Consider the following 113,735-nt stretch of genomic DNA (forward strand, 5'->3'; position numbering starts at 1 on the left):
TTGGTGCACTTGCATATAACAGTCTCTTGACACTTGTATCTTCTTTTAAAATACTAATAGCCTTCCTCTGGATATTCCTCATGATCAGCAAGTAAAAAGCATTAGGAAAGAAAAACAGTATTTCTGTTGATTTTTAAAGAGTGGCTCTATGCTACATGGCAACTGCAAATGGCACGAGGGAGTTCTGTGTTTGTTGTCTCTACAGTCTCCAGAGAACATATATTTTGTTTACAAGGCAAACCATTTATAAATGCCAAATCCTGCAAATTCTAGCTGGAACGAGACCAGGAAATAGCTCCACTGCAGAGTTTACCATGGGCTGGTTCTGCCGGAGACTGTCCATTCTGCAGGAACACCCTCTGCTCATATCCACATCCATACAAGGTCCCAGGCTTGGCACCACATACCCCATGCTCTACCCTGGACGTTCCCAGCACTATTTTAAGAACTGTTTTGTTGTGTGTCATTAGCAGGTCTGTTTGTAATTCCTGGTCACCCAAATGTTCTTAGTCCATTAATTTAGTGAGTTAAGGCATTTCTGGCTCCACGTGCTCTTCATTCCCATTTACTCCATCCAGGCTGTCTCACAGTACACATCAGTCCAGCGGGATGAGCCACCCCTATTTTAGGCAGAATTATTATTGCAGCAGAATTATAGGACAGCAACACAGAGATTGGAAGCGGGCTGGGCCTGAGTGTTACCAGCCAATTTGTCACTGTCACATCAGTTCTCAGTGGAAAAGGCATCTGAGGGGAGCGGCACTGTGGCTCATCCAGGATGAAGCAACATTACCAAGACATTGCTGAAACAGTTGCTAGCATGGAGAGAGAAATACTTCCAACTGCCCAGGTCCTCTTAACTGTGACAAGCACCATTATCTTTCAGGATGAAATTTCCTGCTTTCTGCTTTGATTGGAGTGCCTTATGCTAATATTACAGCAGGTGGAAGAAGTTGGTTTATTAATTAGTTACAGAATTGAGTGTATGTATGTTCAACCACCCAACAAGAAGATGGGGCTGCCAACCACTCCTGGTGTTATTCACACAGCAGCGCTTTCCTCCTCCTCCATACCCTGGGCCAGGACAACAGGTCCTGGTGGGAGCCCATGGAATCAACCTGGAGCCTGGTAATCCATAGAGATCACAGAATCAATTACATGAGAAAAGACCCTGAGATCATAAATTTCAACCTATGACCTGACCACCACCATGTCAACCAGTGAGTGCTGAGTGCCACATCCACTCTTTCCATAAACACCACCCGATGGTGACTCCACCACCTCCCAGGGCAGTCCATTCCAATGCCTAATCATCCTTTCTGCAAAGAAATTCATCCGAATGTCCAGCCTGTCCTTCCTCTGGCACAGCTTTAAGACTGCGTCTTCTTGTTCAGTCCCTGATTGCTGTGGAGAAGAAGCCGACCCTCACCTGGTTACAGCAGCCTCCTTGTGCACAGCTTGGGACAAGCCCAGTGCCGCTCCCTTCCGCAGCTCGGCACATGGGCCTGGCTTTACCCTCATGCCTGTTCAGATTTGCAGGCGAACCAGCCTGACTGTAGCCTCCAGGGAAAATGTTGCTTGGGCTAGGGCAGCCTTGGGGCCACGGCCATTGCTTGATAGAGTTCAAGAAGTATCTGGATGACAGTCTCAGGCATACAGTGGGCTTCGTGGGGTTGTCCTGTGCAGGGCTGAGAGATGGACTTGATGGGTCCCCTCCAGCTCAGGAGATTCTGTGATTCTCCTGGGCTGCCGCTCACAGCCAAGCTGGGAGGCCTCTCCTGGGGTGTGGTCTGGCGAGTCACCCGGGTGGGTTCTGGCCCCTCAGCCCATGTCCCTGTGCATCCCCTCGTGTGCCCGTCCCCACTGATGTGCCTGCCTGTGGCAGTGCCAAGAGGATGGTGCCCAGAGGATGGTGCCCTTCAGTGGTGCCCAGAAACAGGAGGAGGAGTAATAGCCATAAACTAAAACCCAAGAAATTCCACCTCACCATGAGTAAGAACTTCTTTACATTGAGGGTGGCAGAGCACTAAAACAGGCTACCCAGGGAGGGCGTGGAGTCTCCCTCTCCGGAGACATTCAAACCCGCCTGGACACCTTCCTGTCACCTGCTCCAGGTGATCCTGCCTTGGGTCTGGGTGATCTGCAGAGCTCCCTTCCAGCCCCAACAGTTCTGGGATTCTGCGTGCCGCGGCGGGGCGGTCTGGGCTGGGGGGGCGGCCGCCCTCCCTCTCTCCCAGCTTCCCTCCCTCGCTCCCTCCCTCCTTTCCTCCCTCCCCTCCCCTCCCCTCCCCTCCCCTCCCTGGGCGGACCGGAGGCGGCTGCGGGAGCCGCTCCGTCCCCGCTCCGCCGGCGCTCTGTGGTTTAAGATGGCGGCGGGGGCTGCGGGGGCGAGCCCGTGAGCCCCAGCCCGGAGCTCCGCGGGAACCGCCGGCACCGGCCGCGGGAGGACCGGGACGCGCCTGCCGGGCCCGGAACGGCGGCAGCGGCGGGATGTGAGCGCGGCCCGCCATGGGGCAGCAGGTGGGCCGCGTCGGGGAGCCGGGCGCGGGGCTCCAGCACCAGCCGCCGCCGCCGCAGCAGCAGCAGCCGCGGGGACTGCGGGGGAGCAGCGCGGCCAGGCCGGCGGGCCGCCGGCGGGAGGCGGCCGGGCGCTCCGCGGAGGGAGGATTCAACGTCTTCACCCAGCACGGTGAGCGGCCGGGGCGAGGGGGAAAGGGGCGCGATCGGCCTCCCTCCCCTCCCTCTTTTGTTGTGGTGGGTTTACTGGGGGAGGGGAGAGGTAGGCGGGGGGAGCGGGGCAGCCACGTCCCGGGGGATGCTCGCCCCGGCCGCCACGTCCCGGGGGATGCTCGCCTTCGGAGGAGCGTTCTCCCCCCACCCGCTGGAGTTGGGGATCGGGACTGCCCGCCAGCCGCAGCGGGAGCGTGGTGGCACCGCCGGGGATCGGGACTTGCGGGGTTCGGTCCCTGTCACCGCGGCGGTTCCGAGTTCTGGTTTTGTTTACAAAGGTAAAGGTAACATGTGCCTTGTCCGACTGTTTGCCGAGGCGTTTGTGACTTGCCGTTTTAGATCTGTGAGACTGTATAGCTCCTGACAGAGCAAACAATTCCATTTTGACTGGGGTATTATAGCTGCCATCTGATTCTTGGTTGAAGTTTTTGCCTGTCCACTTCTATTCTTACTGCTGTTAGCCAAGACTGGAAATGTTTCATGTACACGTTTCTGTAACCTCTCTTGGAAGGACCCCCACAACTTCAACTCTCCCTTTGTAACCATGTTTCTTTTTTAATATAGCTATTTGTGCATTATGTTAAAATGTTGCCAAGTTTTGGATGGTAAGATCAACCGAAACCTGTCTGCCTTGACAAGCGTGTTCAGAGAGTAGATGTGCGGACGCGTCTCAAATCCTAAAGACCTGAATCAGCTCTGGAGAGCTTGGCTGGCTTGGCTTTAAGTGGAGGGAGAGTTGTCAGTGTTTATAAAGCAAGGCTGCTTCTGACAATACACATTTTCTTTTGCTCAATAGAATGAGCTCAGGCAAAAAGATTAAGGAACGTGCAACCAGCAGTCTGAAAGTAAATACCATCTTCAGTGACTGCTGACATGTAAGTATCTATCAAAACAAGAGCACAGCAGTAAACCTGGTTCTTAAAATTCTCAGTGTTATCACAGCTTTTGAGTTCAGGGAGCAGTATCAGCTTTAAAACCAAAACAGAACGTGCTTGCTGAGTGCCTGACCCACAGTTAAACTAGGAGTTGTTATTTTATTGCAACTTCACATTTTACTCTTGGTATTTTTGTACCTTAAAAGGCACTTTGGCTGAAACATTCCTCTCATAGACTGCACACTCACAGTGTTAAGGACATCTCAGAAGTTATGCACGTAACCCATTTCTTTCAGTGGGATGTATCTAAGTCTTTAGCAGCAGAGCAAGAATGCTGTAGAGACTGCTGTGTACACTCCTGCTAATGTCAAACTGTCTTTTCATGCTTTGGTACCAAGATGACTCTTTGGTTCCTGCTCTTACAAGGCAAGGACAGAAAGGATGTTTGTGGGAAGGGCAATACAGCATGTGGGGATGTGTAGTGACTTCCCAATAACACAGCTGACACTGACTCAAGAGCTTCTTTTTGTTATTGTTGCATGTTTTGGTAGTAATTTACTTAGCATCCTGAACAAATCCTTCTAGCTCTTCCCCACACCCTACTAAATTTAAAATATAGAAGGTAGGGACAATTATTTACATGTAGTGGCAGCGAAATGGAGAGGAAAAGCTTTCTGAAGCATGCATGCACACCAAGAAGACAAACTATGTGCCCTGCCAGTCCTTCTGCTCTGTCATCCATAGAACGAGAAACAAGAATGAGCCTGGAAGGCCAATGCACTGAATAAAACTGTTCAGTGCCACATAAAAAGAACATTGCTCTGGGACAAGAGTGGTGGTATCTTTCAAAATAATTTCTCTACTATTTATATTGCTTAGGTTATCTGCTTCAGTGGTAAGGTAATGGATGTAGCTTTACTTAGGGTCTTAGGATTGTTTCTGTTATTTTCTTTGCAGACTGTAAAGGAAGGTGTGTCTTAAAAACAAGATACAGATTTTTTTTCTGTTAGATTATGTAGAAGGGGTGGGACTTTTTGGCAACCCAGGTTTTGAGAGTTTCAGAGCAGGCTTCAAACTCCTCTTTCATCTTCATGAATGCCTCTGTGTTAAATTGTTCCCTGGTTCCATTCACATTTTACTAGGAATGATTGAACAAGTTAGTATTAATAATCTGTAGCAAATGCTAGTAAAAGTTGGGTACCTTTTTAAATACTTGTGTTGGGCAGAAGCTAAAATGTATGTAGTATTCCTGAATCTGGGGTTCACTTCCTTTGTCAGAGAAACTGTTTCCTGTGATCCTGACTCTCCTTGTCCAAGGGGATTTTCTACCATCAACTTCTATTCTTATTTTTCATTTAATGACCTTGCTCCTGTTTTACTTAGCCAGCAGAAAGCCAGGTTTTCTTTAAGTGAGTCATATGCTTCGGCTGCTGAGATGCTCTGGTTGCTGGTGGTATTACTTGATCCAGATGCCTCTTTTCTAGTAACTTCTTTCTGAACTTGACCTTCCATCCTGTTTCTGGGATGTATTCACAGTGTATGAAAAGGGATGGCAAAAGCACAGGATTGTGGGTTAGGTCTCTCGGACCAGTGACTAAACCAGCCAGTCACAGGATGGGGCTGGATTATCTCCCTTCCTTGGCTTTCCTTGATGCAGTCATGGATGTGAAGAAGACAACCTGTTGCAGGAATCCTTACCTCGTGTTGGCAGCTTTCGTACCACATTGTGCCAGCAGCAAACCTTGCTGAGTACTCCTGCCAAGGTTCATTTTGAGGGGTTGCTTCTTCTGGATTGGTTATGAAAAGGATGGAAATAAACAGTGTTTTCAGCCTCAGACCCATTTTGCTACAGGATTTTGAAGAACAGTTTGAGTCAAATAGATGAAGTGTAAAACCCCTTTCACTAAGCTACCAGAAATCTGAGACAAACATTTTCACCCAGCTAACTTGAACCACAGATGTCCTTGAAAATCAAGGGATTGAGTAGAGCCAGTTTGTCCCATGATTATTTGCCGAGTTGGAGTTTGTGTGACAGCAGCTCTACAGGAGAGGCACTACAGTCCTACTTCAGGAAGTACTTTTGGAACAAAAAAAGACTTTGAAGACATTTTCTGTTTTATGGAAAGAGCAAGGGGATCTGTATTGTGGCACCCCACTATTCCAGCACGAGATCAGACACCTAGACTGCTGGTGCTTCCAGCTCACTGTGGTATTGAGTTCTGTGTGTGACATTGAGCAGAAAAGTCCTAAGCCAGCTGATACACTGGTGTGATTCCATTAGTTATGGAGAGGAGTTCTCCAGGATGCAAGAAGATAATAATGGAATTTGCAGTCTTCTGCAATTAGCCCTTCAAAACACCCCCTTGTGAGCCATTCCTGGCATGTTGTCAGTGCCTTATAAAAGCAGGCTATGGATTGTAAGCATGTTGGCTGCTGTTAGTGTAGTAGAAAGGATGGGTGTAAACACAAGGGCTGTTCGAACACTGGTGTTCCAACGTGCACTCCGTCGGAATTCACGAGTACCACAGGGGCAACTCGAGAGGGAAGAGCTGCGGTGAACAGTGGTTACAATCAAATTCTTACAGATCAGTGCAGCCTGAAATAACAAGAAGTACTTGGTGCCATTACAGGATGAGCTTTCCCTTCCAGAGAAGGAGCAGGGGAGAGAAGAGGGAAGTCGGTTATCTCCTTCTCCTTTCAGAAATTTGTTTGAGGAAAGGGGCCCAAGCAACAACAACCAACAACTTCCAAGCTGCACCGACTCTACTCAGCTCCTCGTGTGACCTTTGAACAGTGACACTCGTAATTTTCTTTCAGAAGAGTACTGATAACAGCCTACTGTACCAAGATACTCTTTGGAATGGTGTTAGCATGCTTTTCATCTCCAAAAAGACTTGCTGAGTGTTGTAGAGCACATACTGCAGGAAAATCAGATTATTTAAATCCTGGCTGGGAAGCCTTTGCAATACCTGTTTGCAATACTGCTACAGTTGCCTTGGTGATATATTTTGGGGTAGTGGAAGGCTCTGCCACACTTGTGCTTTTGATCCAGCAGGCGCAGGACATTTGTTCACTGTTTAGTTTTCTAGAGGAGGAGTTTAGCAACCTTTTACTATGTGCATCAAGGTCAGGCTAGATAAGCCTATACTTTTAAAAATAAAATTATCATTAAAGCTCCCCTAAGGCAGTCAGAGTGCTATGACACATGATAAAAACATTCTAAAATAGGAAGAAGCATAAATAACACTGTCCCTTTGAAATTCAGTGAAACTGAAGGGCTGGATGCAGGAAAATGGAAAGAAGGAGAGAAATAGGGTCAGTTTAACAACTGCACTTTGTGGGCTGCCCAAAATGTTCTTTATTTTCATCGCAGTGAAATGCAGCAAGCTCGGGCCAGAGCAACTTGCCCACAGACTTTCCTGTCAGTAAATGCCCCGTGCAGATGGAATATAATCACTGTATTCAGTGCCTGGCTTTTTGTACTGTAAATCAGAAATCTTGTGGGATCACAATATATAAATAACTCTTTAACTAATTATTTGGGGAATAAAGGCTAGTTCAGCTGAGTGTCTAGAGGAACATCCCTTGTAGAACATGAATTTATAGGCGTGTTCTCTATTGCATCCTTCTCCATGATATCTAAAAATTATTCCTGCAGATCCATTGCATTAAATATTGATTTTTATACCTTGTGTTAAGCTGGGACTTTTGCATAATGCATTTTACAAATGGGAGGAGACTACCAACTCGATGGAAGGGACAATATAATACTGACTACTGATCTAATTCTTTTCACATAGACAGGGAACACAGCCTGAAGATGGTAAGACTGAAATGAAGTTACTTCGAAAGGTTTTACTCAGAACCAACTTAAAAATCAAATTTCAAAGCCCAGACATATCTCCAACTTCTCAGTTCTCCCCATGTAGCAGATGGTGTGGTACAAGTTGTTCTAGCAATATTTCACAAACTTGCTATTGCTTGCAAGCGCAATGTTTTGCAAAAAAAAATTTGTGGGATTTTTTTTGGAATTAAGGACACGGCCAAGTGAACAAATTGGTGGGAAATGAACATGGACACACAGGCAAATTGTTACAAGTGACTTAAACCGTCCTTTCTTAATCTAGTGGGGTCACCAGCTCACATAATTAGAGTGGGGAGAGTTGAAATATCTCCTGAATATGCTCTAGCAGGGTTGGCTTCAGGAATATTTTGTGGCTGGTACTGATTACAGATGCTGGGACAGTAAACCTGAAATCATGTTTTCTCTGGTGTTCTGGAGGAATAACCTGCTCTGTGACCCACTTCGGCATATATCATGTTTGTTTGTTCCTGAAGCAGGCCAGTCCTTGCTGAAGTCAAGCTGTACTTTGTAGATCTTTGTTTTATAGCTAAAGCCAGACGATCGTTAGCATGATTTATTCTAGCTCATTTCTCTTAGTTGTCACAACTTAATGTTTCCAGGATACTTACTATCCATAAACTGCCTTCTAAGTACTGCTGACAGCTGACTAATTTACTGTCATAAGAAACTATCAAAATCCAACTAATACAAACCAAGAAACAGCAGTTTGTACTTACTCCAGTACGGATGCGTGTGGAAGTTGTTAAAAGTAATACAGTTGGGTTTTGTGTGGTGACTTGCAGAGCTCTTTTTCACCTGGTTGTATTTCAGAAATCCAGGGATGGATGGATGACCACAGACCAAAGCCTCACATACATCCTGTTTCCAACCTGCTCTCCCAAATCCCCAAACCATTAGCAGTGCTTTCAACAGCGTGTAATTACCAGTGACACAAGGCTTGCAGTGCACATGGCCCCAGGACTGGCTTTTGCAGGTGAATCTGCAATGTAGGCGTAGAGTTTCCTTCTTAACAGCCTTCAGGACAGTATTTACTGGTAAAGAAATACTTCTCATGGTTGTTTGGGCCACTAGCAGCCCCTTTGCCTCCACACAGCAGGAAGGAAAAGCTTGTGCTGGGGAGTAACAGCATTGACTTACTGGGTCTGAGGTCACGGTTTTCTCACCGTTACTGCATCATCCTTCATGTTTCTCTGGCTTTGTGGTTGTGAAACACTTTGTTTTAAAGGCTGATCTTGGTATTACCCATAGAGATTATTCTCTCTGGAATAAGTGACACTTACAAAACCATTGAGGCTTCCTGTTGGTAACGCTGCAGACCACAACAACAAAGCTTAGTTTTATTACCCATATCTGCTTAGGAAGTTGCCCGTGCTTTGTGGGCTCTCTATAGAGACATGTGCATCTCCCAATATGATTGCTTGTCTGCAGCTGAGTGTAAATTAACTTTTTAATAGGTGGCTTTCAGCACCAGCTAATTCAGCAGAGGAATTTAAAAAAAAAAAACAAAACCAAAACAACAGCCCTAAAGTAACTTTGCCTTTTTTGAGGAGGAGACAAAGATGTACAGGAACTTCACTAAAAATTAAACTAGTTTTATTTCAACCTTCTGGTACTTTCTAGAGGTCAGTTAAACATACTTCTTTCCTTCTTTTTCAAGAAATTCCCCTCTTCTTCTTCTATACTTCCTAACCAAACATTGTCCTTAGAATCTTAATATTACTAAGATACTTAAATTAAAAATAACCACGTGTATTAATAAACTTGGAGCTTCACTTACATTAATTTGAAAGTTTCCTGTGACAATAGTGATACAAGAATTGGGACTACAGTTATGTAAGAAAAGTAGCTCTTAAATGCAGGAACACTCATTTTTCTACAGGACAGCATGCCTCATCCTTTATAATGTTACTGGGTTGGATCTTGGTCTCTTTCCTTGTTTGTTTGGTGTTTTCTTGGTTTTATTATTTACTATTGAAGTGAAAAGGAAGTAGCTTCTTCTTGTTATGAGTTATATATGACAAAGGCATAGGAACCGTCTCCTGCTGGTTTTGGGTCAAATTAGCAATTGAATTATAGGATAAGAGGATGAGAACTTTCTGGGTTTGTGACCCTGTGCACCTCCATGTCCATTTCTCCTTTGTTTCTCTAGGGATAATCCCAACAACATAGCATCAAGTATGTTTTTGGCTATTCCTATTTGTTGTCATCTCAGCTAAGATCAGCGCCCTGGCTAATTTTGAAACAGGTTTCAGGCTTGCTTCTGGTTGAAAGAAGTTGTGTGAATATTGGCTAAATTAGATGAGTATGATACATTTTGGAGCATGTAGCATAGATCATGAAGTGCTCCTGTTTTTCAGATTATGTTTTCTGTTAGACTCATATTTTTTTCAAAAAGTTAGCTGCAGAGAGTACTGTGCCTCAGTAAACACGCCAAAACCTGCAGGAATTACAAAGAGAAGGGACATTTCCCCATCACAAATCTGTACACTCCAGCATGGCCTGGGGTAGGAGCTTGTTTAAATATTGTCATATCCAAGTAGATTGGTATTAGCTCCTACATTAACCCTAAATATCAGAGATCTAAAAGGTGTTTACAGAGCACAGATCTGTTTTCTAGACAAAACCCCAAAATATTTGTACATTTTTATTTCATAGCCCTTCAAACCCAAGCTGGAGTGTAAATTAATATAATGAGGCCTTCCTTAGCATGCAAGGTCAGCTCAGTTTCTCAAGATTATTTCCAAGCCTTTGCTGCTCAGGGTTGGTTTTGCTAACCAGCAGTGTCACAGAGTTAACAAGACTGTTCAGTTTTACTGTTGCTATTCAAAAACCCGTGGGAGGCTGCACGACTGATGAGAATATCAATTTTGTGTTGCTGCTTAGGAAAGCCAAGAGCAGAAGTGGAGGGAAGGTGCAGCTATAATGGTATTTCTGAAAATTGCTTAATAATAGAAGGAAACTGGAAAGATTATTTAGATTAGCCTTGAAGGGTTTTCAAAAAAAGGAATTTTAAAGTGTTGTTTCCCACCCAGCAATCTGTCAAAACTGGCCAATCAATTAAAGTATAGTAACTGTTTAGCAGTAAAAAAGCTTGTTTATGCAAATCTTCTAAAAAATTGATATGTATTGGGTCATCTAGGAAGAAGGAAATGCGCTCTAAGAAATCTGAATAACCTTGAAGTTGTTTTGAAGAGTGACATTGCTTCCTTCCTCCATTAGGTCACTGGGTGCAGCAGAACTCAAGGTAATACAGGCCTTAGCTGGTTTGCATAAACATGGACTTAATGCTTGTGTTTAATGCAGTTTTTTCTAAAAAGGTAAGTTTGAATTATAAGGCTTTTTCTGTGTTCACTATTCCCTTCAGGACAAGTGGGAAAGAAACAGCATCCATTGTCTGAGAGCTGATTTGTGCTCCATTTTCTCTTGAAAATTAAGTTTTTTCACCTATAAAGTGACAAATAAAAAATTCAGTCTAATAGGTGGCAGCTCTCAGCGTCGGCTCCTTGATACTTCAGTTAAAATAGCAAGTTTTTAAAACTTGAACTGTAAATTGCTCAGTGTCCCTTGTGTGCTCTTTGGAATCTTGTAGATTTTAATAAGCGGTGTCTTGACAAAGCTGATCTCACAGTGGCAGCTTGGTCAAGGCGTAAAGGCTGGGGCAGAGATGAGACCTTGAGCAGGTGCTCTGAAAGTGGTTTCTTTTATCATTTTTCATAGATATCACTCAATTCTGGTTTGTTTTCAAACCTGCTTTTCACTGAGCTGGATGGCCATCGAGTAAGCCTCATGAGCTTTATAATTTGTGGCAGTAAAATATAAATAAAAAATAAAAGAGTGAGAGCCACCTCTCTGTAGGCCCCAGAGGATTCCTGTGCTCTCCTCTCCTGCCTCAAAAGATGAGTAGGGGATTTGGGGAGGTTTTGGCATCTCTTTCTGAGGCAGGGAGATGTCTAAGCTTGGGGAGGGCTGAACAGAGCTTGTGTGATCGATACCACTGGGAAACCTGTGCTCTGGCCTAATTACTCAGTGAAGCGCAGCAAAATACTTTTTCACCAGTCATCAATTGTATATGCTCATGGTTTGGGGTTGTGTTTGTTGGGTTTACATAATTTTGATTTACGTTGGAATAAACAGAGAAAGCAGAGGTACTTTTATGAGATTAGAAAGGCTTTATCTACAGAAGATCCTTAGAATAAATAGGAAAGTGGTAGTGTTTTGTGGTGCTAGTGTTTCAAGTTATATTTAGTCTTTTAAATTCAGGATCTTAACTGTGTGGATATAAGATTTGCAACATAGATGTGGGGCAGGAGCTGATTTTTCATGTTAGAAGAAACTAGATTTTTTTTTCTAATAAATTTGAGTCTGATAGGAACTACAGAAGAACAGCAAGCCTATTTTTTTTTTTTCTTCCAGAGGTGCATTAGATGCTTTAGGATTGATTTGCAAACTCAGTAGGTGATCAAATGGTGATTGGAGTGGCCTGGTCTGCCATAGCTGTCCTGTGAGACAGAAATCCAGCAGGCTGAACCCTTGTTACATCTGCTTTGTCAGAAAATGTTTTCACTTTTAGGTCATCATAAATAAATATATTTGACTTCTTTAGGGGTAAAAAGGTACGTAAAGAAGGCACTGTCCTCTAAATCAGGTTCATGGTTTGTGTGGTAATTCTTGCACTTAGAAATACAGATGTGCTTTAAAAAGTTGAAATGGGCTACAGGGCTTATGTCTGTCAAAGCTGTAGTCTTGTGCAGAAATTCGAATTCTTATTTTGAATATGCCTGTATGGCTCCCATCTACTTTGCTGTCAAAGGGTTGAGCTGAATTTGAACGAGACACTTGGCACGTGTCTTTCCATCCACACGCAAGCTTGCACCGTGACAGCAGAAGCACGGGGACTTTTTTCTGTGTGCCGTGTAAGCATTTCTGCTAAATAAACCACTTTTTTTTCCCTCATTTTGTGGTCGGTGGCAAAGCCTGGAACCGCTCCTGGGTGCAGCCAGGCTCTGGAATAATGCTCAGCTGGGCTCCCAGTACCTGCCCTGCCCAGGTGGGGATTCAGTTTAAACTTTTAAATTTCCGGCTAACAAGGTATAAAAGGATCGACCGCAGCTGCTCGTGCCGAATGCTATTTCCAGCGTGCCGCGAGAGGGTGCTCCAATGCCTTCATGTATCCATTGCTAAAAGGGCTTTTTCCGCTAAGAAAAGTGGGGTGTGTTATTTAACATTCCTGTTTTATAGTGCAGTGTTTTAACTAGGTATTGAGTTATGAAAGCAGGCAGGATCCACACAGCAAAAGGCAGATGTAGCTGTATTAAGATGTAACAATACGTGTTTATTTTGCTTTTGCCATTAAGAGCTGTGCTGCTTCCCTTTCAGTTGTTTTGTTTCTGTTGTGCTTTATCCTAAGTTAACTTCATCTGCCAGCAAGGGAAGTTTCCCAACTTGTTTATGTGCAAGTATGCAGACAGCTTTTGTGCATGGAAGGGCATTAAATCTGATACTTTTGCTACGTAATCTGAGCACTCAAATTAAGAGTCACTTCTCATTGCTTCTGTGGATTTCTCGTCTGTAAAATTGCAAAATGCTTGCTTGGTTTATGGGGCTATTTAGACTTAATTTTGGCATAAACAAACGCAGGAAAGCTGTCTGCAGGCTAAATTAAATGTTCAGTCATACACTCTTGTCTCATCCTGTAGGCTTTGGAGAAATGTGTTTGTTGTGGCTCTAGCCTGTATTTCAAAACATTTGTGGTGTGGTAATAGGTCCAAGGGAAGGGTAATGTTTGTGTTAATTGTTGGACTTGAAAAGGAAGCTCAAAGCACTATGCTTTGCTCAGTGTTATCTCTCAAAAATCCATAAAGAGACTGAAGCTACAGTGAATTAACAACAGAGAGAGAATGTAGAGTAATGTCTTTGTTTAGCGGTAGAGCAATACAAAGGGAATTGCAGTAAGCATTCATGAACTTGGGCTGGCGGCTGGGAAACACGATCTCTGCAAGGAGATCCCAAACCTGGTGTTAAGGGCATGTAATTACCAAAAAATAAGATCACCTGACACCACAGTGGTGTTAGCCATTGACTGCTGAGCTGTGGGGTAGTTGTTACGCTAAATTGGGATGCATTTGTGTTTTTCTGAAAGTCACTTATCATTCCCTTTAATACAAGCCAGTGAAAAGTCATGTTGGAAGAAACACATGAATCAGTCCTAAAACAGACTCCTAGAAAGGAGATATGAAAACCTGTTTAAAATACAGCCAAGGTTGACTTCCTGTCTTGCATACTGTCATGCAAAAGCAAAGGCATGGCATCTGGTATGCTGTAGATGTCCTTTTAGTCTCCCACAAACTCTCCTAACTTGCTACTAAGTTGAGCTCTTAGGTGCATTTCAGGCCTTGGTATCTGGTTTGTTGCATCCTCCCATCTGCTCTTCCTCTAACAGAAGAATACTCTTCATCACACAGTGACCTCCTGAGCTGCAGGGAGGTGACCTTGTAATTTTTGAAACCTAATAAAAGGTATTATACCTACAACATTTCTGCTTGTTAGTAGAGAAGTAGGCTTTAGTACATAGAATTAACTGTTCTCGTACACCAAAGTGAAGATTGCAACTCCAAAGATTGCTCTTGTGCTTTTAGAAATTAGACAGTGGCCTTGTGTTGGGAACAAGTGTCATTGCATGGGCAAAACTGTGTGAAATGAGGGTGTCTGAGGTTTAAGGGGAAACAGAATTGAATGTCCAGGTGACTAAGTGGGAAGAACAATTCCCTTTCCTCAGAGCATTTAGCATTCTTACTCAGCTGGTGTCTTATTTGGAGCCATATCTATTCTGAAGATGAGACGGGTGATGCACAGCGTCTTTCTGACTGTGTGCTCCTACTTTGTTCTCAAATTCTTTGCCTTTGCTGGCAAGAAGTCAGCTCTAGAACCAGGAATACAGACGTGCAGGAACTGGAGAAAACAGTTTCTCCAGTGAAGGTACCATCTTTATACATACATATATATGTATGTGTATATATGCAGTTAGGAAAACTATTTTCCATAGTATTTAGCTATTTAATTTTTTTTCTGCACTGGCAGAGTAGTAAGTTTATAAAAGAAACACTGTTTTGTCACACAGACAAGTGAGGCATGAGCAGACAAAATGGTTTATGTAGCACATCTCTAGCAGGACTATGGATGCAACACCCTTTCCACAGGCTCATGCTCTTTTTTTCCAAGTTTGACTGTAGAGACTGTAGAAGATAGACTTTCTATTATGCTTTGCCCTGTGACAGTTTTTTTTTTAACCTTTTTTGATGCTTGAATCAAAGCTATTTATTTTAATCCTACTTCAATAGTGTGAGTAAGAATAGGAGTTTCTGTTTAGACAACATCACTAGTTGGGACAGTAGCTGTTTTCAGAGTCTTTATGACTTTGAAAGTGTTATTTATTATAGATAGAGTGAGGGTTTTGTAATGAAAGCTCTGAGTATTGCACTTTAGGAAGGATCACTGATCAACACCAGCTTAGGTCCTGCTCTGCCATAGCTTCCCGCTATTTAGGGAATGACTTTTGCTTTGCTTTAGACCTTCTTCATAGCATAAATTTATCCTACTACTCTGTAGGGCTGTCAAAAGAATCAAATACCAAAACTGCAAGACACTTGATATATCAAGTGCTACAAAAATATCTTGTGTAGTATCAAGTCATAATATTAGCATGCCCTGACTGAGAATGTTGTGTAGGCTGTGAATTTAATGTGCCTGAGAATAGGCATTTACTGCTGGGTAGAGCATGGTTAGCAGCAGTGAGAGGAGTCACCCACAAAGCAGGTACAGCCTCACCACAAGTCTGGGATTTAGTACATCCTCTTGCTCCTCCATCCTTTAATTGCTAATAAAATGTTTCAGCAAAAATTGTGGCTCTTACTGTTTAGTTGCCTGACAGGGGAGATGGTTACCTACTAGAGGGTTTAGAAATAAATCTTACTACAATTCATATTCTCAATGGAAAAGCATCATTGCACTTGTCACAAATCTAGAAAGGAATGATCCAGGTTTAGAAAAACCTCACAGTTTGGGATGAAATACTCATGCTGCTGTTTCCTGACTGCCTCTTGACTAAAAGAACAGGCACATCAGCAGGTGTCAGGTGAGCCCTCTCGGCTTTGTAAGGTAGCCCTCATGCAACTTTAAATCTGAAAAAAAATGTGCCTGCACACCTCATTCCGAGGAGAAATGCCCTTTCCTTGGAGCGCGATTCCAGAGACAGCTGCACAGTTAGCACATGTGTCTGCACAATGATCCCCACCCCAAAGCTCCAGACAAAAACAGGAGATGAATCTCAACAGCTGCAGAAGGTTCAATTTATGACTCTTAATTAGGGTTAGGAGTTGTTGGAGGTGTTTCTTTTCATAATTGTCTAGTGATGGTTGTAGGGGCTACATCTCCCAGTTCAGGTTGTCAGGGTGATGCTAATGTCTTTATAGGGGAGGAGTTCTGGTGATCTGAGCCTGTGTGAGTGCCACATCCCACACCCTTCTAAAAATAAAGAGTGCTTATATGGACCATATTGTTCTTCTGTGCCCTACCAGGGTGCTCTTAATTCACCTTCCTCTTTTCCCCTGCCCAGGTTACACATGTTTTTGCACAGGCTGATTTTTCCAGTTGTACTTTTTTCTTTGAGAGGAGGGTACCACCCTTGCAGCTCTTATGACACTGGCAGAGGTCCCACTAAAACTGGTTTGAGACCTCCACACCCAGACCTGGTTATTTTTCTTCACCAGTTTAAAGGAACAACCTGTATTTTATGTATTTGTCTTAGGTTACAGCAGCCACCCTTATGCACTAAAGAGAAAGCCATGACTGTGAGTTTCCCTGTTATTCTGTTTTATCTGTCGTTGTGTAGGACTCCCTACCCTTGCATTAAAAACAGGATCATTAGTTTTCTAATATGTATTTGAGTAATTTCATATATTTTGAGTCATTTAGTTTCAACCCTGCTTCTGCAGCACATATCTCTTGTATCTAAGGTGATTTCCCCTTAACGAGGCCAACAGTAGCAATACCAGTAGTATGAAGTCTGTTATAGTCTGCCTGCAATATTCACAAGACATAATTTCCAAAAGATTCACCAGCAGTTTTCAAAATAAGAGGAGTAGGTTTGTTTTGGTTTTTTTTTTTTTTTTCCCCCTGTGATGGGAAGGAATTGTAAGTTGATCTTGGAAGTGCCTGATCTTGAAGTAAAGTTTTACAGGATATAGCCTACTTGTATCCTGGTCATTTATGGCAACGTGATAAGGCTGAATGGATAGAAACTTGTCAGAAGAGACCAATATTTCTCCCCAAAGAGTTAGTTCTGTCAATGAACCTGTTAGTCTAATTTTGTAGTAATTAGGAATGAAGTTCTTACCCTGGTAGTCTTTCACTGCATTTTCATTAGATGTGGAAGTTTTACTGAACAGTCACGTTTGACGTTGCTGGTAAGGGGACACACCATCCCAGATTAGTCAGTCCTTCTGAGGGCTGATTCCACTTGCTGTATTTGATGACAACTATTTGATGTTTGCCATTACTCAGTCTCTGGCGTCAGAACCCAAGGTGTGACCCTGTATGTTTAATTTACTGATCTTTTCGGAGGAAAAAAAGAAATTTAAATCTTGCTCTATGCAGGTCCCTGCTGGATGTTCTCCAGGCACTCATTTTTTGTATATCAGTCATTGATAAGGGTGCTGTTCCGAGGCTTTCCCTTTTTGGGGCACTATTCATGATGAAAGGATGACTGTAAGGGGTGTTGGTCCCTCAGCCTCTGCTGATGCATCGTGCTGGAACTTCAGCATCCTGGCTGGAAGAACTTAGTGTGCAGAGTGCTTCCAGGCTACCAGATTTCAGCTCTTGGGTCAGAGCTGTATACATATATATATATAAAGCTGTATGGACTGACCATACAGGCTTTTAAAGAAATTAACAGTTGGTATGCATGTGTGGTTTATTTTAGACTTAAAGAGACTTGGATCTCAAAGCAATAAGAAGTCCATATTTCCTTTCCTCGTTTTTTTTTGACAGTTTTGGCACTTGCTCAGCTCTATAACCTATCCAGGTTACTCCTGAGCAGCAGCTCTGTTATATTGACCATTAAGTGCTTTAAGTAGCTTGAAAGCTGTGAGAAAACAGTTTCTGGCAGCGATGTAGATGAGCAGGAAACGTGTCATTAATTCTAAAGACCCTTCAAATAACTTTCAAATATTAATTAGCTCCTGATTCTGTGAAGTCCTTCTAGGCTGAAAACCCATTCTAAACCTCAAGCACAGCAGCTTTCCATCAGAAGTTAATGGGATCTGCCTCTGGATGCTCCATGGCTTGCCAAGGAGCAGCTGCTGGGCTGAGGCATGTCTTGCAGTTTGCCTCAAGGGTACTTTTTCCAAAGAAATTTACAAGTTAAGTAACACATCACAACAGGTTGGAATTCCAAAAGAGAAATTCCCTGAAAGGCAGGTTTAGTGGCATCTCCAGAAGCTGGCACTGACTGACTGTCTTGTAGTAAATAAGGGGTGTCCATGAGGATGGGAGAGAGAAGCCCTTGGCTGGAAACAGGATCTGCATGGGATGGTAAATGTTCTGCTTTCTAACTACTGTACTGAGGAGAGCTATGGTCATTTAAATGTCTTTAAAATACAGGATTGCCATAATAATAGTAGAAATGAAACTGAAAGATCACCCAAGCTGCCAAAAGCTTTGGAGTGGCTTTAATTTCCAGTACCTGGACAAAAGATGGAAGACATGATCTCTTCCCTGTAAGTGGCTGAGTCAGAGTGAGTACAAGTTCACTGTGAGTTTTGGTTGCCTGGGTAGCTGATTTGGAGCAGGTTTGTACTTTGAGAGGCTCAAGAGAGAATGTTTTGAGAGGAGCATGTGTAGGGCTGCCTGTTGTCTTGGGATTTCCAACTTCAAGTCAGCACCTGGTGTGCTGGTACAGCCCAGTAGTGAGCCCTGATCCCCAAGGAAGCACTTTGTGTGGCTGGTTCCTGCAGGGATACAATACAGCCCTGTGTAATCCAAGCAGTCAGCTGTCTGACAGCCAATATAGGCCAGCAACAACTGGGAATGTTTTTCTGTGGAGTGGGAGGAAAAAGGAATGAGGTGGAACTCTGTTGAATTAGAAAAAAGAAAATACCTTAATTTAACAAGAGAAAGGGACCTTTCTTGGCCTTTCAAACCAGAAGGTGTGGGGATGCTGCAAGTTAGCACAGCCAGACTTTGGTCTCAACTTCAGTTCAAAATTGACATTTCATAAAACAACACTCCTGAACGAAGCCGTCTTACATAGCTCCCTGGAGCCAGCTGTATGGCACAACCGGCAAAAGTCTTGCCATGAAACAGAACGTAGCAATGTCCTTTTGTCAGAGCCTTTTATTGGCTCTGGGGAAAAGCATCTTACTATGCCCAGTGAAATCCACCCAAACTGATGTTGTGGATAGATGCAATTTAGGAACTAACCAGTGCTTTCCAGAGCGAGAGGAAACAAAGTGCTGAGTGAGCCGCAATGTTACACCTCCCACTGGGAATTTCCAGCCCTTTCCCTCTTCCTTCCTCCCTCAGAATATATATAGTAAATACACTAAATTAAGCACTGGGGGAGGTGGCACCCAAAGGCAGGAGCTGGAGCAGAGGCTGAGTGGCCCCAGTTCAAAGCAGCTGACAATACCCTGACCAATCCTCTGAGCATCCCAGTCATACCACCCGCACTGGCAGCAGGGGAGATGTCTCAGACAGCTAAGCCAGTATTGAGTGGGAGGAAAGCTCTTTAAATAACCACCAGTGGGTTCTATTCCCTGAGTGTGTCAACACTGAACTGTTGTTTTGATCTCTGAACAGGAAAAATTAGTCAAGTAATTGTGTGGCAAGCAAGTGACAGAAATGAAATAATGGTTTTTGCTTTTTCTAGTTGCTGGATCTGTTTTAGCACACAGCAGATACTTTCCTTGTCATTTTGCATTTCTATTCAAAAACCTCCAAGCAGTGGAAGAGAAACAGAACAAAAGAGGAATCGATTTGGCTAAAATCAGGGCAGTAGCGTTCTATTGAACCTCATCACTGACTACTCCAAAAGAACAGGAGTTGTCTAGGTTTTGGGTTTGGAGTACCTGCATTTTGAGGGAATAAGGCAGCATTGATCCCTTCCCCATCATTTTTAATCTTTGCATGTGGTTATATTACAGTTCATAACCCAGTCTTGAAAAGCATTACTCTTAGTATACCTTATACTTTCTGCCTCTTCTTATTCCAGGTGAATAGCAGATGTTGTGGTGCCAAATCAATAAAATAGGATTTCATTTAGTTAGTATTGTCTCACAGCCCGTTATGATCCTAGATAAATCCAAACTACTGTTTTCTCCTTTCATATTTCCCCAGCACAAGGAGGGGAGGGTGGCAGTGGTATAGAGAAACAAACTACTAGTATTCAGGTTAGCATTGTAAATAGGCAACAGATCTCAGCTCTTTTAAGGATTTGCCTCTTGACAAATTGTTAGATAAATCTGAAATTGTAGCTACCTCCATTATGATGTTTGTTTTTTGTGTGGACCTGATTCAGTCCTTGCTAGTCTGATCTTGCTAGCCAAATTGAAGGTTAGTCTAAGCATTTCCCATGTAATTTCTGCTTTTTGAAATGGCAGTCATGAACCTAGCAAAAGATGTGGCCTAATGTGTCTGGGGAATTAAGTCACTCATTTCCACACTGTTGTACTTTGTTTGCTTTTCTTTACTGCTCTGAAAACAAATCAGTAGAAAAAACATCATCTGCAGGATGTTTTTGCTCTGTTGGCATCCAGGCACAGTCAAGTTTTCCTCCTCCTGGGTCATTTCTCCCTAGAGCAAATGATACTTTCTTTAACCAGTCTTCTAGTTCAGCAGTTTCCTTTGCAAGGTCATTTTTATCTTTTTTTTTTTAAACGCTCCTCACCTTAGGATAGCAGTATCTGCTGACTTAACCAGACCATACACTACTAGCCACTGCTCGTAGTATATAACTTGTTAGAAGACCTCAGTTTATTTTAGTGAATAGGGTCTAGAAATGAAGCAGCTCTCAAGCAGGAACAAAGTCTTTTACTCAGCTTTCTAACTTTCCTTAAATTCAACTGCTTTGCTTTTTTTTTTTTTTTTATTAAAAGCAGCTATGACAAATGATGTGAAGAAAGCAAATGGCAAGTGGTAAAGTTGCTTGCAGGAGGGTGCAGGTTAAAGAAGCAGAACAGGATTCAGTGTGAACTTGTAGAAGGTGGGACACAGAGAAAATGGTTCTGCCTTTGCATGTGAGGTATTAAGGTCTTACCACAACAGGAATCAATCTCTGAGCTGTAATAAGACATATCATGACAGTATTTAGAATTACAGTCCAAAAAGCAGAGCATTAGGAATAGAAAAACATGTAGTTCTGCTACTGTACTAATCTGTGGTTTGAATCCTGCACTAGAAAAACATGTCGTTCTGCTACTCTACTAATCTATGGTTTGAATCCTGCACGTAATTCTGATCTGGTTGTCTGGAGAGGTGTGTGGTAGAGCTAGAAAAACCCAAAGGAGGAATGTTTAAATGTGTCCAAAGGCAATAACATCAGACCTGAGAGAAACTCTTCAGCCTGAAGGAGAGGTGGCTGAGGTAGAATGAGATAAGGGCCTATAAAAATCACAAGTAGCAGAGAGAGCGCCTACAGGTACTGATCATTTGGGATTTGCCTTGTAGAGACAGGATCATCAAATGAAATTGGGAGATGTCCTGTCCAGGACCAGTCAGAGCCCGTTCTTTGTTCTACAAGGCGCTGTGAGCTCCTGGTACTGCAGCAGCAAGATTTTGTTTATGTGTGAGGTTAGTTTGCAATACTACAAAATAAGTCCTGTCAGGAAGTTTAACTGCAACAACACGAGCTCTGGCTCAGAAACACCTCAAGCTACAACATGTTGGAGGCTTGGAAAGTATTCTGGAATAATGTGATTGCCCTTTTCCCAGGCAGGATGCTGGGCTGTAAGTCACCCAGGACAGTGGTGGTTGTGTGCCTGAAGAATCCCAGTTGTCAGCTGACTGACTTGCTTTAGACATTCTTAAGTGTTCTGCTAAGTCTGAGGGGCAGGACTTGTTTTTCTTATCATACTTCCTTTAAATGTTCTATAGTTTTGATGTTAACAATCAAAAAATGCTGTACTCCCTAAAAGGTAATCCACAACTTTGCTTGTTGATGTAAAGCATCTTTAGTACCAGACAGATAAAATGTGTATCTTAGCTGCATAAAATTCCATCAAGTTTAATACATTGGCTAGTCTTACCTCTCTTTTAAAATAATTTTAAAAAATGTTGTTTCTTCTATTATTCTGTCTTAATGTATCTGATCTACTGAATAACATACTAAATTATATAAACATTTTCAACCCAGCACCACTTAACTTATTCACAATTTTGTCTATTCACTTGCTGTTACCTTTCTTTGTAATAAAACTGATTTTATTTCTACATCAGCAAGTCAAAGTGACCATTTTGTAGCTTTAAATACTTTTAGGAGCACTGAACCTGCTCAGTCTTCCAGTGGCTTCTTTTCCTTCAGAGCTGTATTTATTCTGCCATAACTCAGAAGGGATTTTCCAAAGCCATTATTTCAGTGACTACATTCTTGACTTAATTGCTGAATTCAGATACGTGAGGGCCAAACACTGCAGTTAGATTTGGAAAAGCAAAAGTGGTGACACAGCCTGAAACTGCAAAGCTGTCGGCAGCACTGAGCTTGGAATTCTCCCTCTGGAGAGGCTGGGCTTGGAATTCTCCCTCTGGAGAGGCTGGGGCTCGTGTTACGCTGGTCACTGAGCAGCTGCTGGTGAATGGAGCCCCTTGTCTGCTCGGTGGAGCCAATGACAAGTGTCTGCCTTTCGCCAACAGGAAGCGGCTCCGCAGCCACAGTTAAGTTTAGTGCCATGGATTTGTTCCTCTGACTTCACATTGCTGTGCTTCCCCACAAAGGGAATCAGCCCAGAGGGCTGAGAAGGAGCAGGACAACTAAACCCGGCTCAGCTGGATGTCAGGGGCTTTTCACGTTAGGAGTTTTCCCTGGTTCTGAAGTTCACAACACGACATTCATTTTTTGGAAAAGTATTCACGCTAAAGCTCGGCTTTTCTTGGAGGAAAGGAAACGTGTATTTGTTTTCTAAGACAAATGTATTTCAAAGGAGGCAAGATCAGAAGGGTATTTTAGCCAAATGAAGTAAATATTCTAAAAAGGAACCCCCTTCTTTGTTCAAGAGAAGAAAATGGCTGTGGATGATGGTTTGAACAGCATATTGGTTGCTGACAAATGAGGTTGACAGTTTTGTGACTTATTTTTAGCTGGAGAATTTTTTTTAAAACAGAAGTACTGTGTAGCCTTGGCAGTTGCTGCATATTCGGTGTAGGTGGATGGAACTGAGAAATCGCATCTGTGCTAACAAGCGTTTTGGGATTCCATTAAAAAATTAAACTCATGTACTGGAAACTGAAGCTGTACCAGCTCACCTGGGGAGCTCTGCCCTCCGAATATCCTCCACAAGGTAAGCAGTGCTGCCTGGCCAAGGCACTTGCAAAAAATATTTGGGCCTCAAGATGTGACATCAACTCAGATTTGGGCTATTAGATTGACATTTTCTTTCTGTCCTGAGATTACAAGTCAATGAGTTAATCTCTACCGTCTTCTTCCAAGTTTTCCCTCTAACTAAAAAGGCTAAAAATAAATTTCAAAAAGGCAGCGGAGAAACAGTTTAATGTGGTCATTTATCCAAATGCTGAGTCTAAGGAGAGTACCTCAGACTGTAAGGCTTCTAATGGGATGTAATTATGTCACTGGGAAAGCAGCTTGGCCATTTATATCACGTTTACTCAAAGGTCTGATCAGTTAGTGCTTCACATCTGCAAAATAAACCTCTCCCCAGCTAGCCTTCATGAGTGTGGGTATTTCTGGCTTCTTCAGGGATCGGCTGAGCTGCGATTTCTCAAGGAGCCTTTTTGCGGAAGAGCTCTTACTTTAAGTGTTTGTGTTACACTTCGAGTAAATAAGTACCCGTTTGATTTGCTTAGAAGTAGATAATATCTGCCTTTGATGTGGCCAGTAGTAGCAACTCCCCAGGAATTCTGTTGCAGTGAAGTGTAATCCCCATTAAGCAACTTCTCTCCCAAAGTACTGATTTAAAAAAAGTGGTAAATGACTTGCTGTAAGCTGTCATATATTTGGCCATCCCACCTTTCCTGGAGCAGGACTGGGTGACCTAATCCTCCTCACCCTTCACACTGGAGAGGTTTACTGGAACTTGCCGGGACAGAGGAAGAATGTCAGACAGACTTTTGATCTACAGTTTCCCAGTTACCTTCGAAAACTCTGTCCCTTCATAGCACTCCTTTCCTAAAGCTGACATTGTGGGAGTAGTTGCTGTCCACTGTGGGCAGCATTCAGAGGAAGAGAGATTGGAGCTTCAGTACTCAATGGAAGGAGGTATGTGATACAGAGCATTTGCAGGTGCTGGTCCCTGCTTATTTCTAGACTCTTGCAGTTGCAAAGCTGAAGTGGCTCTATAGGAGCTGAGCAAATCCTTGGGAATTAAGGGAACAAACACTTTGATATAGTATTCAGGATTTGGCAAAAGGGTTACGTTTGTAGGTTTTTATTCCAAGAACCTCTCTATTTAATTTTAATTACACTAAAAACTCTCTTTGGGAAAGGAAAGGGTTTTCTTTCCTTCTCTGTTGTGCTGTTGGGTTTTGATTCCTTACCCAGAGGCCCATTTAGAGAAGTCAGACTTGAACTGTGTCTGATCCAGTGCTTCTGACCATTCCCAGCACCTGTGGCAAGATACATCTGTTGCACCTTTTAACAGCTGTTAGGTCCAGCTGTCTTATGCTCACATGGGTTCCTCACCCATAAGTATTTTTTAAAATGCATCCAAACCCCTGCATCATTTTGCTGGCTGCACTTATCAGAATTGCTTTTCTGACAGAGTTCTGTGAAAATGTTAGAGGTGATGAGAGCCAGACTAAGTGGTTAACAATATTGTACTAAACGTGATCAATACTTGGTCTGCTTTGAAATTCTCTCTTAAAACAGCAGAGCTACCAAATGCTTCTGTAGATGGTTCAGTCACAGCCTATACTTTGATCTGGGAAGAAATTTATGCATCTTGGTTTCAAGGAATGAAGATTTTCAAATGAAGGCTTGGGGGTTTAAGCTTGATTTATTTCATACTGGATTCTGCAACAAAAAGCTACTTCACCAGAAATCAGTTGTGGAAGAAGTAGGGAAGCACTGCATTCTGTTGATAATGGGAGAAATGTGTCACTGACATCTGAGCAAAGAGATGGGCTGAGGGACGCCTCTGTTTGATTGCCTTAATAACAAAGGGAGGGGATAACTGGTACTAGGGAAACAGAGGACAGGCAGTTTGTCTAAAATCTTAACACAGCTAACCCCTTGTAATGTTCAGGTAGGCAGACAATGTCTTGAATTCTTCATGTATTGGTGGAACTAAATCAATTGAGATCGATTTGTCTCTCTCCTTTTTCCAATCAGAATTCAGTAACACCAAAGCCCCAAACCTTGTCTTCCCTTGGATTTTTGTATCAAGCTAGACAAGAAGCCCCTCTTCTAGGCAAAGACCCACCACTTTAACCCCTGTTTCAGATCAGCACTTCATCATGTTGCAAAATTAATCTGTTTTCAAGAGATGAAGCGGGTAGAGAACTCTTTTTCCATATATTTTCACTCTGAAACCAAAGATGACTTTTATCTGTCAGATGTATTTTGATAATTGAGGCATGGCAGTGCTGCCAGCTTGAAATGTTTCCTTTTATATGATGTGAGCTGTTCATGATGCAATTTTGTCACCGACTCTGAAGTCTCCTCCCTTTCTGTCTCTCCCAGCCTGGTACCATAAATAGAAACCTACTCCTTGCCCATCCCAAGTTCTTGGTTTGGAGCTGTATTTCTTGGCTTTCCTCAGTGGGTTGTTTACAATACTTAAACCATGCCCCACTCTGTGGGAGGCCCAAGGACTAACTATGGGTCTGTGCTTGGCTCTAGCAAACCACGTTATTAAGAGTCTGGTTGCTTGCAGGAGAGGAACACCTAGGAATGGCATTTAGTTAGTGCCTGCTTCTTACCAAAGCCATATGTGAGCTGTCTGACCCCTTAAAACCAGTGTTTTTCACGGCCACATGGATGTCAGCAGAAAGACTAGGTGGTCCATTTAGGTAAAGCCTGCAGTCTGTTACAGGGTAAAGGAAGTTCACAGGTCTGCTTCAATACTACCACATTATTAGACAGCAGAAACTTGGCCTGTTCAGCACTGGTTGCTTTTCAGTGTGTAGCTTGTCTTGAGTATTTTTGGTTAGCAGGAAGCACTGAGACTTGGCTTCAGAAACAAAGCTGCTGTTGGACTTGATACTGTTCCAATCGTGTCAGCAAAATAGGAAACCCACTTGCTGCTGTGTTATCAGTTTTGTTTCCTTGTATTCATTAAGGCAGAAATCCTCCCACTAAGAAGCCAGTTAAAGATCTGAAGGTCCGGTGTTGTAATGTGATGTATGTTTTGAAGGTGCAGTGGAAAATACCAATTATACCAGCCCTCATTAGGTACTTGATGGTCTACTTTCCATGGGTTGATGACCAGTACCTGTTCTTTGGTAGTCTTAAAAGCAAGCAAATAAAATCAGTCTGTCTGTAAAACAGCATCATAGGTAATTTATTGGTGTTTAGTTTAAGGGCTCAAGAGTGAAAATAAAGTGAGATCGGTGGCGTATGCAGGGATCTTGGTGGCTTTGTATTTGAGTTGTTCCTATGTGAAAAAAATACACACAAGTCTACACCCTGTGGGTTTTGTTGTAAAGCACCACTATGTCAGATTAAGACTGTATGCAATAACCAGTATTTACCCTATAAACCTCCTTGTCTCTCTCTTTCCATTGACAAAACAGTCACCTTGGCCTATGGCCAACAACATCAAATCAATTTTAGGGCTGTATTTTCATTAACACATTATTTTCTTTGATTAAAAGACATTAAGAGACATTAAAATTCAGAGTATAGCAAGTTTTTTAGAAGCTCCCTGAACTATACATTATAAAGTAGCATAGTCAGCAAGATTTCCTTTTATTCAACTTTTCCCTGCTGCTGGGAGAACTAGAAAAATGCTTCTAAATGGATGACTTAAGTTGTACAGGAAGGGTAACCACTCTCAGGAAACAGCTTTGAAAGGCAGCACAGGGAATAGGGTAAAGAGCTAAGGAAGAACTGCTGTGCCTGAAAGGTGGATTCTTCCACTGAGGAAGTTGAGTGTACCAGAATTCAGATTTTATATCGTGCACTTACTGTGAAAGGCACAGGAACAGGATGCAGATGTGGTGGATGCAGATGTCAAAGTGATGGCCTGCAGTGTAAAATAACTATCTAGGAAAATCCGTTTTAAGAGAGATAATGCTCATTTAGAAGCCAGAAAGATGCTTGATTTTATTCTGGCTGGGTGCATTTGACAGGACCTTATGAACTGCTATGCACTCCGTGTCCTTTCTACTGGAGAGCACCTTCAGGAGGGTGCCTGGAAGGGGTGTAGGCACAAAATTACTCTGTTGCAGGAGACTTACAGCCAAAATGTTTCTCACCCATAATGCCAGTGCTGGCAACTACATGATTCCCATCAGGAGCTCTTAACACACCAGCCAGCCATTAAGCTTTGGCTTCAGACTTCTGACAGAGGCTAAAATTGATGGGGTAAGTAGGGATATGTGAAAGATACATTATATTAATCCAACTTAACTTCCTGCTAATCCTTCTTTGTTCAAAATACCAATTACTCATCTGTTGTACTTTAACTAAGAAGTAAATGTGCTATTTTAGCTAAGGTTAGTAACTGTCACAGCTGAGACTAATCTAGCCACAAATTCATACGTAGCTTGCACTTTCCTGGCACCATTTTAGGTAAGGGTGATTGTCACAAAGCTCATCTGTGTCTTTCTGAAGCTGTACTGGCTTTCTCCATAAATTCTGATAATTCTTTTTGTATTAACAGATATGCTAAGCTTAGTACAAACGCCAGTGTAATTCAGAGTAATTGGAGCAAATGCAAGCTGAGAAAACAGTAAACTGCAAGAAGAAAGACAAAGGGAAAGGAGGTAAAGCCCAGGAGCTCTCAAGCAAAGGTACCTCAGCCTCTGACCACTAGGTAGCTTACTACAGGATTCACTGAGCTCACTTTTGGAAGAGGAAGATAAAAGGTCACCCCCTTGTCAGAACTTCAGGAACAGCAGTGTTCAGGTGTCCTAAGTTAATTCTTTGCTTAGTTAGCTTTCCACAAATGTCAGGTGTTGCTTGCAGGGGAAATTACTGTTGTCAGAAGCCATATGGGAAAGGCAACTCCTCATCACCACAGCATCCCCACAGTTCTGTGTACTCTTTTTCTATATTCACGGCCTTACAAAACACAAACATTTGAAATAAGCCTGGTTGCTTACCTTTAGTCTAGTTTGAGTCATCATCACACAGTGCAGCTTGCCCCACTCACCGAGCAGTGGAGTTCACAGATTATGGAAGTGCTGCTTTCTTACCTCACTGGATTGCAGCAACTCCTCTCCCCCAAAAAGGCTTAAACCACGGATTTCCCTTTCCCTGCTCCCTTTTATACCCCTCTGCAGGCCCACCACCCTCCCAGGTATGAGACTGCCATGGTGAGTGCTGGTTTGTTAACCCTTCCATGGCCCTCTGGCAGGAGGAGCCTGTCCTACCACCACAAGCTCTCCTAGAAAACCAGGGCTTTGAAAGAGTTCATCAATAAATCTGAAGGTTTTGAGAGGTAATTTGATGGGGCCTTTGTGGAAAGCTGTCTGGAGTGTTACTAAATCAGCAAACGTGCAGCTCAGACTGAGTGCGCTGTGCTGGCCGTGCTTCCTGCATTCCAGACATGTCCAAGAGTGTTCATGTGCTCAGCGTTTATACCTCTCCAAGATGTGGATTTTCACCAATGTTGATTCCCGTCAGTAGTGCCCCAGCAGTGGGATGTGGAGTGGAAAAGTGAATCAATCTGGGCGGTCCCTTTAATGGGTGATCTGTTTTGTAGTTTGTGCAAAGGAATTTCTCCAAGGAAACTGTTTGCTTTCTTCCCAAACACTTTGTTACCTAACTCATAGTGGAACAAAACTCTGTCTCTATAGCTCATCTCAAAGTTGTTTCAACTTGCAGCCCAGTTCCCACATCCTCTGTGTGTTCAGCAGTCCCTGGAAAGCTCCACCCTCCCATCCAGTTAATAACCACGTTAACCCAGGGGCTGATTTTCCCAGTCTCTGCTTTGCCCGCCCGCCAGCGCTTCCTTTCCCCTTGGCCCGCGGCCTTGCCAGCAGCGATTGCTGTGTGTGGAGCCTTTGTGCTCAGGCCAGGATTTGTGGTGCCAAGCAGCCTCTTTGCCCTCTGGGAAGCACAGCATGAGTGTGGGGACAGTCCTCTTCCAGTCCAGCAGCTATGGCAAGGAGGGCAGACTGCTCTGCTGCCTCGGCGAGGGCGCCTCCGAGCCCGGCGTGTGCTTCACAGGTAGGATGCTCGGGGGTCTTGTCCTGTCCTGTCCCTTCCCTCTGTTTTTCCAAGTGCTCAGGGAGGACGAGGGCCTTTCAAGTCTGTCTTTCTCTTGTAGTATGAGACCAGCTGCAGGCAGGTGTAAGATTGCCAGCTTTTATTGGGGTTTTAGGATTAGTGAAATGCTTCTTTTCTCTGAGCAGTTACACTGTATTTCAGAATTAGAGACCACTTCAGCACTTAATGTGACTCTGAAGTTTAAAATTTAGCATATTCTACCTCCTGCTCTGAGACCAAAGAGATTGGTGATTGGAGTGTTGGCAACAAGGGTGGGGGACAAAACACCCCTTCCATGGTGGCTGCATAGGAAAGCTTTCATATCCGGAGAGAAGCAAATTGTATTGTGGGAATAAAGAAAAGGAAGGAGATGGATGAAGCGTAACCTCCTTGTGTGACTGTGTATTACTTGTTCACTAAACGATGATGTAAGTTTTCCATTGCATAGGAAATGAAAGTGATAATATAAGATTTATAGCCTTGAAAAGGAGCTGATATAAAATGGAATTTCCCAGCTCATTTCCTGACTTTTGGTGTGGACAGAGCTGGTAGACTATTCAGCTGGAGGGGCACCATTGGTGATATGCTTTGGTTATCTCTGTGATGATCATGTTTCACTTTTGTGATGGATGGTGTAGATCCCACACTGTATGGAACAGCATGGTCTGTTATGGAATTATAACCTGCAAGAAATACTTTTGTATCCTGGTAAAAACCCCTTTAGGTGTTGGGCAACCTTTACAGTTATTTAAACATTCAAGCCACTTTTACATGAAAGTGAAGGAAGTCAGTGAGACGTGAACTCCTAAAAGCATTTGATTTTTAGGTAATGTGATTTTTAGGTAAGCACTGTAGCTAAGTGATTGAAGCTTCTCATCAAACATTAACTTCTGCTGACTTTTTTGTACATCAGGTGGGTGTTAAGGACATGTGCCAGCCTCCCAGGCATTCCCAAGAGTGTGGTAGGAGTCCCACATGTGCTTTGACTCCCTGCTGCCAGTCCAGCACAGCCCCACACGTTTCCATGAGGGCAGAACTCTTGGTGCTGAACAGGTGGCATTTCTGCTGGCTTTGTCTTGCCTGCAGTGGGCTCAGCTGGGCACGGGGCTTGCTGCAGCAGCTCTGGAGCTGGGCTGGCCCTGGGCTGCTTCAGGCTACCCATGGGTGGATGGATGAACACTTAACTTCGTGCTGTCTGTGGAGCAGGGCTTGGGTGCTCAGTGTGTGAGCTCTTCTGGCTGGAGAAAGAAACTTAAAGGATGTTTTGACTTAGAATAAATGTTTTATTTTTGTTTAAAGCCTTTCACTGGTTGGCAGATACATAATTGAAAGTTAGAAGGTAATTAGCACTGATAAGGTATTTTGGAGCTGAAAGGTTGGGTATTTTTTAGAAGCTGCCTACTTTTGTGTTTGCTCTCTAGCAGAGATATGTAAGTCAGGGCTCTCATACACGACATTTGATTTTTCTTAAAGCATTGAAACAGTCAGAACACAACTCACTGTAGGAGCACAAAGAATGTATTGTTTAATTAAAAACATATTTTTACTCTATTAAGAGGACTGGATTTAGGAACTGGTGTTCTTTCATGGAGCTTAGTATGCACACATCCAGCCCCAAGAAAATAACAGTAGGATGTTGGCAGCCATGCTGTAATGTAGGTAGCTGAGCATTTTTCTTATTTTCTATGATAGCATCCAGTCTGATGGGTTAATATCTTGTAAAACTAATTGCAGTTGAGAATTAGGAATAAGAAGTGTATGTAAATATTGCATCTGCAGGCAGTGCAATCAAGGATCTGGCATTTTGGTGCCTTAGTTTGTAGTCTCTTCTTTCTGTGCTAGGAGAACCTTGACAGAAAGCTACTTTTAGGTTATTAAATAATTGCAAGATGAACAGGTTATGCAAGCAATAAAACTCTGAATAATTACCAAAAATGCAGTCAAAAGCCACTTGGCTGTATTTAAAATGGAAGCAGAACAAACCTCAACCACTTACTTTCTCATATTCCTACAATAGGGTAAAAAAAATTACATTATAGGCTGGAAACCCCCTTAGTCCTCATTTTCCAGGCTTGAGCTCTGTCCTGTGACACAGATTTGGCATATTACTATGCCTGTTACATGGCACATTCTTCCTGTTTTGTGTCTCACTGACTTCCCAGTTTTCCTGTCCTGTGCTGCATTTGAGCTCTTTGTTCCTTTCTTAAGTGCCTTATAGACCAGCTCTTGCTCATGAGTGTAAATCTTAGGGATCTGTGGGGAAGGGGGTAGGTGTAGCCACACAAACATTTTCTGGCAGTGTCTGCTTAAAAACATCCCAAACCTGACTCCTCAGCCCCTCAGAAATGGGCCAAACCAATGACTGTAAAACCTTGGATTTCTTTAGAGAGAACTTTTTATGTTTAGTGCATTTAATGAAATCTCTTTGCAGTATACATTTCTCTCAAGTAAGTTCAGGTAGAGAATTTAGAAATAGATATTGGGACTTAGATCTGTGCCATCAGGGAAAAAGTATGTAACTTTACACCTTCATATGCTTTTGTTCCCTTGAGCAGCCCCTATGTATGAAACCACACCATCACTCCTTGTCTTAATATTCAAATTTTCTCTACTACCTGTTCCTGGAAAACCTCTCCATGAGTTAGAAAGGCAGTGGTGGTCTTGACAGCACTAGCATGAAGTGTTCACAGTTTTGCTTCTTACTACACTTCTTCCTAAAACTCTATGGATTTAGATTGGTTTTAATCATCACAAGAACTGAAGGGACTTTTTTCTTTTGTTGCTGAAACATGTCTGATTCCTCCCCCCACTCCCTTGTAGTGACAAGTTTGCATCAGTTGTACATTGCAACAGCAAAACAGAAATGCTGCTGCTAAATACCCAATGTCACCTGTACTGCCTTCTGTCCCTGTTCCTGTCGGCTTTCCACCTCTGTTTACAGTCTTGAAATGTATTACAAATCACTGTCATTGCTGTTAATACCGAACCAGTTACTATCCCAACTTATACATCTCATTTGTATCATAGTTCAGTCTTACCTGTATTGGTAATGTTGGTTTCACATCCAGGCTATGTCCACCACAGAAACAATAAGGACAAAACATAACATTTTGTGATTGCAAGGTTTCCTTCACTACTTCATGTAATTTTAAAAAGTGCTTTTAATTGTGCACCTATTTTTAATCTATGAATGCTTAAATAATTTTTAATAGAGGTGTAGATAAATTAAAGCATATATAATATAATAAATATTAAATAGAAATTTTATATACATAGCTTGCTCCTTGGCTCATACCAGCTAAATTACCTTCTCCAGGAGTTGGACTCAATGATCCTTGTGGGTCCCTTCCAACTCAGGATATTCCCTGCTTCCGTAACTAGAATTGTACACGAAATGATTGCCTGTGCTGTCCTTTCCTCAGAGGCCCTGCACCGCCCCTACGGTTGTGATGTTGAGCCCCAGGCACTGAACGAAGCCATCAGGTGGAGCTCCAAGGAGAACCTGCTTGGAGCCACTGAGAGCGATCCCAATCTCTTTGTTGCACTTTATGATTTTGTAGCAAGTGGTGACAACACACTCAGCATCACCAAAGGTAAGGCTGGGAGCGCAGAGCAGCTGTGGCCTTGAAAACTTAGCAACAGAAATCAGGAAATGGAATCCTTGCCTGGATAGGAGTGGGAATAGTGCACTTAGGGAATGGGAGTAGTGCACTTAGAGAGGGTGGTTGCCTACAGGGATGGTGGGAAGCAGACAGGCCGTCCCTCATGGTGCTGCAGGGACACCTGCTGGGCAGTTCTGCTGGGACAGGCACAGTGCAGCCCACTCCTGTGCCAGGCTCCCCACAGGCCCTGTGAGATACCTGCTGTAGGAAGGGCAGAGGGAAGTGGGTACATCATAGATGGTAGCAGAACTCGGGGGCAGAATCAAGAATTAAGCTTGCACAGACACTTTCTGCTTCTGGTCAGTACATGTGTCAGAACTGTTAAACCATATCGCATTTAAAGCTTCAAGGAAACAAACCTCATCCCTCCGAGAAAATAAAGTCTTCCTAGTCTAATTAGCTGGAGTACAAGAAGCTTTTTGAGTTCATCTCGCTGCACTAAATCAGTGGACAGTATCCTAGCTATTCTGTCTGAGCCTTTGCTTGATAAATACTTTATATGTAGCAGTTTAATTATAAGATGATTTCTGTTGTTAAGCTACAAACGGATGCTGTGTTTCTCCCTCAAGGAGACACAACAGCTTGCACTGTGCTTATTTTGTTTTTTTTTCTTTCTGGTCACAGGTGAGAAGTTGCGAGTCCTGGGTTACAACCAGAATGGTGAATGGAGTGAGGTACGTTCGAAGAACGGGCAGGGCTGGGTACCAAGCAACTACATCACCCCAGTGAACAGCCTGGAGAAGCACTCGTGGTACCACGGGCCGGTGTCGCGCAGCGCAGCCGAGTACCTGCTGAGCAGCCTCATCAATGGCAGCTTCCTGGTGCGGGAGAGCGAGAGCAGCCCGGGCCAGCTGTCCATCTCGCTCAGGTACGAAGGACGTGTTTACCACTACAGGATCAACACCACCTCGGATGGGAAGGTAAGGACCTCTGGACAATGCTGTGGGGAGAGGAGAGGAAGGTGTTAATTAAGGGGTGGTGCAGAATCACAAGTTGCACATCCAGTATTCGTATAAAAGGAGTACACGTGTGCCAAGGGTTTGGTGGTAACTCCCCAAACAGCACTTTATAAGAAGTGTGGACAGTTCTTGTCTGGGCTGAAAGTAGCTGGGTAGCAAGGCAACTGTGGCTGGAGGTGGTGATAGCCTTTCACTGATCCCCTTAAAAGCAGCAGAGCTTTTTGGTAAGTGGGCATTTTTAACCAAGATCAGGTAATGGCATGTTGTGTTGAGAGACTTAAGAATTCCAGTTTCTGGTCCTGTAAAGCACAAGGCAGTAGACAGCACAGTTTTTAAGTGATGGCTTATATGTAGTTGCCTTCTGCAGGTGAAAAGTGCACAGATTAATACTTATTTGCCCAACAAGAGGAGAACAAATATTCTAAAATCCTGATTTTCTGATAAAAAAAAAATTAGAATGTTTGTACCTGTTTTCCAACATTACTGGAAACTTCCAGCTGCCTTCATTTAAGCAGATTCCTGTTGCTTGCTTAACAGGTCTATGTGACAGCAGAAAGCCGTTTCAGCACCCTGGCAGAGCTGGTGCACCATCACTCGACGGTGGCAGATGGCCTGGTGACAACCCTGCATTACCCAGCACCCAAGTGCAATAAGCCCACCGTGTATGGAGTGTCCCCCATCCACGACAAGTGGGAGATGGAGCGCACCGACATCACCATGAAGCACAAGCTCGGGGGAGGGCAGTATGGAGAGGTCTACGTGGGGGTCTGGAAGAAATACAATCTCACAGTGGCTGTGAAAACCTTAAAGGTGAGTTTTCAGATCTTGGGCGCTGGTTGTTTGGTCACCGTTTATGACAGGAGTAAGGAAATTGTAATGTTCTCAGCTACACCTCGTGATACAAACGTCACAAGATGGAGTGTGCTGATCTGCATACAATCTGTGCTTCAGAGTAGCCTTGCAGATCAAAGTGACCCTATCAAACTTCAACCAGTGCACGTGGCTTAGAAACAAATTGGAATTTTGGCCCAGCAGGACCTGCATGTGCAAGTCAGACCAGTAGAAATAGTTACCAAAATTCCCTTCCTCCAGAGGAGCTGTGAAGGCTTTAAGAAGTCAAAGGTGTAGAAAATACCTTCTATAAGCTGTCCTCCACTCCTGAAAAAATTCAGCTTCTCCGTTTCTCTTCCTTTTCAAAACCTTGTGTTTATTTCAGCATTAACAACCACAATTCTAAGGGCCCCCTGAGTAACTTAATTTTATAGCTCTACAGGGGAGCTAAGTCAGTGATCCTGAGAGCCTTTCTCTCACCAGCCACAACAGCTACCAAATGAGCAAGCCTGGCCCTGCCAGGGTACTGCGGATGGGTCTGCAGGGCAGCCAGGCAGCTGATCAGGGCTGTTACAGTTTGCTTTGGTAAAAACCAAAACAGCAGATTGGAGACAAAGATGCCATCATATATTATCAACCTGGATGTGTGGTGTTAACCAGACCTTGGTCATGAAGATAAATGTTCCCTTCTTTTGCCACTCTGTCTATCTAGGAAGATACCATGGAGGTGGAAGAGTTCTTGAAAGAAGCTGCTGTGATGAAGGAGATCAAGCACCCAAATCTAGTGCAGTTGTTAGGTCAGTGAAATGCCTTGCTGTTTGTGTTCTTACTTAGTCTTCATTTTGGCAGAAACTTGACTGGTTTGAATGCATTGGCAGCTTTTCTGTGTTTATATAACTTTATGAATCAGGTCAGGTTATGGGGTGGTATTTTTGAGAGCTTTATGTAATATTGGAGCTAAGAGACACTAATTTTAAATAAAACATCAAATAGTCACTTACCTTAGTCGACAACTTTGCTGTTGAGGCGGGACTGTTACATAAAAGTTTGCAATATCATCCTCCTGCTGGTTTGTGTCCTTGGCCTTAAACATGCTCCAGGGTTCAGTGATCAGGTTCAGATTCCTTCTCTGCTCTGTTAAATCAGATTTACAAAATCATTTTCCCTGACTTATTTTTCTGAGAGAATGGGAAAAAAATTGTAAGAAATTTCAAAGTGAAAGGAAAAATTCCATTGGAAGCACAACAAATAACGTTCTCCATACTTTTCAAATCAGAGACACTTACAGAAAAGGCTGCATTGAAGAGAACAGATTAGTCCATAATTAGGCAGAAGACACCAGATTGCTGCTGCTTGTGAGGAACTTTGTGTATCACCAAATAAGTACATGAGGTCAAACAACTCAGGACTGGAAAAAATCCACAGGCTTTACCTCTTGGCTCTGCCCTGTTGTCTCACTGGCAGATGCATGATATGAGGATCATTATTAAATAGTTTGCATAGCTGTTAAATCTACATGCACAAAGATTCTTAAGGAGACACCCTAAACCTTTACTGGTGTTTAGTTGCCTCTGGATTTCTGGCACTCTCAGGAGCAGAACTGTCAAGCCAAGCCTAGGATGAAAGGAGAAATGTGAAGAATGTGAAGGCTTTTACTAATGGCAACTGTTCTGTACCCATTTAAAAAAAAGGGCACAGATGAAGTGTGTGCCAGCCCTGTCTGGCTCCAGGAGCAGCGACTCAGAGCTTTGTCATCGGAGAGCTGCATTTTTGCTCTTTCTGATGCACAGTGCAGTTGTGCTTTGCTCCTGAATGTGTCAAGAGCTGCAGGGGGGATCCCAGAGCTGTGACAAGGGTATACTGTTGCCCTCCTCCTCCGCCTTTGCATGCTTTGTACAGTGACTGCAGCATGGAGTCATCCCAGGAATGTGTGAGAATGCTGCTCTAGGAGCAGGTCCCACCATGCTGATTCCTCACCCAGCACATGGGAGTGCTTCACATTACTCTGTAGTGACATTTCAGTCTGGAAATCTTGCCAGCTGACAGGTACCTGCTTCCAGTTGGCCACTCTTCAGCTTTATGAAGGCAGAGAGGGGAAGAAAAGCAAATTGCGTGTTCAAAATTCTCCTTTTTCACTCTGTAACCTTTCAAGGAACAGAACAACTGCTTCATGTATATGATATAGGAATAGTGGTGCTTTCGTAGATGTGTCTCCCTCTATCCATAAAGCGGATGGAGAGAAAAATAGACAGAAACCCTGAGTTTTAAGTTGGGCTGCACTGACCTGGGTCTTGTACGTGGAAGTCTCCACTTTCCCAGAGAAACACCCAGCGGTACAAAATGCAATAAATGGCTGTTCAATCAGGAGCAGTGGTGGGAAAGGGGAGCTTTATTCACACGCTGCCTGCTCCTCCCTGGCAGGCGTGTGCACCCTGGAGCCCCCCTTTTACATCGTGACGGAGTACATGCCCTACGGGAACCTGCTGGACTACCTCCGGGAGTGCAACCGCGAGGAGGTCAGCGCTGTCGTGCTGCTCTACATGGCCACCCAGATCTCCTCTGCCATGGAGTACCTGGAGAAGAAGAACTTCATCCACAGGTGGGTGAAGTCCTGCTGAGCCGGTACACTTTCAGATTGCAATGATAAAAAGGCCACTGGAATGATGGGCCAGGAATTCCAGCTTTTGGAGAGTAGGGATTCACACTGGCTTATCCATTGGCTGTGTTGGCTTCAGTACTGTCTTGCAATACCTTCTCCCCAGGACTTTGACAGCAATCTTGTGCCCAACTGCCTGGCAACACCTGTACCCTCTGTGTACAGACAGTGTCCTCCCAAAGTCCTGTTTAAATGCAGACAAAGCTGTGCCATAAACCTGTTATCAGTGTGTGATGAGCTGCTGATCCCGTCCTACCCTCAGGAAACATAAATTCGGCAGCGTAACAGCCATCATTACTGAAAACTTAATAGAATTTAAAGAATTAATACTTATCCTGATCTACCTCATTGCTCCTAAGAGAAAGTCCACTCAGTTTCTGACACTGTTCAGGGCAAAGGTCACCTTCCTTGTCCAACCTGCTGTATACAGAGAGCAATTCCTGATCCAGGGGAGCAGGGCTTCAAAACTACCTGCAAAAGCCCTGCTGCTGCTGCAGTGGTTTCCTTTGTTCCTTTGTACAGGGACCTGGCAGCACGGAACTGCTTAGTTGGAGAAAACCACGTGGTGAAGGTTGCTGACTTCGGCTTGAGTCGACTCATGACTGGTGATACCTACACAGCCCACGCTGGGGCCAAGTTCCCAATCAAATGGACAGCTCCTGAGAGCCTGGCCTACAACACCTTTTCAATCAAATCAGATGTGTGGGGTAAGAAAACTCGCCTTCAGTGTCCTTTTCTTGTTCATTTTGGTTTTTTTCTGCCAGCCCAGACAATAACTTGCTTTCTGGCCTGGGCAGAAACCTTTGTGAAGACGGTCACATGCCGGGCCAGAACTTCATGTATCAATAACATTTTTAGTATGTGATGCCTCCACCTAGACTGGCCTGAAATCCCTGCAAGGAAACAATGCTGCCCCAAGCTGCAGTGAATGCCACAGAGTAACGAACAACACAAGGGCAGACTTATGACCAAGAATTTTTTTTTTTCCTCCTTTTGCAGCCTTTGGGGTGCTGTTATGGGAAATTGCTACCTATGGGATGTCACCATACCCAGGCATTGACCTGTCTCAGGTGTATGATCTGCTGGAAAAGGGCTATCGGATGGAGCAACCAGAGGGCTGCCCTCCCAAGGTGTACGAACTGATGAGGGCATGTGAGTATCTTCTGCCAGTCTTGGGGACAAAGCCTGGGGAGGTGGGAGGAATCTGTAATTAACAGCCTGTCTCCAGCAATACTTGATCCCCAGCATGTCAAAGTCAGGGTGGGCTTCGGTTGTGAAACAAAGAAAGTGGGGAGCGATGAAGGATGTTACTGCTTAAAAAACCTTAAGGAAGCTGACAAAAAACCCAAAATCTGGGAACTCATGTGATCCTAATGCAAAACAAACAGAATGCCACTTTCCAGACCCTGTGGTGACACCAGCAGACAGCACTTCCAGAATATCTTCCTCTAGTGCAGATTTCTAACTACAGAAATTACACTTTTCATCGTGATACTCGTCTGTAATTTTCCAAGCTCCATCTAGCATCAAGGCACTCTCCTCCTCTTTCTCCCTCAGGGTGCACACATCCTTCTTTTGGAAGGATCTGCCTGAATTTCAGTATTAAGAGCATGTGAGCAGGATGGTGCCTGGAGCTTTACACACTCAGTTATCTGTGACTGGGCTAGATGTGTTCAGTCCAAGCAGCCAAGGTAGCAAATATGGAATTGTCCGTTGCCCAAAAAATTCAGAAAGGGCGATAGTGAGATCTGAAAAACCTGTAGAATTGGCAGAGAGCTGAGATTTTTAGAATTGGTTCTTTTCAAGGTTTGTTTGTGAGGATACAGTGGGGTGACTGACTGCTGCCAAGAATCAGTACCTGTGAATGACTCTAAAGCCTGTTTAACAGTCGGTCAGAGTCTGACCACTTTCTGTCTCCTTGGACAGAAGAAAAATTCATTTCCCTCTTTTAGGCACTGAGCCTTACTCTGCTTTCTGGCATTGCAGGCTGGAAGTGGAACCCACCGGACCGACCTTCCTTTGCTGAGACCCACCAGGCTTTTGAAACCATGTTTCACGACTCGAGCATCTCAGAGGGTGAGAGCTGCTGCTGTTTTGCTCCTGAAACAGCACTGGAGGTTATCCCCAGAGTGCTGTGTCTCATGGATGGGCCCTTAAGGCTCATCTGCTGGCAGTGGGGTTGAAATGGAGCTCCATCCCTTATTCTCTTAGCCGTAATTGGGATAAATACATTTTCTTACTTGTTTCAGAAATACTAAAAACTGAAAACTTCAGACACATTCCAGTGCAGGGAACAGTGTCATTTCATTTGAGCACTAAGTTTCCAAAGAGCTGATTTAAAGAATATTGTCTCCTCTATCAGAGGAAATCTCTTGTTTTCCAGGCTGAAGAGTGAGGAACAGTGAGTGATGGAGAGAGAGAAAGATGCATGCATATCACAGTCCCTTGCTGACTGCAGCAATTAGGTCATGAAATATTACTCTACCAGCCTTCACTTTTAAAAAAGTGTGCTTTAATCTCTGGATTTTCTGTTTAGCTACTTCTAGGAGCAAATCTGTGCAGCTCAGGTCTGAAATATAATCTACCAGGAGGCAAATACTGGTGAGGAATGTGATACTATTCAGCAGACAAGAAGAAATGTCAGAGCATTCTGCTCCATTTTTAAGTTAAATATGCAACTGATCCATCAACTTCCCTACTACAGAGAAAACACGCCAGATGCAATTTCACCAGTGAGGATCTGTAACAGGCACATCCAGTGGCCACACAAATGCCAAGCTGGGTGTGGCCAGGAGGTTGTGGGTTTTTTTCTGTGCTTGTTTCCTTTTTCTTTTTGTTGACATGCAATCTTCATTTCCTCATGGAGAGGGTTGCAGTGCTTTGCCTCAAGCAAAGCAGCTTAAATCCAGATCCAGGGAGGACACAACTTTGGGGGTGCATCAGTAGGAGGCACCTTGGTTAAAAACAGGCAAATGCATCCAGTGCTGTCTTAAGCTCTTGAGCAGCCTTTAATAGACCTTTAATAGACCCCCTGTACAGATCCTAGCACTGTTTTTTTGTTTGTTTTTTTTTTTTGTTTGTTTTTTTTTGTTTTTTTAGCTGAATTTATAAAGATGTAAATGAGTTTGAAATCGTTATGAAAAACATCTGACCCTGAATACCTCTAGACTTGAACAAAGACTAAATCCATAAATTATGTATTTCTCAGTCATGGATCTCTTCCTGCCAGTCTGTGTTTGCAGTAAAGATGGAGGGGTTTTTTTTTCCTCTTCCTTTGCTGGTCTCTGTTTTGACTGTTCCCTTTTTTCCCTTACAGAGGTAGCAGAGGAGCTTGGAAGAACAGCCTCGTCCTCATCCATCGTTCCTTACCTGCCCCGCTTGCCCATGCTTCCCTCCAAGACGAGAACGCTGAAGAAGCAGGCGGAGAACAAGGAGAACATTGAAGGAGCACAGGACACCGTGGAGCACTCGGCGTCCAGCTCAGCACCAGGTGTGGAAGCAGTGAGGCCACGTGCTCTGGATGTAAATTCCCAGAGAAACAAAGAGCAACATGACATGGGCATGCTTTGTGCTGCTGTGTCAATTATTTACTAGCAAATAGAAAACACTGTAGTGTATTCAATGTTCTTTTAGTAAATACCATTTTATTTGTTCTTTGAAATTCAGTTTTGCTGCTCTTTTTTTAAATGACAGCTTCAAAACTAAAGGTAACAATGCAGCAAGAGATTTTCTCCTAGTCTTAAGGTATTTAGAAAGGAGCAGAGAATTACAGTAAGGGAGCAATAAACTGGAAGAAAAGAGCAACTCTTTTCTGATCTCTCTCTGAAGTGGCCTTCTCAGTATAGACAATAGACAAGTCACATGCAGAAATGGAAAAAGGTAAAGAAAAAATAAAATACAAGTGGCTCACTTCTTCCCTTGCTCTATCTCTGCAGTACCTGGGCAGGTAAATACACCAGGCCTATAAAACCCAGTGCAGGACGGGGAGGTGGAAATGGAAATGGAAATAGATTGTCCAGCTTGACACCTGTTTCTCTTGCCCAGGTTTCATCAGAAGCACACAGCCAACAGGCGGGTCCCCCGCACTGCCCCGCAAGCAGAGGGACAAGTCCCCCAGCAGCCTCCTGGAGGATGCCAAAGAGACCACGTTCACCAGGGACAGGAAAGGGGGCTTCTTCAGCTCCTTCATGAAGAAGAGGAACGCTCCCACGCCTCCCAAGCGCAGCAGTTCCTTCCGGGAGATGGAGAACCAGCCCCATAAGAAATACGAGCTGACGGGTAACTTTTCCTCTGTTGCTTCCTTGCAGCACGTGGACGGGTTCTCCTTCGCTCCCGCGCAGCAGGACACGAGCCTGGCTCCCCCCAAGTGCTACGGGGGGGGCTTTGTGCAGAGGACCTTCTACAGCGAGGAGGGCACCGGGCCCAGCAGTGCTGGGGGTGTGAGCACTGGTGGAGGGTGGTCGGGCATCACTGGCTTCTTTACGCCACGCTTGATTAAAAAGACACTGGGTTTACGAGCAGGAAAACCCGCTGGCAACGAAGAAGCTTCAAAGCCTTTTCCAAGGTCAAACTCTACATCTTCCATGTCCTCAGGGCTTCCAGAGCAGGATAGGATGGCAATGACCCTTCCCAGAAATTCCCAGAGGTCAAAAATTCAGCTGGAACGGACTGTGTCCACCTCCTCCCAGCCCGATGAGAGCACAGGGAGGGCCAGTGACCTGATTCCCAAAAGGTTTGAAGAAGGCCCTGCTTTGAGCAGAGAGAGACCAAAAGCAAAACTCTTGCCAAGGGGTGCCACAGCACTCCCCTTCCGAACTCCCTCCGCATCGGAAGAAAAGGAGGGTCCAGGGCTAGTGGCAGCTCCTAAGGGCAAAGAAAAAAACAGTGGCCCACGACAAGGAGCCCTTGAGGATGGCGAGAGGCCAGGGTGGTCATCTCCGGTAAAGGCTGCAGCAATACTTCCAACCACTCATAACCACAAAGTGCCAGTCCTAATCTCACCCACTCTAAAACACACTCCAGCAGACGTGCAGCTCATTGGCACAGACTCTCAGGGTAATAAATTTAAGCTCTTATCTGAGCATCAGGTCACTTCTTCCGGCGACAGGGACCGGCCCAGACGGGTAAAACCAAAGTGTGCTCCACCTCCACCACCGGTGATGCGGCTCCTGCAGCAGCCAGCTGCCTGCTCGGAGGCGGCAGAGGAGCTGAGCAGCGTGGCGGGGGCGCAGCACGGACTGGAATCCAGCGAAGGGAGTAAGAAGGCAGCAGCAGCAGCAGCACCTGTTGGTGGAAAATCCGGGAGGCCCGTGATGCCTCCGCCCCAAGTGCCTCTGTCATCGTCTTCCACCTCCCCGGTGAAAATGGCCAACGGCACGGCCGGCGCCAAGGTAGCGCTGAGAAAGACCAAGCAGGCGGCTGAGAAGATCCCCGCGGACAAGATCAGCAAGGAGGCGCTGCTGGAGTGCGCGGGGCTGCTCTCCAGCGCCATCGCCGAGCCCACGCCCAACAGCCAGCTGGTGGACACGGGGCACCAGCTGCTGGATTACTGCTCAGGCTACGTGGACTGCATCCCGCACACGCGCAACAAATTCGCCTTCCGGGAAGCCGTGAGCAAACTGGAACTCAGCCTGCAGGAGCTGCAGGTGTCCTCGACAGCTGCTGGCGTCCACGGGGCAAACCCCGTCCTTAATAACTTATTGTCATGTGTCCAAGAAATCAGCGATGTGGTGCAAAGGTAGCTACTGTCAATCTGGGTAAGAGAAACACACACGGGGAGGGCGGGACTGTTTTTCTGTACTGATGCTTTCAAAAGGAAAGACTGATACTTGAGTATGTGAAGTACCTCAGATCACTGAGTTCTCCTCACGTTTACAGGTTCATCTCAAAAAATTGGGGATGGAGAGGGTAGATTAAAGCTGTAAGGGGCAGAACATCAAGGATCTGTCCCTACCTAGTCAGGCTGATCTGCTTGGTATGGCAAGGGAAAGAAAGTTCCTTCTCCTCCCCTGGAGAGGCGGGAGAACTGATGGCAGGTTCTCCCTCTGGGCAGGACGGTGGTGACAGCTGGAGTCCTGGGGTGGCTGCAGCTGCCTGGCTGCACAGATCCTGCCCTGGCTGCACTCCCCTGTGCTTTGCTGTCCTGACAAGGCCAAGGAAAGGCACTGGGGCTCTGCTGGTACCAATGGCAGAGTAGCTGGAGCGGCTCCGGAGGGGAGTCGTGTGCAGCTGAGGGAAAGGTCTAATGCACTGACAGTATCCAGAGCTGCTGGAGGTGGATGCACTGGTCTGGATGGCTTGACTTCCACAGCGCTGTTGCTGCTGTAATGAGAACTGCAAAATTAGTTAATATATGAAACTGTCCCTTTTCCCTCCTGTCCACCTCATCCACCATGTCCTCATCGTCATTGGGCTGGAAGCGTCAGGGATGCTGGGCAGACTTACCACTGGAATTCCCCCTTCCCACCACACAGCCTTCACTCAGCTGATACCTATTTCTAGTGGTCTAGCACAGGTGCTGCTTGATGGTCATTTTTGAGTAGTTTGGGGCTCTTGCACAACTTGCCAGGGTTGTTGTTGGGGTGGGTGGGCTCTTTTTTTTTTAAGCTCTAGATTGTTTTTAACTTGTTACCAGGTTGACTCCCCAGTTCAGTTTGATCACCGTGAGGACCCATGGTAGGTAAGGCAGAGCCTCTGCCCCCCTGGCTCTTCTCCACACTCCTTTAGCAGTCACAGCACTGCAGGGCCAGCTGGAGAACCAGAAAGGTCCAGCCTGCCCACCACGTGCCCTTACTGCTGCAGGATTGCCTGGACCTGTCCCTAACCCTTCACACTGCCAGATGCCTGGGATTCGTTCTGATGCTTACCTGTCTCACAGGCTTCCAGCTTCCCTGCATCCCAAGGTGATGAAGTATGGCAGCCCACAGGAAACACCACGGGCATCTCCATGTATTTATTCCCGTACTTTAAAGGCTAGAGGAGAATCCTAGGCTGTGGTGTAGGGAATGTGCACATGACCTGTGCACTCCTCTGCCCTGAGGCGTGGCAACAACAGCTGTGACTCTACCTTGAAGGGCTCCCAGTGGGTCTCAAATGCCCTCTAACAACCCCAGAGTGAGAGCAGCTGAGTGACTGGCATTGTCAGCCTTGGTCCTGGTGCTGTTTGCAGACTGCTGTGGCCTCAAAAAGCTGATCTGTGTCTACACACAACTCCCCAAGGCGGAAAGGTACTGGCAAGTAGGAAGAGCTCAGTTGCTGGTTTGTGAGAGGAAAGGAAACAGGCCTGAAGCCTGGCTCCAAATACACCTTACCTGCATGCTGCTGCTCACTCCACACTGCTGGTGACAGAGGATCTTGCTTGCTTTGCACCTTAAGTATTTTTTTTTTTTTTTTGGCTAAAATGCTTTTAAAACTTGTTTTTCAAGTGTGGCCATGCTGTTTTTATTCTAAGCATACAGAGTGGAGCTGTGGCACAGGTGGGCACTTCATTTCTGTCTAGCAGGACATGTTGGTGCTTGGAAGCAAGGCTGGGTGTCTCAGCAAGTGTCCTTGTTTTTCCCACAGAGCATAGCAAGACAGGCCTGGAAAAATCTTTAGAAATGGCCTGGTGTCTGAGAATCCTCATTTCGTTACTGGTCTGTGTTAAGCAAAGTTGTTTCAGGGTGCGTGGAGGCACAGCTGAGGAGCAGCATGGGAGGTACAAGGGACCAGTGAGCTTCTGTGGCCCAGCAAGGGAAGTGTTGGGGGGGGAAGAACCAAGCAACCCCTTGTGCTGGCAAGTCCTGATCCCCTGCAGCCCTGGGGGCTGTCCCAAGGCTCTTCCACAGGAGAGTACCAGCCCCTTATCTCCTAGACTTTACTGAGGGCTTTTGTGGTTTACCTTATCTCTTTCAGTCATCTTCATGGAAGGTGTGCATCCAAACTGCCTTTGGAAAGGTGACCTGCAAAGGGAAGGTGGTTTGTGGCGTTGCTTCACATGGCCTGTCAAACCATCAGAAGGATTTAGAGGATGGGGGGGCTCTCTTTTCTTCGGGGCAGAAGGGCAGGTCTTGCTTTCTCTGGCAGACCATCACATGGTTCCATCACTGTACTGCTGCTCAGCCGGGGACAAATGGGCTGGAACTGAAGGGCTTCCAGGGGAAAGGAATTTTAACCAGAACATTTTGAAGCTTAGCCCAATTCTGATGAGTGTTTTGAAAGAAGCCTTTTTTTTTTTTTTTCTTCCCTAAATGCTGGTCTTCCAGAAAAGCTACAGCAAAAGCGATAGAATAGCAATATGGAATTTCTAACTACTCGAACTCCCCTCTTGCAGCCCTTTCTGAAGAAAGCAGCTGTGTCCCAATGAACACTGGCTATCCTCACTTCCTTTTGGATGCCCCATCTTCTCCTTGCCCCCACAGCAGAGATGGGCAGTGGGACAGGGCAGCATCCAACTGCTTTTCCAGGGTCACAGAATGGCTGAGGTTGGAGGGACCTTTGGAAGTCACCTGGTCCAAACACTCCACCCAAGCAGGGCCACCAAGAGTCACCTGTGAGGACCTGTCCAGGCAGCTTTTGGGCATCTCCAAGCACAGAGACTCTACACCCCCTGTGCCCAACACAGGAGCTGGTTTAGTTCTGACCCCTCCCATGGTAGAAACTCAGAGGCCCGTGGAATTTGGGGATTTGTTGTCACTCTCATGGAGTGTTTTCTCTGCTCTTACCGATCATCTAACAGCAGGCAGACTGTGGCAGAGGTAGTGCTGACTTGACAGTTTGTATTCCCCTAAATTGAAGGATGCAGAATTGCTGGGACTTCTGCTGTCCTCGAGTGTTTTATTCCCAAACTGCAATGTTCTCCTGCCCTCTGGCAGGACAGCAAAAGGATGCTCTCTGGGAAAGCTGGTTCTGCTGGAAAATTACCATCCAGTTGTTCTTCCTTCCACAGCTACTCCTAAAACTTTTACCATTCCCTCTCCCTTTAGCTAGGTCTGTCTTTCTCTTCAGCCTTAAAGGTCTCCACTGTGGCTAATTCTGTTTTCAGCCAGATGTGCAAAGAACGCGTGGGTGCTGACACCCCATTATTTGTCCCAGTGAAGAGCACTTCACGCTCCATGGGTCGGTGCAGGGGACAAGGCAAAAATCCTGTTGTTTCTTCTCCTCAGCATTGTCAGACAGCCGTGGGGGCATGGCTGGAGCTGGGCTCTCTCACTTGCACTGCCATGGGCCAGGATTTCAAGCAGTTGTCTTTGCCACGGGGATGGCGCCCACGGGCCCAAGCACAAAGCACAGAGTGAGCTCAGGGGGGCACTTTCTCTTCCTACCACTGTGGGAATCAGCTGACTCACAGGTGCAATTCTCTCTTCTTCCTGCACTGTACACCCTTCTTAACCCCAAAGTGGTGCACTTGATTTAGTCACGTTCTTCGTTAGTGTGGGCAGGGGTGAAGCTGAGCTGAGTCTGGGTCTTGGGACCGCACCAAATCCAGCCAGTGGGAAAGGGGAATTGAAGTGAGCAGCGTTGCTGATGCAGAACACAGCGGGGAGGGAGGGAGGGCTGTGCTTGTGCTCCTCTCCTGGGTGCCACTGGCCTTGTGTCTGCGAGACACAAACGCAAGTGTTGACATCTGTCAGGGCGCTTCTGCAGGAGCTGTGGGGCACCGGGACCCAAACGCCACAGTGGAGACAGAGCAGCCCCTCCCCGGCAGGCAAAGCTGTGGGGTGGGTTACGCTGTGCAGCCACAGAGCAGTCCCAACCCCCATGTCCTCGCACCTACCCGAGGCAGCCTTTTCCTCTGGGGCATCCACAGCGCGGACAGGCACGAGTGACTCCAGGAGGGTGGTGACAAAGGCAGCAGGCTGCTGCCCTCTCGTGTAACGCACTCAGCTCAGCCCTGCTGCCCAGCAGGAGCTGCCGGGGAGACTGAAAGGTGGAGACCGCAGCGCGCGTGGAAAGCTCCCAGCGCACCGCCCAGCTCGGGTGGGTGCTGCGGTTGTGCTGCAGCTCCCTGGAGCGTAGAACAAAGCCCTCAGCCCGCTCTCTGGCGCTTCTGGGACACCGACTCGCTTCTCACAGCTCCACGCTAAGCAATGTCCGTACCAAAGGGGCTCGTCCTGTTCTTCCCCACGTGTCTGCTGTGCACGGGACGTGGAGCCTGCTCGGCTCACACGGCACTGTTTGTGTTGGTATTGAGGGCAGGAATGGATTGAAATGAAACACGTTAATCACCAATCACTCTTAGCAGTGTTGTCAACTGTTTTTGTTTTTGTTTTTTTAAATTGTTATTGTAATATATTTTGGTTGTTTTTCTAATTTAATTCTCTCACTATCGTCTGACTGTGAACTGCGAACAGTGTTAAACTTGATGTAAATAAGGCCCTTGGAAGGGCCTCTTTGCCTGTCGTTCCACCAAGTTTTGCCAATTTGCATTTTGTTTTAAATAAAGGTTGCAATATTTTATTGGCAAAAACCACTTGAGTAGATGCTGGTTCTGTTGTTTTTGTTTTGTTTTTTTTTTTCCTCTTAATGAATATTTGAAGCAGCTCAGTCCTAACCAGAAGGAAAAAATTGGGTAGGAAAAAATTGTAAAAAAGAGAAATAATTCCACCAAGTAGCAAAAAACCCAGTATCTTTATTTATGTGGTAACTGTTTAGAACCAAACTGTTGCCCTGGCGGGGTCAGAGAGCAGCTCTTGCTGCTGCTGCTGCTGTGGGGCTGATGACAGCTCACACCCAAGTGTGACACACACACTTGTGACCCAGCAGAGAGCAGCTCTTGCCTCGCCCTCAGCAGTGTCACCAGCTCCTCCCTCAGCAGCCACGGCCAGAGCTGCCCCTGTGCCCACCTCAAACCAGCCCCACGCCGACCTCCTGCCACCCCAGCCTGGGGCAGCCTAACCCAGCTGAACACTTCCTGACAAGGAGAAAAAACCACGGGTTATCCTGGCTTACACACACAACCTTTTGGCAACTAACCTTCAACAAACAGCTTGCTAAACTGTTTGCCCAGGTGACCAAACACGGTGGTGTCCTGTGAGGCAGCGGCCTCCCTGCCCCAGCTGGAGGCATCGCCCCCGCTGTTTCCCAGGTTTCTGACACCTGAGATTAACCATAAACCAAGGCTCAGAAATGCCCGCTCACACAGGCTGGCACAGCCTCGAGTCCATTGCACGCAGCTGGGTTAAGCCACCTGCACTGGCTGGGCAGCGGCAATGAGCTGGGCCAGCTCATCTCTGCCTTGGAGCCTCCTTAGATAAGGAGCCGGCGTGCCCAGGGGGAAGCAGGACTCAAAGCCTGCAGGGCTGGACGTGTCTGTCTGCTCAACCTTTCCCAGAGGTCCTGCTGCTCATCACTGGCACCACAAAATGGGTCAAAGCTTAAAATAGATCAAAGGTCCCCCGGGGGGGGTGGCTGGGAAGCCAAGCCCCGGCCTTGGCAGGTGCTGTTTCACTCCTGGCCAGCACAGCCCTGCTGGAAGGGAATTTTGACCCAGAGGTCACAGGGTGATTCCCGTAACACTGACGAAATTTTTTGGGAGCTGCTGCAACACACTTATCACCTGGAGAGTACCCAGACAGCAAACAGCCCCTTGAAATAATAATAATAATAATGCTGATACCAGGCAAAAAAAACACAGCATGAAATGTACTGATGAGAAAAACGAAAAAGGGAAGGAAAAAACCCAAGTTCTAACTGTATCCGTGAAAACTCACATTGAGCTGCAGCCTGATGCTTCAGCCACCATCCTCCTCACCTGCCCTTTGCCCTTGGCAGAGGAGTTCTCTCTCTTTTTTTGGTTTTGCAGTGAAGGAAACGGGCTCTTCACCAACCCCCACAGCAGAACAACTGCAGCAGGAGTTCCCCTCATCCCGGCAGCTGCTTCCATACAACGGAAGACTCTAGGGAGAAGTGGGCACTCCAAGGTGAGAGCTATGGATTTGGCATCTCCAGAGGAGATTATTCAGTCCTTTTCTCCAGCAGAGACAATGATCCCGGCCCCGTGTGTCCCTGAGCAGCAGACACCTCAGAAAGGCATGAGGGCAACAGAGGGGAAAAACTCCAGCAGAACAGTTCTGGGTGACCTTGTAAAGCTACAGAGAAAACTGGGGACAGGGATGTGGCTTCAGCCACAGTGTCTCAACAGGACCAGCCTGCCCAAGGCCTCCCTTCACCACGGAGCAACAAACCAAGGACTTGGACATTCCCAGTCCCCACTCCCATGGGGACTCACATGCATCTGCCAGCAGAACCCCATCACCCCCTCCAGGTTACTGCCAGCTAAAAGGCGGCAGATAAAACACCAGACAGACTCCAAAGGCAGCCAAGCACTGGCTGCCCCCACATCCCAGGAGCAAGGGATGCAGCTCCTTCCCTGCAACAGCTCTGGGAGCAATGGGGGATTCAAGTCTCTGTTAAGTCTCTGTGCAAGTGCCTGGCTGGGTCATCTGCTGCTGACCCCGTGCAAAGAGAGCAGCTCCCAGAGTGCAGAACCACTGTCAAGCACTCGTGCGGTCCCACCTGGTGTTCACGGAAGGAAATAATTGATGCGCTGGGGCACGGATTTGCAGCCTTGTGCAGAGAAAAGCTTCTCCTCTTTGGGGACAAACACCATCATCTGGGCCACCTCGTCGAGCGTTGCCTCGGTGTAGGGAATTCCACGGGCCAGGAAGGCATCCCGGGCACAGAGCTTCACGTGGTGATATTCCAGAGGCAGGAACGGCACCACGAAGTCAATGAGGTTCTCTCTGAGGAGGTGGCTGTGGGCATAGCTGTTCTCTGGAGCAGAACACACGACAAGGCAAGCTCAGAAGCTTCACCCGAGAGCATCACCCCTCCGCGAGGCCAGGCTTGGCTCCGAGGCGCTCATCCAGCCACGGGTGGTGGGAGCCACGCGTGCAGAGCTGCTCGGCACTCTGAGCTCAGAGCACCTCCAGGAATCACACCAAGAGACGCCTGAGCCCCAGAGAAGCCTCGGTGCTGCCCTGTGACGTGAGCTGCCTCTTGCCCCCAGCCGTTTTCAGGGCTGGAGGCGCCAGGAGGCCTCTTGGCTCACAGGGACCGAGGGTGGGGCTCTCATTGCCAACAACCCCGGGCTGGGGCGGAGCGAGGGCTTGCTCCCCCAGGCCCAGCCCTGGGGTGCAGAGGGGCAGCTCTGCAGGCAGCCTGCCCACAGCCCCCCCAGCAAACCCAGCTGTTACCTGCAGCCTCCTGCAGCTCCTGCCGCAGCCGCTGCTCCAGCAGCTCCAGGGGGATCTCCTCCCGCGCCCGGCCGGCTCGCCAGAAGTCCAGGGCGACCTCATTGATGGTGTTGCCACCAAGATTGCTGCGGACACAGAGGAAAGTCACTCAAGATTTCCCCCTGAGCTGAGCTGCTGAGAGTTGCCAGCACCTTCCCTGCAGACAGGCCCCAGCATTTCTCTTGGCAACAGAGGATTTGCTGTCTAGGATGAGCACATGGAGAACCAGCCCCATTCCATAGGCATCCATGCAGCTGTCTGACATCCTGCCAGCTCAGGCCCAGGGGCAGCAGAATCCTCCACCTCCCTCAGTCCCCTGTCCTGGATTGGGAAGCCATCGACCTGGCAGGTGACACCTGGCTCCACACCAAACGCTGAGCAAGCCACCACAAGGTCCAGGTTAAAGGGCAGGGCGCATGGCAGGAGTCCCACTGGAAGTTAAGGTCCAGGGCAGGGATTCAAGTGTCAGCCCAGGTCTTGGCAAAGCATCCTCTGCCCACGGGACAAAGCAGCAGCACAGTTCCCACCTAAGGACTCCTCTGGACACCCATGGCAGCAGCTCTGTGGTGGGGTTTGCGAGGTCCTGGCAGCTGTCGAGGGTCCCAGGACAGCCCTTCACCCTGGAAAGCAGCTCCAGGAATGGTGTCCCCCCCCCAGGTGCTGGTGAAGGGTTTGCCCCCAGTCAATGCCCCAGTGAACTGGGAACCAGCTGGATGCAGAGCTCGTGTGGGTGGGAGGCAGAGAGGCAGTGGGAGGCAGAGAGCTTGCACCCCATCCTCACGTCAGAGGCTCTGGACCCCAAATGGAAGGCAGGGAAAATTAAAAAGCCCCCACTGTTTCCCACCATGCCCCCACCCCTTGTCAGGGAGAAAACGGCTGGTACTGATCCTGCTCCCAACCCAAACTGGGCAGAAACAGCCCCTTTGGGCTGGACAAGCAGCCAGTCCCACCCTGTCCCCAAATCCCACACCTGGGCAAAGCCGCAGGACTGTGCCAATGTCCACAGGAGCCCCGGGGCAGAGCCATCCCTCCTAAAGCAGGTCAGTGTCACACTGCCACCAGGAATGATGAAACCTCTGGGATTACACACTGCCGCAGTTCAAGACACCCTGCTCCCCTCTGCTTGCTGGCACGGGGGTGGGTGACACAGCGTCCATTCCTGGGGGAGTGACACAGGCTCCATTCCTGACCTCCATGGCTCCAGGCAGGACACAAGGTCAGCCCAGAGCAGCTGCCGGCACGTCCACCCTGTGCTGAGCAACAGGGCAGCCCCTGCCCCTGCCACCACTGCTCCTTCCGCACAGGGGGACCCGAGTGTGGGGAGTTCCAGGGGCACCGGGCACACAGACACGTCCTCCACAGGCAGGGAAGCCTCTCTGGGGGAACCACCAAGCCTGGAGGTTGGAACACTTGCCACTTGGATGGTGGGAGGAGGAGTGGTCTGCTCACCTCCAACCAGCAGGAACAGCTCCTGCCAGAGCCAAGCTCAAGGCTGCAATTCCTAAACTGGAGGGGGCCCAAGGTGCTGATCTCTCACTCTTCAGGGGCACTTCAGTCAGGTGCCTGCCTCACATCCTGGTTTTGGGATGTCCCATTTGTCCCTGCAGCTGCATCCCGCCCAGAGACACTGCTGGGGTGCACATGTGCCCAACTCCTGGCAAAGGAACCAACCAAACCAGGCTGTGCTGATGCCAGGATCAGCCTCACAGCACCTCAGTCTGCAGCCACAGCCAGGCAGTGGGAACTCCCCAGCTCCAAGGAACTTCCCACCAAGACGTTCAGCCCCAGCTCTGCTCCCTGGAGTGTGACATCTCCTGCTCAGCTGGACAGGGTGACTCCACGTTAACTGACTCTGCTTCCTTGCCTCCAAGTCTAGACACTGGCTCAGGTGTCCCAACTCAGCTGGACCTCAGCTTCTCCTGCAAATGCCCTGTTCCCAGGGGGGATCCATAGGTAAAACTGAGCGTGGAGGAAACCACCACGAGGGAAGGAGGTACCTGTGCCCTGCCCTGCAGCCTCAGCCCCTTGTGTCACACACCTCTGGGGATAACTACCATCACTCGGCTCCTCCCCATCCCTTCAGGGGACCAGGAATCACCTGAGGAAGAGGAAGATGGATCTCTGCTGATCCTCGCTGTCCTGTTGAGCCATGAAGGGCCTGATGGCATCCAGGAGGCTGGAATGCAGCTTCTCGGCCTCATCAAAGATGAGCAGGGCCTGCCTGCAGCGCTGCAGGGTCTCGCTGATCTGCCTGTGCAGCTGGGCCTGCAGAGAGGGGAGGAGAGTCAGGAGCCCCTGGGATAACCCAGCCAGGCACCACAGCTGCTCCATCTCCTCCCACCCGGCGGGACAGGGCAGAGAACAGCAAGAGCAAAGGCAGGAAAACGAGTGAGGTGAGATGAATTAGTTTAGTAAGTGAAGGAAAGAGGAAAGAAAGAAAATCAAGTGGTGCAAAGGCAGCCACCCACTCTGCCACAAACAGATGTCCAGCCAGTCTCTGAGCAATGGCCTCCTGCCCCCAAACCCCCTCCCTGCAGCTTTTATTCCTGAGCATGACAGTAAATCACATGGAACGTCCCTCTGGCACTAGGGCTCAGCTCTTTGGTGTGCCCCAAACTTTTTGTCCACCTCAGGGGCTGAGCGGGAGAGGGGGGAAGCCTTGAGGCTGTGCAGGCAGTGCTCAGCAGTGACCAGGACAGCGCTGTGGGATCCAGTTTCACTCACAAAGCCCCACGTGGAAAGGACAAGAACTCCAGCCCACACACTGGACCATCCCGTGTTGTTGGCTCTCACCTTGTAGGAGTCCACGTAGTTGTGATGTGGGAAGTGCAGGAGGGAGACGAACACCCTGACGCAGTCGCTCTTCAGCCCGTCCCGGTACAAGTGACTGGCCACCATCCGAGCCACAAAGTTCTTCCCTGTGCCAGACCAGCCATGGAGGGACAGCACCAGCGCCTTGTGGGGCCGTGGGCTCTGCAGGAAGCCCCGCACCGCCCGCAGCACCACTGCCTTGGCCAAGTGCTGCCCGTGGAGCTGCTCACTGAGATCTGCCTCCAGCCCTGCACAGAGAGAGCACGAGCTCAGGCTCCTGCTGCCAGCACAGCTACTGCAGCTGGGAATAAGAGGAGAAAATGTGGCAGGACTGCCTGGCTGAAAGGACTCTGAAGGGGCATTAAAGCCACAGGCTGCCTGTGCCCTGCCTACGTCAGTCTGTGGAGCCAAAAAGACACAAATCTTCCAGCGACTCCTTTTTTCCTTTCGGAAGAGGCAGAGGTGTTTGGCAGCTGCAGAGAGCACCGACGCCCAGAGGCCTCCCAAACTCCCAACACAGGATTCGCACACCAGGAGCCTCAGGGACAGCAAAACACAAAAACACCTACTCATGGCTTACACACAGGTCTCAGAGTGTGCCCTCCCGACCTCGGGCATGGTCCTGGGCCACTGTGGGTCCCACGGCATGTAGCCGTGGGATGCAGGCAGGGCTCACAGCAAGCTGGAGCAAATATGCCGTGCAGCAAGGAACAAACTCTCTTTGGTCTCAGAACTTCAAACGGGACACAGGACTGAGCTCAGCCTCTCACCCTCCCACAGCTCAGCACCAGAACAGCCCCTTACTAACATCACTTTAACGGGTAAACCCGTCAAGACAAGCCACGCGAGCCGCACGGCCCCTACCTGTGATGTTGTTGATTATCCTGCAGTCTCCTGTCTCGCAGCACTTGCCGAAGCTGCAGTACCAGGCCGAGAGGATCTCCAGGTAATCCTGGCCCACCAGAGGGAAGCTCCAGCCTGCGGACAGGAGCAGTCTGAGCAGAGAGGTCCCAGGAAAGTGCCTTTTTAACACTTCGGGCAGACGCTCAGCTGAGCCCCGTTCCGGCAGCCCTCTCCCAGGCGCACGGACTCAGCCGCGCCCCGGCGGGCAGCGCTGGCTGCGGGCAGGGCCAGCGAGCCGGGAACGGGCAGCAGCTGGTTCGGGATGGCTCCGAGTGCCCAGCCAGCGCAGGAGCGCTCCCGCACCCCGGGCTCTGCCGAGGAGGGAGGTGCCCGGGGCAGCAGCGCTCGGGAAGGAAGGGCAGCGCCACAGAGCCGCGGGCACGGCAGCGCGTCCGGCCCTGCTGCTGGGAGCAGCGCAGAGGGAAGGCGGGAGAGAACAGAGCAAGGCGCTTACTCGGGATGGGACTGGCCTCTCGTCCTTCTTGCCGCTTCTCCTCCCGCTCGCAGCCCTCCTGCCACACCCTGCACGCCAGGTACCGCCAATACTGCTTGGAGAGAGCGCCCACAGCTCCCAAATGCTTCTTCACGGCTTCGTACCTCCCCCTGGCCCAGGGTCCCCCGTCCGGCTCGGCCCCCGGCTCCTGCGGCCGCGGCCCCCGGGCCGGCGGCGTCGTCCCGGGGCTGCCCGAGCCGCCCAGGAGCAGCAGCAGCAGCAGCGCGCAGCAGCCCAGCCCGCGGCGGGCCGGGAGCCGGGGCTGGCCCATGGCAGCGGGATGAGGGAGCGCAGCGGCCCGGCCTGGGCCGAGCTCGCTTCCGGAGGCGCCGCCGGGCAGAGCTGCAGCCCGGCCCCGGGCCCCGGCAGCGGCTGCGGCCCCGCCCGGCCCCGCCCGCCAGGGGCCGGAGCTGCCGAGGGCCCGGCGAGGCTCGGCGCAGCGCCGCCCGCGGAGCCGCCCGGCCGAGGCAAACCATCGCCTTCTTGAGCGGCCCTGCGCCTCGGCTGAGGCTCTGCGCCTCTTCCTCAGCGGCCTTTCAAAGGGGACGCAAAAATCAGGGAGCAGCGGGTGAGTCAGCACGGCTGGCCAGGCTGTGTTCGCTGCCTGCTATCCTGGCATCCTAACGGAGACCGAGGCCAAAATGCTTTGGAAATAGAAAGGATTCCAAGGTTATGCCACGTGCCCAGAAAAATAAAAGAAGGATCGTAAATAGAATTAATCCAGCCTGGTAATTCCGTGGTCCAGGTGGATGGGAGGGGAGATGCAGCCCAGGCATGGAGCAGAGTGCATCACCATCTACAGGTGCCTGCAAATATTACACAGCAGCATTTCAGATACTGCGACTGACAAACCAGCCCCTTCCAGCGGCAAAAACAGCGAGGCTGAAACCTGAACACCACTTGCAACAGCTTAAACAGAACTAAAATTAGTGCATTAAAGAAACAAAACTCGAACTTGCTGTAGCTAAATTGCTGTCACTCTTTCTGAAAACTAGTTGAGGCACCTGAAGCATTTATACATGTTTATAAAAAATTCATAGATGGAACATTCAAACTTTGCCCACCCAGGATAACTACTCTAGCTGAAAAGGGCTTATTAAAAGGGGCAGATGTCATAAAAAAATAGACGCTTACGTGTTCCAAAGGGAAAACAGAAATTCTGAAGGATTCCTGGGATGTCAGCCCTGCTCAAGTGCAGCACATGGTAGGAGCCAGAAGGAAAACCAGCTCTTCAGGAGGCCCTGGCACAGGCTGCCCAGAGAAGCTGTGGCTGCCGCAGCCCTGGAACTTTCCAAGGTCAGGTTGGACAGGGCCTGGAGCACCCTGGTCTGGTGGAAGATGACCGTGCCCATGGCAGGGGCTTGGAACAAGAGGATTTTTAAGGTCCCTTCCAAGCCCAGTCATTCTGGGGTTCTGTGGAGGGGGTTAGGAAGCGCATGGTTTTCTCCTTCCTCTGCTGAAACCCAAACTGCAGTTTGCAGATCTTAAGGTGAGTCTGGCAGCAGAGGACCTGCACAGCCCTAGAGGTGATGGGAGGATGCTCAGCTTGTCACTCATGGCTGGTTATTCCAAGCAGTGGGTCCTGGCGAGCAGCAACCACCTGATTAGGACTCCACCACCTCGGCTCAGCTCAGGTGCCATCTGAAGAGAAAACAGCACCACAAGAAATGGTTATGCCTGCCTTCTTCCACACCCCAACGCAGCTCAGGACAAACAAACACTCAGAAGGAACCTCACAATCCAGAATTTCATTTACAGGCTGTCCAGGGAAACGCCATGCACCCAATCTTTTAGTTTTGTCCCCATTTCCATTCAGCAATTTCTTCTGCACATCCATCTCTGCCCTCTGACAGAAGGCAGGGGGAGAAGAGCCTCTCTCCAGAGCTCTGTATAACACAGCTATGGACTGGATCACTAAATAAAAGGAAGATCTAGCATAAAAGGTATGAGAGGAGTCCTTTCCCCTCCTTCCTTTTTTCCCCCACAAAGTCCTATCTGTTCCCACTCTCTCAAAAATACTGAGATTCTACAAAGAACAAATCACCAGTCCCACACTTGGGATATATGAACTAGGGACTTCTTTTCTTAATTTTTAGATTCAATAAAAGAATTGTAGGGAAAGGATTTGAGGGCTTCAGGGAAAGTGCTTATTTTCAACCCCCTTTGGTTCTTCATTGGCTCAAAGTTGTTTTGCGTTCATTCTTTTGTAAAAGTACATTCATTATATAATCAGAAACACTAAAATCTCCCAGTTATACAAATTCTCAGTCTGTTACTATGGCCAACCACTCCAAAAATACAGAGCAGCAGCACAACAAAGTGCTTGGAACAACAGCCCTGCCAGTTTCTGCCTGTCAGAACTTAAAAGCATCTGTAGCTGTTGAACTGCTCACACACGAGCAAGAATCCTGCCCTGAACAAATTGGCACCTCAAAAATAGAGATGGAGGAAAGGAAAAGTTACTGTCAGCACACAATGCTAGGAAACAAAAAACCCCAGAACATCCTCCCCCACAAAACCCTCAAAATAAACCCCAGCAAGCAGTTCATACAGAATTCAACAACGCTGAAATCCGAAGCTTCAAGTGAGAAACTCCAAAGAAAAGCAGCTTTCACACCACCAGTTGATGCTACAGAGCAGGTGAAAGACCCCTGAATTCAGGGATCCTGCCTCTGAAACACTCACTGTTGGGGCATTAAGAACCCTGCTGCAGGCTGAGTAAAGCTCTGCTCCCAGGGGGAAGAGTGACCTGCCCCATCCCAAAAAAAGCTTAGCAAAGGCAGCCACAGACACCTGGCAGCTCCACAGACACCTCTCACAACCATCCCTGGCTCCATGGAACCAGCCCCCGGGACACTGCCAAGGGCTCAGCCCACGTGCTCAGCAGGTGCAGGGCCATGGGATGCATGGGCAGAAGACCACCTCAACCTAGGTGTGTTTTATTTCTGTATCCCTTTGGGACCCTCTTCTGTCCTTACCAACAAGGCTCTGGCAAACAAGCTGCATTTTTGGGATATACATGACTGGAGAAAATGCCAATGACAACCATGTGCAGAGGAGTAACTGGGAGACAGCAGCAGCAAAGCACACATTCAGCCCACCACGTGCGGGAACTGGAGACAGACAGGGGAGGGAGAGAGAGACTTAGGCAATCCATCAATGTTGCTTTATTAAAATCTTGATTCACACAATGTTGCTTTATGTGGGAACTGACCCCAGGGGATAGGAGTAGAAAGTCATGATTGCATTCTGTTTGCTTATTAGCAACTCCATTTGTGCAGCAGCTCCCAGGGGCCTCCTCTGGCACATCCGAGAGCGGGGTCTGTTTCCAGCATCTTGCTCCAGCTGCTGCAGTAAATAAATTACCTTCTTAATAAATTAGTACTTTTGAGTTGAAGTTTGTTTGGCAAGACACACTCCAGTTCATCAGCTGCTGGAAGAGGAGCTGACTCGAGTGTCTCCTCCCCCCGATGGCTGACTTGGGAAGGAGGAGGTAAATAGCAGATGGTTGATGAGGCTCTCTTTAATTAGTTCTTGATTTCTGTGCTTCTAGTGCTCTGATATCATTGATAACCACGACACAACCAGTGTGTAACATCTGGGGCCAGCAGGTGACACGTGCACAGTGAACAAGAATCAGAAAGGTGTTTCAAAAACCTCCTCGACAGAGCACCTGCCTTGCAAACAGTGTTACTTTTCAGAGATCCAAGCAGACCCTGTTGGTACCTGGATGCTGCTCCTCATTTCCTTTGCAATGGTTACAGTTTAAAATCTCTCCAGGTTCTGTGTTCAAGCAAAACGACCACCGCTGCCAAAAGGGCAGAAATTGTCACAAGGCCAAAACCAGATCTTCCTGATTTTGGTGAAAATCAGAGAGGATTTTATTTTTCTTTCCTGCTGCAGAACACCAAACTCCAGTAGTGTTTACAGCAGCCAGAACCATCAAGAGCACAAATAAAAAACCACCCCCAAAAACCAACCATTTCTTGCCTCCTTCTACTGATAATGCTGGACTTCACGCCCTTTGTCCACAAGTAAACCAAAACAAACCAAAAATACCCTGCTTTAAATCTTTGACATTTATACTGGGGCAAAACATATCCCCAGGTTCCATCTGACAGCAAAAGCTTTAGCTTAGAGCAATATGTAAGTCCTCAACACTAATTTAATTTCAAAGACTGAAAGACCTTTTTTTGAACCCATTATTAAATCAAATGTAAATATCATGAGTGATCATATAGAAATCAAAAATTAAATTTTGGCAGATCCCTCCCAAAATATTAAGAGCTCATGATAAAGCTCAAAGAGAAGGATATGCTTTTAGAAATGCTACAAGTCACCAACCATGTGCTTCACCAACTTCCCCTTGGGTAAATCATCTGAAATTTCCTGGGAAACAGCTTAAACCAGCACCTGCTCCTGCCCCACAGGAACCACCCACAGCTTCTAAAGCATGTTCTGTTACCAGGTGATAGAGGAAGGAGCTTCAGAGTCCTCAAAGCTGGCTGTGTGTCACCATCCTGACTAAGAACTCCAGTAAATAACTCCAGATCCCATCCCAGCATCCCACTGCTCTGGGGCATGTCTGTGATTGTGGCCAAGTCCAGAAGAGAGCAAGAATAACACATGAAATCCAATCTCAGGTAAACAGTCACATTCCACTTTCAAGATACTCTGCTCAAGCAATGAGAAAGACTTCAACAAAATAAACCAATGCCTGTGTTTTTCAGATAAACTCCCCCTGACACCTCCTGGATCAGGTGTGGCCAAAGTGCAAGAACGGGAAACACCTCTTTCCCTGCCACACTGCAGTTAAGAGAAATCCTGACAGGAAAATCAAGGGAAAGGGCTCAAACTGACCTTTTGATGCTCTTGCTCTCAACTCCAGTAACCTGTAATCACTTGGGGAAGGGAGCTCTTTTCTTGCATTAAGGACCGTGCTGGCTGAACACTGATGCAAAGCTGTTCCATTTGGAAATAGTGATGAAGCTGCTGCTCCTCTGGAGACACAAACTGAGACCTGCCCCAAGGTGGTCAGTTCCATGACACAAACTCATTGGCAGCACAGGCTGCAGTGCTGAAGGACAACAGGACTAGCACAAGATGAGTGCTGCAAGCCTGCCCTGAAAAGCCAACTTTTCTCTAAGGCAAAAGCATTAGTGAGGGCCCCAGGGTGCCCATCCCAGGCAGAACATCGCAGTGGGGGTTGCAGGAAGCAGCTGGGGAAGGCAGAACACCTCCTGGAAGCGGTCACAGCTTCTGAGCTCAGCCACAGCCAAACCAGGTACAGGTGGGACCCCAACACTGGTGTTCCAACAACAGCAGCGCTGAGCTGTGGTCCCAGCGAGCAGCAGAAGCTCTCCCAGGTGAGGTGAAGAAGACAGACCACAGCTCAGGGTTGTCTGCACACCTCAGGTTACTGCTGGTGCCTGGGGAAGTCTAGCAAGCTCCTCTTCTCCCAGTCCCACACGCCCAGAGGCTCTACAGCACTCAGGGCTCACAGCAAAGCAGCCTGACCTTGCTACACGGAACTGCTTATAAGGACAGATTCTGTCCTCCTCAGCTACAAGAGAATGAAAATAGGGTTATAATGGACACGGGACTGCAAAGGTATTTTCTCCATTCAGACCTTGCCAGATTCCTTAAAAAAAAAAAAAGGGTCAAGACACATGAAAACTTACTATAACCCCTTAATTATCAAGTGCTGTATAACCACCCTGTCCTCTCCTAAATCTCCAGCCCTGTGGATAAATCTTTGATAGGACTTCAGCAAAAACACTGAAGCATTATCACATATGAGGCAAGCCCCTTTCCCAGCCTTTAATTAAGGAAAAGCCCAGTGAGCAGCAGAGGTCCCCTCTCCCACCCCTCAGACAATGAGAAGAACATCCCACCCCGGGGAGGGGGTGCACAACTCTTCAGTCTAGCAGTTATTTTATTCGCCCCTCGCTCGCTCTCTAGAGAAGCAGTAAGACGCCCAACCAGCTCAGAGCTGATTGTGTACAACCCTGAATCAGACAAACTCGCCGGAGTACGGGGGAAGAGAAGGGGAGAGGACTGCACTGTTCATCTCTGTCTGTCCCCTCCAGGTTGAGTCCACAAAGGAGTTCTGTATTCCACACACTGCACCAGCACCGAGAGCCGTTTGCATCCAGCGCGACGCCCACTGCCGGCAATGGACACGCCACAGTGGCCACGATGCCACCACGGGGCTGAGCCCTCCGAGGGCCCCTTCCCACCTCTCGCTGCTGCCAGCCCAAAGAAAAAGCCACTGTCACCTCCCTTCCTCCGGCTCGGGAGCTTTCCTGTTCATGTCAGTCCATCTTGGCCACAGCCCTTCTGAACTGATTGTGCTGTTTCTCTATCGCTTTTTTTGTTCGTTCGTTTTTTTAAAAAAAGGAGTTTCATCTCGTGTTCCGCTACGATTACAAGTGAGACAGCGTCATCCTGTCTTCCACCAGCACAACATCTGGCCCAAACTGGTCTGTGCACTGCTTCACTGTGGCCAGGATGCTGAGGAGCCTCTGGTCCAGGGCGTCCAGGTGAGGGTCGGAGAGCACGGGTGAGATGGGGTCGTGCGACATGGCAGTTTTTAAGGCAGACTTCAGCACTCCGTTCTTCAGGTAATTCAGCCTGTTCCAGGTAGAAACCCGGATGCTGCAAAAGAAACAAACACACGTCACCACACCACAGTCCTGCTGCACCCACTGGGAATACCAGAGCCAGCCTCCTGAGGGAGCCTGGAACATCAAGAATGGAGACTCCTTGCAGCAGTGGGTTTGGGATGGCAGGCTCCAGGTGAAACTGCATCACAGACAGGATCTAATGAAACTTGAAAACCGAAGGCGATGATGAATCAATCCGGCGTGACATAACTCTGATGTTACACAGGAACACTTGCGGCTTCAGTCCTGAGGCCTCCCAGACACAGTTTGGAAAGGAAAGAAAGTGAAGGAAAATCAACAAATTCAAACAGAAGTCATGTCACCTCAGGAAGAGCATCACTGAGTAATAATGAATCCCAAAGGACAACAGGCAGTTGACCAAACTTCCAGGAAAGAGAACACAGCAGTGACCTTTCCTCTTCACTGGCCACTGAGCTTGTTTGTGTCAGCCCATCTCAACTCTCATGTTCTATGAAGTCTCTTGGGATTCTCCCCCAAATCTTTCAGGGACAAATCTTTAGCACCCCTGGTCTAAACTCTTGGGTTTGATGGCCTCTAATAAAACCAGCAAAATAAGCAAGTGTTGTAACAAACATACACTTAAAACAATTATGCAAATTAATTCTTATATGGCATTTACCCAGTACCAGAAAGAAGGAATATCTGAAAAGCAGGAAATTGCAAGGTCTCTTACAGAGATAAACTTCTCTGGTTGCATTTGGGGAAATCAAGATGACAAAGACTCAAAAAGAATCTCAATAAAGCATGAAATTAAACATACATATAAAATTAATGTAGGAGAACTAAAGAATTTGAAAATTCTTTAACTGTTCTCCATATGACTTTTAAAAGGATCTTGCAGAACACAGGCCAGATGTACTGCAGCTGAGGCAGTATGCAGGGAGCTGAGCATAGTGCAAGCAGGATGAGAACTCAGGCTTTCTGCAAAGTTCCCAGGTTTCAAAGGTCCCAGAGAATTTGGAATATAGAACCTTTCAAGGACAAGCTTCACAGACAAGCTCCATTTGGAAGGCTTGAAGGAGTTAATGTTGAAGTATCAGAGTCAGGAAATCAGTATCTCAGTATTTTTCTTCCTGGAAATTTTCACAGAATCCCAGAATGGTTTGGACTGGAAAGGACCTTAAGGAACATCTCATTCCACTTGCCTGCCATGGGCAGGGACACCCTCCATTAGACCAGGCTGTTCCAAGCCCTGTCCAGCCTGGCTTTGGACATTTCCAGGGGTGGGGGGGCAGCCACAGCTTCTCTGGGCACCCTGTGCCAGGGCCTCCTCACAGGGAAGAACTTCCCAGTATCTCATCTAACTGTGACCTTTACCACTGTGAAGCCATTCCCCCTTGTCCCGTCACTGCAGGCCCTTGTCCCAAGTCCTTCTCCAGCTCTTTGGAGCCCCTTTAGACACTGGAAGGGGCTCTGAGGTCTCCCCAGGGCCTTCTCTTCTCCCTGCTGAACACCCCAGCTCTCTCAGGCTGCTCCAGAGGAGAGAGGCTCCAGCCCTTGGAGCATTTATTTCCTAATGAGAAGTAGCAATGGCCTGGTAAGAGAGTGGAAACAAAACAGAAATCAAAAAGTCACAGCCTCTGAAAATAAAACCACAGCTCACAAGGCTAAAGCAGAAACAAAACTCTGCAAAGAAACTACAGATTTTACCCGAGAGGAGCCCCCTGAGCAGGGCTGCAGTTTTCTTTAGAAACCATGTTTGAAATTTTTTTGAAATAAATTGCCAGACACGTTGAATCCTTCTCTTCTGTCAGGGAGAGCTCAAGCTGGGATGTGAACTTTGATTTGTCAGGAGCTGGATGGGGACAGCTGCGGATGCAAAGAACCTGTCACACTGACTATAGATAGATCTGAAGCAGTGACCTGGAGGTGAGACCACTTTCTGCAGCTAACCCTCTGACATACTGCCTTCATGAAAATAGATTCCTCAGCTTCTTGGGCAGCGACAATCCATCAAATAGACAATATCTCAAAAAAGCACAGCACTGTGGACCCCAGCAAACCTTCTCAGGTTGCCAGGAGGCTCCCAAGTTAATGACATTGCAAACCTAAGGACAGCAATTACATCAGTAAAGTGAACAGCACCCTTCTGTTTCACTTACATGCAGCACTGATAGAGGGGAGCCAAGATGCTTCTTTCATCCAGGGCAGGGTTTCCAAAGCTGAAAAGCAAAATTAAAACCAAGTGAATCAGCTGAACTCCTAAGGTTGTTCTCAACCTAAAGAGTTTTGTAAAGAATTCAGAGAAATCAATACTAGGCAATTTCATGCTCCAAGAGATCAAATCATTTAAATTAAAATATAAACAGGCCATGACCAGTCACAGATGTAACTCTCATCAGCATCAGCTAAGCAGGTAAATAGAAGCAGCACCAGCATACCCAGTTCTTTATCAGACCAAGGCACCTTAGAAAGGCATTTCAGAGGAGTTTAGAAATGATGCAGGGGTAAGGAATAACTGGTATTCTGGGCATGCAGAATGGGAGCTCTGTCTGACACAGCTGGGCAGGGAAGGAACCAGCAGCAACAACCATCAGAGCAACAGTTCACTAACAAGGTGATCAACTTGAGCATTTCAAGCCAGAAGGCTTCCAGAGTATTTCAAGCTTCATCTAAACACATGCTGGATTTATTTTTCATAGTTTCACCTTCCTCATAATACTGCTTTCAACTAAAAATTTTCCCCTCAATGAAGATAAGTTGCTGTAGGGGCCTGGCATTACGCTGCCCAAATAATTCTGTTATTTGTAGCTTTAAAACTAAAGAAGCTCCCAGGGAGGTGGTCATGGCATCAAGGAGCATCTGCTCTCACTCACATGGTTTAGTTTTAGGTAGCCCTGTAAGAAACAAGGAGCTGGGGACAATGATCCTTATGGGTCCCTTCCAGATTGAGATCTACCATACTTCTATGAAAAACTGTCCCCTCTCCACTATTTCAGAGGGGCTGAAAGAAATTTTATTACACGATTAAATAAATCACCTAAATTTTCAAGAAAACAATTTACTGTCAGCCTGAAAAGCCCCACCAGAAATATTGTCATAATGTTATAGGAACATACCATAGCAAAGGGACTTGACCCTCAAACCCCATATTCACTTCCAGTGACTAATCCATTGCCTTTCCTCCTCCTAGCACATATGGTCAGTGAGTAACAGAAAGAGCCTTTTTGCCAAATTCACTTAAAGCAGCAGTAATTAAGCAGTCCCAAGGTGGAATGCACCCTGCTCTCGTACTGGAGTATTACTGAACAGGCTGATGACAAGGAAGGGTGGATGGAAAGACGGAAGGAAGGATGGAATCCACTACACAGAAGATGAATGGGAAAAAAAAAAGGTAACTCCAAGCCTTCCAAGGATCTCCAAGATCTCAAGTGCTGTGTACACTCGGTACAAGTGGTGTGCAAAGCCAGAGCAGAGCCTGCCACAGGAACTGCTGGTCCTTCACAGAAGAGAAACTCACTGCACTGCACAAGGGAGTGCCCACCAGAAAAATACGTAATCCTGAATTGCTGGACTAAATTACGAGAAAGGCAAGTAGATGACCTTTATGTTTTTAAGAGAAATTAATCAAATCGTTATGATTTAAACGTGGCTGTGTCTTCAATATGATTTTTTGTCATGGCAGGTAAAAGAATTATAAAAGAAAGGCCTCATGAAATCAGGCCTGCTCTGCTAAATTGCCGAAGTTAGCCTGTTGCTTCTAAGTAATTTGCAAGTTCCCAAGCGAAAACAATCTTGGTATGAAAACTCGTTAGCATAACAACCAATTCCTGGGTTGAAAAACAAATGCACTTGCAATAACAAAGGATTTGTCCCATGAGAATCAGTGAAGAAAATATGTAAACAATCCAGGAATAGATAGATTTGATGGACAAGCAGAACACCTTTTACTAACCAATAGAGTAATTGGCAAGAAAGCTATTAACCAGTTAAAGCTGCACACGAGGTCTGTAAAAACTGTATAAAATGAGCTGTAAAAATAAAGAATTGGCTTTTCCTGCATGAAGATAATAGACTCTCGAGTAACTTATCACAATAATTTTTAACCTAAACCATAGTGGACAACATACAAAACTGTAGCAAAGACAGAAAAACTCACATTCTAAACACATTTTTAAAACATTTCTGTCTGGGTAAGAGTTAGTGTCCACATTTAGAATATCATCATATTTTGCTTTTGGTATCACTTCTACTTCCATTTTAAACTTTTAACCTTTCAAAGCCAGAGTAGGCATACCCAGAAGGCAGGGAATGCCAGGTTATTCAGAAACACATTTTAGAAATATTTGCTTTTATCACAGCACTCATTTATACTGGCTGGTGAGAAATAAAAAAGCCTATGTTTTCAATCTTCTGTTAATTAAAAGCCTAAAAGGAAAGGGCTTTTCTGGGGATAGGAGGAGAGACTTCAGCCTTTGAAAGTTGCTTTGGGAAACACGGTGTTAATTGGGGAGTTTCTGCAGCTTGAGCAAGACTTTGCCAAGACAGAAGAGTATCTAGAGCACAGAGTAGAATCATAGAGTCCTAGAATGGTTTGGTTTGGAAGAGCTGGGTTAAAGCTCATCTTGTTCCACTCCCCTGACATGGGCAGGGACACCTCCCACTAGATCAGGGTGTTCCAAGCCCCATCCAAGCTGGCCTTGGACACTTCCAGGGATCCAGGGGCAGCCACAGCTTCTCTGGGCACCCTGTGCCAGGGCCTCCCCACTCTCAGAGGGAAGAGTTTCTTCCTAGCATCTGATCTAAACCAACTTTCTTTCAGTTTGAATCCATTCCCCCTTGTCCTGTCACCACCACAGCCTTTGAAGGACCCTAAGATTTGGTGAGTAATTTCTGCTAAAAAGGAAAGACTGTTACAAAAGCGAGAGAGAGCAAACAGAACGAGACAGAGCAGACCAATGAGTGCCCTGCTCTCACCACAGCCAGGCCCAGAGGAGTGTCCCCAGGCTCACCTTTTGGCATTGTCCAGCAGGATGAGCATGCTGGCCCCCTCATCATCCTGGAAGCTCTCGTAGTGGTGGCGGTCGGCGTTGCCGATCAGGTAGTCGAAGACGGCCGTGTCGATGATGTCCAGCAGGCGCGGGCCCGAGTCGTACGGGGACGTTTTCTTCACGGCGTCGCAGTAGCTCTCGTCGTACTCCCACCTGCAGCCAGAGAGGAATCAAGGGAACTTCAGGGAACCAGCACTGCACAGCAGCAGCAGTTACCTTCAGTTACCTGAAGCTGCCCTCAATCACCTTCCGGTGCACCAAGAAAGGGGAGCAGCCCAGGCTAGATGAAGAAGAGCTCGACAGCAGTGTTTCCTGAGAAGAGTGATACCCTGCATTACCAACCCAGCCTACGGAGCAAGCTGTAGTTTCAGTTCACAGATACACGAAGATCATCTTCCTATGGAGAACAAAGTCAGAGTTTGCTTCCTCACAACTCCCCAGTGGCCAGGCTATGTTTTGGGAAGATTACTGCCACGCCTTGCCTCCCTCAACTTCCCAGGAACACTTCAGTACTGTGTCTGTTTCCATTGCCTTGAGCTGTTTCCATCTGGCTTTCCAGCCATCCTCTTCCTCCTTTCTTTTTAATGCAAATATCCTCATCGTGGTTAGTAATGAGCCCCTCTGGCCCAGGAGAAGGGCTTCACAGTGCTCATTCTTCCTTCACAGCTGTCTCTTTCCTCCCCTCTTCCTTTGCAGAGTATCTCACCTTCTCCACTGACAAGAGTTCAAGCTTCCCTCCTTATCTCCTTCTCCTTCTATGCGTGATCTTGTAACCTGGATGTCATGTCTCATTTCTCCAAAGCAAGGACTTTAAATTTTCTCGTTTTCTTCTCTACAGCTTTCAAAGCTATTCAACACCACCACCAAAACAGCCAAATCTCTGGTGTATATCCTTTCCACCTGTCAACCTAAATAACAAGGACATCTTCCATGTAAGGACTAAAACAATCCTTCACAAAATAGCAGTTAAATTGGAAATGCCTTAAACCATCTGTGATTTGGAAACAGAGATGGAGGAAACACAAGCTGGAGAGACTTGCTGACATGCTCAAAACTGCAGATAGTCATAAAAGTAGGAAGATCAGAATTCAACTACCACAACTGCCACATATCCCACCTCATCTTCTAGTGGTCTGGAGCCAGAGGTGCCAATATCCCACTTTTCCTCCAGGTATCCAAATCAGAGAGCTTAAAAATTTATCTTCTCAATGCTTCTGATAATAGGTCACACACATTCCTCAAATGCTGTGACTAAATACCCCTAGGAAGAGGGATCTTTGCACCAAGGTCCAACCCACACTCCACCTGTAGCACAAATCCACACAGCAACCATCTCAGAACCTCTTCTGCTTGTTCTGGATACATTTCTTATGCTGCACCTCCCTCTCCCTCAAGTGTTTCATTCTCTCTCATTTTACTTCAGAGCAGTACCTAATCTCCTTGCCACCATTTTTCAGATAAACAGTGCTCTCTCTCCTCATTTTCCATGCAGTCTTTCAAGAGAGACTTTTATCCAACACTCATTTCTGATCATTTATACTGTATTAGCACATGCCTTGGAAGGTCAGGGATTTTATCTATTACACCTCCATTAAAAATTATGTACGCTAATGTGCTTGTGTGAATTAAATTCTAAAGGTCAACTCAGAAGAGCAGCTAGAGCAGGCAAAAATTCTAACAGAGTTATTTTTCCACAATTACCAGGCACAGAAAAAGGAGAGCATGACACCAAGAATGCTTAATTCTGATCGCTCAACGTGAAATGTGCAGCATGACCAGGTGAAAAACACCAGAACCTTGTAACCTCATCTGAAGGAAGCAAGTGTGAGTTAAAATACACCAAATATCAAGTCAGCACAGGAATCAAGGTAAACCCCATGTAAGCAAGCAGGGTGTGATGAAAAAGAGCCTCTCAATAGGAGGAATACCTCCAAAAAATTTATTCCATCCTTACTGCAATGTACCATGTACTGATTTTGACCTGTTAGGAAAGAGAAAACATCTGCTAGCAATTCAATCTGTGCATTTTATGCTCTAAAACAATTCAACAGAGACTTTGGATGAGATTCTTTCTGAGAACAATCACATCATTGGAAATCAATGGATACTTCAGATCAAGGACTGAAAATTTCTTCTAATCACTTTCAAGTTCAAGACAGATTTGGAAAAAATGTACTAAGCTCAAACCTATTTGTTCTGGTCATGGCACAAACACCCCCAGCTCAGGAACTCAGATGTGTTACATCTAGTGTAGAATGCTGCTTAAAGAAGGACAAACGTGGGATTTAGCATTCTTTCCATGCTGAGCATGGTCACCAAACACTGATGGCATTGAAAGCAAAGGACTTTGCAGGGTGTGTATATTTGGCATGGCCTGATGTTTTGGTAACAGGGGAAGACCACAGGGGTGGCTTCTGTGAGAAGCTGCTGGAAGCTTCCACCATGTCTGACAGAGCCAATCTCTGATGGCTGGCAGCAGAAACATGACGAGCGATTCCCCGACGTGGAACTTAAGACAAGATCGACTTCTCGGTGCTGCGGGATCTTGCAAGAATCTCTGATTTGGTGGAAGCTGACAAAGGTACCTGCAAGCAGCAGTTTTTCTTCTAGTTAGAGAAGTGGAGGAAGTGAGGACATGTGAGGGAAAACAACATGGAGACACCAAGGTCAGTGGAAAAGAAAGAAGGGCAGGAGGTAATTCAGGCATTGGAGCTGAGGTTCCTCTGCAGGCTGTGGTGAGAACCACGGTGAAACAAACTGTCCACTTGGAATGCGTGAAGTCCATGGGGGATGCAGAGATCCACTCACAGCCTGTGGGAAAAGGGCTCACCCTGGAGCAGGGGGATGTTAGAGAAAGCTGTGACCCAGTGGGAGACTCAAATAGAGAGAGAGAGGGCCCCTCCTTCCAGAGATAGAGAGAGAGGGCCCTTGCTTCCCAACTGGAGCAGCCTATTCTTAAAGGACTGCACCTCATGGACAAATGACACATGCCACAGCAATTTTGGGACTGTTTGCCCATGGGAGGGACCCCACAGCATAGCAGAGGAAAGATTCCTCTTCCTGAGCAAATGGAAAAAGATCTCAAGTGATGAACTGACCAAGATCCCCACGCCTTGTCTCCCTGTGCTGTCAATGGGAAGGAGAGAGGGGCTGTGGGAAAAAAAAAGGTGTTTCAAAGGCTTAATTTACTTCTCATTATCCTCGTCTGACTCTGTTAATAATAAATTTACTATATACCTTTAAGATTGGACCTATTTTGCCCTTAGAGTGTTTGTTTTTTTTTTTTCTCCCAGTCCTTATCTCAACTCAAGAGCCCTTTGTTAATTTTTTTCCCTCTCCTCTGTCCAACTGTAACAGAAGAGGGTGAGTGAATGACTTTTGTGAGTGCCTGGCGTTAGGCCAGTGTCAAACCACGACACAGGGCCTAGCTTAAGTTAAACCAGTTCCACAACTCTGACAACAAACTACAAGGATCATGAAATTAGGTATTGCACAGCGCTACCACATTTCAGGGGCCACAGCATCAACAGAAGGTCCAGTGGCACAAGAGAAGAGTCTTAGTTTGCCCACAGACAAGATCTTCAGAGCCTGAAGTAACTGCATTGTGGAGTTCTGTTCCAGCCAAGCTACAGGAAAAGGACAGTGCTTAGTATTGTGGAAAACAATGAAAACTATTTTCTCTTCCTCATTTTAATTTAAATTTCATTCTGGACTTTTTGGCTTCTACTGCTGTGCTAAGAAAGCTGTCGACACGACAGTAGGTTTTGAAAGCACTTAGAGCTCTTTAATTAACCACTGTGTTTGCAAGGGTCATTTTAGTGCAAATGATCATCTCTAAAGAGTAACAGTGCTCTGCTCTCATACCTGGCCAGTTTGCCCTCCCGGTAAGTCCTGCCCCAGGGGTGCCGGTGCTTCTGGAGGGGCCAAACGTCCGGCAGCCACAGGGTCACTGAGCCCTCCATGACGTCCCCGTCCGCACAGGCTGGCTCTGTTTCCCGACAATAGTAGCACTTCCCATAGAAGCAAGTGTTATTGCCTTAAAAAGAAAAATTAAGAGGTATTAATCCAAGGAATCCACCTGAAATTCGGGAGCATGTTGCTGCAGCAGAGGTTTCCCCACGACAGGATTTCACTGCGCTTGTCTTTGTGCTTCCTGTTTCTGAGAGGGAGAGGCTCAAAAGAGATTACACAGACACTCATTCATTCAGAGCAATTCAAGAATAATATGAAAAGGAGAGAGAAATTATATTTTCTAATACAACATTGCACTATCAACAAGTTTTTGTAACCCTTTCCTAGTCCCGAGGACCCTGACTTTGCAGTGTTAACACTGCTTGTTTTTCACATTTCATACTTCATGTGTCAGCATTCTCACTTATTTGAAAAAGCTGACCAAAAAGAGATAAGTGAAAAGAGACACAGCAGAACTCAAGGGGATTTAGGGCCCTGAGATTTGCCACACATCTCAGCTACTTGAGCTGACTTGGCAGAGGAGACAGAAACAATTATTATCCTCACATGATCTAGGAATGCAAATCTGTCAGAGCTTCATCAATGTCTTCTGACAAGAGAGGAGCAACAAAACGCTGCAGCCTTTAGTCCACTAACACCGATACATCCTGTAGCATCAAGTAACCTGCAGCAGCCTGCATTAGTAGTTTTAGTTTAACCTTTTCTATTTTCCGCTTCTTAACGCACCTTCACCTGATCCTCACCAAGTTAAATCCAGTTTCATGCTCACAGATGTTCTTCCAAAATATTCTTCAGCTGTCTCACTTGGTTTTGATTACTCTCTGTCCTTTCTTCCTTTGGTTCTACATCCAGTATGCTTCACAGAGCAGGCCCAGCTCTCCAAAAGCCATGTTCTTCCCTTTCCATCCTCACACATCCCTGCCTCTCAGCCAGCATTCCTTTAGAGCCCTCCATCCTCCCTGTGCTCCCAGCATCCTGTCAGGCAACCTGAGCATGTCAGAGACCATTACCAACAGAGAGCTTGCAGACCAGATCTCTTTTTTGTTTGGAAAGGCTGCAAGTCTCTCTTCCCATCCAAGACCTGCATCAGGTCTAGCAAGAGACAGAATTCTTTGAGATTCTAGCTGTAAATCCAGTAAACCTGCACTGAATATGAATGAATTTTCTCTTCTTCAAAACCCCAAGAACTTGGTCAAATTTGGCCTGACAAAAGATCATAACCACCTCCACAGATCCACCTATTTCTTTAGTTCCTGCTTTGCAGAACAGCAGCTCCAAGGAATCTGAGGAGGAGCAATGAAAATTTCTGGAGCCTTATTTCTCAAGTGAACACTGCTGCTAGCAAACAGCTTAGTTATCTTGGCTGAAATTGGAAAACATAAAGCCTGCCTGAGGCAGGCACCCCATGTGAATACCAGGAGAGTCTGGCAAGGCTGAGCTGACACTTCCAGCTGAAGTTGTCACCTTGTAAGTGGCAGTGTCAGGCAGCAGGTGAGACTGCCGGCAGTGCTGTAACAGGAATGTTACCAGCAGTAAGGAACTATCATCTCTGGAGCCTTCTGATTAGGAAATGAAACAAACAAACAAAAGAGTAATAATTGGATGGCTTGTGAAAGCCTGAGGGAGTTAAGGCTGCAGCATAAGTAATTTCTTGGTGCCTAATGACCATCTGGTAGGAGTTCACGTTAATAGCTTCTATTATGCGCCCTTCACAGCATTATTACTATAAACAACACAGGGAAGTTCTGCCATGTTTGGTTGTAAACGCTCTGCAGGCTCTGATGCAGCACAAACAACATCTAATACCAACCAGCGTGTCAGCTCTATTAATTATCCCAAATCACCACTCTCTTCACATTAAATACAACTTCATTCTTTTATTTGTAGGTCTAATCACAGACTTTCTAACTATCTCTGACAGCAGAGAGAAAATTCTTGCTCACATAATAAAAATCCCATCTGTAACAGCAGCATGAGGGAACATCACTTGAAGAAAACCAAGTCCTCCTCCCCTGCCAAATGGGGTTATCCAAGACCTCTCCTGGCACACAAAGAGCTTCCTGCACCATGGTTAACTGTTTTTCAGCTGTGTCAGGTTCCCACGGCTCCTTTTTCCCATTAAGCATTTTTCCTCTCCTGGGCAGCAGAGTCCATGGAATCTACTTACCCACAGTCATGAAGGTGCCCAGGAGCTGCTCCGTGGCCACGGGTTTGATCTCTGTGCGCAGATTCACAAACCTGCCAACCACCAGCGGGGCTCGGCGGAAACCCAGGATTCTGATTTGGGGTGAAAAAACACAGCCTGAGAATTTGCAATGTAGGCAGCAGTTCAAAATTAAAACAAAAAACCCTCTCTCAGAGATGACAGAGACCAAAGACTAAAGCTGAAACCCCGCAGCAACTTCCTCTTTTCTCCAAGGCAAAGTAAGGAAACTCATTTTTCTTATGTGCCTGGATGTTAAACTTCCTTTATAGGCCATCAGTGACACTCCTTTATTAAGGCATTTGCAGCAGAGCAACAGAGGATGCACCACGCTCCAACTCTCAGAACTCAGACCTCACACCAGGAATATCCATCCTGTGTCTGAAGCAGTAAAACCATATGACCTGTGGGCTGGTCACCTGGAAAGATCGTTTCTAGTTTGTGGGAATCACTATCTATTAAAATGTTATGCTTAGGCCCAATTCAATTACACTTGAAAGCAATCAATCCAAGAGTTGTTTCGTTTGCCATGAGGAAGGAGAAGGGAAGAGAGAATGGCAGAACAGAAGTGAATGCCTGAGAAGTGCCTGGAAAAACAGAAGTGGGAAGAACAACCATAAAACTGGCAGTTACAAGATCCAGGTTCCACTCCCATGCCTGTGTCTCAGGTTGCAATGCAAGATGTAACCGGGGTGTGTATTCAATCACCATCTGTTCAAACCAGGTGGGGCAGTGTCCTTATCCCTTCCAGGACCCATCCTCCCTCCAGGGGATATCTGCTGTTCACGGGCCATCGAGGCTGATACAATTCCACCATCCCACTGGGAGATGCTCCACCCAGGGGGAGGAGCCCAGCATTCCCACCTGGATAAAACCTGAGATTCAGAACTGCAGGGCAGCCTGTTTGCACTGGATTCCCAGAGCAAGACCAGACCCATCTCACCACCTCTGGGCCTTCAGAGGAAAACTACACCCTTCTACAGGATCATTGCTCCAACAGAACCACATCTGTCACTCCAGGGGGACTTGAGTGGACTGCTCCCAACACCCTGACCAACAGGGTGTCAGGCTGTATTCTGACTCTGTCAGTGGTTTGTTTTTTCGTACTACTGCGTTTTTAAATTTTAATTTTCCTAGTAAAGAACTGTTATTCCTATTCCAGTATCTTTGCCTGAAAGCCCCTTAATTTCAAAATTATAATAATTCAGAGGGAGGGGGTTTGTATTCACCTTTCCAAGGGAGGCCCCTGCCTTCCTTAGCAGACACCTGTCTTTGCCAACCAAGACAGCCTGCCACAGCCTTTGTTCTGTGACCACAAACGACTTGGGTATTTGTCATGGAATTTTAAAAGTGCTTAAAGAAGTACAAAGATCAAAGGAGTGTCAGCCCCAGCTCTTTTAATGCACTTTTAACACTCTTTTGACAGTCTTTGCATCTCAGAAAAAGATCCTGAAAAGGGACAACTGACATTCCACAGGTGTATTGGACTAGTCACCCCAAAAACTGAAAAGGATTTGTTTTAGATATTCAATGAGTAAATCCCCTTCCGTAAGTATAAAATAACCTTCTTATCTACGTACTGAGAAACCTCAGTTTAAATTCAACCATTCTATCCTTTGTCGTATTTGTCCCTCCTTATTCCTTTTCTCAAGACTCTGTCTTCACCTCTAAATCTTGCTATGAGGAAACAGAGACTGTGCTCATTTATGCTATGTGAAATTGCAGCCCTAATAGCATTTCATAATTATTGACATTCAGGGTCTGGTGTTTTCTGTCCCATTCTTTGAACATCCTTTAATTTTCATTTTTTTCTTGTAATTGCACCTCCAGGACAAGTCCACAAATTCACCTGGGTACCCCAAGCACAATCAGTATATGAATAGCTGATTTTCCTCTAGGATGCACTGATTCACATTTAGTCTAGACATTACTCTTGACTTTCTAGTGAACTGGACATGAACTTAGCACATCCATTTAGTATTTCAGACTCTTCCACAGCATTTGGCTAAGCTCTTTCTCCCCTGTAATATTAACTAGAATGGTTTCAGGTCTCATTCTCCTTTCCAAACTTTTCACAAGTATCTAAGATGTTACACTCTTGAACAGATCTTAGAAATGAAGTGTCACAGAATAAGCTAATTCTTATTTTGACCTCAATGTGGTATATTGGCAGGTTAGAGGTAGCTCCCATCTGAGGTATATTCTTCAAAGAACCCCTTTTTTTCTCTGGTATTTTCCAGAGACAATAAAACCAGAGAAAGCAGTAATTCCATACCTATCCAAGTGAAAGGCTGCCACCTCTGCGTTGTGTCTGTCGTAGCCAGCGTAGGGTTCTCCTTCCACTATATAATCCCTGGCATACCTGTAATTGAAATAAGTCCAATGAAGTGAGTCTATGTAGAATTCCTGTCAATTTTGCTGTTCAGAGTAACAATTTAATAACAATAACAGTTAAAGGGTCTCTGGGTCACTTTCCAAGTGACTACCAACGGGAGAGGAGAAAAACATCCATGAGATTAAAGTGTCCAGACTGTTGAAGTGGTAAATAAGGAGAAAAGGTCAGTGATGTACAGTGGTCTCTAGAGTTTGGGAAGAAGTTCACATTCCAACTAATAACTTTTAATCCAACCATATGCCAAGTCACATCTTAGAACATAGAGCACAGACCCTGCTATGGAACAGGGGGCTATTTATACTGGAGAGCAGCAATTCCACAGATGATTTTGGGGTTAGAAAGAATTGTACATTAACAATTCTCAAATACAATCTTACATTGTGGAAGAGATGGTAAAAGCAATCTTTAGTGGATAGAAAATCAGCAAGCGTGAACCTGAGGACAATACTGGGTATAAACAGAGCCTTTATTCTGGCAGAGAAAAGACATAATGAACAGCAAAAAATAGAAATTAGGCCCTCATTGCAACAACAATGGTGTATTTTGCTGAAGCGCAAGGCTTTTTGCTCCCTTTTTTATCTTTTAGTAAATGTTATTTAGTCAAGGAAAACACCAATTTCTCAGTTTCCTGACATTTGGATCAGTGTAGATACTGCTTTAGCACCACACGGCAGCTGAGTGTGAAATACCACAATCAACACCAAGCAAAGGGGTGAAATGCAACATGTTTTCAAATTAAATAAAGCCAAATCAGGTTGCCTATTTTCTCATTTCCACCTACGTATCAAATTGTGTAAACTAGATTATTTCCAGCAGAATTTGTGTTCATGCAGTAGCAACAACAGCGTAAGAGAAGGCACAGAGCTCGACTTGGATGTTTTAGCCTTGCTCAGGGAGGATGTGGGGTGAGAAGACAATCCATTTCCCCAGCCTGAGCAAATGCTTCAGCTTCTCTGCAAGGCAGCTCAAAAGAGAATTCACCAGTGCAGGATTCCTGCCAAATGGGAGCTTTCACCAAACCAGCATCTTCTGTCACACACACTACCAGATGTGATGATAGCAAGTATTATTTGTTAGTCAATTAGGCTGAATTTCAAGTAAATTTGAAGTGAGACAGCTAATTGTCAGAACATGTCCTCGAAGGCAGCTCTTTGGTAAGCACTTACAGCTGGCTTTTGGAAACATGGTCACATTTTGAAAGCTGCAGAGCTAAAATTTATGGGTAAATCCTGACCAAACTCTTTCTTTCTATGCACAGTAGGCATCTAGTCCTTTCCAGAGCAAAAGTAATGAGGGAATTCCTTCTTCCCCAGCTGATAAGTTTGCTCAGAACCATTTTTAGCAGTAACTCTGACAGAGATTTCAGGTCCAAAGCTGGTTAAACAGACTCTCTTGCAGTGCCAGAACAGGACTCTGCCCAAGCCTGGCTATTCCTGCCTTTACTAGGAAATAACAAACAAACATGGGTCTACCAGGATGGCCAAGGCCAGCCTCTCTAGTGCTCCTGTGAACACTCCCAGCTGCACGTGTCCTTGCTGGAGCACAGTGCCTGTGCTTGCCTGCACAGACAGGGCATTACAGAAGGCAATTTAGCGCTCGGTGAAACGCCTGATTGCACTCCCTGACAGAAAGCTCTGTGGGAATGCTGGGAATCCCCAGGGCTTTCACTGGAGGAGATGCCTCTCCTCCCACCAGGACTCTGTGGGCAAGGCTCACGCTGCCTGGGCCTGCAGGGGAGCTCCAGCCAGAGCAGGCATTGGCTGTACAGAGGTTTTTCTCTCATTCTCTAATCACAGAATCACAGACTGATTTGGGTTAGAAGAATATTTCATTCCAATTCTGCTGCCATGGGCACTGACACCTTCCACTAGATCAGGCTCTTCCAAGCCCTGTCCAACCTGGACTTGGAACACTTCCAGGGATGGGGCAGCCACAGCTTCTCTGGGCAACCTGTGCCAGGGCCCCACCACCCTCACAGGGAAGAATTTCTCCCCAATATCCCATCTATCTCTGCCTTCTGTCACTGTGACGTCATTCCCCTCGGTCCTGTCACTGCAGGCCCGTGTCCCAAGTCCCTCTCCATCTCTCTTGAGCCGTTTTAGGCACAGAACGGGGCTCTAAAATCTCCCTGGAGCCTTTTCTTTTCCAGGTGAACAGCCCTAGCTCTCAGCCTGTCTCCAAGCAGAGGTGCTCCAACCCTCAGAGCATCTTTGTGGCCTCTGCACTTGCTCATTAACAGGACAGGAAACCTTAATGCCTGCTTAGCCCCAAATCTTTTTCTGTGATGACATTTCTCATTTGCAGTGAAATCTCCTAAACCACACCTGGCCTTACTTTTTAACATCTTTCTTCTCCTTTTCCCCAAAGACAAAGAGTTCACAAAGCTTTACAGCCAAGATTCTTCAGAAACATTCAATCATATCAAAGTTTACAGTGATCCTCAGAAAAATTTAAAATTTAAAAATTTACTTCCACACCAAGGAAGTATCACTACCCTCTGTTCTTATGTTGCTCCTCCAGAACTCACTGTTGGCAGACAGGAGGGTCAGGGGCTCTCCCTCTGACCTACCCAAACCATTTTTACAGCCTACATTCAACCACATCAGACACACAGATGTACTTTTAAGATCACCGCCAAGTTTCCTTCCTTCCCTGTTCTTGAACTGCACCCTCTCCTGGCAGTCTGACTCGACGAGGAGGCAAAGCTTGTCTCCAAACTGCCAGAAGCCGCACTTCCACAGACAGGAAGACAGGGCTCAGAACCATAAGGTGTAACCAACATTCCCTCAGGACTGGACATAGAGATTATTAATCTAAAGACAGGCTGCACCGTGGATCAAGGCTGTACAGTCTGAATGACAGCTAGCACAGCAACCTAATGTTACTAGAGCACCAGCGACGTTCTATTCTGTCGCTGCAGGACACGAAAGAAAGATGAAAGACTCCAAATATTTCAGAAGGCAAGGAGCGTAGAAGAAGTTTTTATTGTCTAACTCTTACTACCTTTTATAAGGTGTTCCAATACAGACTTAACATGGTTGGTGAATAGGAACGACACCTCTCTAATCCCACTGGTTAACTAGAGAAACAGCAAAACAGCACCTGGAGAAAGATTGTTTTGAGAAAGGAGAGTTGTTTGCCAAGATTGTTTTGAGAAGAAACTTTCTTGAGAAATTTTTCCTTGGGAAAAAGTTAGCAGCTGCCAGCAGGCTAAAATCTCTCAGGCCCAGAAATATCAGGGCCACACTATTCTGTCTTAAAAATAACAGGATGGTCTTTCCACTTCCAGAAAAATTTGTAACTTAAACGTTAACGTGACAACCCGGAGGCAAAAAGTATATACAAATAAAACAGTTATTAATGCTGTCGCTGAAAGCTGTATTTACCTCTTGGGCTTGAAGACAACCTTCTGCCCTCCTTCAAGTATCAGCAAAGCCTTCAGCTGAGTCCCTTTGTACCCCACATCAGCCTTGACGATCTTCTTGGTGGTCATGGCGTGCATGACGGCGCCCAGCTCGGGGGTGTCCTCGGGGTACACCTCGCGGGGCACCACCCACTGCGCGGCGATCTCCCAGGGCGACTGCAGCGTGTGCTCCAGCCGCGGGTCCAGCGCCACGCGCAGCCCCGACAGCATCCGCTGGAACGCGCGCTGGTCCTCCCGGTTGGCGGCCGACGTGTCCAGGTTGTCGATGAGGAACACCTTGGTGAAGATGAAGATGACGAGGAGGATGGCCAACAGCACAACTCGCTGCTTCAGCTTCATGGTGCCCTTCAGCCCTTCTCCCCTGACCCTTTCTTCCAAGCGTTACGGGAAGTCTGTTGGAGATCAGGGTGAGGAAGGGGATGTTAGTTGATGAATTTCATGCCTAACTTGCATTGTAAAAGGTGTCTCACCACTGAAGCATCTCCTGGTACCCCTAAAAATAAACAGAACACAAACTTACAATCCCGCAGATCCCACCAAACTCAGAATCAAGTTTATGCCTGGAACGCAAGCCTGCATTTGTGGAAACCCGTATCCTACAGCCCGGACGCTCCTGTGTTAAAACACGTGGGGTGTTCTGCCTTCCTGCAGCCCCTCTGCGATCTGCACAGAAGGGGAAGTTGCCAGATAGCATCTCTGCACAGCTGAAATCACAGCAGCTGCAACCACCGCGGGCAAGGCTGTTGCAGGGAACTGTAGTTTAACGTGATTGCTCCAATTTCATATGCACTCTTCCGCTAATGCGAGATCCCATGATTGCTGGTGTCCCAAAGACCTATCCCCCAGAAAAGCTCCCAGGTAGATCTTAAGACAGCTCACAACAGTGAGAACAGCTGCACAGCCTATTTTCCTGAAGGTACAAGACATAAGGACAGAATAGAATTAATTGTTTATTGCCTTTCATTTGCTGCCACTATAATTTACTCAGAATTTTTTCCATTCTTAAAAAAAAAGAGCTGGGGTGGGGGATGACATCTTTACTTCCTCACAGTGAACTAAGTACCTTCTGCACTCAACTGTAAAACCCATAACCACAGGAAATACACAAAGTGTCTGCAATCTCATCCAAGTTACCTAGAAAAGAAATCCCAGACCACAAACCCTTGCTTATTCTCAGCAGCCTCACCTACAGCAGTTAAATCCGTATCTGTTTCCATATTTACAGTGGGCTGCAGCACACGTCTGGCCCCTCAATAAGCTTTGGCCAGGGCAGTGTTCACATATAAGGACCAGAGAACACATCACCAATTGCATCCAGTTATAAGGACAGAACTACCTTCCTAATAATAGCTGGATGTAGTCAAAAACCAAACGGAAAGGGGACATGAGGCACACCTCTGAGGGGCCGTGGGAGCCAGCAGGAATTCCCCTTTGCACCAGCCACACTGATCATGCAAACCCCAAACAGCACCCTGGGCTGGGGGAGGACTGACACAGAAAAGGCTTCCCATGCGATTTAACAATAAGTGGATAAATCAGCCATAATTAATCAGGGCACTGGAAGAAACGAGCTGCCACAGGCTCATCTACCAGCAGCAACCGCAGGATGGCCAGGCCGTGCCTGGTGAGGCACACACAGGTCACAGCCATCAGGGCACAATCAGGCTGGCACGGCATGAGAGTGTCAGTATAAAAGGACATGCAAAACCCACAGAGGACTCCACAGCCCCCAAAACAAATTTACAGGAGGTCTAGAGCAGACCCATCCAGCTCTGTGGCTCTCCCACATGCCTGTCAGCACTCACAGCAGGATAGAGACCCCAGGAAGGGCAGAGGGTAGAAGCCTCAGGGATGCTTCAAACTAGAACTGTGGTCCCCTGTTAATTGCAATACTGATTTTAATCTGTTGGAAAATAAGTGCTTGTGCTCGTACTGAAAGAGAACAAATCACATGTTTATCTGGAAATTAGAGCATATTATCACTCTTTATCTAGTTCTGTCTTAGCAGCCTGTTCTTCTCCAGACAGCACTGCCACCTGCACATTACCCACTGCAAGCACACAAATGAGAAGCACAGACAGGGAAGATGCACCTGACCCAAAAGCTCTCATGCCTGCAGATACAGACTCACTGAGGAAGAGATCCTTAAATAATAATCACATTATTCCTGAACTTAAGAAGACAAGCAAAGCAGATAGGCTGCACCTGCACCCTCCCATTTTAACTCATAATTCACCTCTTTAAAACTAATTCTGAATCATTTTGGTCACTGCTGTTATCAAGATCTGTTCCCATTCATTTTTAAAATCCATTTGAGTTTCTAAGGAGTTAGGCAGAAGAACAGAGGTCATTTCAGAACAGTTACTCCTGGCTATGAGATATGTGTTTATTACATTTAAAGAAAGCCTCCCAGCCCAGTCCTGGCTGACTAAAGCACAGGGCAGGATGTTCCACACCTCTGGAGCTCAAGATGAGCACTCACTTTTCTAGACTGATTTCCAGGAATGCTGAGTTTCTGTAGGGACATTCTTCCTGGGACTCAGAGGGAGAATACATCTACTTAAATTAAAAGTCATTTATTTAGTTTATCTTTTGCGACGGCTTTGAAAGTAATTTTGGCTGAAACCCTCCAACGAGGTACACAGAATTTCCAAAAATAAATAAATTAAACGTTTAACTATTTGCTGGTGAGTTGGCTCTCACATTTTAGTGACATCTGAGGACATGAGTCATCGGCTGCTTTCCTCCAACAAACACCAAAGCAACGCCGAGGTTGCCATGCAATCAATTTCCCAGCGCTCCATGCACAGCCTGCACTTTGCTCCTTGGTGCCAATGTTACACTCTCTGCTCCACAAGCCAAGGGAATTGAATCCTTTTATGAACGAGGCTGCCACGGACAGCAAGAACTTGAGTCTACTGTTTTAAATTGAAGATGGCAAGGGCAACAGCGTTGAGGCGATGCAAGAAAATGTTTATGCGGTTTTGAAAGAAAGCAATCTGAAAAAGACAAGTCTTTGGCAAAGTCTTGGATTGGAAAGGAACATTATGAGAACTCCAGAAGTGTCAAGCCGGCCCTGGAATGAGGTCAGAGATGAGAAAAGTGAAATAACAATACACCACCAAAATTTTAAAAAGGAAAAAATAAGGTGAGTGTGAACTGTGTGGAACGAATGGCAAAAGGGTCTTGGACAATGACAAAAGTAAACCCAGCTAAAAAGAGAAACTGCCAGAAATAAACACCCCGAGCAGCTTTTTAATGCTGCAGTCAACTGCAAGGTTCACGTAAGAAATACCTCTTGTTCTTCACTACCTGTTTGGGAAATTTCCTGATCAATTCTTCCTCTTATTACAACCAAGTCTGTATTCTCAGCAACTATTGAGTCTTCCAACTCAATGTGCAAATGCCAGCATCTCCTCAGTACCACGGTGGGGTCACTGTGCACACAAACACATGAATTAAATCATGTCTTCTGGTATTAAATACCAGCATCAGACCACTTCACTCCCAGTTCAAAAAACAGCATGCAATTTGCATGTTACAAAAATCGCAGCTACTATAAGCAGCCCACAAAGTTAGCAGCAGAAAAATCCCACAAGACATTTTTTATTGGAGTCACAAAATCAATGTCGTGCCTCATATCACAATCTTATTTTTATATCATAAAGCTTTTTAGTTGCTATGTCAAAAATACTTGTGTGTACAATTTGCCAGGATTTCATTATGCTCCAAGTCACAAATCAGGTCCGGGGGCAGGCAAAGGTTTAGTTTGGCAGCACAAGTACACAAAAATAATCATAGCTCGAATAGACATTGATCTGAAATGGATATGGTGGAAGTAGAGTCTAATTCCTGTTAAATGCATGGAGCTTTTCTTATGTACACTATGCCTTCTGGGATCACCAATCAAAAGGCCTTTAGAAGTTCTCCAGTAAATCCTGGAAAACGCCTTGAAGAAACATCGTATACAGTAGTGACATTTTCCTCCTCCCAAAACATCCTTCAGTCTCACCAGATCAATCTTCCTTCCCATCCTCCCCTCTGTGGCCAGCTCCTTGGTGGCTCACACCTCTCCTCTCTGTGAGCCTTGTTATTCCAGTTTCCACAGGCAGGCTCCCACAGACCTTTCCTTGGATTTCTCAGACTCATTCTGTCACTTCCACTCTCTGCGTGCTGCCTGCCTTGTGTACAAGTTTAGTCATCTAGTGCTCAAGGCTTCCCACATATTTACTTGTCTGCTGTTTCTCCATCTCCTTTCCTGTTAAAACCCTCGTTATCTACAGGCAAAATCTGTGACAGTCTACACTCTAACTTTCCACAAACACAACTGCACCCCCGGCTGAGAGCTACAATACTGATAAATATGAAAGATCACAAGCATTTTAACCACTGCAGTATCTCTGCCTGCAGCTGCAACCATCAGGAACTGCCTGAAATATTCTCACACAGCTTTGGAAAGAAACAAAATCACTTTGTCCATCTGTCTGCCCACCTTGGCCTGTTATATCCCTTAGTAACTTCAGAATCTGTCGCCTGCATTTCTGCCAAATTTGTCAGAGGAATACTTGCACGAGCTTTACAAAAACCACAGGCCAGATAGAGGACAGAAGCCTTGAGAAGCCAAGGACAACTGGGTAAACATCCTGAATCTTTCCCAGCTGCCCGCACAGCAAACAGGAACACCTGACTCAGCTGGCTGCACAAATAAGGACAGGGAGGATTGGGATACAGGCACCTCCTGGGTGCAGCCCAGGAAAAGGAGAAGCTGCCAGGCACTGAGGCTGGTGGGAGCCCGGCAGGAGTTGCTGGGGTAGGATGTAGCAAACAACTCCTCAGGAAACCAGGCTGCATTAATCCTCCTTGCAGAGTGACTTTCCACCAAGCACTGTTTCCTATGGAAACAAAGTTTATATAATCACACTTTTCACTAAGATCCACCAGCTAATTCCAAACGCTGAGAGGACAGGAGATGTTTTGAAGACAGGGTTTATGTGTGTACTGGAAGCTGGCAGTCTGGGGTGCTGCAGGAGGAGCCGCTGCATTGGCTCAACAGTTGTCTGCTTGCCTTGGCCATGTGGGCAACCCACGTGCACACAGCTGGTAGGGGCAGGGAGCTGGGAATGCCGTGTGGGCAGGGAGGGATGGGAGCACGGAAATGGGGAATGGTACAGGACAGGGAGTCAAGGGCACTGCTACAGTGGGTGCTGGGACCTGGTCAGAGAACAGCCAGAACAACTCTCCCTTGTCCCCATCCCAGTTACTGACATTTCACCTGACCACTACAGGTCAATAAAGCCAGCTGGAAATGCTTTAGGGAGCCTTGTTCCACTTGGAAATGAAGCCAAGGCAGTGAGAAAATTCTGCCGTTTCCCTTCTCCACTTGACATGTTTATTCAGCTCCTACATAAGACTGACATTAAAAATTTAACGAGGGTCCATGTACCCATCTGGCTTTTAGCAGTGATGAGCCTGCCTCTGCTGTAGGATGGTGCCAACCTGCCTCCCCCACTCCCGAGCAGAGGCAGTGGGATTCTGGTGTCAGAACCAAGCTGACAACTCTGTACCACGAAGCAAAACAAACTTTGTACCTCCAACGGAGGCAAATCTAGTAGCGACTGTAGGTCAGACTTAAGGGCACAAGGGGTGCATGGAGTAGTTTCAAACTAAAACAAGACACAAGAGTGCCTGTTCTGTCATAAACACCAGGTGGGATCCGCTCACAATGAATCCACTGCAAGCCTAGGATCCGCATTTTACAGTTTGCCCTGTTTGCTCAGCCCCTAAAGCACTACTGATGCTGTGGTGCTTCAGAAGGTACAACCAAACAGCTGCAGTGCTTATGCACACCTGTATCCAGAACGGAGCCAAAGCGAGATATCCTTTAAAAAGGGTTAAACCCACGGCTTTGACAACCACAGCCAGCGCTTCTCTGAACCCACACTGTATTTTTCCACCAGTGGACAGTGACCTTTGCCAAGCTGCGACCGGCACACGGTGAGAGCCCACGGTGCAGACGGCTGTTCCCCAAGGGTTAAGAGATGGCCAGAGAGGCTTCGCAGCTGTACGGGGCTCCGTCCCCGGCTCAAAGCGAGCATCCAGAGGAGGAACGAACAGCAGGAGTGCAGATAAAAATTCCCATCTCCCAGAGCTGCGTCCGTGCAGCCCCTGCCGACCACGGGCAAAGCCGGGGGACGTCCGGACCTGTCAGGAAGGACGTGGAGGTGCTGGAGCGAGTCCAGAGAAGGGAACAGAGCTGGGGAAGGGTCTGGAGCACAAGTCTGTGAGGAGCGGCCGAGGGAGCTGGGGGGCTCAGCCGGGAGCAAAGGAGGCTCGGCGGGACCTTCCTGCTCTGCACAACTCCCCGGCAGGGGACTGTGGGGCCGGGTGAGGTTGGGCTCTTCTCTCAGGTAACAAGCGGTAGGACAGGAGCACGGAGCCCCACGCTGCGCCAGGGGAGGTTCGGGTTAGACATAGAGAATAATCTTTCCACGGTAAAGGGTGATTAAATATTGGAATGGGCTGCCCAGGGAGGCGGCGGAGTCATCGTCCCTGGAGGTGTGTAAGGAAAGCCTGGACGTGGCACTTGGTGCCGTGGTCTGGTTGACAAGGCGCTGTTGGGTCACCGGTGGGGCTCGACGATATCAGCCGTCTTTTCCAGCCTCACCGATTCCCTGATCCTCTGATTCTCCCGCCGCCGGTCCGGCCGCAGGGCCCCCTCCGGCGCTCCGCGGGGCGCAGCCGCCCCTCCGCCCCCTCCCTCCCGCCGCCAGGCCCGGGCGCCCCTGCCGAACCCGCCCCGGGCCACAGCAGCGCCGCGTCCCGTCCCGTCCCGTCCCGCTCCCGTCCCTCAGGAGCCGCCGGCCCGGCCCCGCCGCCCGCGCCCGCCGCACTCACCGCGCCCGCCGCCCGCCCGCCATGGCCCGGCCGCCGCCGGCCCCCGCCAGCCCCACAACATGGTGCCGCCCAGAGCCCCGCTGCCGTCCCCCAGCCAATGGGCGCCCGCCCCGCCCGCCGCGCGCCGCCCGCCCGCCAATCAGCGGCCAGCGCCGCCCGAGCCGGGGAGACGCGGCCGGGCGCCTCCAATGGGAGCGGCGGGGGCCGCGCCCGCCAATGGGGCGGCGGAGGGGTTAACCCCGGCCCGCCCGCTCCCGTGCCGCTGCGCGGCTGCGGGGATCGGCGCTGGCTTTAGGGTGTCGGCAAGGGACGGCACGCCTGTCACACGCCTTCTGTCAAATGCCTACGGAAAATACTTGGCTGTGGCTGCGCGCAGCAGCGCTCCGCGGGAGCAGGATGCTGTGGCAACGGGTGCTGTGACAACGCGCGCCGCCGTCAGAGGCACTTGGCTCCTCGGATTTTGGAATTACAGAATTCTAATTTAGAATTGCGGCCCTCTTAAACACTGTTATTATATTATATAGCCCTGTTATACTACATATTATGACTATATGCAGTCCTGAGCAATACCTGAAAATCCTGAGCAAAATCCTCATCCTTTTATAATCTAGCACCAATAACTTGGATGCAATTCAACCACAACATCAATAGAATTTGATCTCTCTCCGTTCAACTACAAATAACATATTAATTTAAATTCCCCCCCCCGCGTTCACACACTCGCAATATAAAATGACGCTCCCGTGTCAATTCACTGTGGCAGGCACCGCTGGAAGTTTGGCAGGGAACGCGCGGTTGGTGCAATGCCAGCCTGTCTCAGCAGGAGCCACCGCCCCACGGCACCGGAATGGGCTCGCAGGAACGCCACGGCAGGAACGGCAGAGCCGAGCGGGGCCCACGGGTGTTCCAGTCCTGCACACCTCCACCACAGCCACAGTCCGTGCTTCCCCTCCCTCCTCAGCTCCTCGCTATCCACAACATTTTCTCCATTGTTCCTGCTCCACTTGCTGTTCCTCATCTTTTTTTTTTTTTTTTTTTTTGGTCCGTTTTCACGGAATCACCGGCTGGAAAAGACCTCTCAGATCGTTGGGTCCATCGTAGTTGGCTGCAGCATCCTGGGCCACTTTAAGACTGCAACAAATACTGCACTTGCAGACTGGCCTGAAGTGGAAAATAAATGTATTTCTTTCCAGGAATTTTCCCTTTCTCTCCTCCGTTTTTAGGAATTGGAACGAAAACTTTTAACGGGTCTTTTAAAAACCCCCTTGGAAAAAAAAAAATCATACCTAGTGCTTTATGACTTCCTGCTGCAAGGTTCCAAGTGCCTCGAGCAAACATCTTTGCAGACATCCACGCTGAGGCGACTTCTCTTGTGCAATGCTATTGCTAGAGGGAGAGACTTAAACATATATCAAATAGATATATAGATATTAATAGCACAGTTTCATTGTTATGGACTGCTCCTCTGCCAGCTCCTCACCCAATTAAAGTTTTAAACCGAACTACAATCTCAGCTTTCATTATTAATTAGCACATTAATATTTAAGTGCCAAGCAATTACCTACTGGTCTAGAAACATTAAGCGCTAAGAAGTGGCCAAGTGCATCAGGTTACAGACAAGGCATGGAGCTGGGCATGTTGGATGGCCAGGGGACCAGCAGGACACAGGGTGGTCATGAAGGGCCATCGTCTTCCAAAGCTGACAGGCAGAAGAGCTTTGTTATCCCTTGCCAAGAGTGCAGCAGACCCCAGGAAGCTCAAGAAAAAGAGCTGATGGAGCTGGGGCTGCCTATAAAAATCTGCAGGTCATAGGGATAAGGACAGTCTCAGGCTGGAGAATAAGGTCTGGATGGGGAAGAGCAGCAGCCAAAGGGCCATCTCAAAAACTGGGGCTGGTGTGGGAAGGAAGTCATAGAGACTGTGGAATAATTCCATCTGCTCCTGGAAAACCTCTGCATGCTCAAAAGGAGAAAACTTTAAATCAACAACTGTCGCCAGATACTGCACAGATCTTCCTGTTCAAAGAGCTGTGTGATGCTGGCTGACAGTAGGCTGAAATCAGATTTATACAATACAAAAGAAATTCCTGAGTCAAGGATGCCACTTAGATCTAGCAAAGCATGTTCAGCATTGCGTTGCAGAAGATACCTGTATGAAATAAAGCCACATGTCAATAAGCTAAAGGTACAGAAATAATTTGTGGTAGGTTGCCTCAGAGGTCAGGTATCAAGCACTGACTCTTGGATGGAAACTCTTCAGCTGAAAAGGTGCCACCCTCAACTCTCTTCCTTCCCTGCCAGGCAGTGGAGAGACAAACAGGAATCATTGCCTTGACCTACCCATGAGGAGTTGTTCTTGAATACTGTGAAATGGGAACAGTGAAAGAACATAAGAGACATGAAGCAGAGACGGGGCAGGTGAGCTGAGGAGCACTTAATGTGCACCAAGACTTCTCACACCAGTGTGGTGGTTCACTCAATTCAGAACCCAACTCAGTGCCTACCTTCCCCTGCCTTCCCTGCAGTGTGACCTGTGGGGACAAGGAAGGGCCACAAGGTCATTGCTCAGTAGAAAGGTGCCAGGAGGAAGCTTTCCCTGGGACTACAGAGTGGCAGAGGAGTCCCTCAGTACATGGCCAAAAGGCCAGATCCTTAGTACTGGGGTTAGATGGATGGATGGAACCCAGGTTTGGACAAACCCTCAGGAGTCTCCCAAGCACAAAACCCCAAGTGTGGCAGGTGATGGCTCAGTGCAGGTGACCTCATGATCAGTTGACAGCACCTTTGCTGGCACATGAGGAGCGGTCAGGCCAGGCAGGGCTGGCTCCTCTCTCCTGGACCTGTCCAGAGAGAAGAACAGCAAGAGACCTCCCTTTGCAGATCCAGTCCGAGATACTACAGCCCCCAGCTGCTGGTCACCTCCAGCAGATGAAGTCACCAGCACCAAATGTCTGCTGCTGAGAGGTTCTACCTCACGACTCCTTAATCAGTTTCAGGGAAAAATCAACAGGGTTAGTTTGTATAGGTGCTTTGAGCCACCTGGGTGATTTTGCCTGGAGCAGATTAGGAAATGCACAGCCCAGTTGCTCCCAGATAATGCTGGATATAGGAGTTAAAATAAGAAACGACATGTGTCAGTATTTTAACGGAGCACCACACCCTGAACATGAAGTTAAAGCAGGAATGTGAGGGATTAAAAATCTTTTTATGGCACAGCCAGGCTTATTTATACAGTTGTAAGTGTGTAATTAAATATTTGGGATATTTTTCTTCCTCCAAAACTGTGTTTAACTGGAAAGACAAAAACACACATTTAACATTTAAACTTCCTTAATTGCTTTTAAATGTCACCACAAATTAAACAGTGTTTGTTCTCAGTGTAACTGACAGCAGCACGAAGACGTCACCTCTCCACCTAAGCACAAAGGCTTTAAGGGAACAGCAATGCACATTTGTGTTGCACAAGCTGATTTTATTATTATTTTATTTTCTTTGCCTCCTCAGCAGCACCTCTGTGTACCTTTGATAGCCCTGTGCCTGCTCCTGCCCGTTTTCCTGCATGAGAGCTGATAATCCCAACTTCACTGACTGATGGAGCAGCCATCAGCTCACTACAGACCAAGTCTCCCTGTGGAGAGGGGGAAGAGTCCTGGTCCCTTGGGAGAAGAAACCAAGAGCAGTTAAACAAAGCCCAGATGGTTGTTGGGGTCCCATGGAGGACAACTGATTTCCCTCTGCATCCTTTCACCAGAGACTGTGCCAGGACAAGACAGAGAATTTGAGGATCACTGTGATCTCATCAGAGCTGTACACACTGGAAACCTGACAAGGACATTGGAGTGGCCATTTCAAATTGACTGAAAATGGGTAAAATAATAAATGAATTTAAAAATCTCTTTTTAAAATTCAGAGTAATTTTAAGTTAAAGAGCAAGACTAGTTTGGCAATTTCACAAAGCATCAGTGCCCAAAATCAACTTTCGGAAGGTAGAATCCCTGCCCATGGCAAGGGGCTGGAACTAGAGGATCCTTCAAATCCTTTTCCAACTGACACCATTCTGTGATTCTATGCATAAAAGCAGTGGGCATTGTTCTGAGCCTTCCCTAAAATATTAGGGTTCAGCACAGCCTGGGAAAAAGAAAGGGAGGAGAGAGACTGCCTTGCTTGGAGAACAAACTCCACAGAGACAGATGGTGCCAAGGACAAGGGGCAGTACCTACAGTACCAAGATTTTACCTTTCTTTCTCTCTAGAAATAACAGAAGTGTTGTAGACACTGGATTAAGGCAATTCTCAAGCTTCTCACAACAAATCAAACTCTGTTCAGCTGAGGGGTTGAAACAAGTCAACAGCCAGGCTGTTGTGCACCTTCTCTCATACGTGGGTATTAGCCCAAAATAATTCAAGACATTCAAATCACAACTAGCTGACTTTAGAGCAAACCAAATAAGGTGTGCAGAGACTCTTATGGTTCTTCCTGTCACTTTCTCAGGCTGTCACCAGAACATGAGGATTTTTAATGTGTGACCTTTATCAGATTCCTGGTATGAAAGTCCTTCCTTCGTCATGTGAACCTTGTGAAAGAGAGGGGTCACAGCAAGGATCCTGAACACAGCCTTGAGAACTGACCTGGAGAACTTCTAAGTCTTTTAACCTTGACCCCAACTTGGCTGCAAACACAACAGCTACAGAATAAGAACTGCTTTCATGAAAAAGGCTTCTAATTCCTCTCCTGGTGATTCAAGACATCACTCAAATTTACCCAACCTTACTAAAGGAGTAATTGGTGCTGAGCGTCCTCCATGGCTACCAGCTGACACTTCCTTACAGCAAATCCCCTTGATGGTTTCCCTTCAGGGCTGTAGGCACCTGCTGCAGAATGCAGGGTGAATTTCCCTTTTGTTCACAAGGTTGTGGTGTTGTTCAGTGGCAGTAAACTCTGGAGACAACCAAAAAGAAATTCGCCTCTGTGAACAGCAATCCTCAGGACCAAAGCTGGTTTGGCAGAGGGCCAGCCTGTGTGACCCCCATGCACAGTTGGATATTGCATCTGGAGCACAACTAGGAGAGCTTTCAGTGGGTAAGGACAAGGAGAGAGCAAGCCCAGTCTTTTTGGAGCTAAGCTATTCACATGTCAAGTCTAATTCTATTTCCAGGAACACCTCCTGCCTTGGAAGCTGGATCTGTCCGTAAGAATTTTTGAAGTGTCTATAAATACTTGTCATTTCAAAGGTTTTTATGAATGGACACATTGGCTCTGTGCAGAAATCCCTTCCTTGTTCACTGAGACGGGATCTCACCTGGAAATGAGGGGACTGCTTGGCCAGCTCACTGCTCCCAGGGCAGCAGCTCTGCTCACTGATCCCAGCAGGATGAAAGCACAGAGCTCGAGGGAGGGGTGACATGGCTGAAGATGAAGGAAAACCATCCCACAGTCTGCCCACAGCCCTGAAATTGCTGTGATTTTGAGATGGGAGATGATATCTTTATAGCCACCGATACACTGGAGCTTGAACTTCCTCTAAGATGGAGTGAGGGTCTAGAACTGAGGCTGATCAACCAGCACCATTCCTTCAGTGGGAAAATGATTTCTGAACTGTAAGAATACTGATATCCAACCTTGCTCACCCACAAAGATCAACAACTCCAGCTCTAGCAAACTGAATTTATATGACAACTCATTTCCACTGCACATTCTGGCTCTGCTCAGCCCAGTTTGTTTCAGTTTCCCCTTCTGCAGACAATGTAAACATCTGACAATTAAACATCCTATCACCCTTGGAGGAAATCAATTAGACTGGGCAACTCCAAGGTGAATAGTGCACTTCCAGCACTCAGTTGTTCCAGGCAGCACGTGAGGAATGGAACAGCTCCCAGAACGTCATGCCTGCCTGCACTCACATCACCAGGAGCCTCCTCAAACACCCTCCTCTTCTTCCTGATCTTTAATCCTGCACGTGAAGTGGATCCTGTGCTCCATCTGGACTGAGAAGGGAAACTGATCCCTTTTTAACTGCGATGCTCTCTGCCCAGAATCAGTCCAGAATACAAGCACAGGAAGGCATCCAGGACATGTTCCAAAGAGCCAGACCATCCTCTGAGTGACTTTCAGCTAGACCAAACACAAAGCTGCTGCTCTGCATATTCACAATGCACATTTACCATTAAACTCTGCAGCTCTTGCATTTTTAAACAAGAGCCCAGACTAGAAAGGAAATGATTAGCACCCTGACTTCACCTTGCCATGAAGCAGCTCCCTCCAATGCTTCCAGCTGTGCAGAAGAAAGTCCTTCAGGAAACTGAAGCCACGGCAGGCACATTTTTCAGATCTTGTTAGGACATTCCTCATCATCCTCTTTTTGGTAAATGAGCTTTTGTGGTTTAGCCACAGGATTAAAGTAATATTTCTAATAGAAAAGATACAAAGGATTTTTACTTTTTAATCTGACTTTGAAGGCAAAAAAACCTTCAATGGAAAAAAAAAGTTTCTCTAAAGGATGAATGAATGAATCTAATCGCTGGCCTGTAGTATCAGAAACAAGGACCAGCAAGACCTGGAGAAGGTCCCTCCAAACATCTCCACAGGGTGTCAGTGTTATTTCAAATTTGGGTCATTTTATGCTGGAATCAGACTAATTTCTCATCACATTATTTTTATGAGTGTTCCTCAGAGAGCAGCTGCCAGTGCAGAGTTTTGCCCATATTTTTCATTCTAATTCAATTAAATGCATTTAATTAAAACAAAACATCTTAAAATGGGGAGATGGAAACACATAGTCACTGTGGTCTGGGGACAGTGGGAGGTTTCAGAGGGATCTGCAATGGGATCAGGATTGTAAATCTGCTCCCAGCTTGCTGGTGGGATTCTCAGTTGCTGCTGGGCAATGATCTTCCAGCAGGCGATCCCTTCCACCAACCCCGGGCTCTGTGTCCTTTCCCTGACAGGGCCACCAGAAGCATCTCTGGCACTTTGAGAGTCTGCCACGACCCAATCACTGTTTGCGAGCTGACTCTGAGGCAGAACAAAGCTGTTTAAGTCAACCCTTGCCAAAAATTATTTTCCAGACACGTTACTACCATGGCTGTGCTGGAACAAGGTCTCACTGTGCTCTGGCAGCCGTGGCAGATGTGTGCTGTGACACAAAATATCCCTGCCGACGTGGGTGCCCCGAGGGACTGCAGGAGCCAGCCCCAGTGCCTCTGCAGGGCTCTGCTGGGGTGACCTGGGACCTCACTGATCCTTATTTCTGATCCACCTGTCCTCTTCATTTTCCAGTGGTCCAGCCTTCTACAACGCTCATATAACAGCTCCCCTTCTAACTGGTAATTATGAGAGTTATTGGAAGCACTGTTGGATGTCCAACAGGGATGAATCCCGAGTCAGGAAGTTTCTACAACTATTTACTACTCAGCATGTCAGTTCTTTATCATATTCTAAAATGTGACGTTTCTTGTCAGTGTTAGGGACATCATCCTGAAGGACTTCTCCTGAAGGCAACACTCAAGAACTTGCCTGTAACAGGCAGCAAACAGGCAGCACATTGTGTTAGCCCTGCACAGGACATGTTCTGCCTCAGGTATCAGGCAGCAGTTTGACAAACAGGAGTGTTTTTCAGCAGGACCATCAATTTAAGCTGCCCCTGCCATACTCCTCACCATTTATTCTCCTGCCCCTCTGCCAGCTTTTCAAATGTGACAATACCATGGCCTGTGAGGCTGGGTAATAAGTTGAATTGCAGAAATGACCTAAATTTAAAATAATCTGGCATCAAAGTAAGTCAGTATATATTTAACCCAGATTAATCATCCCATCCAATTCACCAATTGCCCAGTAGTTGTGCCACCAGGACCAAGTGGAGGAGGAGCACTGGGTGGGAAGGAGGTGCTGGACATTTAAATCAGTGCAGTTCAGTTTATGCCCCTGGAGTCTGACTTGCCTTAAAGTAACAAAGAGATGAAACTCCAGACCTCCAAAAATGCCTAAGAATTCAACTTCCTATAGACCACAAAATGGTTTGGGTTGGAAGGGACCTTAAAGGTCCTCTCATTCCACCCCCCTGACATGGGCAGAGATACCTATCATGTATTATTCCAGGTTGCTCCAAGCCTGGCGTTGAACATTTTCAGAAATAGGGCAGCCACAGCTTCTCTGGACAACCTGTGCCAGGGCCTCCCCACCCTCACAGGGAAGAATTTCTTCCCAGATTTCGGGATTTTCAAGTTCTAACATTTTCATGTTTATGTCCTACATAAGCAAAGAAGGGCAACAAACAGCAGCATGTGCAGAGGAGGGCAACAGAGCTGGGGAAGGGGCTGGAGCACGAGGGAGCTGGGGTTGTTAAATCTGGAGACAAAGAGGCTCAGGGGACGCCTTATTAAGCTCTACAACCACCTGACAGGCAGTTATAGCCATGTGGGGGTCAAGCTCTTCTCCCAGGTTTAAGTGGGAGGGACGAGTGATGGGACAAGAGGAAATGGCCTCAGGTTGCACTAGGGGAGGTTTCCATTGGGTATTAGGAAAAATTTCTTCATGGAAAGGGTTGTCAAGCCATGGACCAGGCTGCCCAGGGAAGTGGTAGAACCACCATCCCTGAAACTGTCCAAAAAACATGTATGTGGCACTTGAGGACACAGTTCAGAGGTGAACACTGCTGTGGTGGGGGGGGGAACAGTTGGACTTGGTGATCTTAGAGGTCTTTTCCAACATTAGCAATTCCATGATTCTAAGACAGCTAGTTCTTTCTGCTTTCCCCTGCCACAGAGAGTAGCACCAGACAGGGGACCAGCCTCACAGCAAGCCCAGCTCCTGCCCAAAGCTACCTGGTGGTCTGCAGAACATAAAAATATTTTGGAACAGCTGCACTGGATGATGGCAGTGAAGGAATATTGACTGGGACTGCTGCGGCTATTTCTTAAGTCTTTAAAAACGAAACGTCATGGCAGCTATTTAGTAAGGCTTTTGAAAATTCAAATATTGACAGAAGGAAGTTTTCCAAAGGATGCCAGCAGCTTTTGCAGGAACCCCAGTAGTCGAAACACTGTGGTGTCAGATGTGGGCAGCAGCACAACCAAGCCCACAAGCTCCACACAGGCAGGAGAAGGTCCAGCACTTTGCCCTGGCATGCACTGGAGCTGGGGGTGGCGAGGGCTGCAGGGTGGAAGGGAGAGGCTAAAATGCCCCGAGGAACTACAATCACACATGCCAAATCCTGCATTTTACTGGGAAAGGGAGAGAGTGACTTCACTCTTTGCCTCCCCTTCCCCACTTCCCCTGCCCCAAATGGACAGATGTGGCTTTGCAAGAAATTAATTACAGATGGAGGCAAAAAAAAAAAAAAGGGAACCCCCCCTCCCCTTACCTCTCAACCACAAGGCTTTTTCCTCTGCAGACTTGAGGATGGATGGGGCGACCTGGGAAAATTGGCAGATGGAAAACCCATTACAGATGTGAGGTTTGGAGAATAAGGCTGAGGGACAATTTGAGAGTTGTAAATTTTAACTTTGGGGGTTTAAATGCATTGCTTAGCAACACGAAACAAATAGGAAACAAGAAGCCTCGTGAGAGAGATGCTTAAATATTTTAAAATCCCTTTTTGAGCTGAAGACTACATTACCAGAGACCTGAGGGGTTGCTATTCTCAACAGCTACAGTCAAGTCAAAAAGAAAATGAGGACTGTAATCTCATTTCCACACCAAAATGTACATTATTTATTTCGGTCAAGGAAAAGAGTTATTTGTGTGTTCCTGTTCTTGTTTTGCACGGTACAAACCTGAATAAGATCAGAATACACAATGAAATTTTAAGTATTTTGCTGCCCAGGAGATTGTCCTGACATGTTCCAATACAGGCAGGGAAGCTGCTTTACTGGGCATGTATATATTGTGTATGATCATGCTACCATATGTCTGACCCTCGCTACACGGTCCAATGCCATTTGATGCTGCTGCATAAATCATCTCCTAAAATTCCTGACATCTCAAAGGATGGAAGGGCCCTCCATCTCCAGGGAGAGAAGGAGAAAGATGAAAAAGAACAGATCACCTGGAAATAAATGTTGAACATTTTACACTGTTTCTTCACCATGAAAAGGATAGGAGGGAAGGAAAAACAAAGTCATCAAAAAAAGACATTACAAGATTTGAAAGGTCAAATATTAGTTTTGGCCTTTTTTTTTTTTTTTTTCCATCTACTGAAAGAGTAGAAATACCAAGTAAAGTAAAGTATGAAGCTTCTGTAAAGCAAAGTATGAAGCTTCTGAACAAGCCTATGGCCAAAGCCTCACCTTCTGCAGCAAAACATGAAGGAAAACATCATTAAAGATTAAAAAAGAAATTCCCAAGGAACTAAAACTCCTTTCATAAACTCTCTTCTCAGAGCTTATAAAAGCAGTTCTTCAAATGCATACATACATTTTTATATACAAAAAAAGGCAAACACCAGGTAGTTTTTGTCTTATTCTGGGGCATCAGTCCAGGGTTTTACCTCTGGGGTGTGCTGAGCTGGATGCAGCACTGATCCTCTTCTGAACTGCTGAACGTGACATCATCCTGCTGCTTTCATGAAGGAGGGCCACATCACTGGAGTTCAGAAATAACCCAGACATTCCTACTTGGTTTTACTGCTTGAGCAAGAAGGGATATGGCAGGCCCACAGTATTGGAGGTTTTCCCCCCCCTTTTTTTTTTTTCTTATCTGAAAAAAGCCAAGCACAGAAGCCCAACCATAAATAACCTGAAATAACTAATGCTTGCAAGAGTTAAAATCAGTAGGAGAGCTCCTCGGTGGCTTAGAACTCCAGGCCAATAAAACCAGCTGTTCATATAAATACTTAACCTTCAAAATCAGTGAAAAAGCAAGAAGCATAATGGACACATCCTGCTTAATCTAATGGCCAGAAATATGGAGAGCAGAGAGTACTTAGAGAAAAAACATTCTGACAGAGTCATGGAATGGTTTGCGTTGGAAGGGACCATAAAGATCTAATCTAAGCCATCCCAATCCTTGTGGACACCTTCCATTATCTCAGGTTGCTCCAAGCCCTGTCCAGCCTTGCCCTGAACACTTCCAGGGATGGGGCATGCACAGGTTCTCTGGGCAACCTGTGCCAGGGCCTCCTCACTCTCTCAGGGAAGAATTTCTTCCTAATATGCACTTTAAATGTACTCTCTGTTAGTTTGATTCCATCTCCCCTTATTCTGTCACTCCACACTCTCGTAAATAGTCCCTCTCCATCTTTCCTGTAGGTTCCCTTCAGGTACTGAAAGGCCACAATGAGGTCATCCCAAAGCCTTCTCTTTTCCAGCCCAAACAATCCCAATTCCCTCAGCCTTTCCTCATAGCAGAGCTGCCCCTTCCCCCTGATCATCCTGGTGCCTTCTCTGGATTCCTCCAGCAGGTCCATGTCCTTCCCATGCTGGGACCCCAGAGCTGGAGGCAGCTCTGCAGGTGGAGAAGCATTTCTGCACCGACCCTCAGCAGCTAATAAGCAGCGCTACATCACCTGAAAACACCAGATGTGAAGACCATGGAGAAGACTCCAAGATCCAACTCCAGCTGTGGTTCATCTCCTGGCAGCAAGAGATGTTCACAACGCAACTAAATACTGTTTTGTGGGCACGCCGCAATGCTGGTGTAAATCAGCAGAGTCTGCTGTCTGTACACCTGCCTGAAAGCCAACACTAAGCCATGCCTGGAACAGAGGCTTTTGGGAAACAGCGTGATCTTGGGCCAAAAGAGGCATGTATGAAAATCTCCTCCAGGAAGGATTTCAGATGGATCCTTTTAGCTTGGCCAGGGACAGGAGCAGAGACCACAAGCAGGCTGATGGTAGAAACAGTGCATGTGGCAGGTAAGTGTTCCCTTTTCTCATGTTCTGGTTTCCCATCTCCCTATCCAAACCCATGGCACAGGACTATCAAGACTTCTTTCCTCCACTGTCCTTGCGAGACTCTTTGGTTTTTGTTTTGCAGATTGAAAAAGTGAAGGGGCATCTTTCCAGTCCCTGAATTATACACTAGGGCATGAAATCACCCACAGATCTTGTTTACCAGACTCAATTTAAGAAAATACCTATTGCAAAAACCACTTGGTAGACAGCACCAGCAGATGACCTTAAACAAGGCCCCAGCAACTCCCAAGAGGTTTTTCTACAATCAGTTAAAACTATTTGTCAGGATGGTAATACATGCAAGAACTGATGGTCTCATCTAAGTACAGACTCCCCACTGCTGCTGGTACCACCCCTAAGCTGGGGTAACATTGGCTGGAAAGTTTTCCAGAATTCCCTTGGATAGCTAAGGGTCTACCTTTCCAGACAAGGAAGCCTGGCATCTTACACCATAAAAAAAAACAACCCCTTCCTTTAAAAACAACAACTTCCTTTATTCTACTATCTGCAAAATTCTCATGGGTCTTCAATGCACAACATGGGAAGGAAAATGAAACACAAATTCATTATTTCCCCTTTGCCAGCTGCTTTTCCTTGCAATGAAACTTCTTTTCCCATCATGTTTCCATCACAGATGTGTTGTGAGACTGGCCTGCTGCAGCACTGCTGCCCAGCCTGGCTTGCGTCTTTTTGGAAGAGAGTGGCATAGAGAAGGCAGAGTGAAAAGTGAGCCTCGCATTGTTGGATTCTTTCCTGGATCAAGGCAGGAGTTCCTAGCAAACCCCACGTGTTTGTGGCCAGAAGGTTCCCCCAGCCAAGGATGTGACACCAGGTCACTTGACACAGGGAGCTTAACAAAGGGAAAAAGCCTTCAGAGTTTACTCGTGCTCTTGGCTGAAAACAGGCTGCTAAAAACTGCACTGGAATTAAAGGGCACTGTAGTGTGGAAACTGAAATCTCATCAGATATTCCACTGGAAAACAGAAGGAGCAGCTTCTCCAAGCGTGAGGCAGCGCTGCTGCTCTTGGAGCGCGGGACAGAGCGAGGGCCAAGGGGCTGGGCAGGCCTGCCTGGCTGAACAAGACTCACTTCTCTGGATGCTGCTGAAACTTGCCACTGTTGGTGAAACCCTGGCTTTGACATGAGCTTCAGGCAGAGGAGATAGATGTGGGGCAGGAGAGATGACAGGGAAAAAGAGCACGGCGAGAGATAGGAGGGGAAAGGGGCTGCTCTGTTCCCAAAGCACTGCCTGCCCCATCCGCCGTGAAAAGGCCCCTTCAGCCAGACCTATCTGTCAGCCTCTGACCCGCCTTTCAACATTATGATGCTCTTTGATTTTATTCATTCCTGCTGGAGGTTTTGCTGAAATATAAACAGCAGAGCATTTCAGCCGGAATTAAAAAAATACAAATAAAAGAAATGAGAAATTCCCCAAGCCTCCAGGCACATTTTAAAACACATTAAAAAGGACACGACAGTACCAGCTTCATACATACCACAGCTGCAGTGATTCGCAGCAAAAGTAAGGAGGGGTGAATGTGCTAGTGTTTTGTTGTAAAATATGGGCTTCACCTTCAGATGGATCTCTACAACACCAAAACCTGAAGGAGAGAGTGAGAAATTCAGTGATTCCCACCTTGATATTTCTGCTTCTCCCTGTGCAGGGCAGGCTGGACTCTGGGAGAGCAGAAGCCTTTGTGAGGTCCCCAGGACTCACAGGCAGCTTTACACAGGGATTTACAACCAGTAGGTAAAGAACAACTCCAAAGGTGTTTTATTACTTGTGATGAGGGACTATCAAAGAAGCCACAGGCTACTTTGCCAACTGTTTGGTGTTACTCCTTTAGTTCTTATTGGCAACCCTCTAAAGCTGTTGCTGTATTTTTCTTTCCCCCTCTCACTCGCTTATCTTTCATCTTCTAGTCTCCAATATTAACTCAATGTCATGTTGGAAATTAATCCACACAAATGCTAAAGAAATTCAGCTGCTAAAAAAGAAAAATAGAAAAGAAAAAGCAGCAGTTCAACTACCAAACACACACTGAGGCCAGGATGCTACTCCAGAACTTTATCACAACACTGGTTGTGCAAACAGAAGATGAGCTCTTGAGTTCTTTTAAATGAGTCACCAGTGAAGACAGACAGCTTTTCTTGCACAGATTTTGACATTCCTATTTTCTGGTTTGAAACACAGCCAAAGGATGAACATGGGTGATTTTCCTTTTGTAAACACAGGGCTTTAATGACACGTCCCACCTTGTGATTAACAGTAGTATCTCAGTTTCTTGATTCTTCTGACAGAAAGACCAAACAGTGTTGGAAACTGTGTATATTTACCACATCCTTCTGCTTTTAGCCTTTTTCAAATACCGCCCAAAATAGAAGTTCAGACTTGCACTGTGATTGGCATGTGCACAGTCACTGTGGGAGACAAAAGATTAAGAAATGTAAGTGAATATTGACTGACACTTGTTTGCCCTGTGAGAAAATAAAGAGGCCCAGGGCAGGGCAGTTATGTGCTATAGCATCAGTAGAGATGGACTGGCTGCCTGTGTAACTTAAACAAAAATGAGGAGAGAGAGGTGGTCTATGCTGTTAATCTATACTGGAGGATTTAGAAGCAAATAAAGCTCTATTAATCTTTTCTAGCTTGTGTGTACAGATGTTTTACTTTTTGTAACACTATTTCAAGTTAAACCCAGATGGTGTAAATCAAGCTGTAATGCTCATTAAATGTATTTTCAAAACAAGCATTTATTCCGTCCCTTCAGCATTCCAAGCAGTTCAGCAGGGCAGAGCACCCACCCTGAGCAAGGATTGCACATGGCATACTTGACTCTGGCAAGGGAACGGAGTTCCAGCAGTGGCTCCGTGCAAATGGCTCCTCCAGCCAAGACTGAGAATTCCAGACCAGGAGTAGCTGGTGTGTGCAAAATGCACCCAATTTCTAAGCTGACAACAGCCACAAGGACTGGACCTTCTAGGTACATCTTTTTAGAACCAAATGCACTTTTTTCCGCTCAACAGTTAACAAGGCATTTTGGGAACCAAACCAGAATTTTTAAAGTATTAACCATTTTTTCCTCTTTTCTTCTTCTTTTTGTAAATTGTACCTTCACCAAGAATTCTTCATGTTTATAAAACTGCCTATACAACTTTTCCATGGATTACACTGTTTACAGTGACCATTAAATTCTACACAGACCACTATGTAAATGAGCAGTTAAGCCTGAGCAAACATCCACCTTGTTTTTCCAATCCCACCATAACTTTTGCATTTGCTCCTGTTCATCTGCTGTTTTGCAATGCCTTTTCTTGGCCTTCCTGCCACATTAACTTGCTCCTGCAGTCCTTTCTATAAGCAAATTGTTTAAAAGAAATACCTATGTTTTTATGTAATAAAATGTGAAAAAGCAAACCCCAAAGATGCAGTCCAGTGTAAATCACGATGGAACACTGATAATAAACGAACCTTATTCATGCCAGATAAAGCAACAAATCCTAATTTAACACACCAAATAATTTATCCTTAGCCAGAAAGACACTCAGACATTCAAACAGCCGTCTTTGTACATATGGAGAAGCTGCCAAGTCTCCATACTTGAATGATCTCATAGACTCTGGAAAAAAAAAAAAGAAAAACAAAACATTTTACCATACTAGCTGAATACACAGGGGCAGAAAAGGACCAAAATGAAAACATTTTAGTGGTCTGGGTCCTAGTACAGATCTGTAGACAAGTGTGGGGAAAAATTACAACCACAAAGACAGAGAAAAAACAGAGCTAGGCAAAATCTTCTTTAAGTTTTCTGGCCTGTAACGGTGCTATCTATGAAGCAATGAGGAATAACCACCCCTAAATATCTATTGCTGTTGTTCTCTCCCCAGCTCACACCAAGCTCAACTCCTACTTCTTTCTGAAACAAGGCAAAGAGGGACTATTTACAAGAGCATAGAGTGACAGGACCAAGGGGAATGGCTTCACACTGACAGAGGGCAGGTTTAGAGGGGATATTGGAAAGAAATTCTCCCCTGGGAGGGTGGGGAGGCCCTGGCATAGGCTGCCCAGAGAAGCTGTGGCTGCCCCATCCCTGGAAATATTGGATGGGGCTTGGAGCAACCTGGACTAGTGGGAAGTGTCTCTGCCCATGGTAGGGGGTTGGAAGGAGATGAGCTTGAAGGTCCCTTCCAACACAAACCATTCTGGGTTTCTGTGAAAAGGTCTGCAGCAAATGATGACCACTGCTGGAGAAGTTAATGTGTAAAGGCAGTAAAGTTTTCCTCTGAATCATCAGGAAAAGGTGATCAATTTTCAGCTACAATGCCTTTTCCTTTTGGTGGGAGGATTGCTGAGTTAGAAGGGTAGGGAGGACAGGGGACAGCATGGCTACAAGCAAACAAGAGGACATTGATCCATGTGCTGCTACCTAGGAGAAATATCTGTGTGCAGCCCAGTTGGCTTGGGCTGACAACTGAGCACATAGTTACTGAGCTCAGCTTGGTTGCCAGCTGTGTACACTGGACCTGATCCTCCGCTTGGGTCAATGTCCAGCTCAATCAGGCTGTGGAGGATGACAGTTCCACCAGCTGGAGACTGGCTGCTTTTGGGGCTTCCAGAAACACTGTGGTGCCTTTTATCGGGCAGCTGCACATGTGAAACCAGCTCTGAGAGATCACACCAGGTACACCTTACCCTGCTCAGGTGAGACACAGGCAAGCAAAAATCTTAGGTTTAAACAGCAACTGATCAATTTGGATTTCAACTTTGTCAGCTGTTAGGTCAGAATGGGCTGAAATTCTAAACCTGCCACATACTCAGACTCCCAGTTGACAAGAGAGACTTGAACAGGCCATTACAGAACTGAAAATGTGAATTTTCTTGAAGTCTTACATCCTGTTATCTACCTATAACTCAGTATCTCCCTACACTGCTGTTCATAAATGAGGAGAGCCACCTCAGATGGGAGAACCAACCCTGTCCCAGCATCTCTCACCCCACCTCAGCCTCTCCAGGCTGCTCCAGCATCCCACAACATTCTCCCCACAAGTGGGATGGCACTGGCAGTGCCTGTTTGGTGTGTCTGAGTGTGCAGGGCACAAACCCAGCTCTGTGTGTGTGTAGGAAGGAGCAGCCCAGCCCAGCCATCCCACCCCACTGCACACCTGCAGGGACTCCACACTCAGCCCACAGCTCTGGAATCTCTCTCCCCAGTCCTCTCTGCATAAATCAAGCAGCAGGGAGGCTCAGAAACATGACTAATACGTTGGCTAGAATATCTCCTGCTGTAAAGACACAGGAGGAAGGGGGATACTAAACTAACCTTGCCTTGGATGGAAAAGCAGCTGGAATTTAATGTTCTTGGAAGCCAGCCCTGGCTGTTCAGACATGGATCTGCCAGGGAAGTCCCCAGCGGAGGCATCGCTCATTCTCCCAAACTAAAATGTCAAGAGAAAGCCCTGGAAATCATTAGGCACTCTGTTCAACATTTCTTGAACAATCTCAGGCAGCGGGGAAAAAAAAAAAAAAAGTCTCTCGACCAGACAAATTCTCAGTGTTAATATAAAACAGAGGGGGGATCACCAGCAATCTGAAGCGGAATTTTGCTTAATTGTGTCAATCTGAAATGATTACAACATCAAACCAGCCTCCAAAAACAAAAAAAAAAAAAAAACAAAACAAAAAAAAAAAAAACAAAAAAAAAAAAACAAAAAAAAAAAAAAAAAAAAACAAAAAAAACAAAAAAAAAAAAAAAAAAAAGAGAGACAAGAAGGAAAAGAGCAGGAAGAAAGCCAGGAAAAGATAACAAGACAGAAGTGTTTGGCCTGGGCTTTCAAGGTCTTCACCATCACAGCCCACCCTGTGCAAACTGCCCTGGCCCAGCTACACCCCCCACATGTGGCAAACTGCGCTGGGTCACCAGGAGCTCCCAGTGGGAGAGAACTGCTGCTCAAACAGAAGGCAAAAAGAAAACCTTCCCTGGAGAAGAGCTAGCAGATCCCACAAAAGTTGTGCCTCACTGGCACAAGCCCCACTTGGAAGTACGTCACTACTTTTTCCTAGGGTTCAAATTAAAAAGAAAGGAGGTAATTTTGCCATCTGCCACAGAAGGACAGCTCTAGAAAAAGCGTGGGTGAGTTTTAATCCTACACCAATTTAGACACACACCCCAAGTGGCTTTTATGAAAATACATTTCTGGAGCTTGTTCTTTGCAGCCTTTCCAGTCAGGGGAGATTTTCTCACACATGTCCTGCTTCTCCAAAGACTTTGCTAGCAAGGTGCCTCCTAAATCGGTGACACAGGGTCAGTGTGGAAATACCCACCACAGGCACCACCGCCTTCCACTAGAAACACAAATGATTAAGTCAGACCCACTGAAATAACTAAAAACCCACTGGCCATTTTTGTAAGAAGAGAAGCAAACTTGGTAAGCAGCAGGTTAAACTGGATAGGGGTTTTTGTTTGATGTTGTCCTAAGAAAATAAGGTTCTGTATTTTATGAGTTGGATAAACGGGTTGCTTATTGTTGGCTGATCCAGTAGGTGCCAGAAACTATTTCTCTTTTTCTGTATGATCCAGAAAGCACTTGGCAATCTCTTTTGGATGAAAGCTGTATCAAGGAAAAATAAAAATCATCATGTACTCAAGTATCAGACTCTCAGGAGTCTGAGAGTGCTAACTAAGATCAGCTAAGTGCTCCACATTAGCTAAACTTGATTTTTTTTTTTTTTTCCATTTAGGATCAGTAACATTTCTTACAATGCTGGAAAACACAGGTAACAATGGTCCTATTGAGGAATGCTGCAGGCTGATGAAGCTGTTAATTCTCATGGCAACAGAAAAATGGACTTTTTTCTGTTCCCTGGATGCCTGGACAGGTTCTGCCTAAAAATCTGCTACAGAGCAGATGGAAGGGGCACGTTTTGAAGCAGGCTGGAAGACAACAACCAGAAGGATCCCCAAAAGCAGCCCTGAGGGAAGCCTGGCACAGCTGGGTGACTTCCTTGAGGGCTGGGGAAGGAAAGAGAGCAGCACAATTCTGAGGCACTAGTGAGGATTTCCCAAATTTGTTTTTGCACATCTATTATTGGACACATTTCACCAGAAAAGATAGATATTGCTTTTAAAAAAACACAACAAAATGAGAAACAGCTTTTGTGCACTGGGTTGAGACACCTCTTCCTAAACCAGGCTTCCAAAGCAGAAACTAACCACATTTATTCCAATATCTAGCAGCATACATTGGATTGAAGCTGACAGAAATAAAGAAGTTTTATCCTCCCACAAGTTGACTGGTATAGCAATTTTCATCTCAAACAGCAGCAGATTACCAGGACAAACATATTCACAGGGATTTCCTGTCAAAAATCACTCTAATACAAACATATTTTAGTGGCAGCTCACTAGTCACACCAGCAAAATACTATTTCCATTTAAAATGAAGAGCGTGGCAGCTCCAGTTTAATGGAAATTAAAGCGTGTTGGCACTGTCAACTAACTGTAAGCCACTTGAAAGCTTTGTTTAATTTTTAATTTAAAAAGTAATACAGAAACAGGACATACTGTCAGTACTCTCACATATTCAATCCCACTTTCCATGTGTACTAATGGAACCCTTAAAGTTCTCGATTCACATGACTTCAATTTGGGTTACCACAAGAAATGTGTTATGACTTCAAATCTTCAGCCTGATCTTTTAGGGGAAAATTAAAAGAGCATTTTTCTGTAGCTTGTAACTAATTATACAAAGTTAATAGTACAAAATATCTGTTTTCCATTGTTCTGATTAACCTTTAATACCAACAAAGGAATCACAATCCAGCTTTGGAGAAACTTTATCGGTTAAGGTTTATTTTCAGCGTAACTGAGACCCCCATGATTTAAATTAGGATAAACAAAGGCTCAGAGGTATTTGAAACCTCAGATTCTTTGATGGTCAGATACTGTAATGTGAATTCTCATCTTGCAAACCCAGATTTTGACAGAAGGTGTAACCAAAGGAAACTCTGGGCTACTCTCAGTAAGTGGCAGGTTTCAGAGTTGCACCACTTTGGCCCTGCAGTACAACCAGACTCAGTATTTGGTACTAATACAATCTTTTAAAAAGAACCTTTAAAAGACTGGTTTTGCTTCAATATTTAACAGTCTGAGACTATTCATAAGAGACCACAGCCCAGACAAGCGTTCCCACATTGCCAAGCTGTGCCTCGTGGCATTGCAGACACCTAACTAATAGTGGCAGCTCTTTCATGACCCGATTAAGCCCCACAAAACCCCCACACTTATGGGTTTGCTCCCCACTGTTCCTTTGAGGAGCTGTAACAGAAGCTTGCCCTCCTTGATGGTGTCAAACCTATCTTTTATCTACAGCCAGATTATACACATTTGCTCACGTGACAATATTCTCTTACTTTAGATGTTCCTTTTCCATTTCTGGCGTTCCAGGATACACTTAAAGAGCAGCTTCAAATTGCACAATGTGGGAATAATAGATTTTTGAAAGACTAAAGTGAATTAGTAAGTAGACTTAAAACAGTAACGTAACCTTAAAATATGAAGTGTTGTGTGCCTAAATTGTCCTTTTAAAGAACCATGAGAAATTAAAACTCATCTACTTACCAACATTCAAAACAGCATTGACTTAATCCAATTTGTTATTATTTCCTTGCCAGCAGCATATTTTTACTTTAATCTTACTGCCTATTACATTTTGATTGCATATCCCTGACACTGAAGGAACAAATGCTGGGTTGATACTATCAGAGCATTCAATGTCATTATCTAACTAGAAGTGACAGGCAGAACAATATATTAAAGAACTCTTGCTTAACTAAAGGACTGGATGAGCTCAAGGTGAACCAGTCTGATGCATCCCAAAAGCCTCCTTTGGAAGTTCCTGCTACATGCATGGCAGGAGGGGACCCCCCCCATATTTGCTCATTTACATTCAATGCTGAAAAAGCAGCACTTCAAGGATCAAATGGCAACACAAAGCACTGAGTCAGAGAAAATAATAAATGTATAAGCCTTGCAGGATTTGTGACCTCCTTTTACTCTTGAAAAGGATCAGAATATGGGGGTGAATTGAGAGTTTTGCTTACTTTCCCTTTTAAACTTGGACCTAATAAATAATTTTTCCTTACTGTTTTATTTGAATAAACTATTTTACTCATATTTTCCCTGCCTACTTTTATGCAGACAGAATGGCAAGAGGAACACAGAGTTACCACTTCTGAGACTGGCAGGAGACTGAGCAGGAGCAGTGGGCTCAGCCACCAAATGTATTATTAACCTTGGGAGAATCACTGATGATCCATTGGAAACCCTTCAGCTCACTGAGCTTTGTCTAGAGATTTGCTTTTCTTTTTGATATTTTAAGCTTCTTTGAGTGCAAGAGATGGTTCTGTCTGCACAGAGCCCCACAAAATCCCTGAGGTTCCGCATCCACAGACACGCACCTACAGCCCTGGCACTACCAGGATTTAAATGATTTACCTTGCCCTAAATTTTTCTTGGGCTGACTGTCTGAGACACACAGCAAGGTCACTGATGGGCTCTATCTCCACACATCATCAGTGTCAAAAAGTGATTTAGATCAGGGTAGCTGATGGATTTTGGCTAGAAACACCAGAGCAGACGTGCTCTGACAAGTTCTTCCTGGATTATTTTATGCATTTATGACCCATTGGAAAGTGCACAGGATATCATTCTCCAGCCTGGCACTATTAGTGCTGCACACTGAACACAACATTTACTACTTCTCTGCTGCGCATCGGTTTCTCCAACTGTAGCACAAGGACAGGATGACACCAGTTCCCTCTCTGAAGGCACTCAGACTGATGGATGAATCCCATGGGAAGAGCAGACGTATGAACTGCTCGCTGATATTCTGAACTGGACAGTAAGGCATCACCACGTTCCTGAGGAACAGCTTCCCCTGGAATCTTATAACCAACAAGGTACTGAATTTTTCAGCTCTCGTTTGGACAAATGTGACTGGAAGAAGAGCAGCACAACAGAGAGGATTTAAGCAAGATGTTGTTTAGTAAATATTCATTAGATACCAAAGTAGCAAGCATGATATATCAATGTATAATGGCTAGGAGAGAGATAACCAAAACGGCCATCTATCCTGAAATAAGTTTCCTCATTCCAATTAAGGTCTCTGAAGGAACCTCACAAATGTCCTTCAGAACCTGAAGGGAGCCCACAAGACAGATGGAGAGAGACTGCTTACAAGGGTGTGGAGTGCCAGGACAAGGGAAAATCGGCTTCAAAGTGGTAAGAGGGCAGGTTTAGATGGGATAGTGTGAGGAAATTCTTCCCTGTGAGGGTGGGGAGGCCCTGGCACAGGGTGCCCAGAGAAGCTGTTGCTGCCCCTGGATCCCTGGAAGTGTCCAAGGCCAGGCTGGATGGGGCTTGGAGCAACCTGGGACAGTGGAAGGTGTCCCTGCCCATGGCAGAGGGGGTGGAATGAGATGACCTTTAAGGTACCTTCCAATCCAAACCACTCTGCAATTCTACGAAATTAAATGCAAAGCTGTGTGCAAGAACCCTATGTGTCGACATTATATGAACTATTTTAACTCCTAAAAGTAATAATATACAGATGTCTTTGACAAGATGTGAGGCAATATTTAACACAAAGTCTGGGGTATATTTCACATTGGCTCTGTGTTGGTGTGTTCATACCACATTCGTTCTGCTCTTTATCATCTTACAGCTTCTTTTCAAAGAAACCAAAAGATTAGCAGAAACATTTTCACTGTTAAGCCATTATCTTATTGAATGAAATGGAGAAAACGAAACTTTAAAGCTTTCAATACACAGAGGTCATCAGGAGTCAGAACCTCCTCACCTGGCTAAAAGTTCACTCATGGTATGTTTACTCTTTCCTCTGAAGCCTCTGATAACAGGTGTCACAGACAGGGAATTAGAACAAAAGCAGCACTGGTCTAACACCATAGAATTTAATACTGCTGGGGACCTGACTACTGAGGTGAGAGTGACTGAGGTTTGGTAACTCCTATACACAGTATTCTGGATATGTAATTCTAATCAGCAGTTCATAAAATGCTGGCCAACCCCAAATATCCCCAAACCAAGCAATTATAATAGATCACAATTACCCCATTTTGACTGTCTTGCTTTGAGTAAGTCTTAGATTAATGTTTATACTCGTTAAAGAGAATCCTTCTGTTCCAGCACCAAGAACTCAGGGTTTGCATTTGCTTTTGCCAGTTCTATCATGACACCTTACCAACCTACTCACACCACCGTCAGTTTGTCTCTGAGCCAGTGCTCTGGGGCTGCTCCTGTCTGAGGGAAGGGCTCCCTCTTTCCCACAAGCTGTTTCAGTATTCCAGTCACTCTGGAACATTCCAGCACATCTGCAGGGTCAGGGAGTGAGAAACAGGCCACAGTTTACCCTTGGCTGTCTTGTGCCATTTCCAACAAGCAATGCTTTGGTTAAATGCTTAGGAGCTGTATTATTTGACCTTAGAACAATTCAGCTCCTTATCCCTTTTCCACAATGAAAGTGACCCATTTTCCTACCTGAAAAGAAAATGAAAGATAGATTAGCACTTTGCTGCTGGCTGTGTTCTCGTACGAGGTTTCTCTTTAGCATCACAAATGGCTCGGACTCACCTTGTATTTTGATACACATAAACCCCACACTTTTTTAACCTGAAAAAAATAACCTTTTATTTTGCCCTTTGCAGGTCTCCTTTGAGCAGGCCCTTTCCAATGTTTTAGAATTAAAACAACATCACCTTATGCACTGGAGTTATTCATCAGGCGCTTGACATGCTCTATCACACTATAGACATCATGGAAAAACCACTTCTCTGACACAGCAAGATAAAGACATTCAATAAAGGCAAGTTTTGCACAGCAGCAACTAACAGTTTCTTGTACCAACTCAGGGAGACAAGCAGAAGGTTTTATTTTGGATCTGCATTTTGTCCTTAAGTACCAAGTTGAACTAAGAATGGGAAGCTGAATAAGGCAAAGATAAGTATTACCCATGTAAGTACGTACGTATTATCCAATATTAATGCTCAATTAAAGCAAAAACCTAATAAAACTAAGAAAAACATTACTCACAAGCTAGAAGCACAGATTCAATCTTCTGTATTCAATTTATTTGTTGATATAAAAACCATAACCCTGCTCTGTTCTGTCAAAGCACGTACGTTATGCCAAAACAGTATCATCTGTTTACATCTGGCCGTCTTCTGCTCACATTTTTGTTACCTAACATTCTCACTTACAAAAACTAATATTAAAAAAGGGAAAAATATTATCTTCTTTCAGCTGAGTTATTTCATCCATCTGTGGTCTCCTTTCTCTGTTTTTCCCACAGATGTGAATCCCTCCCCCTGCACTGTGGTTTCTTCCTATTCAAAAGGATAAAAAAAAAAAAAAAGGCAAACTTAAGATGAAGTTACAAAACCAAGGCAATTTCAATTCTTTCAAATCTTACAGTTTCAAGAAGAACATTCAGTTGGTGGACTCAGCATATACACCTGGAGAAAGAGAGCAGAAGTATATTTGGAATGAAAATCATTCCAGTTGGGAAGCAGGGAAGGGATCAGGTCCTTTTCCCCCAACTCTCTTCTCACTCCACAAGATGGACTTGGAGGCCACCTCCTGCAAACAGCAGCCTGAGAGACAAGAACATAAGGAAAGGGGCAAAAGGAGTCCTTGACATGCTCCTTGACTTGGAAAAAAGATAAAACTAAAAAACACATCAAAGAACTCTCACTCCAGCCACTTCTATCAGGCTCTGCAGAGACGTTACAGCCTTTTAGTATCTAAAGACAAGAAAGAACCTGACTGACAGAAGTTGAACGATGGAGCTAACAGAGCCAGACCTGGAATCTTTGCTGTGGACAGAGATGAAGTTCAAGCAGGGGAGAGAAAGTGTTTTCCAAGAAGGATCTGAACCAAGAATCTCTTTGCTCTGTCTGTGCCTCCCACCTTGCAGAGTGTGGAGTCAGCTTTCGAGTTAGTAAAGCAGCTTATCTGAAAATGTTTGCCACAAAAAGAGCTTTCAGAAGGAAAAAAAAAAAAGGAAAAAAGGAAAGACACCATCTCATTCATTTTGTCTTTCTTTTCATACTCTTGAGCACAAAGCATTTCTCAAACTCAGTAATCTGGAAATAAGAAAAAGGAGGGAGTTACAAAAATCTGCTTTATTCCTTCTCTCTGTGCAAATACATTTGAAATGAATGGTTCCATTAGGGAGAAAAGGCTAAGGAGCCCAAGACTCACACCCTAAAAAGCATTTCACAGCCTGACCCCACAGCATTTCCCCCAGGGCTGTACGATCAGTAAGGCTTCACAGCATTACAAAGGCACAGAGAGTAGGGAAGCAAACAAAGAGCCATGGAAATACAAGGCTATGCATGCTATTCATTCATTCTTCATTTTCAGTTTATCTTCCATGTAGTTGCTCCTTAAGAGCCAATCTGCCTGATGACTGCTTTCAGTGAGTTTAAATTTACCACAGCTTTAAGTATAGAGACAACAGGAAAAAAAAAATCTGATAAACTACCAAGGAGAGAAAAACCACATCATTTAACAGAACGAGCTCTGAGACCAGACAGAGTTCTTCAGTGAACTGTATCTCCCTGCTAGTCTTGAGATTTCTTTTGCACCAGCAGACAACAGTATCTTTACATGCTTAATATCAGAAGTTCATTGAAAAATGCCACTAAAATTCCAGCATTCCAAAAGACAGTCACATTCCATGTTGCAAAACCTAGCTGGAGTTTGGATGCGGTTTTAAAAATGAGAAATTAAAACTTCAGACACAAGGCCATCTTTTAAATCATTTATTTCAGTAGGAAAGATTTTTGAAACCTGTTCTTAAATTAATTTAAACTAGCTTATGCAAACACACAATTTTCACACGCACACACAGAATAAAGTATTAAAAAAGGTGAAGGAAGAAGCTCGAGGATGGGCAAACTGCACATCACTCAGCGAGATCATAGTGCAATCCCTCCATCCCTGGAACCTCTCACGCCAGCAGGGAACATTAAAAATGGCTTGTGTTTACTGCATGACACCTTGATCCCATTTCCAGTGATGGTTGGTCCTTACAGGATTATTATAAAACACATCTATGTTTCCTGGTGCTTTCCCCACTGCCGTATGGTAGTTTTTGAATGGACACACTCCTGCACACAAGGAGCCAGAAGTGCCAGTAAACCAGGCACCCCAGAACTCTTTATTTCAACATTTCATCGATTTATACTGCTTGTCTGCTTTGCAGTTTCAGCTGTGAACAGCTTCGGAATGGTAAGAAATTACTTCAGTAAATACACACGAAGGCCAGAACCCACGCGAATAAAGAGAAATAATAAAAATCAAACACACAAAGGAAACAGAGTATTTACGGTGGTTTTAGTCACTCAAGAGCAAGACCAGGCTACCAGCCAGAACCGTGCCATGATCTGCAGGAACTTGCATTTCATTACATTTTATACACCTTCTTTTCCTTAGCAACTCAGGAACTTGGAGAAAACTTGTCAGCTCAGTTCTGCAAGAGCCAGAGCTACACCAAGTAATTTGTATTTTCTCCTTCGGCCTTTCTGCTCTCTTTGAATATTTTTAGAAAGTGTAAGATTAATTTTCAAATTATCCTTCCAACATCTGAATTTATAAAAAGACTATAGTAAAACTGCTGTGTTTTTATAAGGATGTATTCCAGGAAAATAAATATTTACTTGCTTAAGAACAACACATTCTTTCTTTCATTTCCCCTTCCAAAGCTTCTGAAGCCTTTGCTGCTAAAACAGTCTTTAGCAGTTGTTTCAGTGAAGGACAGTGCTCCCTACACAGTGTTGGCACTAGAAATACAATATCCAAAACTGAGCTTTTGGGATATTAAGACTAAGATTTATCCAAGCCTCCTCTTTCCCCAAACAGTTTTCTCCTGTGGTGTTTATTTTACATTAACAAAAAGCTTGCAAGAGAAATCGTCTCCTTAGAACTCTGCTCAGTGTTTACATCAAAGTGGGACAGACAAAAGCAAGCTCCTTTCTAATAACGTGTGCTCTTGAGCTCATGTGGTCTAGATCACGACATGGACTTTGCTCTTCATTCCCCCGGCCCCCCCAACTAAATCTACTCAAGAGAAATACCAAAATGAAAATAAGTTAATTTTTAAGAGGTCTGAGCTACTTCTGATAAAAGCTGAACAAGCCCAAGCTACCAAAAACCTCTGCGTTTTTCCTAAAAAGAGGCTATTCAAATACAGAAATAATACTAAAGCAACTCAAGCCACAGCTATTTTACACTGACCAAAACAAGTGACTGCTGCAGAAATGCAATGGCCGTCAGGAATGTCACCCCTTGGAACACTGAGGACACAGCCTGCAAGTCTGCCCAGGTGGGACGCACCACTGAAATAAAGGAATTGGTCTTCAAGTTAATAATAAGGCACTGACAAAAGTCCTCCTCAAATCCAAGCACTCACCCTCTTCATGCACTACAAATTAGAATGATGTCTTTTAAAAGAAGGGATAACCCCTAGGAACGAATTCCAAATCCACTCATACAGATCCTTCTGATGCAACTTTCCCAAGCCAAACCACCTTATGCACAAACTGCTTTTAGAGAAAAAAAACCAAACCAAACCAAACAAACAAGCTAATATTTAAGAATAATAACAAAACTTTGATAGCTGTCTCCTTGTAGGAAGAACAGACAATTCACTGACGGCATTTAGTACCAGTCTTGGGTTCTTGATGCTGCAACAGGCAGCACGAAGAGCTGGCCACGAATAAAGTTGGAAGTACTAGTGTTGGTGAGTCAGAATACCAAAAAGTTAAAAAGGACAAGTAATGAAGAAAAAGGCCACTGACAGAGCCAGAAGAAAAAGCATCCCACATTTTACCTTGATTTGGACAAGATACGTTACCGTTAATCAAAACCGTAACATCAACTTGCCTTTTGTCAAAGGGACTTCTACTTCTCACGTGCCTCAGCAGCACAAAAACCTGCAACTGCTTCTGCTTGGGAGAGAGAGGATTTGCTGTCACCATGTGTTATGGCTCATACCAACAGAGGAGGACTAGTGTTGAAAACATAGAAATGCAAATACGGGAGGCTGATTCTGCAAGAAACATTAAATTAGATTAATTTACTTCTAGTGAGGAGCAGATAACTCATAAAACCCTGCTGTGGTTTTTTTATGCTTCCTTTTGCTTCCAGTATGTTTTCCAACGTGCATTCTTCTCTAAACATGATTTTAAAGCTGGGTGCTAAAGCTCATTCATTAACTATTTATGTGACTTCATTTAGCATTTGTAGTTTTAATGCCTATAATGTGCACCTAAATACTTAATGGATCATGATAGCTTGAGCAATACTCCCCTGGCATGAAATAGACATTTGAAAATGAAAAAGTGTCTGGGATGAGCTGTTTATTCAAACTACCAGAATTTTTAAAAAATAAAAGTTATAAAACCTATTTGCTTTAGAAGGACACTGGAATAGAAGTCAGGTTTGAAAATCCTAGCCAAAAGTTGCAGAGATTGATTAGATATAAGTTAGCACTAAGCAGTGCAATATTTTATATTTTTAATGCAATGCACCAATTTAATAAACCAGACATTCCCCGTTGCTTAACCTTCCCAAAACTTTCAGTTTAGCTAAAAGCTGGCTACCAGTCAGGA

At 46.0% G+C, this 113,735-nt stretch overlaps 3 protein-coding genes across 5 annotated transcripts; 1 reads left to right on the forward strand and 2 right to left on the reverse strand.

Moving 5' to 3' along the window:
* The first annotated feature begins 2,508 nt into the window (after positions 1 to 2,508).
* Positions 2,509 to 47,614, forward strand: ABL2 (ABL proto-oncogene 2, non-receptor tyrosine kinase). Of its 2 annotated transcripts, none has more exons than XM_066192146.1 (11): positions 2,509 to 2,689; positions 32,488 to 32,658; positions 33,352 to 33,647; positions 34,224 to 34,496; positions 35,230 to 35,314; positions 36,939 to 37,116; positions 37,696 to 37,880; positions 38,173 to 38,325; positions 39,160 to 39,249; positions 40,490 to 40,663; positions 41,218 to 47,614. In XM_066192146.1, exons 1-11 carry the CDS (start codon positions 2,509 to 2,511, stop codon positions 42,912 to 42,914), a joined length of 3,483 nt encoding a protein of 1,160 aa, XP_066048243.1. In that variant the 3' UTR covers positions 42,915 to 47,614. The 2 variants fall into 2 exon arrangements, with proteins under 2 accessions (XP_066048243.1, XP_066048244.1); XM_066192147.1 differs by lacking the exon at positions 2,509 to 2,689 and adding an exon at positions 28,921 to 29,026.
* Positions 47,615 to 47,762: 148 nt separating this feature from the next.
* On the reverse strand, positions 47,763 to 54,865 carry TOR3A (torsin family 3 member A). The gene is made up of 6 exons (XM_066192148.1): positions 54,556 to 54,865; positions 54,063 to 54,176; positions 53,181 to 53,446; positions 52,486 to 52,652; positions 50,349 to 50,473; positions 47,763 to 49,926 (listed from the first exon to the last, which is right to left on the reverse strand). The coding sequence occupies exons 1-6, from the start codon at positions 54,863 to 54,865 to the stop codon at positions 49,676 to 49,678; spliced, it is 1,233 nt and encodes a 410-aa protein (XP_066048245.1). The 3' UTR covers positions 47,763 to 49,675.
* A 2,873-nt stretch (positions 54,866 to 57,738) lies between these two features.
* Positions 57,739 to 85,217, reverse strand: FAM20B (FAM20B glycosaminoglycan xylosylkinase). 2 transcript variants are annotated; one of them, XM_066192149.1, is made up of 8 exons: positions 85,160 to 85,217; positions 78,228 to 78,758; positions 74,722 to 74,808; positions 72,411 to 72,520; positions 70,136 to 70,307; positions 66,233 to 66,424; positions 63,383 to 63,442; positions 57,739 to 61,251 (listed from the first exon to the last, which is right to left on the reverse strand). In XM_066192149.1, the coding sequence occupies exons 2-8, from the start codon at positions 78,602 to 78,604 to the stop codon at positions 61,020 to 61,022; spliced, it is 1,230 nt and encodes a 409-aa protein (XP_066048246.1). In that variant the 5' UTR covers positions 78,605 to 78,758; positions 85,160 to 85,217; the 3' UTR covers positions 57,739 to 61,019. The 2 variants fall into 2 exon arrangements, with proteins under 2 accessions (XP_066048246.1, XP_066048247.1); XM_066192150.1 differs by having other exon boundaries at positions 78,228 to 78,657; positions 85,160 to 85,183.
* Between the last annotated feature and the right edge of the window lie 28,518 nt (positions 85,218 to 113,735).

This window comes from Chamaea fasciata, unplaced genomic scaffold (assembly GCF_029207755.1).
Source record: "Chamaea fasciata isolate MVZ Bird 193981 ecotype frontalis unplaced genomic scaffold, bChaFas1.0.hap1 SCAF_10, whole genome shotgun sequence".
In the NCBI taxonomy this organism is placed as follows: Eukaryota; Metazoa; Chordata; class Aves; order Passeriformes; family Sylviidae; genus Chamaea; species Chamaea fasciata.

Bases quoted from the DNA above. Each gene is read 5' to 3' on its own strand.
- TOR3A (XM_066192148.1), bottom strand. From the start codon at position 54,865: ATGGGCCAGCCCCGGCTCCCGGCCCGCCGCGGGCTGGGCTGCTGCGCG. The intron at 54,177-54,555 runs GTAAGCGCCTTG...TCCTGTCCGCAG, and splicing joins AGAGGCCAGTCCCATCCCGA to GCTGGAGCTTCCCTCTGGTG. The intron at 52,653-53,180 runs GTGAGAGCCAAC...CCCTCTCTGCAG, and splicing joins ACTACGTGGACTCCTACAAG to GCCCAGCTGCACAGGCAGAT.
- ABL2 (XM_066192146.1), top strand. From the start codon at position 2,509: ATGGGGCAGCAGGTGGGCCGCGTCGGGGAGCCGGGCGCGGGGCTCCAG. The intron at 32,659-33,351 runs GTAAGGCTGGGA...TTCTGGTCACAG, and splicing joins CACACTCAGCATCACCAAAG to GTGAGAAGTTGCGAGTCCTG. The intron at 38,326-39,159 runs GTGAGTATCTTC...CTGGCATTGCAG, and splicing joins GTACGAACTGATGAGGGCAT to GCTGGAAGTGGAACCCACCG.
- FAM20B (XM_066192149.1), bottom strand. From the start codon at position 78,604: ATGAAGCTGAAGCAGCGAGTTGTGCTGTTGGCCATCCTCCTCGTCATC. The intron at 72,521-74,721 runs GTATGGAATTAC...ACCCCAAATCAG, and splicing joins GCAGCCTTTCACTTGGATAG to AATCCTGGGTTTCCGCCGAG. The intron at 70,308-72,410 runs GTAAGTAGATTC...TTTCTTTTTAAG, and splicing joins GGGCACCTTCATGACTGTGG to GCAATAACACTTGCTTCTAT.